General features: G+C 44.5%; 21 protein-coding genes and 1 pseudogene across 29 annotated transcripts in view; 10 read left to right on the top strand and 12 right to left on the bottom strand.

The window, feature by feature from the left end:
- The window catches only part of LOC8058352 (bet1-like protein At4g14600), a 2,728-nt gene extending 470 nt beyond the window's left edge, over positions 1-2,258 (top strand). Inside the window, exons 3-4 of the mRNA XM_002463036.2 lie at positions 1,114-1,170; positions 1,923-2,258. Coding sequence (XP_002463081.1) covers positions 1,114-1,170; positions 1,923-2,084 — 219 coding nt within the window. The 3' untranslated portion in view covers positions 2,085-2,258. The remainder of the gene's footprint in view (positions 1-1,113; positions 1,171-1,922) is intronic.
- On the top strand, positions 3,769-6,144 carry LOC8058351. The gene is made up of 3 exons (XM_002463035.2): positions 3,769-4,110; positions 5,012-5,127; positions 5,538-6,144. Exons 1-3 carry the CDS (start codon positions 4,000-4,002, stop codon positions 5,875-5,877), a joined length of 567 nt encoding a protein of 188 aa, XP_002463080.1. The 5' UTR covers positions 3,769-3,999; the 3' UTR covers positions 5,878-6,144.
- Positions 8,412-16,189, top strand: LOC8058350 (annotated as a pseudogene).
- LOC8066942 (succinate--CoA ligase [ADP-forming] subunit alpha, mitochondrial) lies at positions 23,845-29,575 on the bottom strand. The gene is made up of 7 exons (XM_002460872.2): positions 29,250-29,575; positions 28,060-28,269; positions 27,451-27,621; positions 27,231-27,354; positions 26,914-26,975; positions 25,087-25,168; positions 23,845-24,368 (listed from the first exon to the last, which is right to left on the bottom strand). Exons 1-7 carry the CDS (start codon positions 29,457-29,459, stop codon positions 24,229-24,231), a joined length of 999 nt encoding a protein of 332 aa, XP_002460917.1. The 5' UTR covers positions 29,460-29,575; the 3' UTR covers positions 23,845-24,228.
- Positions 33,371-34,900, bottom strand: LOC110432431 (photosystem I chlorophyll a/b-binding protein 2, chloroplastic). Its single transcript, XM_021452840.1, has 5 exons — positions 34,605-34,900; positions 34,461-34,498; positions 34,042-34,345; positions 33,732-33,942; positions 33,371-33,619 (listed from the first exon to the last, which is right to left on the bottom strand). Exons 1-5 carry the CDS (start codon positions 34,823-34,825, stop codon positions 33,602-33,604), a joined length of 792 nt encoding a protein of 263 aa, XP_021308515.1. The 5' UTR covers positions 34,826-34,900; the 3' UTR covers positions 33,371-33,601.
- Positions 39,780-41,264, bottom strand: LOC8066941 (adenylate cyclase, terminal-differentiation specific). The gene has a single exon (XM_002460871.2). The coding sequence runs from the start codon at positions 41,214-41,216 to the stop codon at positions 40,164-40,166; it is 1,053 nt and encodes a 350-aa protein (XP_002460916.1). The 5' UTR covers positions 41,217-41,264; the 3' UTR covers positions 39,780-40,163.
- On the bottom strand, positions 41,907-45,420 carry LOC8057350 (constitutive photomorphogenesis protein 10). The gene is made up of 4 exons (XM_002460870.2): positions 44,900-45,420; positions 44,607-44,680; positions 42,264-42,411; positions 41,907-42,164 (listed from the first exon to the last, which is right to left on the bottom strand). The coding sequence occupies exons 1-4, from the start codon at positions 45,141-45,143 to the stop codon at positions 42,067-42,069; spliced, it is 564 nt and encodes a 187-aa protein (XP_002460915.1). The 5' UTR covers positions 45,144-45,420; the 3' UTR covers positions 41,907-42,066.
- On the bottom strand, positions 47,119-47,535 carry LOC110432788 (probable BOI-related E3 ubiquitin-protein ligase 2). The gene has a single exon (XM_021453614.1). It carries the CDS (start codon positions 47,533-47,535, stop codon positions 47,119-47,121), a length of 417 nt encoding a protein of 138 aa, XP_021309289.1.
- On the bottom strand, positions 49,722-54,245 carry LOC8055689 (glucan endo-1,3-beta-glucosidase 4). Of its 3 annotated transcripts, none has more exons than XM_021453261.1 (5): positions 53,678-54,245; positions 52,246-52,375; positions 50,783-52,039; positions 50,156-50,183; positions 49,722-50,070 (listed from the first exon to the last, which is right to left on the bottom strand). In XM_021453261.1, the coding sequence occupies exons 2-5, from the start codon at positions 52,307-52,309 to the stop codon at positions 49,935-49,937; spliced, it is 1,485 nt and encodes a 494-aa protein (XP_021308936.1). In that variant the 5' UTR covers positions 52,310-52,375; positions 53,678-54,245; the 3' UTR covers positions 49,722-49,934. The 3 variants fall into 3 exon arrangements, with proteins under 3 accessions (XP_021308936.1, XP_002460914.1, XP_021308937.1); XM_002460869.2 differs by lacking the exon at positions 53,678-54,245 and adding an exon at positions 53,452-53,639 and having other exon boundaries at positions 49,726-50,070; XM_021453262.1 differs by lacking the exon at positions 53,678-54,245 and adding an exon at positions 53,170-53,429 and having other exon boundaries at positions 49,726-50,070.
- LOC8055688 (probable homogentisate phytyltransferase 2, chloroplastic) lies at positions 58,761-64,328 on the bottom strand. Its single transcript, XM_002460868.2, has 11 exons — positions 64,033-64,328; positions 63,086-63,207; positions 62,605-62,751; positions 62,090-62,315; positions 61,451-61,524; positions 61,186-61,278; positions 60,497-60,614; positions 60,046-60,108; positions 59,709-59,741; positions 59,171-59,249; positions 58,761-59,091 (listed from the first exon to the last, which is right to left on the bottom strand). Exons 1-10 carry the CDS (start codon positions 64,228-64,230, stop codon positions 59,175-59,177), a joined length of 1,149 nt encoding a protein of 382 aa, XP_002460913.1. The 5' UTR covers positions 64,231-64,328; the 3' UTR covers positions 58,761-59,091; positions 59,171-59,174.
- LOC8058349 lies at positions 64,573-65,476 on the bottom strand. Its single transcript, XM_002460867.2, has one exon. It carries the CDS (start codon positions 65,462-65,464, stop codon positions 64,778-64,780), a length of 687 nt encoding a protein of 228 aa, XP_002460912.1. The 5' UTR covers positions 65,465-65,476; the 3' UTR covers positions 64,573-64,777.
- On the top strand, positions 69,785-70,775 carry LOC8055687 (alpha-amylase/trypsin inhibitor). Its single transcript, XM_002463032.2, has one exon. It carries the CDS (start codon positions 69,859-69,861, stop codon positions 70,558-70,560), a length of 702 nt encoding a protein of 233 aa, XP_002463077.1. The 5' UTR covers positions 69,785-69,858; the 3' UTR covers positions 70,561-70,775.
- Positions 72,364-75,697, bottom strand: LOC8055685. Its single transcript, XM_002460865.2, has 2 exons — positions 75,142-75,697; positions 72,364-74,230 (listed from the first exon to the last, which is right to left on the bottom strand). Exons 1-2 carry the CDS (start codon positions 75,248-75,250, stop codon positions 72,678-72,680), a joined length of 1,662 nt encoding a protein of 553 aa, XP_002460910.1. The 5' UTR covers positions 75,251-75,697; the 3' UTR covers positions 72,364-72,677.
- LOC8058348 (uncharacterized hydrolase YugF) lies at positions 76,792-81,382 on the bottom strand. 4 transcript variants are annotated; one of them, XM_021454379.1, is made up of 10 exons: positions 80,980-81,381; positions 80,764-80,856; positions 80,083-80,291; positions 79,390-79,534; positions 79,238-79,310; positions 77,801-77,947; positions 77,587-77,712; positions 77,303-77,480; positions 77,085-77,203; positions 76,792-76,997 (listed from the first exon to the last, which is right to left on the bottom strand). In XM_021454379.1, exons 1-8 carry the CDS (start codon positions 81,255-81,257, stop codon positions 77,421-77,423), a joined length of 1,131 nt encoding a protein of 376 aa, XP_021310054.1. In that variant the 5' UTR covers positions 81,258-81,381; the 3' UTR covers positions 76,792-76,997; positions 77,085-77,203; positions 77,303-77,420. The 4 variants fall into 4 exon arrangements, with proteins under 4 accessions (XP_021310054.1, XP_021310052.1, XP_021310053.1 ...); XM_021454377.1 differs by having other exon boundaries at positions 76,815-77,231; positions 80,980-81,382; XM_021454378.1 differs by having other exon boundaries at positions 76,815-77,224; positions 80,980-81,382.
- On the top strand, positions 81,649-85,548 carry LOC8057258 (DNA repair protein RAD51 homolog A). Its single transcript, XM_002463031.2, has 9 exons — positions 81,649-81,799; positions 82,990-83,134; positions 83,242-83,352; positions 83,459-83,550; positions 83,638-83,732; positions 83,810-83,923; positions 84,619-84,748; positions 84,916-85,037; positions 85,144-85,548. The coding sequence occupies exons 1-9, from the start codon at positions 81,698-81,700 to the stop codon at positions 85,265-85,267; spliced, it is 1,035 nt and encodes a 344-aa protein (XP_002463076.1). The 5' UTR covers positions 81,649-81,697; the 3' UTR covers positions 85,268-85,548.
- On the top strand, positions 86,552-87,634 carry LOC8056385 (fasciclin-like arabinogalactan protein 11). Its single transcript, XM_002463030.2, has one exon. It carries the CDS (start codon positions 86,670-86,672, stop codon positions 87,462-87,464), a length of 795 nt encoding a protein of 264 aa, XP_002463075.1. The 5' UTR covers positions 86,552-86,669; the 3' UTR covers positions 87,465-87,634.
- Positions 90,049-96,457, top strand: LOC8056383. The gene is made up of 2 exons (XM_002463028.2): positions 90,049-92,496; positions 94,305-96,457. Exons 1-2 carry the CDS (start codon positions 90,502-90,504, stop codon positions 96,342-96,344), a joined length of 4,035 nt encoding a protein of 1,344 aa, XP_002463073.2. The 5' UTR covers positions 90,049-90,501; the 3' UTR covers positions 96,345-96,457.
- LOC8056382 (beta-hexosaminidase 2) lies at positions 99,816-102,149 on the top strand. The gene is made up of 2 exons (XM_002463027.2): positions 99,816-100,850; positions 100,982-102,149. Exons 1-2 carry the CDS (start codon positions 100,037-100,039, stop codon positions 101,920-101,922), a joined length of 1,755 nt encoding a protein of 584 aa, XP_002463072.1. The 5' UTR covers positions 99,816-100,036; the 3' UTR covers positions 101,923-102,149.
- Positions 105,382-114,567, top strand: LOC8055684 (importin-5). Its single transcript, XM_002463026.2, has 19 exons — positions 105,382-106,806; positions 107,120-107,323; positions 107,788-107,892; positions 107,990-108,055; positions 108,259-108,423; positions 109,298-109,372; positions 109,449-109,600; positions 110,041-110,176; positions 110,270-110,339; positions 110,414-110,541; positions 110,632-110,688; positions 111,926-112,111; positions 112,238-112,330; positions 112,563-112,715; positions 112,814-112,880; positions 112,967-113,103; positions 113,753-113,844; positions 113,918-113,984; positions 114,091-114,567. Exons 1-19 carry the CDS (start codon positions 105,541-105,543, stop codon positions 114,253-114,255), a joined length of 3,384 nt encoding a protein of 1,127 aa, XP_002463071.1. The 5' UTR covers positions 105,382-105,540; the 3' UTR covers positions 114,256-114,567.
- LOC110433046 (ethylene-responsive transcription factor RAP2-11-like) lies at positions 118,752-120,088 on the top strand. The gene has a single exon (XM_021454632.1). It carries the CDS (start codon positions 118,839-118,841, stop codon positions 119,793-119,795), a length of 957 nt encoding a protein of 318 aa, XP_021310307.1. The 5' UTR covers positions 118,752-118,838; the 3' UTR covers positions 119,796-120,088.
- LOC110432254 (tubulin alpha-6 chain) lies at positions 127,755-131,190 on the bottom strand. The gene is made up of 5 exons (XM_021452282.1): positions 130,855-131,190; positions 129,790-130,004; positions 129,496-129,695; positions 128,383-128,891; positions 127,755-128,283 (listed from the first exon to the last, which is right to left on the bottom strand). Exons 1-5 carry the CDS (start codon positions 130,965-130,967, stop codon positions 127,968-127,970), a joined length of 1,353 nt encoding a protein of 450 aa, XP_021307957.1. The 5' UTR covers positions 130,968-131,190; the 3' UTR covers positions 127,755-127,967.
- The window catches only part of LOC110432503 (SURP and G-patch domain-containing protein 1-like protein), a 5,082-nt gene continuing 3,587 nt past the window's right edge, over positions 136,034-137,528 (bottom strand). Inside the window, exons 6-10 of one of the 4 annotated variants that reach the window (XM_021453037.1) lie at positions 137,449-137,528; positions 137,185-137,364; positions 136,471-136,649; positions 136,328-136,393; positions 136,034-136,242 (exon numbers count right to left, since the gene is read on the bottom strand). The exon at positions 137,449-137,528 is cut by the window's right edge and continues 52 nt beyond it. In XM_021453037.1, coding sequence (XP_021308712.1) covers positions 136,367-136,393; positions 136,471-136,649; positions 137,185-137,364; positions 137,449-137,528 — 466 coding nt within the window. In that variant the 3' untranslated portion in view covers positions 136,034-136,242; positions 136,328-136,366. Of the gene's footprint in view, positions 136,394-136,470; positions 136,650-137,184; positions 137,365-137,448 lie in introns of all 4 variants that reach the window. The other 3 variants (XM_021453038.1, XM_021453036.1, XM_021453035.1) reach the window with 3 other exon arrangements.

Genomic DNA, 137,528 nt, shown 5'->3' with positions numbered 1-137,528 from the left:
TAAGGTTTGGTTCCCCTTTTGCCTTGATCCTTCGTGGCGTTTCATATTCGTTGCGTGATTCGTGATAGCTTTGCTTGATTCTAGGGTCCTTGGTTATCCGTGACTATTGAACTACAAAACATATTGGTTGGGTATGCACGTTGTAGTTTTTTTATGGGATGATGTAATATATATTTCATAGTTGCTTGTTTCTGATTTCACATGTAACCCGATTCGCGATTTAGTGCCTGGTGGTGTTGCAGCTTGCTAGTTCGGCTATATTGAATCGCTCGATTCTGCTTTAAATGTTATCCGATTTGTGATCTAGCACTTTGTGGTGGTGCACAGTTCAGCTAAACTGGTTACATGAATTGTGAGTGGATGGAACTTGAATTAGAATCTCAGGTGAGAATAAGAGACGGTCATGTTGGTTTCATGTGAGGTGCTAGCAAGCCTTCTAAAACCAGTTCCTTATCCTGCTACATCTAGGCTGTCTGCAACACAAGGATATGAAGGTAATTTCACAGGGGATAGTTCAATTCTTATGTGAATAAGAAAAAAGATTGCGTATTACAAGAGTAAATTTTGTGCACAATTTCCATAACTGATGTCATCTGGTGTATTTGCAGAGGCAATATATTATTTAGTATGTGTCAAGGTTGTTTGATCTACTTTTTCGTTAACAGTCAATCAACATACATATGGGCATATGGCTCAGTTGGTGCCACATCATTGTTAGTTTTCATCAGTACATCAGAAATGCTGGGTCCTCTAGGTTTACCCATTGCTTCTGACCTTGTTTAATCTACTACAATGAAGTTTCAATGATTTCATACTGGCCTTGCTGTTGCTAGTTCTCTGACAGGTTGGATTTGTTGAAGACCAGTTATTTGCATTCTTGTGGAACCAATCTTATTGACATTTCAAATGTATTGCTTATAGGATTTATATTAAATGTCTGAACAAGTAACAAAAATGCCTTAAGATAATGGTTGTTCATTCTTGCTACAGTTACATACAAGTACAAGCTGATTTTTATACTATTTTAATTAGCTACTAGTCAAAGAATTTGTTCTTTTTGGAAGGTAAGTAACGTAAGTTTGACTTTTGGTGTTTGATCAACTGTTTCTCCAGGTGGCCCAGGAGATAAATTCTGAAGCCAAGTTCCAGAATGATTTTCTTCATGAACTGGTATTTTGTCTTCTTTTTCTTATTGACAGTGTTACTCAAGTATGGTATTATTTTTTGGTAGCCCTTGGTTATGTCATGGCTATCATAGATAGGTAGCTGGTGTGCATATAACCCTTTTTCCCCTCTCAGATGTATTTGCTCCATATTCAATCTGTGTTATGTGATACTTGCCAGAACTTTTTTTCACGCTTTTTGTATTCAAAATAAACTTGTGTCTACATGTCAAGTATTTGTTTCAGCCTTTTCTGGATTTAGGGCCTGTTTGGATCCATTAGCACTAAAAATTAGCAGCTAAAATTAGTAATAGTAGATCCAAACAGACCTGCTAATTAGCTGGAGGGCTGCTAACTATTAGTTCCATTAGCAGGTTTGGAGTTGCTAATAGGTACTAATAGTTCATATGCACCTTTAACTTACTATCCAACCACCTAATAGCAGGTGGATCCAAACAGGCTCCCTGCTAAAAATTAGCAGCTATTAGCTAGCTAATTTTTAGTGCTAATGGATCCAAACAGGCTGTTAATATGCTGTACAGTTCAGGTATTTTGTATGAAAAGTCCCTGTAGACAAACACTAGCAAACTGTTAATTTGTGGATTTATGTGTCGCATCCTACATTCGTAAAGCCTTTGTCATCCTTGAGTAATACAAGAGCAATATTATTAACTTCAGAAACAGTCAATCTTTGCTATGATCTTTGACAATATATATCGGAGTATGCTCTGACTTTGGTTATTGCTTGTGCATGTACAGCAAATGACCCTTGCAAAAGCTCAGGCTGGAGTGAAGAACAACATGCGGAGGTTGAACAAGAGCATCATCCAGCAGGGCTCAAACCATGTTCTCCATGTTGTCCTCTTTGCACTGTTTTGCTTCTTCGTTGTCTACCTCTTGTCAAAGTTCTCTAGAAGATAGTTCCCGTCTTCGATGGGAAAATCTAGGATACCATGACTTGTATGTAGTCTAAAGAAGAAAAATGCTATTGTACTTCTGGCTGGCCTTGTATCCTCAGTCTTTTTGTCGAAATTCGAAACAAACCAGAAAAGGAAACACAAAGATTAGTCTAACCTCATCCACTGATCCGTATGATTGGAACTGTTGGGATTTCAGTTTGTACTACAGAGACGTTCTCCCTTGGGTGTTTCGTTGCGTGTATGCAACGAGTTGAGCGTGGATCAGAAGTGGCATATAGTAGGATAAAAAAAAGACTAATGTTAATCACATCATTTAGCACAATGCATAACTTGTATGTGTATCCATCCTGAGAGACGAAGCTGCTAGGGTAAGCAGCATGGATGTGAGATATGCTCGCGCTCTTAACTTGGCCTTGTTTAAATTGGGAGATGAATCTTTTGACCCTAATCAGTCTATAATTAGATAATATTTGCCACAAACAAACGAAAATGCTACAGTACCCGAAATCCATAATTTTTGCCAACTAAACAAGGCCCGAAATGTACAGTTTCTACTTTCTGCATACACATGTACAGTTGCACAACTCAGTATGGCCTGATTGCTGAAAAATTGGCTGGTGCTAAAATGTATGTGAATCACAGGGATACAGCGAGGCTCAATTAAAGGAGTGCTTGGAGGAATACGCTTCCCTGAATGTTTGGCAGATGCACCTTTGACATCCACTTCATCGATGCCTGATGCAGAAGCCAATACCGACCACCTAACGAACATTTCATCATGAGCGAAGGAATGGAACAATGATGAAACGAGTTGCTTGCACCCACCTATAATATATGCCACTTTTTACGGAGGTGCATCTGCCAAACGAACATTTCATCATGAGCGTGAATTTTTCATCATTGATCCACCGTTTTTTTCATCAAAAGTAGCTTCGTGATTCGTGACCGGAGGGATGAACACTGTCGACTGAAGCCTAACAAGATTTAGTAGTTCCAGTATGTATCAATGATGAAACGAGTTGCTTGCAAATATCTTCTGAATATCAGAAATAACACACATGATGGTACACGAAACCACCCCAGCTAGTTACAATGGAATATAATCCTACAAAAAACAGGAATGGATTCATATGCAAGCTATTCATTTTACTCAGGGGGTGTTCAGTTCTCCTTTCATAAAAAAAAAGGTTTTGATCTATCATTTTGCATAATGAAACTAAACATCATCCAAAATTTTTAGTAAAATGGTTGTCATTCTCTATTTTGAAAAAAACTCCAAAATAGCCTCAAGAGGCTATAATGAAGACAATAAATTCTGTATTCTGCATAACTCTGAAAATTTTAGTATTTTATATTAAATTAGTCTCTTTTTTATCCTATAATATATGCCACTTTTGATCCACGCTCAACTCGTTGCATACGCTCAACGAAACACCCAAGGTAGAGCGTCTATGAAATACAAACTGCAATTCCATCAGTTCCAATCATACCGATCAGCGGATGGGATTAAAATAAAGACTTGTCTGGTTTCTCTTGCTAAATTTTAGTCAGAACTTTAATCATTTTAGCTAAATTTTTAAACACAATGATTAAAAAGGAACTAAAATAGTTTAGTGTGATCCAAGAATAGTAAAACTAGTTTGAGCTGGACAAGGCCCTAAATCTCGTGCTCTACAACTAGAACAGGGGGCACGTGACTATCTCGTGCTCTTCTCTCCTCTTCCCTCCTCTCTTTCTTCAGTTATCACCAGCGGAGAGAAATCAAACCCTAGCCCCCGTCGTTGCCCCTTCGGATCTCCGGCGAACGCCACCGCGGATAGAGTGATTCCACCCCGCGAGATTGAAGCCCCTTGGTCTGGGAATTACAAGGTGGGTGCTTGCGGTTGGTGATTTGGAAGTGGAAGAGGTGGGAGGCTATGGGGTCGTCCTCGAAGGTGGTGCGGCCGGAGGAGGTGCTGGAGTCGCTGAAGAACGACGGCAGCATCGATGCTCTCCGCATGAAGATCATCGCCCAGCTCAAGGCCAACGTACGTGCAGGCTTCCCTTCCGCTCCCGATTCCCCTCCTATTCCTTTCGATGAGGCCTTTTATTTTGGTTCCTCCTGTTACTATTATGTTAAGTTTTTTGTTGTATGATAAAAGGAAAACATTATACAGTTCCTCTAAAACTATATACAGTTAAGAAATCACTTCCAGCTTAAGTTGGTAGGCCTGCTTAGGAGATATGCTCATAGTATGCAACCCTGGGACGGTCTGAATTAACTGAACTTCTATCCAGGTTGTGCGCTTTCTGTAATCGATGGAATCAGGAAGCTCTGTGACTAAATTGTTAAAATTAAGTTAAGAGTTCAGTAGGTTATTTAAATGATGCTGCAGTTCAGAGGCGATTGTGCATATCCCAAAAGGACCTTTAAACAGGGAATTGGTTTGCATGAGAGTTAGGGTATTTAGTTGTTCTTTGCTGTCACTTGGCACTCGTTTCATCGTCAGTTTCAATCTGTACTTCTCTTGTATCAACATGATGGTTCGGAATTGTTTTGCACGAGAATTTGGGTATTTAGTTGTCCTTTGGTGTCACATGCCGTTTCCTCATTGGTTCTGTTATACTTTTCCCCATATCAACGTGATGTATCAGGAATTTGTTTGCACAAGAATTTAAGTGTTCACTTTTTCTTTGGTGTCAGTTGGCACATGTTGTTTCCTCAGTGCAGTGGTCTCATTCTTTTTCCTGTCCTTTCAGCATTATGTTTTGGAAAACTGTTCTTTTTTTCTTTCCTTATTTATTAGCATAAGGTTCTATATGTGCATATGGCAGGATATTCTTGTTGATGTAGAATAAAATCATTTCTGCATTGTCTTAGCTACATGAACCATTCTTCATGCTCTTGGCATCACTCTATCTCGATGAACTTTGTTAATTTGATTTCAGGAAGATATGAAGAAAAACACTATGATGATGGTGGAGCAAAGCAAGGTACTGAATACTCCTGGAGCTGAGAAAAAGACCAAGAGAGAGTTATTTGATGCACTTCGACAAGAACTGGAGTAAGCTCCTGTCTTTCTGTTTGAATCTATGCTCAGTAACAGTACATTGCATGGTTTGTATTTGGCCTTAACCACAAATTGCTTATCTGGATGTTACAAAATGTTTATAGCATTTTTTACTAACAAGTAAGAACACGTGTGGCCTTGACCTCATACATAAACCTCCAGGTCTAGGATAAGTCATCTTCCTACGTATCGTTGCTCGTTGTTCAAAAAGTAGTTAAGTGATATAGTTCCCGTGATTTTATTTGTTCTTCCATTGTTCTGGTGTATTGTTTATATTCTGGAAAATCCAAATTTACATCTCCTGCATTTTGCAGTTTTTGACTCCATTCCCAGCTTCTTGCCTCAACCAGTACGAAGATTTCATCAAAACTATGATGTAGTGCTAATTGTTTTATGCAATGCAGGACTCCAGTCCTTGAGAAAGCCTCCAAGGCAGTTTGGGAGCTGATTCTAGACAATGGTGGATTAGGGAAAGAGATAACCGAAACAGTTGAGAAAGTCTTCTGTCGGCTCAGTGGAATTGACATGATGCCACCTCCGCCTTCAGTATCTGGGGCTCATCAAGAGAAAGATGACATGGCTGTTGATGAAGTTGTGAAGAGCAAGGAGGTGGATGCTTTTGAACCATCCTCATCAAGGAAGAGACCCTTCAGTGACGTTAACCGAAAAGGAGCAGGTGCTTTACCAAATGGCAGTGCTACAGACCAGCATGATGAGTCTGAGGATAGTGACCAGAAGATATGATGCTGCTCTGTGCTGTAATTTTTAGTTCAGGCTGAAGTAGCTTTGGTGCTTGAATGGTAGCAAGTCGAATTCTGATCCCTGCATATTCTAGGGTTGTATGGTATAGTGGCAAGTTACACTTCTTGTTCATACAAGTTCTGTGAGGAACTCTGAACGGCTATAGGATATTTCAGTTTTCAAGAAAGCAGCTGATGTTGAGTTTCTTCTGAATATATGTATAGGATAAATTGGTTGACTAATTCCTCTTGACAGTTGTTGTATGTTTAAGTTGCAATCATTCAAGAGTTATGCTAGATGCTTCTTCGTTTTGCAATATTTATTCACTTTCTCGAGGGGGATTTCACTAGCGATTTTCCAGTGGTACCTTGGTCTGAGTTGGATGGTAATCTTTTATTTTTTTTATTGTTTAGTTTTGACTTTTGATGGATGAAATGGGGATCCATCGCAACATTATTCATCAAAAGCACTTGTTTACTGTAAACATGGAAGAAAGACCTTACATGGTTCGTCTAATATATGATGACTTCAAACTAAAATCACCAGCAACCAGTGAGTTTTATCCCCACTTCCCTCGTTTTTGCAAAAATGATCCCCATTGTCCTTGGTAACCAAAAGCATAAAACCTTACCAGCAAATTTGATAGACCTTACTAGATTGTGGTGTGCTAGTTGCCTTTTGATGCCCAAACTATGGCATAAGTGCACTGATACAACTATTTTGGTTTCACTAGTGAAGTTTTTGTTTTTGTTTTTGTTTTTTTATGTGGGGGCTTCGGTTCCATGAGAAGCTTCACCAATAGAGCTGAAGCTGTTTTGAAAAACATTTGATAAAACAGCCTCTCAGGAGGCTCCTCCAGAGGGAGCTAGGAGAAGTATTTTTTAGCTTTACCAATGTTCCTGATAGCAGAGAGGAAATCATTCTACTAGTACAGTTGTGATAGGCTTCTCTGCCCAGCATTATATATCATTGACATCATGAAATGGTCTGTTGTTCACTACAACGGAGTACAAGCGAAGAAATCTAACTGGCCACCATTTCTTACAATTTATGATTTGGTTGAACAGAGAGGATATTTAAGGCCGGGCAGGATGGCCAAACACGTCGCCTCGTTTTGAATAAATGGCTGTGGATTAATTTGCAAGGCAGCCCACTACTAAAAGTGAGGAGTATCCATGTATACGGGCTTATCATTGACACCTTGAGTTCAAATTGGCAGGATATGATGGAATTATAGTTGAAAGAGACTACAGGAGAAACTGTCTAATCTTTTAGGAGCACCTTATTATTGCTTCAGGGTTCATCTTTCTTAATGGACATTGCTTCGGAGTTCACATTTGCTGTCTATATTAACCTTGGTCGCCTGATGAAATTGAAACTCTTACACTTCTGAGCTATCTAGTATAACAAATCGAGATAGCTCCAAAGTTTTATTTGTTTTACAGCCCAGAATGCTCATTGGGCTTTCTTCAGTGCGGGCAGTGTAGCACTGGTTTTGACTTGCACGCCTCTGATACATATTTGTGGCCTTGAATTTGCTATTGTCTGGTGCAAGATGACTTGTTGCATTTCATTTTCAGAAAGGAGCATGTCCAAATGGAATTTTTCTACAAATTCATCTAAATATGATAAAGTTATCTTAATATTTTTTAAAGAAGGGCACAAATTCTGGCAAAAGCTCCTCACCTTGGTTCCCAAAACTTGACATCTTTCTTTACTTTTATTTCCTGGGACGAATATCTTTATACTAGATCTTTAAACTCAGTAATCACACAAAAAGTTCTCTTCCTATTAGGGCACTCACAATGCAAGACTCTATCATAGAGTCCAAGACACTTAATTACATATTATTTATGATATTTTGCTGATGTGGCAGCATATTTATTGAAGAAAGAGGTAGAAAAAAATAAGACTCCAAGTCTTATTTAAACTCCAAGTCCACATTGTTCGAGGTAATAAATAACTTTAGACTCTATGATAGAGTCTGCATTGTGAGTGCCCTTATTTTTCCTAGGGGCTCATGTTGATTGAATTAAATCTAGGGTAATCCTTAGGTGAACTAACTACTCACCTGAAGTTGGGGTAATGCCCCATTAACCATGAGACACAACTTTCTTGCGGATTGAACAAGCATAACCAAAGTTCTCACATTGAATACACTAACTAATGTTGCATAGGCTCACACCACAAATACATTAATGTCCTCCTTGCTTAACTGTACAAAAGAGGCACTTAGCTAGCCACAAGAGTTCCGTAGTCCGGGAGTACTGTGTTTTCCTTGATCAAACAAGTTTTTTTCGATAGGAATACAGAGATATTGTATACAATCTAGAATGACATTTTTATCACTGACAAATGGTCCTACATGTCATCTAACAATCTGTTAATGAGCAAAATCTTCTAGTGCAATCCACCGACCACATGGCCTACCACCACATGGTACACCAGCTTACCACTCTTTCTGCTGTGTAGTGTAGCATTGTCCAGGGCTCGGCCTCTATAAAAGGCTCACACCGGGCACGCATTCCTTCACCACGAGCTCACGCACACATCCATCAGCAATGGCGACCACCATCACCAGGCTCTTGCACCACCTAGCACTCTTCCTCCTCCTTGTCCAGTTCGCCGACGCAGTCCTCACCCCAAAGACCAAGAACCACGCTGCGCTGAAGCCTCAGTCAACAACGAGCACCACCTACATCGTCCATGCCAACGACCTCGCCAAGCCGCCCCACTTCCGCTCCCTGGAGGACTGGTACCGTTCCATGGTGTCCACCCACGCGTCTTCCACTCGGGCGGCGAGCTCCAGCGGCATCCTGTACACCTACGACACCGTCATGCACGGCTTCGCCGTCCAGCTCACTGGCGACGAGGCCCGGCTCATGTCCAGCGCGCCCGGCGTCATCGGCGTGTACGAGAACAGGGTGCTCTACCCTCAGACCACGAGGTCGCCGGGGTTCATGGGCCTCGAACCCGGCAATGGCGCCTGGAAGCAGACCGACTTCGGTGACGGCGTCATCATCGGCATCATCGACGGCGGCATATGGCCCGAGAGCGCGAGCTTCCACGACGGCGGGCTTGGCCCCGTCCGGCCGAGCTGGAAGGGCAAGTGCGTCGACGCCCACGACTTCAACGCCAACTTGTGCAACAACAAGCTGGTTGGAGCCAAGGCCTTCGTCAATGCTGCGGACGCCATGGCGGGGAGGAGGAAGAGCCGTGGCATCGTCCCCTCCCCGAGGGACGAGGACGGACACGGCACGCACGTGGCCTCGACGGCCGCCGGCGCTGAGGTCGGCAACGCCAGCCTCCACACGTTCTCCAGGGGAACCGCGTGGGGAATGGCGCCCAAGGCGAGGATCGCAATGTACAAGGCATGCGGCGAGGTAGGCTGCCTGTTTGCGGACATCGTAGCGGCGGTGGACGCTGCGGTGAAGGATGGCGTGGACATCATTTCCATGTCCCTCGGCGGCATCCCACCAGACCCTCCCTTCCACGATGACGTTGTCGCAATCGCCTTGTTTGGTGCGGAGCTCAAAGGCGTCTTCGTCGTCCTCGCTGGCGGCAATGATGGCCCGCAGGCATCTACGGTGACCAACTCGGCGCCGTGGATGACCACCGTAGGCGCCGCCACCGTGGACCGGCTGTTCCCGGCGAGCCTCACCCTCGGGAACGGGGTCGTGCTCGCCGGGCAGTCCCTTTATACCATGCATGCCAAGGGCACGCCCATGATCCAGTTACTGTCCGCCGACTGCCGCCGCCCCGATGAGTTGAAGAGCTGGACGCCCGACAAGGTCATGGGAAAAATCATGGTGTGCACGAAAGGAGCAAGCGACGGGCACGGCTTCCTCTTGCAGAATGCTGGTGGAGCAGGGATAGTTGGTGTGGATGCTGACGAGTGGTCTCGAGATGGTTCCGCAACCTATTCCTTCACTCTTCCGGGTCTCACGCTCAGCTACACCGCTGGCGAGAAGCTCAGGGCGTACATGGCCTCGGTGCCCTATCCGGTGGCGTCCTTCAGCTTCGGCTGTGAGACGATCGTCCGCAAGAACCGGGCGCCGGTGGTGGCGGGGTTCTCATCGCGGGGCCCCAACCCTGTCGTCCCCGAGCTCCTCAAGCCCGATGTCGTCGCGCCGGGAGTGAACATTCTCGCCGCCTGGTCGGGCGACGCATCTGTGTCGGGATATTCCGACGTCGACGACGGCAGGAGAGCCGACTACAACATCATCTCCGGGACGTCCATGGCGTGCCCACACGTCGCCGGCGTCGCGGCACTGATCATGAACAAGCACCCAAACTGGACGCCGGCCATGGTACGGTCGGCGCTGATGACGACGGCCGGGACGGTCGACAACAGAGGCGGAGACATCCTCGACAACGGGGTCACCGTGGGCCGCACCGGCAACGGCAACGCAAGGATCGCGACGCCGCTGGTGGCCGGGGCCGGGCACGTCCAGCCGGACCTCGCGCTGGACCCGGGGCTCGTCTACGACGCCAGAGAGCGCGACTACGTCGACTTCCTGTGCGCCCTGAACTACACGGCGGAACAGATGCGGCGGTTCGTTCCGGACTTCGTCAATTGCACGGGAACGCTCGCCGGCGGCCCCGCCGGCCTCAACTACCCGTCGTTCGTCGTGGCCTTCGACAGCCGCACCGACGTCCGCACACTGATGCGGACGCTGACCAAGGTGTCCGAGGAGGCGGAGACGTACAATGTCACTGTCCTGGCGCCGGAGCACGTGAAGGTGACCGTCTCGCCGACGACCTTGGAGTTCAAGGAGCACATGGAAGCGAGGAGCTACACGGTGGAGTTCAGAAATGAAGCCGGTGGGAATCGGGAGGCAGGGGAGTGGGACTTCGGGCAGATCAGCTGGGCGAGCGGGAAGCATCAAGTCAGGAGCCCGGTGGCGTTCCAGTGGAAGAACTGACGACTTTCAGTAGGATTATTATTATTGTAGAAGATTGCACAAGAATAACTGAATAAGCTATATGTTGAACTATATCTTACTTTAACTGCCATATATATGTTGATGAGTGATGAGTTGATTGTTTATGGGGTAATCAGTAATTCCACATGCTGGTTTGCGACCTGCTGTCACTGTGAGACCTATATAGATGTTAAAACTCGATGCTGTTAAAAAAATTATCTATTAACTTTTGGGATTGCAGCCATCAGAGACAGCTTGCGGAACTGTTAAAAACCCAAAATTCCTTCAACATATGGCACAAAGCAGCATCGGGCCATCCTTACCTTGGGTGTTTCGTTGACTGTATGCAAGTATGCAACGAGTAGAGCGTGGATCAAAAGTTGCATATAGTAGGATAAAAAAGACTAATGTTGGTCAAATCATTCAGAACAGTGCATATATAGCTTGTATGTGAATCCATTCCAGATTTTTTTACAGGATCATATTCCATTGTAACTACCTGGAGTGGTTTCCTGTACTATCACGTATGTTATTTCTGATAATCAGAACATATTTGTAAGCAACTGGTTTCATCATTGATACATATACCAGGTATGGTGACAGGGGTAGGGAAGTTATTTCTGATAATGAGATAATCAGAACATACCTTGGCGTAGACCATGCTTGCAGGTTATCCATGGTCCTGGGTTTCCATTGACTAGAACAGCTGACTTGGAAGAAGATAGAATCATATGCATCCAGCTGATTCAACGTTCCTGGAAACCGCGTGCTCTGAGCACCCTGAAAAGTCCTTCCCAGTTTACTGTATCGAAGGCCTTTGCAAAATCCAGTTTAAGTACCAAAGCCGGCAACTTCCTTTTTGTGCCATATCTGGACTAGCTCAGTTGCATGGATGAAAGTCTCTGCAATCAAGTGCGCTTTGATGAAACCGGTTTGGTTTAGATCAATCAAAACCAGGATTTCACGCTGCAACCTCCCTGTTAACACTTTTGCAAGGATTTTTAGACTTTAGTTTTGCAATCATATAGGCCTAAAAGAATTAACTGCCACTGCTCCGGGCTTCTTTGGAAGAAGTACCCTGTAGGATCTGTTTAGGCGCTCAAGCTGAACTGATTCTTGGTGAAAAGCATTCATGAAGTTCATGATTTGTTGCTTTACCGTAGCCTGTAGGCCAAGCAGCCCTGTAGAAACCTGGGCCAAAACCGTTAGGCCCAGGAGCACTGTTTCTATTCATGGCCATGAGTGCTTGCCAGCGCCGGCCTTAGGATTTCGAGGGCCCTCTGGCGAGCTCGTAGACGGCCTCTCTAGTCTATAATATATAGACTAATTTTATTTGTAAAGGAAAACCAATATAATAATATATTTAAAATTAAATATGTCTGATAATTATCAATAGCGAGAAACAATGTAGATTAAAAAGCAATATATTTGTACTTTTAGAACTAATATGATTACCTTGAGAAAAAACAGAATTCCGTCATATTCATTGTTTCTTATACAAATATACTTCTTCAGGCATTTCTTGATGCAAAATCATCGAAAACGGTATTAAGATCAATAGTGTCCAAGATATCCCTCTCGATGGTGCACATAGCCAAACCATTTAACCTTTCTTGTGACATAGTCTCTTCTTGATTCTCAAGTGCATCTATAAGGTTCTCATCACGCTCAGGCACAACGCTACTTAAAACTGAAAAAAACTTATCTAAAGCACCTTGTTGTGACTGCCGGAACTGTTCTTCTTGTTTCTTCCGTTTTCTTTTCGCAGCCCCCGACTCATGTTTTTAGGTAACATTCTCAAATTCTAACACTTGACCTAAATTAAAATAAAAATATGACTACATGAGTACATGTGCAAAGTAATAGACAAAAATTGAACAAGGAAAAAAACCTAGGGCATATAAAATTTGACATGAATATTCAATAAAGATCTGATTGGTGATTGCCTGGTTGGCTGATTTGCTTGAAGTCCCTTGAGGCCTCAATGACTGCAGGTCTGCGGCCAGAGCAATGGCTGCGTGGTGCGTGCCTACGTCTGCGCGCAGCGCCGTCGATTGGGAATTTGGCGAGACACCGCGAGTCCGTGTCTCCGACTCTCTGCCATAGGCGTTGCGGCCACTCATTATCTGTAGTACAGAGAATAGAGATAGGGCCCATGGCCGGCGCACCTGCCGGCCCCCCCCCCCCCCCCCCCCCCCCCCCCCCCCCCCAATAGGGCCGGCTCTGGTGCTTGCTTGGTCTCTACTTCACCGAATGGCGCTTGTTAGCTTGGAGCTGGGCTTGCCTGCCGTCATATAGCACATTGATACTGTTTTGTGGATGATGCAGCTGGAGCAGTTTGCCAAGCTGCAAGTCAAGGCGGAGTACATCAGGGCCAAATTACCAACACATAATTTGGGGTAGTAAATTGAACCAAATATCAGTTTGAAGGTTATTTGTACGCAGGATAAACTCGGAGGGAATAATTTGGACTTTTTAGTTGTACTATATTTACTTTATAGTTTTGAATGAAAATATAGTTTGAATTGCAACTTTGGATCTTCTTTCATTCAAGACGAGAATTAATCACTTAGTTAACACAAAAAGCTATTTTCTTGATAATGGTATGTGTTGGTAATAATGAAATAGATATGGTGGTACTTTTGTGTTTACTTTTGGGCAATGGCATATATGAGTAATTTATGAGTATGCAGAGGGGTATTTTTAATTAATCTACAGGCCTTGAGAATTAATATGGAAAATTATGTTGTTGGCTAAATGCTAAGATAATAGATGTTAGCTCTCAGTTAATGACATCAAATTTATTAATTATATTCTTTTGTCAGTATCACTGCTTTTAAGCAAATTGATCATATAAATCAAATTCTACCAAATTCTACTAATAGATATTAGTATTTTATATAGCGGGAGCTAATTTATTAATCATCAAATCAATCCTTTCTATTAATAGATATTAGTATTTTATATAGCAGGAGCTAAATCTAAGATAATAGATGTTAGATCTCAGCTAATGACATTAAATTTATTAATTATATTCCTTTTGCGGTATCACTTCTTCGAAGAAAATCGATTGCAAAGCTCATATAAATCAATTTCTACTAATTTACAAGGTATTTTATATATCAGGAGCTGACTTGTTTAGCAGCCAATCAATCCTTTCCATTTACAAGGTATTTCTACTAATTAGCATGTGCAGCTCTCCATTGATTTCTAGCCTGGTGGTGTCAATGCGCCCAGGCCAAGCGCTATATTTAAATGCCCCCAAATTCTCCTCAGACATATCTCTACATCATCTCATCACAAACTTGCAAATCCACCACAAAATCATGGCAAGCTCAACCATGAGAACCGGTCTCCTATTTGTTGTTGTTGTTGCAGCTATTCACGCTTTCGCAACGTCCACCATGGCAGAGACAACTCCCATAAACGTCAATGATCCAGTATACCAAAAGATTGCCAGGTGGGCGGTGACGGAGCACGTCATGCTGGCCAACGACGGGCTCAAGTTCAACAAATTGGTGAGTGGTGAGGTCTATGTTTCACTAGGCTATTTGTATCACCTCATCATCGACGCATCGGACCGCGATGGCAAGGATGCCAGGTACACGGCGGTGGTGCGCCAGAGTACCCTGGGAGGGGAACTCTCTCTTTGGTCCTTTAAGCCAGCTAATTAAGGCCTAAGCGAGTGATAATTGGCATGATGTGATTGTCTGAAATGATATGTCAAGGTTCCTTTTTTATGCATGTATATTGGAGTCAACTTTGAATCTTCGATGGCCACACTACAATTGTATCGACAAGCAATTCTCTTCTAGGAGAGTACTTAATTGGAAACCACAGGATCATAAAGTTACTGATGACGCAAATCTGATCACATATTACGAGTGCTAGAACACATGCATCACAAATCGAACTTAGTGCCAGTGTAGGATTTGAACCTTGGTACGCCTAACAAAAATATCTTGCATTCAATGGCTCCGCTAGAGTTATTCTCTAGCTCATGATTAGTCCTCAACTAACTCTAACTAAAGAGGTGTTTGTGTGTAAGGGTTAGATTGACAATAAATGTATTTTTTCATTCATTTGGCTCCTTCCTAGCTAGATTTGGTGTGGCCGACTGTTGTGTAGCCTCCTCCCGCTCACAAATAACATTGCTCCATACAGTACCTTGCATGTCGTTTTGCCATTGCTAGCGGCGGACCATTTTGCTATTGCTCCATATGGTACTTTGCGGGTTGTTTTGCCATTGTTGGGAGGCGGCGACACGGTTGGGAGGCGGCGACGCGGCTTGGAGGTGGTGGTGCGGTTGAGAGGCGGCGTCGAGGCGAGCTGGGAGGCGGCAGTGCTGGTAACCGGGAGAGGTCGTGGCTGGGAGGCATCGCGAGTAGAGATCCCGTGTGACACAGCCGATCACTTACCCTGTAGGCCCCACCTCAAATAGCCCCAAATAGCCTAAATAAGCACCTCTTGGAGGGATAGTTTTTTACGTGGGTTAGATGCAAATAACTCCATTATAACCCTCATGTTTGGATACTTTAGTCCTAAATAGCTAAATCTAAGTCTAATCCATAGATCCCAATACATAATTTTGAACTAAGCGGAGTCGTCGCGCCGGGGGTGGACATTCTTGCGGCCTGGTCGGGCGACGCACCTGTAGCGTATAGAGCTTCCTACGACGGGAGGAGAGCTGACTACAACATCATCTCCGGGACGTCCATGGCGTGCCCGCACGTCGCTGGCATCGCAGCACTGATCAAGAAGAAGCACCCAAGCTGGACGCCGGCCATGGTACGGTCGGGACGGTCGACAACAGAGGCGGAGACATCCTCGACAACGGGGTCACCGTGGGCCGCACCGGCAACGGCAACGCAAGGGTCGCGACGCCGCTGGTGGCCGGGGCCGGGCATGTCCAGCCGGACCTCGCGCTGGACCCGGGCCTCGTCTACGACGCCGGCGAGCGGGACTACGTCGACTTCCTCTGCGCCCTGAGCTACACTTCGGAATAGATGCGGCGGTTCGTTCCGGACTTCGTCAATTGCACGGGAACGCTCGCCGGCGGCCCCGCCGGCCTCAACTACCCGTCGTTCGTCGTGGCCTTCGACAGCCGCACCGACGTCCGCACACTGACGCGGACGCTGACCAAAGTGTCTGAGGAGGCGGAGACGTACAATGTCACTGTCGTGGCGCCGGAGCACGTGAAGGTGACCGTCACGCCGACGACCTTGGAGTTCAAGGAGCACATGGAGGCGAGGAGCTACTCGGTGGAGTTCAGAAATGAAGCCGGAGTGAACCAGGAGTCTGGTGGGTGGGAGTGGGACTTCGGGCAGATCAGCTGGGCGAATGAGAAGCATCAAGTCAGGAGCCCGGTGGCGTTCCAGTGGAAGAACTGACGACTTCCAGTAATATGTAATAAGCTGTATGTTGAGCTACCATGCTTAAACTGTGATATGTTGATGTTGATGAGTTCATTGGGCAGGGTGTCAGTAATTCCGCATGCTGGGTTGTGACCTGCGAGCGAGACCTATCGATGCTGGGTGTCAGTAATTCCGCATACTGGTTTCGGTATAATTGCACAAATAATAAGCTATATGTTGAACTATCATGCTTTAACTGCCATATGTTGATGAGTAATGAGTTGATTGTTTACTATAGCTGGGTTATGACCTGTGATGTGAGACGAGACCTATCGTAATTCCGCATGTCAATGTTAAAAATTAGGTGCTGTTAACAATTTACTAGCTGTTAACTTTTTTAACAATTCCAAGCTCTCCTCTTTTGTTTTGTTTTTTTCCTTTCCTTTTCTTTTCTTTTTTTAACAATTCCAAGCTCTCCTCTTTTGTTTTTTTCCTTTTCTTTTCTTTTCTTTTTTTTAGGAAAAATTACAAGCTCTCCTGCGTAGGCTTCCAGTTCCAGGTTGCTGGGTGCTGGCGTCCATGGCCATGGCCTCATGGGCCTCCCGCTCTACGGCTGCTCGTAATTCCTGCGCCGAGGCCCAGGCCCACCTGATTCAAGGTCCTTGTGTCAAATTCGAGAGCCTTTTACCTGTATGCCATTATAAAAGATCGACCAAACCAAGAAGCTATTAAAAAGTTGTTTCGCACCGCTATGCCCAACTTCATCTTCGGCTATACCCGTATGCCATTCCGTCATCACTCCGTTCATTTTCTTCCGTTTACAGAGTCTGATATGTGGGTCCCAAGTAACACAATGTCCTTATTGCCCTTTGGGTCGCTCTGGCCTGTTTTTCACTCGCCCAGGAGCAACCGCCCGATTCTGGCTGCCCGTGGTCCGAGCTGGCGGCGGACCGCTCAACGCTCTCCCACTCAGCGCTCTCCCGACCATGGATATGCATGGTGCACCGCCGCTCAAGTTTCAACACCTTAGCCCGCTCGCACGTTGATCATCAGCCATGGATCGGATTGCCCTCAAATGAACAGTGCGAAACAGGCAGCTGCCAGGCAACAGGCTACCAGGGCATGCAGCTCTTGGTCTTGGAGAGGCTGCCATCGTCGGTCCGGTCCGCCATGCATTAAGGCCCTATTTAGTTTTCGATAAAAAAAATTTCATTCATCCCATCGAATCTTTGGCACATGCATAAAACATTAAATATAGATAAAAAATAAACAAATTACATAGTTTGGTTGAAAATCGCAAGACAAAACTTTTAAGCCTAGTTAGCTCATAATTAGCTTTGCTACAGTAACCTACATGTGCTAATGACAGCTTAATTATGCTTAATAGATTTGTCTTGCAGTTTCTAGACGAGTTATGTAATTTGTTTTTTATTAGTTTTTAAAAACCTCCGACACATCCAATATGACATCCAAAAAATTTTCATTTACAATCTAAGGCCTTGTTTAGTTCCAAAAAATTTTGAGAAATCAACACTGTAGCACTTTCGTTTGTATTTGACAAATATTGTCCAATCATAGACTAACTATGCTCAAAAGATTCGTCTCGTCAATTCCGATCAAACTATGTAATTAATTTTTGTTTTCGTCTATATTTAATACTCTATACATTTATGTGGTGGAGAATCTGAAAAATTTTGCTCGAACTAAACAAGGCCTAGGCCTTTGCATCGATCCGATCCGATCCGATCGGATGTATCGAGAGGGTCGGTGGTGCAGAGTGCAGACTGCAGCAGAGGCATCACGTCATGCACGGTAGATGCGTGAAGCAATCCCTGCATGCATGGTTGGCTGGTTGGTCAATCACTTGCTCGATCAACCGGAAGTAATATCGTGGATCACAACGTTCCTTAGTATAATTATTTTAATAATTATCAATATCTTAGAGTTCCAAAAGAATATGTTCTAACAACTTAAAAATATTCAACATATTTCAACCTCCTAGACTAAAATATCTGAGCAGTGGGGCTCATATACACCATACGGTCACCCAATAAATCTTGCACTCCTATAAATATACTCGCTCTATCCCTTTTTAATTGTCGCCGTTGGTGTACGTGCCACAAGTTTAACTCGATTTGTAGAAAATACGTGTAACATTTGTATCTCCAAATAAATTTGTTAAAAAACTATATTTAAAGATCTTTCTAATGATACTAATTATGTATTATAAATATTAATATTTTTTAATATATAATTGTCGGGAAGCGCAAGCGACAATTTAAAACGGACGGGGGAAGTACGTGTCAATAATATGTGCGGAATAAAATATTCTCGTATTCATCTTGTAACACTCGATTATTTTTTCTATTAAAAATAATCATCAAACACCTGCATTTGCCATGGTAGTATCCAAAATAGACAGTAAGAAGCACATGGTATTTTGATTGGCTCGTTCATGGCAGTATCCAAAATTGACAATCGGTGGCACTGGGGACAAGAACATTTTGTTGTCGAGACTTTCAGGGGCATTCAAGTCTATTGCCAGGTCACTTAACTGCCGTTAGGCTTCAAAATGGACGGAATGGCACACGGGTATAGCCGAAGATGAAGTTGGGTATAGCGGTGCGAAACAACTTTTTAGTGGCTTCCTGGTTTGGTCGATCTTTCGTAATAGCATACAGTTAAAATACTCCAAATTCGACGCCGAGCTCCGAAGTTGCAAATTTGCATTGACTGCTAGGAAGCTTCCTCCCACGGTCGCCGGCGTGGATTCTCTGACTTGCTGCAGTAAAGTCACAGGTGACTTTACATCACTCGGATACCATCCATTTTACATCCAACCGTTGGAAAACCCTTCACTTTATTAGTGTTAGCCAAGATGCAAATAACAGCAGACGGAGCTGTGCTAGTTGTCAGATTTTTCTTTTTTCTGTGAAGCTTATCTTTTCAAAACTTTTACATGAGCTTGGATAAATATAAAATTTATATAAAAATTGTACTATAGTATACAACTTTTTCATTTAAAATTATTTTGTGTGAATAAATTGCCTCAAATTATCTACTGTTACCAAAAAAATTATATATTTTAAAATATAATCTCAGATGTAGGTAAATTTTATAAAATAATCCTACTTCTCAATAATATCTATAACCTTTCAGTTTCATAATGTGGCGACTTCGTCAATCTTGAGATGTGCCGACACAGTCTTTCGGAGATGCTCGTAAGGATAGGGTTTGTATACGTGTATTCATAAGATCGAGTGTGCGTGTGCGTGTGTGTTGAGTGTCTACATCTGTACTTGTGTAATTCACAAAAAATATTGATGTACAAATACTTTCATAACATCCTGAAAAAGACAGATTCAAAATCAACCGTACATAAAACTGTTTCAAAATTTATTTCAAAAACTATAAATCATTTTAGCTATATTTAAATCTCTTTTTTCAACTCATGTCAACCTCATATATCCGTCCTGGTCCTCTCACCTACAAAGCGTATAGCCTATTTAGATAGTTGTGTCCGTTGTCTCCGGCGAGTTACGGTTTGGTTTCAACTAATTGGGCTGTAGATGTTATGTGAACTACAATTTTCTTATATTTTTTTACCTTTATTTCAGTAATAAGATAGATTCAAAAAAAATATTGTGAACCAAAAGGGTGTAGATATCATTGAGAAATAAGATAATTTTACAAATTTTATCTTCATCCATGATTATTTTAAAAAATATATAATTTTGAAGTGATATGTAATGGTAGATAATTTGGGGCAATTTCACACAAAATGATTTTAAATGGAAAAGTCATATACTACAGTTATAGATATTTTTTAAGACTAAAATTTTCATATAAATTCTATATTTATCCAAGCTCATATGTAAAAGTCTTGAAAAGATAAGCTGCATAAAAAGAAGAAAAATCTACCAACTAACCCAGCTCTGTCCTCTATTTATTTGCATCCTGGCCATTGGATGGGAAATGGATGGCATCCAAATGATGGAAAGTCACCTGTGACTTTACTACAGCAAGTCAGAGAATCCACTTCCCACGGTCGCACCCCACGTCCCCACCAGGAAGGGAAGCTGCATTTGGAAGGTATCCGTAATCCCGTATCCCGCCGGATCTCCATTGGCTACTCTGACTCGCCGAAATATGGAAGCCTACGAGGCCTAGCACCTAGCCTTAGCCGCTCGTGTTCGGCTTCGGCCCCACCGCCGTCGTGCAGCGTTCGGTCCGTGGCACGCGCCGCCTCCCATATATTACCGCCCCCTCGCGGCCTGCCTGCCTCGCCGGAACAGTAACCGATTTCTTTCTACTCCTAGTACGAGGAGGAGAGCGTACAGGGCATGACGGGCAAGCGGAGGACCGCCGAGCGCGCGCACGAAGGCGCAGCGGGTCGCGGCCGCGGCCGCGGGCGCCGCGCGCTGGGCCTCATCCGCGACCGCCGTGCGCGGGTCGAGACGTTCGGCAAGCGGAAGGACACGCTCAAGGTCAAGGCGTACGAGCTCTCCGTGCTCTGCGGCGTCGACGTCGCGCTCGTCGTCGCCGCCGCGGACGGGGACGGAGACGGCCCGGCCGCGGACGTGTGGGAGTCCACCGAGGGCGCCGTGCTGGCCCGGTACCGCGCGCTGGACCCGGAGGTGCGCGCGCAGCACACGCACCGGGCGTACCTCGAGGGCGGGCTGGGCAAGGAGGAGGCCAAGCTCGCCCGCGTGCGCCAGGCCGGACCGACCGGCCTCGACCCCTGGGACAAGGCGCTGGACGGCATCGCCACGGAGGAGGAGGCGCAGGGGCTGCTCGAGGCCATCGACGCCGCGATACGGGCTACGGAGGACAGGATGAGGGCGCTGGGTCTGCCGGTGGACGGCGAGGACGGCGTCGGCGCTGGCGTCGTGCTCGAGGGGGTCGCGCCGCTCAACTTTACTGGCGTGGACGGTTACCTGCTGCACGCGCCCGGCGGCGGCGACAACCAGGCCATATGGGGCAATGATGGCTTCCAGCAGTGCATCAACGACAGCGGCGGCGCGGGCATGGAGGGTTACCACCTTCAAATAACGCCGGACATGTACGCCGCCGGCGGCAGCAACAACAACAACGGCCGCCTCGCAACGGACGACCACCTTTACCCGCCGTGTGATGCCGAAACGATGCAGCACGGGTACGGCTTCCACCAATGCGCAGGCACCGGCTACTTTGGCATGCCTGCTGGCCACCAGATGCAGGAGTTGCTGGGCTGGGGCGCTGCCCAGACCAATCTGGCCATGTGGGGCACCGAGGAGCCGCCTGTCCACTACCCCTCCGCCGAAACCGGCCTCAGCTACATGGACACGCCGGCGGGGCTCGGTGCCCAGGGCGGCAGCGGCGGCTTGTCCTTTGCCATGGGCGCCAGCTGCAACTTCGTCAACGCGACACCAGAACTCTCCCTCGCCATGGTCACCACCGGCTGCGGCGGCGGCGACAACTTCATCAACGCGCCACCAGTAGCCTTCTCCCACACCATCGGTGGCAGCAGCGACAACTTCACCAACACAACGCCAGCCCAGCCGCTCGCCATGAGCTACGGCGCCGACCTGACAGTTCCCGGCGGGTACGCGACGCAGTGGCAGGTCGCCCAGAGCGCCGGCAGCGGCCAGCAGTCCGGCATCGAGCAGCTGCATTACCTCAGTGACCTGGAGGACGCGCAATCGCAGGCAGCCCAGAAGCACCAAGACGCAGGCAACGGCCCGCAGTCCGGCATCGAGCTGCTGCATTACCTTCGTAAGCTGGAGGACACGCAGCTGCATCTATGGGGAAACTAATCTAGCAAGTAGTAGTAGTAGTAGTAGTAGTAGTAGTAATGTACAGCGTCGTAGGGTCAGATGTTCGTGCGACATCACGAGTCCGGCAATTTTGGGCGACAGAAGTCTGGCCGCCGGGTTCTGATGATGTCGTCGCCGCCACCGGCACCCATGGTTCCCGAGCAATTTTCCCGGCCAGCAGCTAGCAAGGGACAGGGGCTAGGCATATTAATTAGGAAGGTTGTGCATGGTCACCAGGTGAAAACCCCGGAGATTGCTCACTTCAGCTGCTCGGCTAGGTAAGAATCTGGCAAAATTCCGTCAGTTTTGTACCTCTCTGCCTGCTTGATGGATGGAGCAGTATCTGTTAGCATATAGGAAACTGGGTAATTTTAGGATTCATCAGGAGTTTTGGCTGAGAAGTTGCAGAAACTCTCATCTCTGCAGGTTATCCTTGCAATCATGAAATAAATACAAATACATATATAAGTATACGTCAAATATCTCTCTCTGGTCTATACTAACAGTGAACGAAGTGCTTCTCTCCATCAATGTCTTGAGCCACAGGTGCAGAAGGCAGATGAGATCAATACGTGTACCGAAGGCGTACTTCCGGGGCTTTACGTCTTTTGGCTTTCAAAGTGCAACATTTTCTTTACATTATTTTTTTTCCATGCAAACAAATGCCCATGCGTGCAACGTGAACTTATGCTATTGCTGAAAAGTACTATTCACTGTCCGATAAGCCGTACTGATAAGTTCAAGCAAATAGAAAAGGCTTAGACGGTTAGACCATGCAATATTCAACAAGTATTAACTCCTAACTCCTATGAATATTTTTGCTACACTAAGACAGAGTTCTCCAAAAGAAAATGACCTCCAATTTATTTATTTGTATTTGAGCACATAGTTTGTTCTAAGCTAGTTTATATTCCATAGGCGCCTTCAAGAACAATAAATAATAGAATAGATGATGACATTTTTTCAATTTAATATAGTTGGTCTAACTTATTAGGATGCAATGGATTTTAAAATAGTTGACCATTTAATTTATTAAGGATGGTCTTGAAAAGATTTAACAATTAATTAGTGAATAATTCCTTTGAAATAAACGTTAAATGCTTTTTTTTATAATTACATTGAAGATGTTTGGTAAAAAAACAGAATGATATATTTTCAAGCAATAGGGCCTTATAATAAATTTAGCATAGGGCCTCGTGACAGTTGTTGGGAAGACTCACTGTTGTAGAATGGATGACTTGCTTAGATTCAATCCTTGTCTAAAAATTTAGCGTGATAAAAATTTATGACATTTATAATAAATATTATGATGTCCCCTCCACCTCACAAAATTTATATGTGAAGAAATACAAAAAAAAAAGAAATAGGTGAATTGCACCAACTCAAATAGTGAAGGAGACTCAATCAAACGAAATGTTAGTTTAGACTTTAGATATTTATCTGAACATAGTAAACTTTTGAAAAGATAAGTGGTTGCCAAACTAGACGTTGTATTCAACAAGTACCCAGAATGATGATTAAATAAACGTAATGCAGTCCTTGAACATTTTACTAATAACCTCATCCATGTTGAGAGGACCAACAAGCCCCAGCCATATATTAGTTCCGGGGAATTGCCTATATCGGAGCACTATGGACTGCGATAGCTAAAGTTTCTGCCAAACTCAAATAGTCCCTTCTGAAACTTATATCAATGAATTTGTATTCAAAGTGGCTCCAAAAATATATTTATTCTTCAGCAAATGACAGTAGATTAACGGCCTTAAATCTATTTTGATTTTGTTCGACTCTTTTCTTGATCAGATCAGAATACGCTTATCATTCCGAGAGGAGCCTTCAATAATGAAGACATTGGCAGACAGCACAAAGATTCGGTGAGGATGATCAGCCAACACGGAGTCGTGGGGAATACATTAAAGCAAATCAATCTTCCTCAGCTGTGTGGGCACTTTACCGCTGACAATATAAATTATAATACAAGCAAACAGATAGGTAAACCTAGATTGAAATGTGTAAACAATAAAAATTTGAAATTAGGCATCCACATTGACTCCAAGCAAAACAGCATGTCCATGGCTCCGAAACGTCTTATTGAAATGAGCTCATTGGAAGGTGATCCAAGTGAAGAAGGCCAGGCCATCTTCCAAACAGAAGGCACGTAAGAAAAGGAGGCCTCAGCAGTTTTGTTTGTGGCCAGGGAAAAAGATCTAGGAATTGCTCGCAATAGCCCACGAGCACCAAAAAGCGGTTTCTCAATGTCTCTACTGTACCATTGTGTCTCTATTCTACCATTCCACGCTGCTTGAAGATTTCAAACATGGTAGATCCAATCTTCGCTGGTGACTCGACAACGGTAACACCGGCCTCTCTGAGTGCCTTGATTTTGTCCTGGGCAGTACCCTTTCCTCCTGCCACGATAGCTGCACATAGTTCACAACAGAAGGATCAAACTGGATTAGCACATGCAACACTTGTGCCAAACCTGGTGAAAAACTGCATTAGTACACATTAGCATGTGTAACATGAAATACAATTAGTATGTGTAGCAAACTAAAGGGCCTATTCAGCACACAATTCTAGCTCCAAGATTCATGCAGGATTTTTCAATTTGTAAAATAAATTAAAAAATTAAATGACTAAAACATGTATAATCCAAAATACATCTAATGCTCCCACAGCTCCAGCTCCCAAAAAAAAATGGAACTCAGCTGTACCAAAAGTGCAGTCAAAATCAGAATGGTCAGAGATGAATGAATAACAGCACTATAGTTGATGATTACGGCTAATCAATCACACAAATTAGGTTTGATGAATGTTATACCAGTAAGCCAGTAACAAGGGATTTTCTCAATTTTGCAGACATGATTTCAACGCTAAAATAAAAAATATATGCAGAATTGCCCTCAACTGCAAATGGCTGAACAGATGCCATATTCATACTGGTCCGATACAGTCATACAGAATTGCCCAGACTCATGAACAATAGAATGGTAAAAAAAAGATGTTCCCAGTAACTTATCTCAACTAAATGCAAGGATCATATTTCAACTCAATAATACATCAAAAGTACAATTGAATGGAGCTCAAATATGTAGATTAAGAACTACGAAGGGCAAAGAATGAAGAGCTAGTTGGTACCTCCAGCATGACCCATGCGACGGCCTGGGGGTGCCGTAAGTCCAGCAATGAATGCAACGACAGGCTTTTGTGTTTTGCTTTCCTGAGGTATTTCAAACAGATGAAATTAGTAGATAGGAAGTGTAACTTTTTCTTCATTTTTTTTATAAAAATGTAACTTTAAGCTCCAACAACCAAAACACAAGACATGCATCCCTATAAATCAATAGCAGCACTTCAGAAGTGACCGGTGACAATTTACCCCTTTATGGAATCAATAAGGCATTCATTAGTTTTAAAACTTCTAACCTCACCAGTCATTCAATTTCACATGAAAACCTTTTTGAGTTCATTGTAGCTACCTTAGGTCTATAGCAAGACCACAAGAATATCTCTTAATGCAATGACATACAGCTCCCCTTCACGTTTGAAATATGGCAAAAGTAGATTGACGACTAGTAGTTCTACTAAATCTGAATGCATATATTAGATGGATAAGATGGTCAAAAGCATGCGCACCACAATGCAGCTTACTTAGAAACTGTATGGACTTGCTTAAGCTAGAGTTGTAGTATGCTAGGTTAAATAAAGGCCAAGGAATAGCTTACTTCTGGGCCTTTCCTACAAGCATAATCCCCCTTTCAACTAAAACTGCAAGGTGGCTAACTTGAGGCAAGAACAAGGTTTAGCTAGGCGCTAGGCGGAATCTAGGCGCTGACCCATTGCCTAGCGCCTAGTCGGGAGTACTCGCGCCTAGGCGCTCCTAGGCGTTTTCCTAGGCGTTTTGGCAATCAATTAGACATGCAGTCACAGACACTCAATCAGAGAGGAGGCGGGGAGCAGGGGAGGGGACACGGGACAGGGGAGCAGCCTGAGAGGGAGGGGTGAAGGACATGGGAGGGGAGAGGCAGGGGAGAGCAGCTGCTGGCGGAGGAGAGGAAGGGGATTGACCATGGGACGGGGAGAGGTGCGCCGGCGGGGAAGACCTCGCGCCTGATTCCATCTGCGTGCGCATGCCCGCGGCGTCCGCCTCCGCGCGGAAACCTTCGCGCCCTGGCCCGCTGCGGCAAATTTCCGCGGGCGCGTGCGTCCGCATCCGCTTCCGCGCCCATCTCGCGCGCCTCTGTACCGCTTCCGCGCCTGCTTCGTGCCGCGTTCGCGCCCCTTAGTTCCGCCTATCGCCGAGATGGGCGACTACCCACCTAGTCGAGGCGACGGGCTTCGCCCAGCGCCTAGTCGCGACTAGTCGCCGCCTACTCGCCGCCTAGCCGAACTATGGGCAAGAACATATGCAATTGTTTACATGTTGCATTTACTTTCAAACAATGCCTGAATAAGCCAGTTCATCATTCAAAAACAATCCAAATATGCATCATCGTATTTTGTGAAAGGCAAAAAGGGCCTTCAAGGTATGTATCTTCGAAACATAGTGCCAACTGCCAGCACTCAAATACTCCAGAGAAGACAACAGTTCAGAAATATATTTTTTTTTGAAATAAAGCCAACAACATCACAGATATGGGTACTTTTTACTAGCAGTCTAGTACTCTGGTATGCATAAAATGACAAATTAAATACTCTATGTAGAAATAGCAAAGTTCATCAATTAAATACTCCGGCAAAAAATATTTGAAAAGACATCAGTTTTAATATTCATCATGTTTGAACCGTAATAAGGATCATAGAAAATAAATAGATAGGTCATAATTGAGTGCTCAAGACAGAAATTGCATGGAACTTCACTAAACCACGAGGGGATGAGTGCTGCAACATGCAGAATCAATACAACAATATTGCATGTAGTACAGAAAAAAGGTCATCCAAACTAATGCTCTAACACACTCTTACCTGGATGAATGTTGCAGCATCCTCCTCAGCTGTACCACCAATTTCACCAATGAGAACAATACCTGAAAGACAGATTAGTATTCAGCAATCAGCACAGAGCAATACAAAATGGGATGGAGCTGTGTTGACTGAAAAAGGCATATGGATGTAGCATTTGAATCAAAATAATGCAGTTGAAGTATTCAAGTACCAAAAATGCCAAACACAAGGGTATCAATGCCACAGAGAAGAGTACAGAATCCAGGAAGAGATGTAAATAGATTTAAAAAAGGAAGGCTTTTGCTTAAGATATGAGGCCTTAATCTCAAAAGGTGTACCTTCTGTCTGAGGGTCGTCAACAAACTTTTCAAGGCAATCAACAAAATTTGTGCCATTGAACGGGTCGCCACCAATACCTACACAAGTTGACTGCCCCAAGCCTACAGCTGTTGTTTGAAACACCTGTCAACAAAAATCAAACATACATTAACCAAACAATTACCTGATTAGGTTCGCACATACAAAATTTAATAATAACAGAGCTCATAACAGACATACCGCTTCATATGTCAAGGTACCAGAACGAGATACGATCCCAATACGCCCAGGCTTGTGGATGTAACCTGGCATGATTCCAATTTTACACTCACCAGGCTTAATGATACCAGGGCAATTTGGCCCAATCAATCTAGTTTTAGACTGCCTGTTTAATGCAGCCTTCACTTTCACCTAAATTTGCAAATGAAACATTAAGGTGTCACCTCATGGAGTTCCATCAACAAAGCAAAATATATAACTAACTGATTTATGACATGACTCAATAGCAATTTGCAGAAAAAAATACCAGAGAAGGAATGTCCGCAAGCAAACCTCTCAATGAACCAGGGTAGTAAAATCTGTGTTTATTAGGATCACCTACATCTATTTACCAAAAAAATTGAGCCCCATCCTGCACAAAAGAGAATAATAGCCTACTACATGTCCGTCTGTGTAAGATAAACTAAGAAAGAATTGACCATACATTCACACTATTTTATAGTCCTTTTGCCAATAATAAAAGACTCTGTAATTTAAATGTGCAGTGATTTACAAACCAAAGATGATATGGCAGTGATCAGATTCCTAGGCTCTGATGACTAACAAAGTACAGAAATGGTTAAAGATTACCATGTCATGCTGTGGAATTCCTTCCGTAATGCAGACGACAAGGTCGAGCTCAGCATCCATTGCCTCCATTATAGCGGCGGCAGCAAATGGTGGTGGAACATATATAACAGATGCATTGGCTTTTGTTTCAGCCTTAGCTTCTGCTACAGAGTTAAACACTGGGAGCCCTAAATGTTCAGTTCCACCTTTCTTAGGAGTCACTCCACCAACCTGTTACAACAAAAAAGAACCTTAATATAAAAAGAGAGACACAGGCTACAGGCAAAACATAAAAGTAACATATTAGATTTAAAAGATATATCTATTTACTGAGATACTGTTGAAACATACAAATCATTGTTCAAATATTTTGTGCAGCATGAACCACTTTCAGTTGTAATCATAATAATATTAGTATAATACCACATGGCAGAAAAAGGTCATCTGGGTCAATTCCATGAATCTGTGTGGTCAACAACATAAATGTAAAGCATGCCAGGTCCATGGCCATCATGCAAAAAAAAAAGAAAAAAAAACAGATTCAACATGCTTAGTGCCTCACTTCCTTCTTCCTATTATCACAATTTGGTTGCCTGAGCCTGAGGACTGCAGCCCATTTACATAAAACAGATTGGAAACATAAATTGCCTGTCCCACTTAGTGAAGAGTAATTACATCATAAGCCATACATGATTTTTTTTTTGGTTAGGTTAGAAAAGCTTAAAAGGTTTCAAAGCATTCATGATGGGTATGATTCTCATAATCTCAAGCTGGTTCAAATCAGGTTTCCTATGAGGATCCTTTTTTTCTCAAACCACAATACACTTATGCTTCCTGAGAAATGCTTGTGCTTCTTGTCTACCAGACAAATGCTGGCTCAAATGAACTCAACAACTCATAATGAGCCCTAGTTTTTTGCCGCTTAAAACTACAATTTCAGACCTCGTACCATATAAGCAGCAGTTATAATTGCGAACATTTTGCCTCCAACAGTATCCGTTAAGGGTCGCTCTCAATCGGAATGTAAGGTAGCCAAACGAAAGAGTAAGACATGAGGAAATGGAGATCGGCGACCGCGCACCCACGAGATCGCACAGCACGAGCTCTACCAAACCCTAGAATCGCCCAGCACGGAACGGAGCACACGGATCGAGCCATTGAGGGGCACATCAAAGGGAGACAGATGAGGGATGGCCGCGGCGGGGGCGTACCATGTTAGTGCCGTACTCGATGGCCTGCTCGGTGTGGAAGGTGCCGTTCTTCCCCGTGATGCCCTGGCAGATCACGCGGGTGCTCTTGTCGACGAAGACCGCCGGCGAGGGCGCCGCGGCGGCCGCCGCGGCGAATCCCCGCGCATGGAGGAGGCGGGAGGCGGCGGACCCCAGCAGTTGCGACGCGCGGCGGGAGGAGGCGGCGGCCATGGCGGCGGCGCGTGCTCTTCCCCTTTTCTTTTTTTTTCCTTCCCCTGACTCGATTCGATTTCTTGCAGGTTTCTGGGATGGTGCCCCTCGCCTTCCTTTGTCTTCGGGTACTCTTCTGGGGTGGGTCTCGCGATCCATTCTTGCAGGGAAAGTTGAGCGTGAAAGTTCGCTTTGGGACCCCTGTTATGTCGTTATTTTCAAACGTAGGCTAATCTTGAATCAACTTTTAAATCTTTTTTTCTGAACCAATAAACATGGCAGCTGCGCGTAATTCTTGCGGATAATAAAGTGACAATTTTGTGGAAATCCTAAAACAAATATATTTATAGCGTTACAATTGTTTGGCCTGTAAGTCATGGCAGAAAGTATTGTTGACTGATTTCTTATAAGAAAAAAATATCGCTGAATGACTATTCGGCTGATAAGCTCAAACGAACAAACTCGTCTTGACTGAAAGAAGGATAGCAGAAGTTCCAAAATAAGTTTTTTTCTTGATAAATTCTCATGTAAGTTGCTCAACTTCTTCAATGCACTTGTCCAAGGCCTTGTTTACTTCCTAGAAAATTTTGCAAAATTTTTCAAATTCCCCGTCACATCGAATCTTTAGACGTATGCATGGAGTATTAAATATAGACGAAAATAAAAACTAATTGCACAGTTTGGTCGGAATTGACGAGACGAATCTTTTGAGCCTAGTTAGTCTATAATTAGACAATATTTGTCAAATACAAACGAAAGTGCTACAGTGCTCATTTTGCAAAAAAAATTGGAACTAAACAAGGCCCAAATAAGTTTCTAAAACAACTCATTAAATTAATAAGGTTTGAGTGAAACTTTTCCATAATATAAATTGTTATACTAAGTTTGTACAAGACCATATAACCTAGAGTACCTAGTTCTTGAATACACATGTGGTAACTGCTGATTTGAGTTCGGTGCTCCAAATGCCTTGTAAACTCAGGGCCTGTTTGGTTCTTCTTGCTAAATTTTAGTTAGCTAAAATTATTTTAACTACTTTTAGGTGACTAATGGAACTAAACTAATTTAGCTTCTTTTAGTCAATGTGTTTAAAGTTTAGCTAGCTAAAATTTAGCAAAAGAAACCAGACTCTTAGTTTTGATCCACGTATAAGCATTGGCCACGGGTTTAATTTAATTTTGTTCCACGTATACGCATTGGCTCACCGTGTGTTTCGCCCGTCGAGGAGCCTGTTGGCACTTCGCAGCCTAGGCCGAGCCAGCTCCCGTGCGCGTCGTCATCATCATCGCCGCGGCCGCGCAACCCCGCTTGCCGTGCGCCCGGCCAGTCACTCCCGCCGGCCGCCGCTCGCAACACACCCGCCCTCATGCCGTCAGCCCGTCACCGAGAGCTCGTCCGTAAACGCCGTTGTCGTGGCAACGCGACTGGCTCGTCGCGCCCCGCTCGCGCACTATTGCCGTGCGCGCGCTCCGCTCGCACCGTGCCCGCCGTCGCCGCGTGCCGCGTCCCCGCTCCCGCCCCAGTGCGCTGTCGCATCAGCCGCACGACATGCCGGTCACCTTGCTGCCCTCCAGCAGCTGGCCGTGCCCCTCGCTTGCGCACACCGTCGTCGCACGCCGCTTGCGGCGCACCGCTGTGGCTGTGGCTGTGGACACGTGCAGCGGGCCATATGCACACCCGCCCACGCATGTCGTGGTCATGGATTGGGAGAAGAGGGAGAGAGAAGAGAGTCTTTTACCTGTATGCCATTATGAAAGATCGACCAAACCAGGAGACCACTAAAAAGCTGTTTCGCACCGCTGTGCCTAACTTCATCTTTGGCTATACCTCTATGTCATTCCGTCTCTATTCCGTTCGTTTTCTTCGGTTTAAGAGGTCTGACACGTAGGTCCCAGATAGCATAATGTCCTTCCTACCCTTACAAGTCACTGGAGATAGAGGAGCGAGGGCGAGCGGGATCGAGTGGCTCCGTGACCTCCTCGACGCGGCTGATGCTCGGCGGCGCACCCGTTCTGGTGGGACCTGGGCCTGCCGGCGCACGCCGCGCTCGCGCCTCCTCCGCTGCCGCCAGCGCCAGCCGCAGCTGCTGCCTCACGCGCCGCGGCGGCTGGGACCGCGCAGCAGCAGCAGCCGGATCATCACCCGGCCCTTGGCGGCGCTCCTGGACCGCATCCGCCGCGCTCCGCCGACGGGGAGCTCGTGGGCAACGCTGAGGAGCTAAAGCGTCTACACGAGGCCGGGGATCTCGCACTACCAGCGCCGTCGTCGCAGCAACACATTTGTTTCCAGTGTGATCCAGACATTAAGATCCTGTGTGGTGATTCAAGACATTCGTGATGATGCTCAATTTGTTTTCGGAGGCGGAAGCCGGCGGCGGAGACGATGCGGCACCAACGCTTGCAGACGAGCGCAGCGCGGAGGAGGCGCGTGGGGTCGTCTGGCGGGATGCAGATGAGGATCTCCTCCACGAGCTCGTCCATCAGCTCCGCCGGCGGCGGCCGCGGAGCCATGCTGCTCGCCGCGGATCGGAGCAGAGCGCCGGCGACAGAGACGATGCGGCACCAACGCTTGCAGACGAGCGCAGCGTCGAGGAGGCGCGTGGGGTCGTCTGGCGGGATGCGGAGGAGGATCTTCTGCACAAGCTTGTCCATCAGCTCCGCCGGCGGCGGCCGCGGAGCCATGCTGCTCGCCGCGGATTGGAGCAGAGCGGTTTGCTCAGCGGAGGAGCAGCTCTCCTCTGACTCTGCCAGGTGGGGTCAGGGGCGCAGCCACAGAAGATAGATACGGTCGTCTTGTTCGGCTTGGAGAAATGTTTGCAGTGGCCGTGAATGAATGAAATACGAATACAAATTCATCTCATCTAGATTTTTATTATTATTATGTAATTTCGAAAGCTAATGTGTACGCATGGTGAGAATCCAATAAGTTTCTATGTTATGTACAGGTAACGTTGTCATTCTTTTCATATATGTTATCTTCTGTACGTGACTAGCCATGGCAAAAAATACGGTTGGTTGATAAGCCATGACAGAAATACTGTTGGGTGATTTGTTGCGAGTGAAAAACACTAATATGTATGTGCTTAATTTGAAATGTTGGTCAAGTATGATGATCAGTTGGTCTAGCGCCAGGCTCGGGGGACAAGAAAATTGGCAGTCAGTGGCATAGGGGACAAGAAAAATTTATTGTGAAGACCAAATGGCTTAAGGGCATTCAAGTCTATTGCCAAGCTACTTAACTGCCGTTAGGCTTTAAAATGGATGGAATGGTACACAGGTATAGCCGAAGATGAAGTTGGGCACAGCGGTGCGAAACAACTTTTTAGTTGTCTCCTGGTTTGGTCGATCTTTCATAATGGCATACAGGTAAAAGACTCAAGAGAAGAAACAAGATTGGGGGAGAGAGATTCTAATGCACTGACTGTTTTTTTATGATTTGAAAAATCAATGTATTTCGTGGTGTAGTTTCAAGATGTGGTTTCTTGTTGAGGTGGATGGTTTTTGGGTTGAGATTTTCCTTTTGCCGAGTAAGGGCATGTCTGGCTCATAGCCACAGCGCGCCACGCCTGAGGCGGCACGTTGTACCCTTGTTTGGTTACTGCCGCGTCTTAGGCCTGCCAAAAGTTTGGGCGTTCACCGTGTAATTCTACACTAACTCTTGTCAAAATGGCGGTGTGCATTTACGGCGCAATCAAACTCGCGGCACGATGATATCAATGGGAGCAGGACGACGCCATGTTATATTACCCTGGTAAACAGGCACCACGGTATATGCAAATTTCATTAGTAATTTGACTAACATTTACCATATATCGCAAAGAAATATTTAGGTATTGCTTTGGTGGTGCACAACCTTGATTTTTATTGCTAGCTTCGCCCCTGGAGCCAAAAAGGCCCTAAAGCATCATCAAAACGATTAGCGTTGCACACATCATCATCATCATCAAGCCATTGATTCAGTGAAGAGAGGACATATTATCTAACGAGTATCCCATTTTTACATTGGTTTACAACATAGTACAAGTACACCATGCATCGCACCACGAACATTCCATCATCATTGACAGTCTACTCCGCAGTCCGCCCCCACAAAAAAATGAAGTTTCATATCGGCCATCAACCTAACAATGCATGTGCGGTAGCACTCCTCAATAATGCTAAACCTCATTTAGGGGTGAAGGCCTGGATCAAGAAGACAACAAGACTCTCGAATCAGAAACTGAATCGATCGCACAAAAGCTGTGACGACGCATATATATATATGCAATGTGATTAATTAATTGATTCAGCTGACCTGGAAGATGGTGGCGTGGCCGGGGTCGGCGAGGTGGGCGAAGAGGTTGTCGATGGGGCCAGTGCCGGTGTACTCGGCCTGGAACCAGGCGCCCATGACGGCGAGCATGGCGAGGCGTCCGTTCTTGATCTCCTTGGTGCGCAGCTCCTTGATCTTCTCCGGCGAGCCGGAGCCCCAGCCGAGTGGGTCAAACCACAGGCCACCAGGGTACCTTAGGACACGGATGAATAAGCAGTGTTAGCCTTTGGTAAGGATGGATGAGTCTTTGTCTTCTACTAGATTGGATTCATGCAAAAGGAGAGAGATGTACCCGACGTCGGTGCCGGTGAGCTTGTTGCTGGGGAAGATGGGGTCAGTGTTGACGCTTCCGGGCTTGATGATGTCAGCCCAGCGGCGGCCCTCGGCCCAGCCGATGAGGATGAGCTCGATGATGAAGAGGGTGGTGGTGTCGGTGAAGTACTGCTGCTCGCCGGCGGTGTACCAGAAGGGCGTGTTGAGGATGCCGATCTTGGTCAGGAACTCCGGGATGAAGATGCCCGCCGCGCCGAGCATCGCCCACCGGCAGTGCACCAGCTCCGCCTGCACGTTCCACCGCAGGCTCTCCGGGTCAGATCCTGCATGCACAGATCAATCACCAGCACATCCATGGACAGTTAGTTATCAACCGCTCAAAGATTGTGTATGTTTACAGTGCGCAGGAGAAGAGATCGATCGGTGATCAGAACTCACCGAGGCCCCAGGGATCAAAGCCGAAGTCGCCCGGAAGGCTGCATGCATCAACGAGACAACAAGAGCACACTGTGTCAGAGTCAGACGCACAGAGAACCACAAATGAATCGAAGACGACTCCAAGGATCAGGATCAGCAGCCGACCTGCCGTCGAGCCACGGGGGAGGGGTGCTGCCGGGGAACCAGATCGGCCTGTCGGGGTCCGCCGCGGCGCGCACGGCGAACGACGGCCGGGCCGCCTCGGTGGCCTGCCTCAGCAGCGTCTTGCCGCCGAGGAAGGACGTCGACGACGCGCGCTGCTGCCCATTCCTGGGGAGCGCCGCGACGGCGGTGGTGGAGGACGAGGAGGCGGAGACGAGTGCCATTGAGCTGTGTGGCGTTGGAGAGCGTTGGGAGCTGTGTGGTGGGCGGTGCGCGGCAGTTTAAGGGATCTCGCGGCGGCCGCGCGCCGGAGCCCGGAGCGGGGCCGGCTTATCCGCGAGGGGATAGCGGGCGCGGCCGCCTCGTGCCACGCGGCGCGGGAGAATCTGCTCGTTTGGCTCTGGCACGCCGGATCGCGCTGACGTGGAGCGCGCTCGACTGCGAGCTGATAAAAATCAGGGGTGGCCACGGCATTGGGCATTGCCAGGTAGGCAGGCTTCTGCTCATATCTGCTTTCGGCAAAGCACACTGTGACACTCACGTGTCGCGTGTTGTATGCCACGCGGATTTCTTCGGCTTTAAAAGGAAGACGTTTAAAGTAGAGTGTGCTTGATGTAAATCAAAGACTCAAGAGATAAATAAGCTCAAAAATCGTTGTTATTCATTGATCTATTGTTCTACGTATATATATATATATATATACTAGAAGAATACCTCATGTATTGAGGCAGGAATGCGGATTAATGAATTGCGTGACATGATGACGTGGATAAATAAAATACTTATACGTGTTTTACGGATGTGGATATTACAATTATATGGTTAGTGGATTTTTATTATGTGTGATAGTACATTAGTAATTGGCAACTTGTATGTTGAGAGAAATATAGTGATTTGCTAACGTGACACTTGTATGGACTAGTGGATTTTTAATTATGTGTGAGAGTAGATTGCTTAGTTGGACTATTTGCATGTTGAGAGAAATAGATATTAAGGTTTAGCTTTATAAGAGTATAAGATAAGATATGTGGACAACTTGCATGCTCAGAAAAATATAGTGATTTGCTAACAACATTGCTTAGTTGGACAATTTTGCATGGACTAGTGAAATTTTAATTATGTGTGATAGTTGGTTGCGTAGTTGGATAACTTGCATGTTGAGAGAAATAGGTAGTGGATTTAGCTTTATAGGAGTATATGATATGTGAAAGCACAACTTTTAAATGTGTTTTCTAAGAACGGTTGATCACTAATGATTTATAACACTTTTTTTAAAGCATAACTTTTGAAGTGTGCCGCAAGATTCGATGTAACAGAAAATCTTGAAAAGTTTTAAGTTTTTAGGTGCAACTAACAAGACCTAGAGCTCCATCAATCGCACCCAGTGGCCAAGCCAGCTAGAAATGCGGTCAGAGTCAAGAAATTACAAGATTCTATTGGGCTCGGCTGCCCTGGTGTTTGGTTTTCTTTGGTAAACTTTATCGTCCGTCACATTGAATGTTTGGATATATGCATGGAGTACTAAATATAAATTACTTACGAAACTAAAAACATAACTAGAGAGTAATTTGCGAGACAAATCTTTTAAGCCTAATTAGTCTATGATTGGACAATAATTTTCAAATAAGGCAAAAATACTATAGAATCTATTAAACTTTACCACCCCAACCAAACATCCCTAAAAGGTCTGGCTCCTCCCTTCGCACCTGCTACGATGCGAGCTGGTAACCGTGACCTCAAGAGGAAAGAAGCGAGCGTGCGGAGACGCACAAAGGTGACGACAACCTCAAGAAGATCTAGAGGATGCTTCTATTGGCGACTAAGGTCACCTAAATTCAAAATTTTTCATCCCATCAAATCTTGCAGCACATATATAAAATATTAAATATAGATAAAAAAATAACTAATCATATAGTTTATCTATAATTTACGGGATGAATCCTTTAAATTTAGTTAGTCATAATTAAATAATAATTATTAAATATAAATGAAAGTGCTACCGTGTTTAAATCGAAAAAAATTGAATCTAAACAAGGCTTAAGCCAGCCATGGCCGGGGCCGAGAAGAAGAGGAAGAAACTTGTCGAGACAAGGCTGCCGCAGGAGCTCGTCGACGAAATATGAGGAGGCCCGTGACGCCCTTCCCGGTGATTCCCGACGAGTTGGCCGTGTTCTCTGAGGAGTGCCGAGCAGCCTTTGCAATGCAGAAAGCTGAAACTGAGTTGCTGATGGCTGTCGACGCCGACATCATCAGGCAGTATAAAGACAACGGCTACGCGGAGATGGAAGAGGAGGTCACCGACAAGGTTACCGAGAACGCAGAGGAGAACCCTAGATTATGATCATCTGCTCAATTTCAGATGTAATTCAATGGTTCAGTTCTGTTTGGATATATTCCTTGAAATTTGACTTGGCTGTATGGAATATTATGCAGTGTCAGAGAGCAGCGACTATGTTGCTCGCTGAATCTTCGATGTTTATAGTAAGATACTGAGATCAGCAGGCCACATTGTTTTTGTTCCCATTATTGTGTGTGGGATAATCTATTGTTCTGCCCATTCCTGGTTCAGAATGACATGGAGCTCCAATCTATTCAACTTTTTTAAGGTGGTGAAATGGTCTCTTTCTCTTGATCATCAAGTATTGTTTGTTGATAGTCCGGATGCTTCTTTTTGTTAGATAGAATCGAGATCATCTTCTGCTGTCCACAACCACTGTACAAAGTCAGCTTAGTAGTGGACATGGTCAGGAAGTTCATGATGATATATCTGGAAGTGGAATAGTTCATTTCTAGTTAAGTTGGCAAATAGCAGGTTATGAATTTTGATTTATGATGAATAGTCTGCCGATATATACTAATATAAGTTATTTTGTATTACTTACAGATTGGTGCTACTGCAAGACCAGGTGCTCAAAGTTGAGTAATAGAGACTTGGTATCGTCCAAAGTGTTATATATTCTTAACTGAAGGAGCAAAAGCTGATAAATGTTTGAACTTTCAGAAAAATCCATATGGATGGGGTAAAAGCTGATAAATTCTCATGCCCCTACAGTATTAATGTACGAGCATAAGACATTTTTATTTTGAATTGATGGCCTCATGATACACCGCCTCAATATAGAATTGGGTGCTTACTCAAACCAAACATCTTCTTAAACCTTATTTAGCTGCACTATAATCTACTACAATCCACATGGGTTGAGAGGATTGAAGCCTAGCCAAACAAGACCTTAGATTGGAGTGTAGGCAAACAAGGCCTTGAGTTCCCGGGCAGGCACGTTTTCTGTTCACACGGTAAATTTGTGCTTCAAATGGTGAATGGAACAGTAAAGCATCAGGGTAACAAGTGTTGTGTGGATATCATTACCAAGCCACATCTTGTTTTTTCATCATTAGGTAAAACAAGAAAAAAAAAAGAGTAAAATGCATGGATAGTCCATTAATTTGTGAGAGTGTGTCGATTTTTTCCATCAGGTTTGAATTTGCATTTCTGGATCCATGACTTTGATAGGTGGTGCATAGATAAATAGTACTCCCTCCATCTCAAATTGTAAGTCATTTCAAGAATCTTTAAGAGTCAAACTTTTGTAAATTTGATCAAATTTATATGATAAAATAATAATTATTAGTATAATACTAACTAAGTATCATTAGATTATTCCTTAATTATATTTTCATAGTATACTCACTTTATGTTACAAATTTTAGTATTTTTCTCTATAACTTTGGTCAAACGTGAAAATGCTTTGACTCTACAAGATTCTTAGAATGACTTATAATTTGGGATGGAGGGAGTACATACCTCTTTGTTTTATATTTATATTTATAAAAACCCCTTGTATTTATTTTTCTTTCACGGGCTTACACTTCCACGTCATCGGCGGCTCACCGTGCAGCTGCGCCTACAGGCTGTTGTGTGTCGTGTAGTCCGTGATCAACGCAGTTGCAGCTGTGGCGTCCATTAGTAGCCCTTGAGTAGTAGCAGGTTCGGGTGCCGCACCTTCCCCGCGCGTGCACCTCCTGCTCGAACTCCTCGTGCGACTGCGCCATGTTCTCCGCCACCATGCGGCCGTCACCCACTGCCACTGGCGTGTGGTACACCGTGCCGAACGTGTCGCGCCCAATCTCTGCGCCTTGCTTGGTGCTCCTAGGACCAAACGTCACCATCTTGGCGGCGGCGAGCTTGCCCTTGCCCTTTCCCCCAAGGCGGCAACGTTAACGACGACGACTTGGTCGTCGAGCCGGTGGTCACGATGCTGTCATCCACCGTCTTCTGGTCATGGCCAACGCCACCCACAGCCTCTGCCCTCTACTGCGCAGATGGCCACCATGGCAGACATGCTGAACCGCCGCTTCCTCGGCGCCCTACACCTCGACGAGCTGGAGCGCAGCTTTGGCCCCAGAGCCTAGCATAAAGAAGGATAAGCTTGTGAAAGAAAAATAAATACAGGAGGGTTTTCTATAAATATAAACATAAAACGAAGAAGTATGGACTATTTATGCACCAGTGATCAAAGTTTAAAACCTAGAAATGCACTTTCAAATCCTGATGGATCAAATCGACACACCCTCACAAGTTAATGGACTATCAATGCATTTTACTCAAAAAAATAATGCCATAGAAGTTGAAGAAAAACTATCTTCAATTTTCAATTCTATGAAAATACAGTAGCAAATGTTTAGATCATAAACAGAGGCAGAACCAACGATTTTTAATTAAGAAGGCCGGACAATGTGATCACATTTTTAGTGTGGTAAAATATACATAATTATATGTTTGAAGAACTTTTCAAAAACATTACACCATGTCTTACTAAAATCATCATATTTTAACAAAAAAGGGTGAAATTGATATTTCTTATATGTTATAAATACCAATATTTATACCAACCTTTAAACCGAGAGTGATCATAAACGAAGAAGAGATGTATGATGGCGTACCATGCGTTGCATCCTCAACCAATAACTCAAGAGGCTTCACAGGTTTCAGCTCTTTCACCTTTTCTTTTGCCTTAACTTGTGTTCTCAGCATTTAGTATCGCACACCAAACCGAAACGGGACGCGACACAGAAAGGCAGAAAAGGAGTCTGCACCAAAACCGCTGCCGACCTGGGGGCAGCCGGGCAGGTGTCGGTAGAACCAAGCATTTTCCCTTTTTCTAATCACAATCATGCTTCTAAAAGAAAAAAAAGCTTTCGCGGAGAAAGTCAACAACACAAGATCAGAGCCTGATCTCGACTCTTGGACTTGTCACCCGTTACATCGCTCAGCAATCGCGTAGAACATCACTTAGTAGACCATCTTCTCACATAGGAGTAACAGACTTGTGATCTTAAGCTAATAAAAAATTTCACAGTTTATTGCTATAGGTAGACAGTATAGACCAGGGCGTAGACAGCCCCCGAGTTTCTCGCTAGATCTTGCACACCCTGCATCATGCCCAAAATTTTGGTTCTGCGCAACTGCGCGTGCATTATTCAGAGATATGCAGTCTACTAAGAAACTCTGGACCACACTTACCCATCAGTGTGTATGTATGTACTCCTGAATTCTGGTGAAAACTAGAAATGCAAGTTCTTCTTCGACCCATGCTTGGCCTTGATCATCTGGTTCAGGGCCTTCACGCACCGGCGTATCATCCCCATCGACTTCTTCCCTCCCTCGGGTCGCTTTATCACCATGGCCAGCGTTGTGCCGCCTGCTGCTGCTCCTGATCCTGAAACCTTGTGATCAGCAAGGACACTCTCTCTGCCTAGCTTGCTGGTAGGCATTGCCTCGCCGGTTGGAAGCTGCTTCTGTTGTATAAGCTCCTGAAGGGAGAACCGGGGCAAGTTGTCCACCAGACGTGGTGGCGTGGCTACCTTCTTCAATGCTTGGAGTTGCTCTGGCGTCTTCTGCTCAATGTCATGGCGTTCCTGCTGAGACTTCTGCTCCTCCTCGTCTTCAGATTGTGACGCCTGCTCATCTGCCTCTTGGTGTTGTTGAAGTTCCTTCGGCTCCTCGTCTTGGAATCGCCCAGGTGCAGTCTCCTCAATTTCTTCTGGTAGGTTTGGTGTCATCAGGTGCTCCTCGTCTTGGAATCGTGCTGATGCAGTCTCCTTCTCATCTTCTTCAGGTAGGTTTGGTGTCACCAACTCTTGGTCTTGGTATTGTGATGGCAACTCATCTTCATCTTCATCTTCATCTTGATATTGCTCTGGCGTCTTCTCTTCATCTAGATACTGGTCTGGTTTCTTCTCATCATCTTGATATGGATCTGGTGTCTCCTGCTCTTCATCTGGATATTGCTGCGATTCCTTCTCTTGCTCATCTTCATATTGCTCTGGCGTCTTCTGCTCATCATCTTCATACTGCAGTGGTGCTTCTGGAATCTTCGTCTCCTCATCTTCATTCGAACAGAGTGTCTTCTGCTCCGCATCCTCACATTGCTGGACTGCCTTCAGCTCTTCATCTTGGCATTGCAGAAATGCCTTCAGCTCTTGGTGGCGATGCTGTGCAAGGGACGGTGTATACTGATCTTGAAAGCAGGCTACCAGGCTTGTCGATCGCCGAGTTCGCCTCGACATGGCAATGTCGAAGCGGCGAGACTTGCCCACATCTAGTTCGGTGGCCATTGTCTACGGTCTGAAGAGCAAGGCCACCAGTGCACCAGAATGTGTGGATTTGCATTTTTTCTGGGTGGAGTTATAAGGTCCCCAGATGTGATAAATTGAGCAGTTCGTACTGGGAATCAGTGAACTGGTGAGGCGTCAACTTCAGAGGTGAAGTCTAGTTTGGTCATTTGTAAGATCAGTGCCTGTCGTGGTAGCTTTATCATCCCTACATGAAGTGAGATCCAAGTTAGCAGCAGTAGGCAAGTGACAATTATTCTGGCATAAACATCTGATATCTTTGTGCTTTGCTGGATGGCAATATAACATCTATTCTGTCCACGGAACGCCTAAGAACTAGGGTTCTGGAACCAAGGAAATTTACCTGTGTAACTGAAGCCTTGTCCAACAACACCACCCTAATGATAACCAGCAGGATTTGGTTTCAAGTGAAAGATATGAATGGCATGCTTTACATACTTTGTCTGCAGAAATTAATCGATCATTTGTACAGCTGTAATGTTGAAAATTGTCGGTTTCTGAACATTCCCTGATTTATGTTATTTCCTTTCAGCATATGAAGCTGACATCCTCAACCAGGACCTGATGCCAGTTTCAATAGAAATCATTTTAAGAAATAAACTCGGATATAGCAGGTTCCGAAGAGTTGCTTGTGCAACTTGGCAGAAGTGCAAAAATCGAAAAATTCTTCACCTAAAAGGAGCAATTAAATAACACTCAAGCATAAAGTACACTTTTATGTCACAACTCACATCAAACAAAACATGGCTCCTTTGCCAACATTCCCCATCTCAGGCCACATTAAGAGTTATTTTTTTTACAAGGTCATTGTGCTTAGATACAGACAGATCCCCTATCTTGCAAATCTCATTGTCCACTCAGCTGCTATTTCATCGTGTTTAGCTCTATCAGTCAGATACTGACGTGAAATGTTCATCACAAGCGGGGTGTCTGCAGAAACAAAGATCATAACTTTAGCCTGTCAATCGAATCGAATAACAAAACGTAAGGCTTTCAATTACAGAAGGTATTACAGAGAATGGTAAGTACATGGATCTGGATTGCTGATGATGTCTTTGATGGCCAATAACACCTTTGAAATAGTGAAAGCTGGACTCCAGCCATCCTTCAGAATGTCCAAATGCACTTTACCAGTGGAATCAATATTGCAGTGGTAAATCCTTGTTTTGAAAGTTACCTGGGAGAATACCAGCATAACACACAGTAGGAGTTGTTATTTAAATAAATTGTCCGATCCAAACTAAATGTACTCAATTTGAATAGATTTCACAGAAGAGTAAAACAACTTGTGAAACTTACAATATTAACATGTGAAATGTCACGCCATGATTAACATTGCTGGTAACACTACATACATAATTATAGATCTGACAATAACATCAAAGAGTGTTGGAAAGATATTTTGAGAACACACACACAAAAAAAAAAAAAACAAAGCCTTTCAGTCCAAAGCAAGTTGGGGTAGCTATTTTGAGACAGGCATTAAAAACATATTTTAATACTATTATATCTGGAACATCACATTAATAGCTTTAGTAGTTTAGTATGATAGTTGCAGTCTACGTTACACGAGTACGGGTACAAGTATCGGATACAATACGTATCGGATACGCGGATACACACTTTCTCAAATGAAAATCCACTAAAATGGTGTATCCAAGTATCCGTATCCACGTATCCGACGAGTATCGGATACGGATACGTCACCCCCCTTGGAGTATCCGTGTAACATAGGTTGCAGTAATCTGCATTAGCTACACAAGTAGTTCCATTGGCTGATCATGGTAAAACTGTGTCAGTGAAGATTTATATGGTAGGTGAAAGATAAAATGGAGGTCAGCTGTTTCTGGTCCCTCGTATGTCAAGCAACCTGTCAAAAGTCAGAAAGTAAACATGAAATAGGTGGTGGTAGTGTTGCCAATTACCATCATATCAACAACATGAATGGGTGGAGTCTTTTTCTTTTGTGACCACGACGTTGAACGTTTTTCATTAGGAGGAAAGGCTAGTTTTTACAGGTTTCTTACATAGCCGTAACTCCGTAAGCCTAGGCTTACCACAAGTAAGCAGTCTCCCCGATTAATCTTATATTACAAAACTATTTTGCGACCAACCGGAGCTGCTAAACAGGTGATCAATACTGGAGTTATTTGCTCTCAACAAGCCAGCTAACGACCCCGAGAGTGGAGTAGTGGGCTACGCATTTAGAATCACTTCCCTCAGTTAACTGACTCTCTTATATTCTAAGCGAAGATAACAATATGTCACTGTGTGATAAGAGGTGATGTCAAAAGTACATGCTATAGTGGTAAGACTTTTACCGAGAAAAAACAATTGTAGGATATCTTTGCTAAGAAAAATATTAAAGCAAGCTAGGACAAAAACAAGAATATCTTAGGAGCCTGCTTTCTTTCTTTTTTTTAAAGCAACAACAGTAAACTAAAAACTTCATATAGTTTTTCTTCATACATCAATATTGTACCAAGAAGACAAAAACATCACACTTTCAGTACTTCACATGAAAACGTAACAACACCGCTTTAGAAGAAATAGGCTAACTTTAGTTAGCAGCAAAGAAAACTATCTTTTAGCATGTAATCTTTTTCTCATTAGTTCCACTCCTCAGCATCAGACACATGCCACTCCTTGCCAATATCATCTGGTGAGGTGCGGTCATGTGGCACTTTCTAGAGTTATCTTCATTCTTGACAGAGAGCCGAATGCACTATTATTTGTGGATGTGGAGGCCAAAGTAAATCTTGGTAAACTATTGTTTTCAAGTTAAGTTCTCCCCATAATATGATAGATGAAAATTGAAATTTTATGGATATAAGGCTTCAAGGACAATTGACTGTCTGCACTTTTTTTTTTTTGAAATAAACTCTCTGCACTTTATAAAGCATACTGAAGTCATCATTCTGTTAACACACTGTGTGCATGGTTTTTTATTCAGTTTCCTAGGAAGAATTGTAATGCAAATTCAGGATCCCAAGGGCAGAACAATCAGAACTAGAACTAGAAAGTAGAAACTATTACCAGCCTAACTGTTCTGACCTCCCACTTGATTTTCTCTTATGAATACTTTCTAGTACTTTGGCGGTCACGGGCACCAATCACCACAGCTGAGCGTGACATATAAATTGGTTAAGCTTGTCCATTCAAAAAGAGTACAAGAAGCAGGAATCATGGGATTAGGTAGAAGGTATGCATAACAAGAAGAGGAGAAATGTCAAGTTGGAGCTTAAGTTTTCGCTTTTCAGGGCCAAATCAATTCTTTTTTCTGTATCAAGGCACTAAGCAGAGATTTCCCAGCACAATTCAACAGCCAGTGTCACATAGAAGTACATTAGTAGCAAAAATGTGAACTCTTACCATGGGAGGTTTGAAGGGATAATCAGGAGGAAACACGATGTCAAGGAAAAATACCCCTCCTTCATATGGCGATCCTGCAAGACGTAAATTATGTGTCAACTCAACCCGCACTTCCATGCTTATTTCACAGCTCAACTTACAGCACCAACTCTAAAAAATAGCAGCAGCAATAATTTTTTTAAAAAACAAACAAACTAGTTGAACAAGTGAACTGCCATCTAGCACAGTAAAATTTCCACGAGCTTTCGACTGTCTCTAACGAATTGGAGAAGCGGAGAGGAGGGAGCTCTTACCTTGGGGTCCGATGATGGTGGATAGCCAGTGGTAGAGATTGTCGCCCTTGGGCCCCGCGGAGCAATCGGAGGCGTTGAGGTCCAGCAGCTCCTTCTGTATCCGTTTCCCAGACGAAGACACCGACGTCCCGCCGCTCGACCCCCACGGCCGCACGCTGCTCCCGCCTCCGCCGCCGCTTCCGCCGGGGGCCCTGGCGCCGGCGCCGAAGGGGAAGCGGGAGTTGGGGAAGGAGGACGAGGACATAGCCGCCGCGGGGCACAGATTCGGTGACCACTCTGGCAATGGCAAATCACCGCGGGACTTCACTGTCCAAATCCACCGTCGAAAGAAGATTTAATGGCTGCCAGCGTTCCCACCCAAAGACATTGGTTTTCCCCCGTGGCCGTGAAGACAGGCGGGAGCGGCTCCTTGTTCGCGCGCGACGCCAAAGGAGCTGCTGCCCCCCGCGCCGCCAAATAGAGGCGGAGGTCCGCGGACCGCCTCCTTGGATCCTGGAAGCCGTCGAGGAGAGCCTCCGCCGGGACGCCATCGAGGGGCGCCACCGGTTCACATACATAGCTTTTACGCCTTGTTTAGATGCGAAAAGATTTTGCATTTCGCTACTGTAATTTAAAAAAGAATTGCAAAACCAATACTGTAGCATTTTCGTTTGTATTCGATAAATATTGTTCAATTATAGAATTATAGACTAACTAAGTTCAAAAGATTCGTCTCGTAAAATACATACCAACTGTGCAATTAGTTATTTTTTAATCTATATCTAATGTGTAAACTGTACAATTAGTTATTTTTTTATTCTTTATCTAATGCTTTATGTATATGTCGTAAAATTTGATGTGACATAAAATTTGAAAAAATTTACAATTTTTTTAAACTAAACAAGGCCATAGAGCAATACTTCCAGCATTTCGTGGATCTATCTAGGTACATGGCTGAACAAATATACACGAGATTTGGATTGGGCTGGCCCTGTTTAGTTTCCCGCCCAGAAAATTTTCATCCATCCCATCGAATCTTTAGACACATGCATAGAACATTAAATATAGATAAAAAATAAACTAATTACACAGTTTGGTTGAAAATCGTGAGACGAATCTTTTAAGCCTAGTTAGTCCATGATTAGCCTTAAGTGTTACAGTAACCTACATGTGCTAATGACAGATTAATTATGCTTAATAGATTTGTCTTATAGTTTCCAAATGAGCTATGTAATTTGTTTTTTTATTAGTTTCTAAAAACCCCTTCCGACATCCTTCCGACGCATCCGATGTGACATCCAAAAAATTTTCATCTCCAATCTAAACAGGGCCTGATGCAATTTGCTAGAGCATCTTCGCACTCAAGCCTTGTTTAGTTCTAAAATTTTTTGTAAAATAAGTACCGTAGCACTTTTGTTTGTATTTGATAAATATTGTCTAATTATGGATTAACTAGGCTTAAAAGATTCGCCTCGTAAATTATAAGTAAACTATATAATTAGTTATTTCTTTTATTTATATATAATGCTTCATGCATATGCCGCAATATTCGACGTGACAGAAAATTTGAAAATTTTTGTAAAAGTTTTTAGGAACTAAACAAGGCCTTGCCACATTACAAGCTACATTTATAGGATCTTCCGTATTGAATTCGCCATTGCTTTGTAGATGGGTATATAATGAAATTTTGGTTACAATCATTGTTTTCACATTTTTTAAGGGTGAATTTTACCCTCATAAAACTTTTTACCTTGTCCCATTGAATGTTTAAATATATTCATGAAGTATTAAATATAGATGAAATAAAAACTAGATGTACAGTTTGCATAGAAACCGCGAGATGAATATTTTAAATCTAATTAGTCCATAATTAACCATAATTGCTACAGTAACACACATGTTCTAATGATGAATTAATTAGTCTTAATAAATTTGTTTCACGGTTTGAGGCGAGTTATGTAATTAGTTTTCTTATTCGTATCTAAATATCGATTGTGATTATAAGACTCCAATCGTGTGGGTTTCGCTACAATAGGACTCTAAACATTTGCTTCGCTAAAACGACTCACGAATCGTTAACGCTTTGCTATTATAACATTTGGGATTTAAATTTGACGCTTTGTACTCAAATCTCTTCTAAACTTAAAATATTTTCAATTAATGGCCATATTACCCGTCCGCACACACATGCACATGAGGCACGCCATGGCGGCGGCATCCACGTCGCCCATGGCGAAGCACTAGCCGCAGAGGGAGAGGTGCCTACAGGGGAGGAGCATGACGCAGGCCGGCCTGAGGCGGCAGCCGAGGCACGCGCAGTCCGACGATGTCCCTGGACCCGTGGTGCGGCGGCAAGAGTCCACGTACGCTGACGACGAGGACTCCGCTGGGACGGCGACGGTGAGCTCCTCGACCGACGCCCGCGCCGCGGCGTGCTGGAGCTGCGCGTGCAGGGTGACCGCGGCGGCCTGCTCCGACAGCGCCTTGGCCTGCCACGCCGCCGCCTCGCCGCGGAGGCGCGCGAACCGCTCCTCCAGCTCGGCACCACGCCACGCCTCGCGCTCCGCTTCCGCCGCCTTCTCGTGCAGCCTGCGCGCCACGGACTGGTCCGCCTTCACCAGAATCACCTGGTTGTGGCGCCGCAGCTGATCGGCCATCACTAGCAGCAGCCGGCCAGGCGCTAGCAGCAGGCTGTTTATTAGCCCCTAGGGGCAATATGTCCATTAATTGAAAATATTTCAAGTTTTGAAGAGATTTGAGTATAAAACGTCCAACTTAAGTCTCAAATGTTATAACAACAAAGCGTTAACGATTCGGGAGTCGTTTTAGTGAAGCAAATGTTTAGAGTTCTATTATAGCGAAACCCACACGATTGGAGTCCTATAATTACAAATTTCTCCTAAATATCCCTTCCGATATTTATAAAATATCTGATGTGATATCTGAAAACTTTTCACCACGAAGTAAATGCACCCTAATTCCTAGGTAGCTTCGCCCCTGCTTCATTCGTAGTTAGTTCTGATAGTGTCAGATCCTTGAAAGCTTAAGAATTTGCAATCCAATCTGATGTGCTTTGAATGTGTCAAACACTCAAAACTCCTTGTGCCTCGGAAATGGAGCACACAAATCTGGTGTGTGCTTGATCCGGTAAACTGTTGTGTGCTTGTCAAAATAGCTTTGTGTGGAAATCTGATATGTGCTTGTCATCAGTCAGTATATTACTGAATGAGTGCCTGTTGTGTGCCAATTTTGCAGATTATTTGGGAGCTGTGCAACCTTAACATAACGATGGACAGGTACTATCTGCTGTGAGCTGTGACTCCATTGAGAACGTTGTCCCTCCGTGTCGGTCTTCTATTTTCCTGGACTGCTGCAAAAACAGCGTTTTGCTTTCCAAACACAAGAGCCGCTGGATAGTCGAGGTATGCTCAAGGCAAGTCACTGAATCTCTGTCCGTCGCGGCGACTTTGACCAAAGTGAGGGCTAAATCCAATTTTGCAGGACCTTTAAGGTAAGGGCTTGTTTAGATGTAAAAAGTTTTTAGATTTTAACACTGTAGCATTTTCGTTTTTATTTGACAAACATTGTCTAATTATGAAGTAACTAGGCTTAAAAGATTCGTCTCGTGATTTACAGGTAAACTGTGCAATTAGTTATTCTTTTTATCTATATTTACTACTTGAGTAAAGTTCATCAGCGGTCCCTAAACTTGTTCGGATGTGTCATCTCGGTCCTTAAGCTCGCAAAATGACCGTTTAGGTACCTAAACTTGTTCGGTTGTGTCATCCTGGTCCCTAAACTTAAAAATCTCCCATATAGGTCCTCAAACTTGTTCAGTTGTGCCATCCCGGTCCCTAAACTTGTTTTTAAGTCTTATCTGGATCAAAACAGGACGAATCTAAAAACTCTATATTGAAAAATAATTCATAACTTTTTCATATGAACTCAAATGAAGATAAACTTAATATCAAAATTGTAGGCAGCAACATGATCTACAACTTTGCAGTTGAAAAGTTTTTAAATTAAAATCGTTTAGGTTCCCAAAATATTTTTTATAAGTTTATAGATTTTAAATTTAAAATTTAAAATTAAATTTTATAACACTAAACGACTTCAAATAAAAAACTTTTCAACTACAAAGTTGTAGATTGTGCTGAGGACTATAACTTTGGTATAAAATTTGTCTTCATTTGAATTCATATGAAAAAGTTATGAATTATTTTTTGATATAGAGTTGTTAAATCGCTTTGTTTTGACCCAGATGAGATTCAAAACCAAGCTTAGGGACCGAGATGACACAACTGAACAACTTTGAGGATCTAAACGGATGATTTCTAAGTTTAGGGACCGGGATGACACAATTGAACAAGTTTAGGGACCGAGATGACACAGATGAACAAGTTTGAGGACCTAAACAATCGATTTGTGAGTTTAGAGACCGGGATGACACGGCAGCACAAGTTTAGGGACCGGTAGTGGACTTTACTCTTACTTCTTCATACATGTGCCGCAAGATTCGATGTGACAGAGAATCTTGTAAAGTTTTGGGTGTATCTAAACAGGGCCTAACTTGGTCTGGATGGGTTAAATGGGTCGAACCGGGCTGTTAGTCACCGAACTGAATCCTTTTTTGTTCTTGAGCCCAAACTAACAGGGGCCAATCTTGAAGAAAACCGACAGATCCTTTTTTGGCCAGGCTGGGTTCACTGGGTGTTCCAAAATACTCGAGATAAACTCAAAAAATCCAACCAGCAGGTCACCACTTAAACCATATGCTTATAGCTGAAAAACTAAATACTATGCAGGGAAGTACAAATCATTTGGAACTTTTAACATTCAGAGAGGTCTGTCACAACTCAATTTTCCAAGTTGGCATTCAAAATTGATGATTTGACGAAATACTGATTCCTAGGGCAAGAAATTTTGGGATAAGATTACATGGCATCTACCTGAATACAGCACACCAAAATGGCTCACTAGTCACTACAGTATCTAATGACAAGATCCACGATAAATTGCGGGCATCTCATCCAAAAGGCAACCTGATTACAATGCTTTACATCACTACAAATAGAATGGGCAGCAATGTGGCTACTAGGTGAATCAACCAGCATGATTGGGATTTTGAAGCAAAACTGTCCGGGCTTGCAGGCCCGGAGGCCGTTCCACCTTTGCTGCCACTGGCGCCAGTGCTGCAAACAGGAGCAAATTACATTGTCAATACAGAGCACAAAATAAGGTTAGAACCTATAAAACGAAATGGTACACGGGAATTACCTTCCAGCGAAAATGCATGAACCATGGCCTGCAAGAAATCCGGGGGAATTTAGATCAGGCTCACATTATTAACATGGTATAAAAAGATCTTATGTACTAAATACCCTTGATTTCTAGAGATTAAATTTAAAAACAAAAAGTGACTTTATAATAATAAATTAGAAAAGCAAAACTGCAAAAGCATAAACACAAGATGCTGATAGGAGTTGTGTGACCATAGATTGTTTTTCTTGTATTGCATTTTGGACACTGATTTATGATCAATGTAACAGCTCGAGCAATGATCCTAGTTTGACTAATTCCTGCCTATAGATTGAGCGCTGGCTAGCTAAGGGTGTAGAATTCTCGCCTTTACATAACAAAACAGAAGAATAGTCCATGCAAAACACAGATCAAACGGTTACTGCAGCTAACGGTTAGGTTAAATCTTGCAGATAAAAGGCCTTGGGCGCATGAAACATATCAGTGCTAAATTTTTATATTTTGAAATGCCACCTACCGCTGACATTAAGTGCAACTATAAATTATTTGCAAACAAAAGGAATCACTGGAACCATTACAAACTAATCAATATTGTGCAAAAATCTCTACAGTGTCCTAATTGTATGAGAGAAGAATGTAGCTTACTTGGATCAGTTGATGTTATCATTGCGGTGCCATTGAAGTTGCATGTACCACCACTAGACTGTGTTCTGTGGTAATAATCGTTGAAAGCATAAGAAGAAACAGCTACAATATCATCTGATGCATAGCATGGTTGCCCAGGTTGAATTGCACTGCAGTTTGCAGAACCAGGGCCACATGCCCAATCCAAACTATGCTTCAGTGCACTATGGGGTGCACTTGAATTTGCCACACAAAACACCCCACGCAAAGCTGGCGATTCAGGAATAGTTGTGGCCACGTCCTCAAATGATAGAGAGTATATAGTGGTTGCATTGGGAAACATAATCCCCCAATTTTGCTCTGATACAGGCCCTGACCGATTATCCTCGTTGAACAGCTCAAAGATGTAGGTGCTTGACTGATTATTTGGTTGGCTGGGAGTACCAGAATTGTTCAGTACATGATGTATGAGGTTTGTATTGTAGGCCAAAGCATTATCAACAGTAGCAGCCTTCTCACTTGGCCCACCACGCCATGGCCAACCAGAAGCTGTGACTAAAACAGGAATCCCCGTGAAATTCATTGCTTGAATTGAGTTGTAGGTAGCATCAATTATAGCATCAAACATATTGGTATAAAAGAGATTGGTGTTAGGATCTGAAATTTGACTGTTCGGATTAAGTGAGCGGAATAGTGCATACTCCAAGGGGAATACGCCTTGCCCTCCGACATAGCCATAGTATGGTTGGGCATTCAGCATAAACGAAGATCCCGTATTCTTGAGAAACTCAAGATACTGAGACATTATTGAGCTCCATGTCGAATTGAAAGTGGCAGCAGAGGGAGGAAACGCCTTCGAGATCACATCCATTGAATGAGGACTCGAAATTTTCACTTGAGTATTGAGGTTTGCAGCCAAAAGTGCTGACTGGAGGAATTGCAGTGCAGGTACGAGAACAAGTGCTGCATTGGGAATGGTAGTAAGGACCTCATTGCCCACAGCAATATATGTTATGTTAGTTGCCGGAGTGTAAGCAGCGACATTCTTATTAATCCAATCAGCAGCTGTGGAACGAGATTGGCCCACACGAAGTAGCTGATCATTTGGAACCCCAACCATCACTTCTATTCCAGTATTTGCAAGGGCAGTCAACATCTGATGGTCTGAATCAAGCAGGCGAACATGCTGAGTCTTCTTTGCTTTGAGGATAGACACTATATCTGTTGCTGGTGGCATGTTCGACATGTCATTGCCAATAGTGATACCAACAAACGCCCCTACAGAGTGAGACAATACTTGTTATGCAAATATAGAGGATACATGCTGAAACTTTAAAACCCAGTTCAAAATATCAATTTTTAATGTCCTCGTTGAAATGGAAACCCACCAAACTAGTAAATCAGAGTGAGGTTCTGAAAATATGGTAAGCGCTAAGGTAGCTTGAATCATATCCATGCACTACAAAATATATGGACTGGAGTACCTGAAACATTGAAAACCATGAGCATAAGAAGGGTAAACACGCCATGTAGTCTCTTCGACGACATATCCTTGTGCCCAAGGATCTGATTAGCTGTGAGCCAGGGACACTTCTCAGAAGCTCTCAGGAAAAGCTGAAAAAATTGAAAGTTGGGTTAACTAAACCACTATATACAGCAAAGAAAACTCTTTAATTTTAGGAGTAAACTGTATCTCTCGGAATACTTGAGCTAAGAAACATATTGATGGTGTGAATGCAGGCAATACATTCAATCATTTTTGTAGAGCACACATTGATTATGACACTAGAAAACAAGCTTAGAGATTTCGCCTGATCTCCAGCATGAAGTAACAAGCTTAGAACATTAATGGTTCTAGAAATCTAGAGATTTCTATGAACCTGTCTGCTTGAGCTATCTTCCAATCCCAAGTGAATGAATCGGTATCTGAAAATGTCACCCAAGATCATCCCTTGGCCGCTATAAATGAAAAAATTGAATCGATGAGCTGGGACCTCCAGAATCCACACCAACACGGGCAAAATTTCCCCACATTCTAGTGCCACGTGTTAATGAACAATTCATTGAAGTTCAATAAAGCCTAAAAATTAAAAATGACCATGACAGAATAACAGGGAACTGTGAAATCCCCTTCAAACTAGAAGCATCAGTGAAAACAAAGATAGATGAACAGCTAGATATTTCCCCTCTCTACCAAACACCAAGCAGGACTTGGACTTCAAGAACACTTCATCTATGTTTGTTAGCTAAAATGCCACCCCATTCTAAGGAGGAACTCGCTACAGGCGGAGTAGCAGGACTAGCAGCAGAAGCCGCTGCAGAGCAGCCAAGCAGGAGCGAGGAGGGGCCGCGGGGGAGATGGACCACGGGGCCGCCCTGGAGTATGGAAGCGAGCAGTGAGCACGAACTTGAGGATTGGAGAATCCGAGGTGGTTTAAGTCCAATCTTGCAGGCTCATCACAGTAATTGATAATGCGTCGTGTTAAAATTTCTTGGCAGCTAATAAATGGAGAATGCCAGGGCAAAGATTCCCAAATTCTACTGCCACATATTTCATGACATCGAAATTCAGTGAAGCCGAAAATTTGTGAAACTCACGAACAAAACCACTACGGACAGAATAACAGAGAATTGTTAAGGGCCCTTGAAACTAGAAGCATCAGAGAACAAGAGCGAAGACAGAAGAACACCTAGGACCTGGGGAGCAGGGAGCAAGGCTTCAAGAACACTACATCTATCGTTTTCGTTTGTCAGCCCAAATGCCACCCCTTTCTAAGGAACCTCGCAGTTGGTAGAAAGTCACGAGCAGGAAAGATCACAAGGCTCCAAAAGAGCGCAACAAACAGCGGCATCGTAATCTCAGCAACAGTACAAGAAAAAGGGAGAACAAAATCAGCCAGGAAAGAAGATCGCCACCTGATTTTTGTCCTCAATCAAAGAAGAGTCATTCCTTCCTCCTCCCTCACCAAACACGCGCACAGAGGAACTCCCTGGATCGCTGCGGAGCGGGAGCGAGAGGACGGACCGCGGCGGCGGCCGCCGCCGACAATGGAGAAGTGAGCACGAACTGGGGGACTGGAGCCTGGACTGCTGCCGCACTCCAGCGAGAGGGTGATTGGAAAAGGGAAGCTCTCTCCCCTCTCCCACGGCAGCACGTAGAGGATCCGAGGAGGCTTTCGAGGCTCTCTAGCTTCCCTCTGTTTCTTGGTGGTTTAACTCAAAACACTTCATGATTAAGCGCCATTAAAGATTGATCTCTCCGAGAAATGGCGATTAGTAAAGAAATGCGAGCGATTGACCGGGAGCTCAGCGAGATCCGATAGTCTCCTGGAGGGGACACGGAGGGAAAAAGAGGTGGGAAAGGTGGAGGGAGGAGGAATCAAAGACGAGAGACGGAGCTTTTTGATCTTTGGACTGGAGGCGGCGTGGTAGCGGCAGTGTGATGGCCTGATGACTGACAGGTTGGGAGGTGTGCAGTGTGCAGTGTGCAGTGTGCAGGTTCCAGTCTTCCAGAGGTGCCGCGCAGGCCAGGCCGCGTTTCTGTGGTCACATCCCCTGTGGCCACCTGTGGGTTGGTTCGGCTCTTAAATTGAGTTTTATTCTACGTGTTCAAAATCCTACTTAAAACACAATTAAATATATAGAAATCTGACAGATTTAGTATTAAAAAAATTGTCAACAAATAAATAGTAAAAATCTTCTTTTCTTCGTTTCAGTTCGGATAAGTTTAGCACACGACCAATCTTTATTAGGGCTGAAGCCTTCGGCTATTTATGGAGGTTCGAAAAGAAAAAAAAAAGAGCGACTTTTTTAGCACTAAAAACATCTCCATAGAATTTTTATATTTTTTCTTATCCTTAACAGCTGCAGGACATCTCCTTTCACATCTTCTATCCCTATATTCTTTAGAAGATACTCGTATACCATCATCTCTTCTAAAGAAAAGGAAGGTTTTTTCCTCTCGTAAATCAGGCTGAGGTCTTTCTTGTTCATTTTGCTAAAATTTGATTTAAACTGATTTCCTATGAGAAAAAAATATTATTCTCTCACTAATTTTTTTTTGCTAAAGTAACACTAAAAGACATTGTTTTAGAACAAATATTACTATGCTACGAATCTTTTAGAAAACAAATAGTAATATGGCAAATTTTTCTTTCTTGCGGTCTCCAACGACAAGCCAACTACAATTTGACCTGACCCTTTTATTTCGAAGAACATTCTAGAAGCATGTCTAGTAGCTGGCACTAAAAGTAGCCAATAAGACCGAACTTTTTGTTGAGAACTCAATCATTTCAACAAACCAAAATAACCAGAAAAATATATAGAAGTTGTCCTATAGAAATTTAACATAGCATTTGCTTTTGGTGTCTTTGAATTAAATTCCATTTATAGAACTCTTCAAAAAAAAATCTCAAAACACATCAATAAAAAAAATTCGTAGTTTCCCTGTTGTTATAAAAGATTAAAATAACTAGGGTTCCTCAAATTTATTAGTGGCGTCACCTATATCCCCATCCTTGAACTATTAACTTGCATGTATAGTTCCCTAAGCTTAATAAGTGCTTCACTTCACATCCAAAGCTCTATAACTAGTGTTGATCATAGAATTTTTTTACTTAACATAAGCATGCCAAAAGAATTTTAGTACATCATTTACATCAGTATTGGTCACCTATCAGTCGGTGAAAAAAACAGTAAGAATCATAGGTCATATAATTGTTGTCACACACCAAATCAACAATTCGCATGCTAAATGATGGTATTTAACAAAGAATTTAAAAGTTTATAGAATTAAATATACAAATTAATATTTTGGGCCTAGACACATCGTTGAATAAAGTTTAGGGACTACTTATGTGTCTTACTCTAAACAATACATAACATCTTTCTTTCCATAGTCTTCTTAATAAGTTATCTTTAGTTTAAATGACATTTCTTTACCAAAAAAACAAACAATTATATCGATTGTAAGTCATAATTCGAATTGCACAAATATTTGTTTAAAGACATCTAATTTGATCTACTAAATGTTTATATGTTGTTTTGTATCATGAAGATTCTTGTTTTGTAATGCTCAACTTGAGTGTAATTCTTGCACCTAGCTCATTTTTATTCAAATGGATTTTCATCCACTAATACTATCTAAAACAAATTATTAAGTGTATAGTGCCAAAAACATTTAGCAAATGAAATATTTAAGCAAATTTAGACCATGGATGCTATCTTTAATAAAACCCAAGTGTTTTTTCTTTTTGGAAGAATGGTGACTTTTAACAAAGGAAGGTGGATTGGTTTATAACTTTATATAAGGTCTATGCATGATCATAAATACTCACATCAAGTATGCACACCTGTATCAATGACTACCCGATAGATATTGCATCAGCCCGTGGTGGAGCCAACCGGTGGCGCGCGGCTACAGTGTGTGTCAATGACTACCCGCTAGTAGGGGCGAAGATGGCGGCCTCAAATAATAATTTCAAATTTAAGAAATTTTATACCATTGTCATGCTAAAAAAAGGAAAACACATTTGTGGAGGTTCGCCAACCATTCCTAGCTTTGAAAATTTGTCTTCCTTTGAAATAAAACTTTCTACAATATGTGGTACTTTTGCAGAATTTTTTTAAATGCGTGTGAAAAAATAGTCCAAACCACTCAAGTAACCCAAAGTCCCAAAAGAAGATTAATGATCCAAAATTCACCCTATTTTGATAAAAAAATAAAATCTATTCCAAAGATGGACCATGCATTCCATCGCTTTAAATGCAAGTAACCCAAAGTCCCAAAAGAAGATTAATGATCCAAAATTCACCCTGTTTTGATAAAGAAAATTCAAATCTATTCCGAGGATGGACCATGCATTCCATCGCTTTAAATGGATCAACTGGTTTCCATTCAAAGAAAGACAACAGTAACATCTTTTGGCAACTGCTCCGGTACTCCCTTTTTCAAAATTTTGCACGAATCTTAAAGCACATAATTTAAGGAATTAATTGTTTTATTATTTTGCTTCTGGGTCCCGCCTGGGCTCAGCCCGTCCAGGCCAAAGCCCTGGTCAGCCCGTCCAAACCCATCCCTGGCCTCCCTCGGCCGGTGACGCGTCCGGCGCGGCGGTCCTCCTCCATCCGCCGGTGTCACGGCTAGTCGCGGCCAGCCGCCGTCTGCCGCTGGTGCCGCGGCGGGTGAGTGCCGGCGCCTCCCCCGGTATACGAGTAGAAGTTTTTTTTTCTACCAACGCCGTCGGACGCCGTCTCGGAGGCCATGGGATGGGCTTGGACGGGCTGACCAGGGCTTTGGCTTGGACGGGCTGAGCCCAGACGGGACCTAGAAGCAAAATAATAAAACAATTAATTCCTTAAATTATGTGCTTTAAGATTCGTGTAAAATTTTGAAAAAGGGAGTACCGGAGCAGTTGCCACATCTTTTACCATCATCCGATGGAACCATGGAAGTGATATTCCCATTGCCCTTTCTGTTTATGATGAAAAAGCCAGTAGTCCTTCCGAGATGTGTGTACCTAAACCGCATGTGCAAATTATATGAAAAATCCAAAAGCATGATTAGACTAATCTATCGTTTGAGTCATACTCATACAAGTGTGCACTAGTAGCTGTGTAGGAGGACACACGGGACATGTTTCATACGAGATCCACTTCAGAGTATATATATGAGACGGAAAGATCCAACTCTTCTGAACTCTGAAGTGCCATGTAAAAAAACTACTCCGGTGCTGCTGCTGACAAGCATAACTGCCATTAGAAATTCGCAAATTTTCCCCCATACACATTGTTGTATATAGTACAGTACGATATAAATTCACAACTTGATGAAATCCGTGCCAGTTTCACTAGACGGAAAAACTGAAACTAAGTTTTTTTTACGTTGAAAACCGAAACTAAGTTAGTGGCATACGGAGATTTTTGTTTTACGCCTTGGGACATGTGAATTCAAATTGTTTCGCCCATGTTTTACTTTCACCTTTCGCCCATTTTGAAACGGAAAAGGTGCTCGGTGCTCTGGACAGCAACAAGTCGCGGGACAGGAAAGAAAAGGGCACGAGCAAGATGCCGATGCAGAATCCGCCGTGCCAATCCCGCCAACGGCCGGTCGCACGGAGGGAGCCCCGCTTTTTTCTTGGCAGCTCAGCTTTACACTCGCAGTCGGGTCATTTCATACTCAGAGAATTTCCCGTCTCATCAAGGTGCTGCAGCCTGCAACATCGATGGTTCTGCATGCTTCAAAATCACATGATGAACGAATCTCATGCTTCTTCAAGATGAGAGTACTCAATTCATGGTAGAAAGTACTCAAAACCACAAGAACGAATCTCATGCTTCTTCAACATCGGTTCTGCATTTTGACTGGCGCTCCAAATTTCAGCAGAGAGTTCTCAAGTCAAGAGTTGTATACGGTGCATGGAGCGTCTTGTTTGTTTGGCTAAAAAACTATAATAAAAAATGTCGTTTGCTGATTTGTGATGAGAGTAAAAACAAACGCTGCCACATGCCCTATCGAGTTTGCGTCGCCACATCCCATGTTTGTAGCACGAGCCGAGTTATGGCTCCGGAGTGCGTGAATCACTGCTACCGAGGGCGTAACGTTGACCCGCATCCATCAACCACACAGCCAGAGGAACCATTGCCTCGTTGTCCTCGGTCCTTTCCTGGTGTCTGTCGCCCGCTGGCCGTGCCGGACAGTCACACGTGTGTTCGTGGAGATCCTGCACGCAGGTAGATCTACCGGACGCGGACGCGGGGGGCGGTAGAGGTTGGTGGACGGCACCGCACACCGCAGTAGCTGCGGCCGGTCGTGTTTGGTGCGGCCGGTGATGGCTCCGGGGAAAACGGCAGCCAAGCCGGGAGCCTACCTCCCGTGCTGGGAACAGCACGTCTCGGCTGTCCCTGTCGCGACAGTGAGTGCGTTCTCGCGCCAGCCGAGACCAACCCGGCAGGCCGATCGACAAATCTGCCACAACTTTCAACTGTTCGGGATCAGATCTCAAGCTTCAACCTATGTGCTCAAAGCACTTCCAACTTTCCAAGCAAGACCTCAATCAAGACCATACAGAACGGGACACTGTCGAGTGTCGTGTCGATACAAAAACCAGCTTCCACAGCTCCAACAACGCCTTCAGCATCGCAAAACCTTCGAAGCTCCTACAACCTCAGAACCCTAGCAGAGCAACATCGCTCTTCCATTGTTTCTGTTGAAAGTATGCACAACAGACCTTTTACACTTTATATGCACAAAAGGCCGCACTTTGCAAACTTCTCCGAGATTTTGATTTGCTCCTATGTTTTAGACTGTAGCCCATGCTGAACTACAAGATCTGACATTTTTTATGCAAACAAATGTCAGAAGCAAAGAGACTTTAAAGAGGGGTGCTGGATGCTAATCAGGAAAGTCACCTCTCTATATTAACGGGAAGAAGATATATTCAGCATAGAAGAGATTCCAGATGAACCGGTAGTACTGTGAAATAGCATCCTGCAAACAGATGAAGGCAATCATCTATGTCAGAAACAAGATGGCAAAATCGCAATAACTTTTGCATGTGATACTCTGAGAAAAGGATTAACCAATTTCAAAAAAAAAAAACGATTGTAATACCAATGGTGACATTTCATACTGAAGCTGAAATTTATTTTTACTTGTGCTAACCATGTTTCAGTGCCTAAGGCATTGCATAGTCATGTTTACCATAAGAATAAATGGTCTTTAACTTTCAGATTGCATAAAACATTTGTTTGTGCCATTTTGTAGTATAAAAAAAAGCAGAATGCATAAAACAATAGTGAGTGGCAACTACTTGTCTCAGTAAAATACCTGAGTACCCATGCGCAAATGAAAAATGATTGTGCTAGCAATTTTAATTAGTATAACCTTTCTTTTTAGAAGAGTTCTTTTTTATCATTAGTTGTGAAAGATGTATGTTGAAAACTTCACCTTTGTGTACTTCGCTTGCTCCAGAACCCATGTCTGAAATCATGGAACAGAACAAACAAGTTATTAGAATAAGAAAAACACAGAGAATTCCTATAGAACCAAGATCTTATGCTAGGTATGAATGATTTTTTTGGGTTCATTTCTCAATAGCAGTCACAATTCCTTGGGAACCTACTCTAGTGTTTTGACCAAGGCACTATGAGCCCCACAACCCGCGAAATTACCTCTACATGATCGATAAAAAGAAACAAATAGCTAGATACCAGAAGGCATAAATAAAACCCATTACAAAATTGGCTAATCACCTAGGATTGAATCAAAGAACGAGTGTGTTTACCTGGAAAATTAAACCAGCGGCAAGGACAGCGTGCGCAGGAACCATTACAGTGCTCCTGAAAGCCTGCATATTGGAAAGCATAATTAGTGCAAATTCTCTGTACAAAATTACAGTGACAAATCATCAGTAAGATGAATACATGTTGGCATAAATTTAAACGAAAAAAAGCTAAACAAGGTAGGAGAAGGGTAAAACAAGGTGCAATATTAGGTATTAACAATGGATGTGACAAGATGGAACTGTATATCGGAACTGTGAACAACAGTAAATGATGACAAATAACTTTTGTAGTATAACATTTGTGTTCTATCGGTTGAATTAGCTATATCTGAAACAAGGTACTGTAAGCAATGTTGGTAAAATACATACTATGTACAACACTTGTTTATGTCTTTCTGTCTGGAATGAGTAAAGAAGCTTAAAGGAAGATTAGAAGTAGAAACATGGTAACCTGAGGCATGGTAAAAGCTACAACAATAGCACCAATATAGTTTGCTAATAGTAAACCAGATCCAAGGAATGCGATATTTCTGACACCAAGCTTTGTTGCCAAAGTTGATATTTGGTACCTGGTGGGAAAGACATTATACAAAGGATGTCAGCAATTCAACCAATGATATTTCTTTTAGAAAGGTTCTCTTCTTGATAGTTTTCAATCTTAATTGAATATGAAGACCTTCAAAGTTAGAACATATAATTCACTTACTAATAACTGCAAGTTTCACCCCCTTTTTTCTTATTTCTGTGAAATCTAATTGTATTAGCTTGCTTGTTTTAGACAGCTCACGAGCTCACCCTGTTTTATCCTTCCGAGTTGATAACCATGTGGTTTGACCAATTACCCAACCACAAAAATGTGTACATACGCGTCTGCATTAAAGATACACCCACCTAGGAAAAAGGAACCATTTATGCACTCTGTTTTCCTTGTACTACTACAGCTTTGATAAGAGATTCCTGAGCAAAGTTTTGAGTAACTACTAGTGATGCACCAAATCAAAGCAACATATCAGAATAATATTTTTGCTAGAAAAAAAGATGCTGCCATAAGTCCATAAGAAGTTTTTCTTCTTAATACAAAGGTACGCAGTTCCCTTGCGTGTCCGAGAAAAAAAGAACCATGTGAAGCTAAAAACTCACTTGCGATCTCCTTCAACATCAGGGAGATCTTTGGTTATAGCAATGACCAAAGCAAATAGTGTCACGAAGCATGTAATGAAAGCAACAGGGGAGCTGCATATAGAAAAATATCAAACACGTTAAATATCATGATCATCTCTGAGTGTCTGTCAGTTAGATGAAGCACAACTTGTACCACTGCTAAGTAAGGGGCACGGACTACGGAATGTCTAAATACAACCTGAATGCAGAAACAGCTCCAAAGAAATTTCCAGTGACTACTTACCTCCATTGGAATGTAAGACCTAGTGCAGCCCTAGTAGCATAGTACACGCCAAAGTTGAGAAGGAAACCGCGAACCTAATCAAAAGTTTTGAAAGGTGGGCTAGTAAAAAACATACATATAGTATAATGTATGAATTGTGTTTATTAAACATGGGATCTAGGAAACAAGATCGAGCAGCATAAACCCAGATTAATAAGTTCAGAATTTGTGCATTATGTACCAGCTGTAACTGAAGTTTGGAACTACCTCAGTATTTGTTTGTAAAATAAAAGGATGAAAAAGTTGAGGCAAAATCTGCAATATTTCATCATGTAAGGCCTCCTGAATTTTTTCCTAATAAAAGTTAGTATTTCTTAACCTTAACTAATACTCCCTATGTCCCAAACTAAGTGTCGTCCTTGCTTGCTGAGGAGTCACACTTTTGGGACGGAGGGAGTAGGTTTGGTGCTGCCATTATGTTCAAGCTGTTTATTTTTACCAAGCATAGTCTAGTCAGGAGTGATTTGATATCAACTATGTCAAGAATGAATGAAAACAGAGAAAAAGAAGTAGCAGATTTTTTTTGCACAAAAGAAGAAGCAGAATTTCAATGATGTTACTAAAATAAAATAATAAATACAGAAGGGAGGAGCAAAGCACCGTTGCAATGATAAGAAAAGCAGCAACCGGATATCTCTTCAGTCTGAATGGAGGAACAGAATATATAGTGCCAAGAAATAGGCCAAGACAGTATAGAGAGGTAATGAAAGGTCCAAATTTCGCTATAACAATTGAAAAACCTGCAGCTGCAAATAATATCACCAACAACCATGCTGACTCAACTGAGAGATCACCGGCAGCAATGGGTAAATATGGCTTGTTTACCCTGTTTAATAGCATAAAATCAGAAATGTTTGGTGTGCAAGAAAGAGTTGGTGGAAATATTTAACTTCCAATATTAGTTCATACTCCCTCCGCAAATTGTAAGTCGTTCTGACTTTTCTAGATACATATATTATGTATCTAGACATAATGTATATCTAGGTGCGTAACAAAATCTATATATACCTAGAAAAGCCAGAACGACTTACAATTTGGAACTAAGGAGGGAGTAAAAAAACACCTGGATCATTAGGTACTAAAAATCAGTCAATTCATGGAAAGAGCATACATACTTGTCAATAGCAACATCATAGATCTGATTAATCCCAACTATGTAACCATTGCCACAGATCAATGCTAAAAGCCCATAGAATGCTTTGAATAGTAACCACCAGTTTATCAGATGGGAATTCTCTATCAAGGCTCTCGCAACCAATGCTCTGCATTAACCCAATGATATCAGTACCAGAAGAAAAGGTACTCCCTCCGTCCACAAAAGAATGCAATTCTAGCACAATACCAAGTTAAAGTACCTTGAGTTTGACTAAGTATAAAAAAATATCAATATTTATAATAGCAAATAAGTATCATCAGAGTTGTCATGAGATACATTTTCATACTATACTTATTTACATTAATATTTTTACATATATATTTGGTCAAACTTTAGACACGTGTAACCAAGAATGCGCCTAGAATTGCATTCTTTTGTGGACAGAGGTAGTACAACTTAGCTGACATTATAAATCAAATAATAGAGAAGTCGAAATTCACATGGATCCTAAAGCAGTTCCTCGGATTGTATGTGGCCTTAGAAATCTCCAGCAGGAATCCTTGAGGTCTAATAGTGTCTTTGATAATGGAGCTGGTCCAGCAGCATCAGCTCGAGTGCATTCCTGAAAGAGGACCAGTAAAATCAATTTGTAATACCATACAAAAGATGTCCATAGTTTAGTTAGGTAAATACAGTGACGCCCTGAGTAATAGCAATGACGAGTTCATTCATTCATAATTCTCATGAGTAATGTCATTAGTTATGCGGTATGGTCCAAAGGTAGTCATATACTTCATACTTTGATTGACATCCATTTTTGTGGACCTCTGATGATAATTAGGAAAACTAGGTAATCAAATGGCTGACTGTGTAATCGACGGGCATGCATATTTACATTATCCAAGAAACTACCAAATTAATTGGCATCCATGTCTGCACTCTGCAAGTGTGTCTAATCTAGAAACATTGTTAAAGAGAGCGCAATTAAATTTGCAAGGATGCAAAAAATTCAAGTAGATAGTAATGTACATTCAGACCACCGCTCGGTGAATAGTTGAACACCCAGTAACTTCACTACTATGTACAGTAACCTTTAAAAATGCAAATATGAATCGCACATTCAGAAATAGCAGTACTATCGTGTTCCCCTCCGAGTACAAATACAGCATAAAGAAAGTCGTGGATGTATGTATGTACTGTATCTGACAATGGTTAGTTCTTAGCAGGTATCGCAATTTATTTATCCTTTCACTCCCTTGAGAAGAGCTAGCAGCACACTCTACTTTAACAGTTGAATTTACTGGTGCGTAACAATGACACTAGCAACAACGCAAGCATTACAGTTTGATTGGCACAGCACGATTGCAGCAGCACAAATCGGAAATCACTGGCGCTGCAGCCCACCGCATGCAACCGCAGGGCGGCATTGGGCTAGAGACAGACTTACCCGCACGGTGTCGCGGCGGTGCTCACGGGCGGCACTGCAGGGAGCGCGAGGGGCCTGAGGGAAGCGGCCTGCGGAGGCGGAGAGGAGCGGCGACGCAGACCGCGACAGGCTGAGCACCCGGATGGCGGGGGCGGCGAGGAAGCGAGGGGCGGTGGTGGGAGCGCGGGACGGGAGAGGATGGGAGGCCAGGGGAGCCATGGGCGAGGAGGGCCGGGGAGCCGGGCTTGGACTCTGTTTTTTTTTAGCCACCCGTCGCCATTGGTGAGGAGGTCGACGCGAAAAGGCAACCTGAGAAAGGAGTGAGGCAGGTGACGAGAGCCGTAGGTGTGTTATCCTGTGGCTGCTGTAATCCGGAGCGCCAAAAATGATGTTATTGCTACAGTGATATTTCTGGTTTTTTTTGCAGCCGATTATTGCTAATTAGACGATGACCGTCGGATCTTTTTAGAGATACGATAATATTAAGAGCCACAACATTCGCCCTCTAAATAGACTGTGTGAAGCCGTAGAGGCCGAACACAAGTTCTTTATTCTTCTATATAAAAACAATTGCTCTTTAAAAAAGTAAAACACAAATATTACAAAGTTTGCAGAAATAAACATTTGTCTATCAAAACTCATGGACAAGCCTTATGAGATCAAATAATAGGTGGAGTGGAGGTTTTGCCTCAATTAATTCCTCTTATATCATATCGAGGAAGTGGTGGGGTGATGAAACAGGTGGACAACTCGATAAATCAATACTTCAGTTCCCAGCTGCGGCAGCGGCAAAGGTCTTCTCCATGACGGTGAGCTTGTCAGCGGGAGCGGCCGCAATGACCGCATCAGCTGCCTTACTGTAGGCAGCAAGGACTTGAGCGATCTTTTTCTCATCTCCATCCCCATATGCCTTGTTGATAGTGGAGCCAGCGGTGTACACTGGTTTCTTAAGGAGGTCAGCTTTGACCTCCAACCTTTTCTCTAATGGGGCAGCCATGACGACTTCATCGAAGGCCTTCTGAATCTTGGACTCCGTCTCGCAGAAGGCCTTGTCGACGGTGGGGCAATCTATCGGGCTGGGTGCGGCTACCTCGTTGAAGGAGTCCTCCATCACCTTGAGCTTCTTGTCCGGCGGTGTACGACTGATGATGGCAGCGGCTATCTCCACCCTAAAAGCGACTTCGGCGATTTTCTTCTCATCTCCAGACTCCTTGACCTTGGCGAGAGCGGAATTGATGGTTTGGAGGTGCTTCAAAGCGGCATCCCGTGTTTCCATCTGCTTGTCCGGTGGGGCGGCAGAGACGACAACATCGATAACCTTCTGGACATTTAAGTTGATGTCGCTAATGGACTTTTCAGCGGCAGGGGACAATTGCGTCGTCGCTGCAACGGCTTGATTTGCAACAACAAGGATACTACTAAGCAGGAGGAGAGGGATCGTAGTCTTTGCCATGGCGTGTGGATTCTAATGGAGTTGGTTAGAATGGATGGTCCTCCTCTATATATATATATATATATATATATATATATATCTATTATATTGCTGTAAATAGTGGACGGTGCATGGTGACTGGCATATACTATGGTGGTTAAGTGTTCCAAAATTAGCTACATCTACATCCATGCGTGTGCATGTCCGTTCAACATAGACACCCTTTCTCAAAGCCACAAGGTTACATTACGTACGTGGGATGCAATTCATGCTTGGCAATTGATACTTTGAAAAACATGTTTTGTGTGGCATTGTTGTACAATGAGGTTTGTTTCATTCGACAGATTTGAACATATCTTGAACTTGGCTTTGACAAAAGATTTAGAGTACTTGAGATTTCGAACATATCATTTGAACTTGGCAGGTCACCAGAAAATACTTTACGAAGTAGTTTTCAAATAACAAAATAAAAGTTAATAATGTAGTTCCTCGGATTGTATGTGGCCTTAGAAATCTCCAGCAGGAATCCTTGATGTCTACTGTGTCTTTGATAACGTAGCTGATCCAGGGGGTTTTTTTCGACGAAATTTCGCCAAAAAATTTTGAAATTTCACATTTTTCGCTGATGTCCAAAAAAATTTTATATCGATTAAATTTTCGGTTAAATTCATGTTTTGCTTCAAAATTACTCCAAACCACAATAAAATGACCCCACCATATCTCCTAGTCTTATCAAAGTTCTAAATTTCTTCAAAATTATTAATTTTCTTACTCATATATTACATTTCACTAGCATATGTAGCTCGTCCACCGTCAACCCGCTGTACTATTGCAATGATATATTGTCTTATTTCGTTGATATTATATAAATTTGTGATGAGTGATAGATTAGAAAGTTTTTTAGTAAAATGACACCATTTTTTTTAAAAAAAATCAATTTGAATTTATTTAAATTTAGTCCAAAATTTTTTATTTATAGGTAGGTGCTGAAAAAAATTTTCTACTGAAAAAAGAAAACCTTTCAGCAGCATCAACTCGAGTACATTTCTGCAAGAGGATCAGTAAAATCAATGTTGTCATTTCACACAAAAAGATGTGCATAGTTTAGAAAGGTAAATATAGTGATACCCTGCGGTAATAGGAATGACGAGATCATTCATTCATAATTCTCATGAGTAATGTCATTAGTAATGCAGTACCATCCATACTTTGATTGGCATCCATTTTTGTGGAGCTTTGATGATAATTAGGGTAACTACATAAATCAAATGGCTGACTAAGGGCACTCACAATGCAGACTCTATCATAGAGTCTAAAGTTATTTATTATCTCGAACAATGTGGACTTAGAGTCTAAATAAGACTTGGAGTCTTATTTTTCCTACCTCTTTCTTCAATAAATATGCTGCCACATCAGCAAAATACCATAAATAGTATGTAATTAATTGTCTTAGACTCTGTGATAGAGTCTTGCATTGTGAGTGCCCTAATGTAATTGACGGGCATCCATATTTACACTATCCAAGAAACTAAACAAATTAATTGTCATCCATGTTTACACTCTGTAAGTGTGTCTAATCTAGAAACAATGTTAGAGAGGGCAATTAAATTTACAAGGATGTACAAAACTCAAGTAGCAATATAATTTCAGACCCCCAGCTCTATAAATAGTTGAACACACACCAACTTCACTGATATGTACAGTAACATTTAAAAAAGCAAATATGAATCGCACATTCAGAAATAGCAATATTGTCGTGTGCCCCTCCAAGCACAAATGCAAAATAAGAAAGTTGTGGGATGTATATGTTAGCGTATGCTCTTAGGCCTTGTTTAGTTCCTTCCCGAAATTTTTTTCGACACTGTAGCACTTTCGTTTGTTTGTGGTAATTATTGTCTAATCATGGACTAACTAGGCTCAAAAGATTCGTCTCGTAAATTTCGACCAAACTGTGCAACTAGTTTTTATTTTCGTTTATATTTAATACTCCATGCATGTGTCTAAAGATTCGATGTGACAGAGAATTTTGAAAAGTTTTTGGATTTTGGGTAGAAGTAAACAAGGCCTTAGAAGTTATCGCAATTCTTGTCCTCCGTAGAAGAGCTAGCAGCACACTTCAGCTTAAACAATTGAATTTATTGGTGTGGAATGATGGCACTAGCAACAACGTTTTTTTAAGATAAAGGATAGTTTATATTCAGCTTCATCTATTGATTGATAGAATCAGATCCATTATTACAACTAGCAGGTGCCTCCGTGCTTTCGCACGGAATTGTAAACGTTTCTTTAACCCGTTATGTTCGGAACCCGTAAATATTTAGTAACGGGTGTAACTGTTTCTAGACGGGGTTTATTGTTTTTTATCGGGTAGTACTATTCCTTAACGGGTTGTACTGTTCCTTAATGGATTTGTACTGTTCTGTTAACGGGTTTCTGAACGGGTTGTACTGTTCCTTAACGGATTTGTACTATTCTGTTAACGAATTCACTGTTCCTTAACGGATTTGTACTGTTCTGTTAACGGATTCACTGTTCCTTAACGTACTTTTACTGTTCTTTAACGGGTTTACTGTTACCAGAGCAATGTTTTGTGAGAGGGAACTGTTCACGAACAGTGATCTGTGAGAGGGGGCGCTATCTCCAACTATAGGAGTATAGTATAGATATTTTGCCAACAGGCCAACACACCACTAAAGAAAGGTATAACTTAGAAGAAAAAAATAGCCGGAATAAAGCTGGTTAAGAAGAGGTAATAAATCTAGTTGACAACCATCCACTAGAACTGAAGAACTTTAAGGCTGACGTCTCAAGATAGTGCCCCGTTGAAACCAGCTCATTCCGTAGAGCTTCACATAGCTGCAACTGTGCCCACTGTCGAAGCCAATGAGTTTCCCTACAAAAAAGATTTTAGTCTACTTTTGTCAAAAATCACCTCTAGCATTACAGTTTGATTGGCACGACACAATTGCTGCAACACAAATCAGAAATCACTGGCGCTGCAGCCCGTTGAAACACAAGTAGCACGGCAAGCAACCATAGGGCGGCATTGGGCTAGAAACGGGGATCAGGCCATCAGGGGGACTTACCGGCACGGTGCCACATAGGTCCTGTTTAGTTTCCCACCAAATTTTTTTCATCCATCCCATCAAATCTTTTAGACATATGCATAGAACATTAAATGTAGATAAAAAAATAAACTAATTACACAGTTTTGTTGAAAATCGCGAGACGAATCTTTTAAGCCTAGTTACTCTATGATTAGCCTTAAGTGCTACAGTAACCCACCTATGCTAATGATAGATTAATTATGCTTAATAGATTTGTCTTGTAGTTTCTTGACTAGCTATGTAATTTATTTTTTTATTAGTTTCTAAAAACCGCTCCCGACATCCTTCCGACACATCTGATGTGACATCTAAAAAATTTTCATCTACAATCTAAACAGGGCCTTAATCTAACAGTTTAGAACTGAGAATTGTATGTTTTTCAAGGGGCTGAGGGAGTATGTGCTTATCTTTTTTTTTCTTTCTTTTGAGAGCGCCCCTGCCCGTACCTCTTTTTTTTTTTAGAGGTGGTGCTCTCCGCGCGCCACTGGTCTTTTGTTCTCTTGTTGAAGCATGAGGGGTTGTTCAGCCCCTGGACCAGGGAAGCATGCCAAATGTGACGACTAGGCGCCTACGAGATTATTATTTTTCTTTTGTTTTTGGAATTGAAGCCAAATTATTCGGTCATGTCAAGTACCAAGAACCGACTTATGAACTCTCGGCAGTCGGCACTAGCCCGTGGAGTGGACGCATGGCATAGCGGCACGATGGCACCACTTTAGCCATGCATTTGCATGTGCGAGCGTCAAAAAACCTCAGCTAGCACTAGATATAGCTAGGCCTTGTTTATTTCATCCCGAAAATTAAAAAGTTTTTCAAAATTCTACATCACACCAAATTTTACGGTACATGCATGAATTATTAAATATAGATAAAAATAAAAACTAATTACACAGTTTGCTTGTAAATCACGAGACGAATCTTTTAACCATAATTAGTCTATGATTGAACAATATTTGCCGCAAACAAACGAAAGTGTTACAGTAGCGAAATCCAAAAAAAAAATTCACATCTAAACAAAGCCCTAGTCAATCTTCTCGAGAAATTCCATGGAAACTGATCAAACTTCTCCAGCCACCATTAATATCCACCCACGATGCACATGCACGTACGAACGTGAACAATCTCAGCGTGACATTTTCCAGTCCACCATCTTTGATTTTTTTTTCCACATCTGATCCCAATCCGATTCTGCAGGGTCATCCAGTCCATCCACACTATAAAACCATGTGCTTGCACACGTATCCAAAGCACTCCACCACACACGCTTCGTTCTCTACATACTTTCGGCTGCATTAATTCGCCAACAAAATGGCAGCTTCTTCTTCCGTGACGACCGTCGGCGGCAGCTTCCTCGCCGCCCTCGCCCTCCTCGCCGTAGCCAGCGACGCGGCGGTGTTCACGGTGGTGAACCGGTGCCCCTACACCGTGTGGGCCGCGTCCGTGCCGGTGGGCGGCGGTCGGCGGCTGAACCGCGGCGAGACGTGGCGGATCACGGCCCCCCCGGGCACGACGGCGGCGCGCATCTGGGCGCGCACGGGCTGCCAGTTCGACGCGAGCGGGCGCGGGAGCTGCCGCACGGGCGACTGCGGCGGCGTGCTGCAGTGCACGGGGTACGGGCGCGCCCCCAACACGCTGGCGGAGTACGCGCTGAAGCAGTTCAACAACCTCGACTTCTTCGACATCTCCCTCATCGACGGCTTCAACGTGCCCATGAGCTTCCTCCCCGACGGCGGGTCCGGGTGCAGCCGCGGCCCGCGGTGCGCCGTCGACGTGAACGCGCGGTGCCCCGCCGAGCTGAGGCAGGACGGGGTGTGCAACAACGCGTGCCCCGTGTTCAAGCAGGACGTCTACTGCTGCGTCGGATCGGCGGCCAACAACTGCGGGCCGACCAAGTACTCGAGGTACTTCAAGGGGCAGTGTCCCGACGCGTACAGCTACCCAAAGGACGACGCCACCAGCACATTCACCTGCCCAACCGGAACCAACTACAAGGTCGTCTTCTGCCCGTGACCGTGAGGCTGAAGATGACCGGCCGGGAGTGATCATGCGAATGCGACGAAGAAATAAAAGGATCGATCGAGGTTTGTGTAGTAAGCTAGTAGTGTGCTCAACTGGAGCAAAAATAAATAAAGCCAACAATTAAACGCGTGTGATTTCTATGTCACCAACTCAGTATATATAGTCACCATATATAATGAAGCATACTGAAGTTGTTTCTTAAATTACATGCATGACGATAGCGGCTCATACTAAAACTGGATTTTATGGACTGAATCGCATGCGACTTAGCATTTGAATTCGTACATACACCGAACAAAGAAAGGTGATTAGTTGCCGGTACTGATCTTTGGTCTTAATTTGGACGAGTAATTGGACGCGCTTGGACTTGGCTATACATGCATGACTACATCTCTCAGCGTGCTCAACTGGGGATGGAGAAATAAAAAAGCTAAAAAAACGCGTGTGATTATATTTCTACATCACCATATTAAACAATTCTTCTGTGTTTATTCGTTTCTCAGTATACTAGGGCCTTGTTTAGTTCATCCCAAAAACCAAAAAGTTCAAGATTCTCCATCACATCGAATCTTGCGGCACATGCATGAAGCATTAAGTATAGACGCAAACAAAAACCAATTACACAGTTTGCCTGTAAATTGCGAGATGAATCATTTAACCCTAGTTAGTCTATGATTAGACAATATTTGCCACAAACAAACAAAAGTACCACAGTAGCGAAATCCAAAATGTTTTCACATCTAATAAGGCTTAGCTAGTCTTGTTGTTGCCTCCTTCGTAATGATATTGTCTTTTTTTTTTTGAGAAAAACTTTTTTCTCTATTATATGTCTGACATGCTCTTATTTGAATCTATTTGCTCACGACTTATTTGAATTTGCAACATAATTTCAGCCACGTCTCGCCGCGGTTCAGCTAGCTGCCGCCGTCGTCGTCGACCGGCACGGACGCGGCCCACACGTGAAGGCGCGCACTGGTTCACCACCGTGAAGACAGCGGCGTCGCTGGCGACGGCGAGGAGGGCGGTGGCGCGCGGCGAGGAGGATGCTCTTATAAGTGGTCGGATCGGATTTAGATCGGATGTGGGAGAAAAAAAATCAAAGATGGTGGACTGGAAAATGTCACGCTGAGATTGTTCACGTCTGAGCGTGCATGGTGGAAAATCATGATGGTTATATGGTTGGAGAAGGTTCAACACTTTCCATGGAAATTGTTGAGAAAGATTGACTTGCTAGAGCTACTAGATTGTTTGACGCTCGCTAGCTCGCAGATGCAAATGGGCTAAAGTGGTGTCATGCGTCCACCGGCTTGTGCCGATTGTCGAGGAACTAGGGGTGCAAATGAGTGATGATTAGGTGCACCTCTAAACCTCTTTAGTTTAAATATTTATACTACTTCTAAAAAAAATTAAAAAGTAGTATAAATATTTGAACTAAAAAGGTTTGGAGGTGCACCTAAAGGTTACCCCTTTGCACGCCTATGAGGAACGCGGATTTTCCACAGGTGACCTCCCGAGACGTGATGTTTTGAACCATTAAATGTGTTCCATTAGATGGTAGAATCTAAACGGACCTTTAGAAAATGCTTCTCAGTTTCGACCCAGTACAATTCTTACTTGTTGCTTTTTGAAAAGGACAGGAAAATGCTATATGTCATTGAGACTCGAAGTGTGAATTCAGATCCATAATTGGACCTAGATAAAATCTAATTAGAATGACTTGAAATATTGAAAACCTAGATCACTATGGCAGTTCATGATCCTAGATAAAAATGCAGAAAAAGTTTAAAATAAGAATGCGGAAAAATTTTAAAAAACCCCACGGTACATTACACTTTTGTTCAAATTGTGAAGCTCGTGCTTACAAATGAAGATCTCACATGGTCGTATACAAAGCAATAAACAGCAAACCAAACAAGAGATCATCGAATACATACAGCTGAGATCGAAATACACAACACAACACAACCAATCCTTTTACCTCCTCTAATAATCAGCATGCATGCAATCCTTAATCTGCTGTCGGTCAATCGCGAACCGTCTGATCCGTATATATATTCCTCACGAATTGCACGGTTACCATGCATCTGCAGGCAATCCTTAATCTGCTGTCAGGCTTCCTTCTCGTCGTTTCTCCAGTTACCATGCATCTTGGGCCCCGTCGGCCCTTCCCCGACGAGCACCTTCTCCACCAGCTTGGCTAGCCGCTCCCTCACCGAACGCGGCAGGATCCTCGCGGCGCGGTTGATCTCGCGCCCGATGTCGTACTCCTCCCGCGGCCCCCACTCGCGCTCGAACCCGACCCACGCCGGCTCCTTGACGCCGAGGTACTCCACCGACACCACTTCGCACCGCCCGGCGCCGGTGTCCAGCCGGCTACCCCTGGCGCAGTCGTTCCGGATCCCGATGCCCAGGCTCGTGTTGCCCTGCAGCACCGTCCCGGCGTTCGGGTAGAACGCGTGCCCGTGCTGCGACGCGTACGCCACCGGCCTGTTCCCGCCGTCCCCGTCGGCGAGGTACTCCAGCCGCGACGCGTCCACCCAGGTGCCCGCGCTGTGCTGCGAGAAGTACACCCGGAGCAGCTCGCCGGAGAAGTTGCTCACGCGCAGCGTCACGTGCTCCCAGTCGCCGACGTGCTCGCCGATCTTGCCGAGCGGGATCGACTGGATGAGTCCGACCTTGGCGCGCGCCGGCCCGTTGAACGGGAAGAAGATCCACACCGCGAGGTCGGTCACCGTCCCGCCGAGCATCGGTTTCGCCTGCACGTACACCTTCGCACCGGCGAGGTCTCCCTTCTTGACCTTCTCCCTCTGGTTGTTGTCCACCGGCAGGTCCAGCCAGTACCCGCCGTCATTGCCGCCGCCTTGCGGGAGGTTCGACCCGTCGGCGGCCACTGGCGTCGGGGTCTGGCTGCCCTTCTGGTACAGCAGCGCGTCGTTCTCGAAGAACCACGTCACCGACGAAGGGAGGTAGGACTCGTTCGGGTGCAGGTACACGTGCGGCGCGTAGGCCGCCAGGAGTGAGTTCACCTGGGCCAGGTCAGGCATGGCGGACGTGTAGCTCGCGCTGTTGTTCTTCAGACACGCCGGCGTCGTCGACGCTCCCGCCGGCGTCGCGCTGCTCTGGGCGAGGAACGTGCCAGCGTGCACGCCGCGGGCGTCGATGCCGCGGACCGCCGGCCTCAGGGTGGCCGCGCTGAAGCCATCCTTGTCGCTGGTCAACACCGTGTCCTCGATCTCGGACGCGTCGGTGAAGTCGGAACGGACACACCTGACCTCGTCGGGCGAAGGCTTGTCCGCCGCGGCTGTGACCACCACGCCGACGGCCTTGTAGCCTTCGGGCGCCGTGGGGAGCCAGAAGTGGCCGGCGCCGTCCGGGCTGGACCAGACGAGGGCGTAGTCCAGTGGCGCGGCGAGGACTGCACCGGTGCCAGACGTGTCCCGACCGACGAGGACATGACCGAAGAGAGGCCGGTTGTTGGGCTGCGCGTAGTGGCCGAGCACGGAGAAGCCGGCGGGGACCGGCGAGGGCTTGAAGAAGGTGGCGCCGAGGCCGTCTTGGCCGCCCTGCGTGGTGGACCAGACCTTGGCAAATGTGGTGATTTGGCGCACCTCCAGGCCTCCAAGGTCTATGCTGCCCTTGCCAAATCCTCCATCTTCTGAACCTGAAACGTGGCGCCACCGGTGAGCTAAACAAATTTCAGCGCGGACAAAAATCTAAGCTAAATTTCAGACCAGTGTGGTATAAGTCAATGTCTTTTTATGCTAGTTTCTAATATTCAGATGACTGATACGTTGATTTTCAGTCATTTTCATATCAACCACTACATCAGCACCAACAAAAAATCACATGTTTTGTTTCTTTGTGCAGCATTAAACATGAGGAAACAGGGGAAAATTCCATAACCACAATAATAAAATGCCTTGCTACTCGCGTGCTCTGAATAGAGACAAGCCTAACTTCAAAACAACTTTGACTTGATGAAGGGTAATATCTGCTGGCTTCAGAGGCTGGAGCGTACCCTAAGCTTGTTCTCATTAATTGATCATATATAAATAACTAAGAATCTATGCTTATCTTGTTACGTTTCAAAAATAGTTGCAAACAAAGGATCACACTAAAGATTTGATCATAGATAACTAAGAATCTATGCTTATTATCGTGTTACGTTTCAAACATAGTGCAACACAAAGGATCAAACTAAAGGAGCGAGGATCATTTAGTTAATGAATTTAGCAAAGCATGTTCTTTGACGTGATTGCAGGCAAACTACGTCTACCTGAATAAAGCTTAAAGACAACATGTGGCGTGTGTTTTTTTTTTGGCTGTCTGAAATCCTGAAGTGTCCGTCCTTTAACATTAGAAACGAAAGGCCACAAAAAGAGCCTCCGTACAAGGAAAACAACCCCATCGATCAGTGATTGGACAAACTCACAAACAAGCTGAAAAGGAGCACTAGCTAGTACTGATAGACTCAAACTAGCAGAGATTATCTACCATTCGTGCACCGAATGTTATCGGGAAAACATGAACGCAAGTATTCAATCAATGAGCTTATATATCAACATGATGTACCTGACGCGGGCACCGCCGGTAGCCCAGCCGGAGGAACGAATCGGTCCTCAATGGGCAGCGCCGCCGTCCCCATGGGCAAGCAGGACAAGCACGACCAGCTCCTCCGCATAACCCCGACGAGGTCCACCGGAGAAGAAGGCAACCCGCAGCTGCAAGACGTATCGTATCGTATGTATCCTTGGCGGCTCAGCTCAGAGCCACAGCAGAACGAAGCTGAGCTGATATAGAGCAGGATCGGAGGCAGCTCGCCGTCTCAGCTCTCGACTCCTCTCCCGACAAGTGACAATGTATATATGGGATGCTTCGGCGACACTAGTCGTCAATCTTAAATACAAATCCAGCCGCACACAGCCCCGGCGGGTTGCCTTGTCGGCCACCCCTGCTGCCCGTTGCAAGGAACCGGCGGTTACTTGCAAGAAACCTCGAGCTCGCTCGCTCTCTCTCTCTCTCTCGACCAGTGATCGCCGAGGCTAGCTATGGCCTAGCTTTTGTTTGGCGACGACTTCACTGCCCGTGCCTTTAAATGCGTCTTCCTCAGCTTCACGGCTCAACCATTATATAGGAGTACAGTATATGTTTTTGATTGACGACATGGATCTAATCCATTGTTTTGGATTGGCATCCATTGGCGCGCGCGCGCTTCCATCACCTCAACTCCTCCCACGAGATACACACGTCGTGGCCTTGTTTGTTTAGCGTTTCGTGACGGCTTGGACTTGGGTGCTCACCGTGTGTTGGCTTAGCTAGCTGGAGCCAAAGGCCGGCATGGACAGACTGGTTTATCTATTGCTTGTGGTAGCGTCGCGCGTGCTTCGGCACACCGTATCAAATTGGGAGCAAAACGTGCGACAAAGCAAGGCCAGCGACGACGCGCCTCGGGCTGCGTTGTTTTTTCTGGTTATTAGGTCAGAGCAGAGCAGGTAAGGCCGGACATGCGTTCTGATGACCAGACCATGGCGTCGTTTGATTAGATGCTCGTAGTTTGTTTATTTCACATGAACGACGCGGGGTGGCTAAACAAAACGGAGAGAGCGGTTGAAAGATTCCGGCGATGATGCAGAGTAACAAATATTATTCACACACACAATAACACAAGCGACTTGCAAGGCTCCCTTCCTCCAATGGGATCACGCAAGTTTCAGAGTTCAGACTCATAATAATTTTGAGCATAAGTTCAGACTCATAATAGTTCGCCGGAATTAGAACGGAGAACTTGTAAAGAATATGCAAGTATTCAAGGGGAATATCCATTTTTTGCGCTGCTGGAAGTCATATCAGCTTGGAGTGCTCCAGGACAAGTTTCCGTGTCGGACGTGGGCAAGAGGCGACTTGCAAATTTTTGTTTTCAATGTGGAGTCTTTCTGGACTATTTCTAGGTGTAATCATTCAAACGAGCAAATATTATTTTCCCTGTTGCATGTACAACGGTACAGAAATCAGGCAGTACAGCTGGTCTGTCCGATACAGGGTGTGATCCAGGCTTCGTTGGACCTGCTACAAATTTTAAAGTATAGGCTACTAATGGCTAAGGGAAGTGCGTATGCATATGGGATTAAACATCACGTTTTGATGCATTTGGAATATTAACCACGCACACTAGGATGCAAAACTGGATTTCCACAAGCATCAAAAGTATCATATTGCGAAGTCTTCACGGTAGATGTTGACATATTAAAGGAAAATTCATGACAATGCGTTTATATTGTCAATATCAAAACCAAGAATACATGGGGGAGCTTTTATGTTACCAAAAAAATAGGAACAACTGTATTCGATTTTTGTTTCTCTTTACTCTTTCGTGATGTATAACTGAAATAGATGCTTCCAGTGTCAAGTGTCCAAATTAAATGTTATCTCTGTATAAGAATTCTATAAGGAAACAAAGGACAAATATACATGTAGGAACTTCAACTAGAAAGAACCACTATGCTCCTGGTACTAACCTCTCTGCTCTGAGAAGACAGGTTCTTCTGTAATAAAATCAGATATTTCTTCATGATTTCTTATATTTGAATTATAATCCAATCAAATGATGTTTGCCCTTGGCTCTCAGATGAAAGTACTGCAGATCAGGAGGGCAAAACTTAGTCCTCCAAAAAAGTTTGCTGTTAGTTTCAGGCAAACGTGTCTTTGTTGACTGTTTAGCAGTGGAAACACTTACCATAGCCTATAACAGGACTCATTTGTTAATAACATAGCCGTGCATTCCCATGTTCCAGCAAATTGAGGCCCTACTGGGAAAGGGCATTAATAAACATAGAAAGATGCTCACCCATGTGCTAAGTATGGCGCTGGACAAATGATTCGACAAGCGGATTTACAAGGTCAGGTGCTTCATCCTGCAGGACAAATACAAACAAATAAAACAGTAAACCCCATATGCAAAGGTACAAAACACTAGGCATAATACAGTAGCTGACTAAATTAATCTGCTACAAAGAGGACCTGAGGGCAGTGTCCAACATCTGGCAAAACAACAAAATCTTCAACTGTATCAAAAGATGCATAAGCTCTTCCAAGCTCAACAGGCTCCCATGGGTCCTTCTCCCCCCATGCTACCAAAACTGGACACTGCACAAAACAAAAGAAAACCATAAATAATTTCCAAAATCAAAATGAACTGTTAATCACACAACTAAGAATCTAAGATCATCCTAACCTTAACCAATGGAAGCAACTCTTCAGGTAGAGGTCCTCCAGAGTAGCAGATGAACTCAAGGAATACATCCACTGCTCCAGGATCAAGACCAGGCTGTAGAATAATCTGAACTAGCTCATCTGTCACTGCAGATGTGTCATGATAACACTGCAGAAAGTTTATTTAGAACCAGAAAAGCATAAAAGTTGAAGTGTATGCAATCTAAAGGTATAACTACATATCATTAAAGAAGCAAAAAAAAAAACACATTCTATACTTACAATGAACCAAAAGGATCTCCATGCTTCAGCAAGGAAAAAGAAAATTTAAAGAGTTCTTTGGTTGGATATAATTGTTTCTTATCGAGTGGCATACAATGACCAGTTCAACCAAAAGTTTATGGTACAGACGAAACATGCACAATGCACTCATACTTCAATGCTCCCACTCACGAGAATGGTTTATACAATTTGATCCATATATAAAAATCTCCACTACAACACGTCAACATGCATGCGAGTATGTCCTCACATATCTGATTCAAAACATCACAAATCATCTTGCAAGCAGACTATTGTAGTGCAAGACAGAAATAAATAAAGAAAGTTATGCTACAATTTCAACAACAAAAAGAAGAGGTTGAGGAACATCATTTCCCACTGTTTCTAGGAGAAATAGTGAGTCATAAGTTTTATGTTTAGAAGGGGCCTAAAATTCAGTAGTTGAGCCGAGATTTGGTGCAATGAAGTTCTATTGGAGTTTCTCTTGAGCACACAGATCTTAAGCTGTTCTACAGGGAACATCTATCCCCAAAGAAAATGTTGAGCAGCAAATGTCAAAATGACTTCCATTTACTTCAGATAGTGGTGCGAGGCATCTATTTGTATCCTAAGTAAAACCTTGTTTTTTGCTTTTTCTGCTGTTACATATGAGAAATGAGCATGTAATCCTCTCACAGGGCCTGTTTGGAATCTATGGAATTTCACAGGAATCAGTTCAATTTCACGGGAAAAACGCAGGAACAGGATTTTTTCCCCCGTGTTCCAAACATCTAGTTTATCATTACTGTTGTAGAAAAAGATTAGGGCCCTTCTCTGAGAGCTTGGGCTTGTGCATAAGACCTATCACAAGTTTGCACATGGCTTCACCACGTAATAAAAGGGTTAAATTTATAAACCGAAAAACTCTGACTCATAAACTGCATATTTAAGCTTAAGCTAATGGTAGCTTTCAGCTCTACAAGCCCAAGCTATGGTCCCAATATACTAGTGCAATGTTTTGTAACACATATAGTTTTTTCTTATAAGTATATTATCCTCGACATAAGATTGAATGTAACAGTATATTTTTTTAATAATGGAAATTTTGGAACTTCTCGCCTTAGTATCGCATGGGCATAGCATAATATTACATCTTCTGGATATATTTTTACAAGATGAGATGCTAGAGAGGAAATACCTGGCAAAGAATATTTTTCACAGATTCTGGTGTAGCAACAGCATTAAAAAATAGCTTCCCAACAATAGTGTTCCTAGAAAGCAGTAAATGCATTATAACAAGCAACTACCTAGCACCAAAATATTGTGATGGGAGTACGAAATACAAATTACCTTAGGAGACTTTGAAAAGATTTGATGAAAGGCTTTCCAAACCATGGCTGCTTTGTGATGTGAAGCATCCTTAGTGAAATATCCAATAAAACAATTCCCTTACATTTTTTAGGTTCCATAACGGCTGCCTGCAGACCAACAACCCCTACAGGATAGTAAGCACAGCACACAGATTTAAGATACTCAAATCATATATCAAATAATCACGAGACCAGTCTACTTAATCAGATTCGCGAATTTACTCATTTCAGTAACAAATAAAATAAGAATACCAAGCTGGGCATCCAGCATTTCAATACTGGAAATGTGTCTTTCAACAGATTGTACCAAGTAACCAGCATTTCTATGCTAAGACTGCCACATCAGTACCTCAAATGTATTATAAAAATGGTCAATGTAACATATGACTAAAGATAATGACAATAAAGGTGCAATAAAAGAGGAACTTGCTAGAGATTCTGACAAAAAAAATCTGGACCTCACCATGGTGACTGGTGGGTCCTATATACGATTCTAATATAACTACTGGATGTTGTTAATAACCTTTTAAAATCCAAAAGATAAAGATGGTAAGTACATAAAACCAACCATATAACTCCCTTGCAATAAAGAAATAGTCAAATATATTCGGAGTAACAGCATAACTGTGTAGAATTAGCAATAGTTGCCAAATCATGTGTGCATCTGGCATACCTCCAATTGAATTGCATATGAAGAAAGCTTCACTCTGAACCACTTCCGCACAAAATGTATTCAGCTGTTCTCCCCATGTCTCAAAAGTATAAAAGTTCTCCCCTACCTCACGCGGATTAGGCTTATCGGAGTAGCCATAACCAATTAGATCTATCGCATATACCCTGTGTGCGACGGCTAGAACAGGAATATTTTTCCGCCAATGGTCACTGAAAAGAAAAGGAATATATGGGTGAACATATCTTCTCTTAAAGATGGATTACTGCAACGCAAAGGTAGCTGATAACTTGCAGAGAGACATATGTGTGGTTAGTAAAGGGCTAGAGTTACTTTAGTCTCGTACGGGTACAGAGTAACTTTGAAGCAAAATAATCAGAAAATTTTCGATGTAACACGTAAACAAATCTTCTCTTAAAGCTGAATTATCAAATGAATATAAGATCTCAAGTACCTACTAAGTTAATGGGCTGCTTTCCCCTGGCCTATTCTACATTTCTGCATAGCTTTTTTTTTCTTAAAAATGCATTTCTGCATATCTTAGCAGTCCACCAACGAAAAGTGTACCAACAGCTAAGGAAGTAAGGAACATTTGCTATTAAGAACTGGAGTTGCTTGCAAATCTGGAGACAGATTATGAAACAGAAACACTCAAACACGGGTTTATCAGAGTATGGCAGACACCTGTTTGCCCCAAACCCATGAATCAGAACCAATGCAGGGCCTGATGTTCCAGCGTACTGGTAGCGAATGTTGTAGCCCTTCCATTTCCATGTGCTGCATGCAAACGAAGAAAGGCAGCAATCAACGATAAGCAACACAAGTCGCGATATCCAAAACAATGAAACCGCAATCGGACACCAGACGTCACGTCAGGCGCCGAGGCGCGGCGGTGCCTACCCGGTGCTTACTTGGGGCTGAGGCACCACCGGCGAGGACGCGTCGGCCGAGACTGCTACGTCCGGGAGCGGCGCGACTGCGGGTCTCTCCTCTACTGGGTCCGCCTTGGAGCTCGAGGCCACGACGCGCAGGCTGGAGCGTGGCGCGCCTCCCGTGGCCGTGGAGGGTTTAAAACGCCCGTAGAATCGCGGCGGGTGGGGCCCCACGGCGAAGACCACGCGGGCCGCCGTGCCGCTGCGGCGAGCGGGGAGGGGGCTGGGAGCGGCCGCGCAAGCCATACCGCCGCGCCGCGCGCGCACGGCGTGGTGTGTGTGGAGAGTCGAGGAGAGTCCACAGCCGAGACTGGGGAGGGAATCGGGAAGACGGAGAGAAGCAACGCAACGGGCGCGCGTGCGGGAGCTCCTCAACCATTGCCCATTGGTGTTCGTTGTTTCGACGCGTGGGCGAAACGGGACGGCAGGAGGCGAGCGGGGGCGGGGCTGGGTTTGGTGGGCCTCGAGTAGCGGACCTAAAAGACCTGCAACAGTCGGGGTCCAGCCCATCTCGTTTTACTGGGCTCTTAAACGCAGGCCGCATGGGCCCAATGGTTCGCTCTGCTGCGGGCCGCCGTCCACCGTCCAGGCGTCCACGGTAGGAGCTCCAGTCCAATAAATCCTCTCCCGTCTCTTTTGCCGCTCTCCAATTTTCGCACGGGCAGAGGTGAGAGAAGGAGAAGGCCATGTCGGCGGCGCAGCAGCAGAAGGCGGCGGCCTCGACCTCGGCGGCGGGAGCGGAGCAGGAGGAGGTGGAGCACGGGCCATTCCCTATCGAGCAGCTCCAGGTACGAGCCGGGCTCCCCTCGCCTTCCGCTCTAACCCTAGCCAGCTTCTTGGGTCCGGTTCTTGTTCCCCTCGTGCTGGAATGGGTGGCTTTTCCGGGAGTTGAGGCTTTCTTGAGGCTCTGGATCGGTGTGAGGAGGGAATGGAGGTGGATTTCGTCGCGGGTTGGTTCTTTGGGTGGGGCGCTGGATTCTTGGCCGAAGAAATGGGAGGTTCTTGAATCGTTTGTTTACCCCCTTCGTGGAGCCAAGGAAAAGCGTTTCTTGATGTTCCGGTCCATGCGCGAATGAATTGGCATTGGTTTTTCCCAGCTGTTGCCGCGGTTTATTGGGTGCGAGAAACTAGTTCCTGGTTGATTAACTCGCCTTTTCCCGTTAATGACGGTAGGATTATTGAGAGATTCGGCATGTTTCCGGTTCATGCGTGGTTGAATTGACATTGTCCCCGCTGATTCTTGGTTGTGAAAAACTAGGTTGTCGATAATTCGCCACTTCACATTGAATGGCGGTCAAGCTTGAGCCTTTATTGGGGTTTCTATTTGTTTGCTGTTGGATCCGAAACAAACTTTTGGAAATGGAACCCTAGCCCCTCCCTCTGCAGGATGTGAACTGGGAGTTTTTCTTGGAACTTTTGGTGGCTTGCAGTTGCAGTCCACTTATGTTGGGGTTTTCCTGGGTTTGTTTGCTCCTTTCTACAACGGATTACGCAATTTGCAGTAGTAAACATTGTCAACGTTTAGTACATTCATTGCTGTACTGAGATGACATGCTTTCAATTGGAATCATAACTAGGCTCTCGACTGGATTCATGGTACATGGGTAGATGCTTCTGAAATCTGCTTAAAAAATGAGGCATGAAGTCACTATACTGTATTTTGTGAGAAATGCTCTTCTGTTAATTGAATTTTCTGTGCCTACATCATTTCTGTTGAGTCAGTTTTTTCTTGTCAAATACCTTGTCAAAATGAGGAATTTGTTGCCTGAACTATATTGGCCTGTTAACTAGTACAGGCACAATTGTAGCACAATGCTCAATATACATTAGCAAAGGCTCTTATGATTGCATTTTGCAATTTTGTATTCCCTTTTTTAAGTGCCATTTAGGTAGCTAACTAACTGTAACTAGTTTCTTGAAACATAAAACAGGTCTGTTGCTTTGTTAACATTAAATTTGTGTGTAATTTGTGGTCTAGGCTTCTGGAATAGCTGCATTGGATGTGAAGAAGCTGAAAGATTCTGGTCTCCACACTGTGGAGGCTGTAGCTTACACTCCAAGGAAAGATCTTGTGCAGATCAAAGGGATAAGTGAAGCTAAAGTTGACAAGATAATTGAAGCGGGCAAGTAATATGGGACTGTATATGTGTTGAAACTGTATTGAGGCTATGTTATATGGAAGTTGTATTGCAAACTATTGAACTCATAACTGTCTGCAAACTTTTTGCAGCATCCAAGATAGTTCCACTGGGATTTACAAGTGCCAGTCAACTTCATGCGCAGCGGCTGGAGATTATTCAAGTTACAACTGGATCAAGAGAGCTTGATAAGATCTTGGAGGGTAATGAGCTTGAATATTCCATGATATTAGTTTCTATACATGATTGTACTATAGCAAGTCATAGTGATTACTGATTGAGCATTCTGTTATGACGTACCTGCAACAGGTGGCATAGAAACAGGATCTATCACTGAGATATATGGTGAGTTTCGCTCTGGAAAGACTCAATTGTGTCACACCCTTTGTGTTACATGTCAGGTGACATTTTTATCTGTCCACCCCTTTTTCCATCTCATTCTTTAATTGTTCTGTTGGTCTCAAATATGTAAACCATCTATATTGCAGCTTCCACTGGACCAGGGTGGTGGTGAAGGAAAGGCTCTATATATTGACGCAGAGGGTACCTTCAGACCACAAAGACTCCTGCAGATTGCTGACAGGTTATACCTAAGCCACACTTATTATTTTGGATTATAACATAACTTTGATTGCTAAGCGTGCACATGCTGGAATCTAGGTTTGGACTGAATGGTGCTGATGTGTTAGAGAATGTGGCTTATGCCAGAGCTTATAATACGGATCATCAATCTAGACTTCTGCTGGAGGCAGCTTCCATGATGATAGAGACCAGGCAAGTCCAACTTTTAGTTTTGAATCTACTATGTGTGATTTACTTACTATAGTTAGGCGAGCAACAGTTGTGCCCTAGGTAAATATTAAACATTGTTTTGGTTATCTTTCTGCTTATGAATCAAATGTATTGATCCTTTGTAGCCACATTGATTCCATGTGACATTAAAATATGCATGTGCCTCTTGTACTGAACTGAACTGAACTTCACTATTATTTACAGCTGTAGTTTTGTGAGTTTTCAGTCTATGTGCATTGAATAAGAATGTCCCAAATTTATTCGTGATACATTGCTCTTCATGCCAGCTAACTAGTCAAAATATAATATAGTTAGCCAGTTGATGTATATTTAGCATATCAAGCCTTGCAGGACATACTGCTAATTAATTGCATACTATGGTTAGGCCGTATATACCAATGCAGTGGTCACTAGCATGATAATGCTGCCTCACAATCTTATCACTTCAGCCAATACAGAAACCAGATAATTTTTGTTGCTGCAACTGCAACTGCTACTATATTGAAGTGTTTTTCATTAACTCTGCTTGTAAATGCTTTTTTTCTGCATTCTTGGACATATCCATATGACTATATAGCTGATGCCTGTTTCCAGTATATGCTTATTATGAATCTCATGATTTCCATGTGACTAATAATAGCAGACCTAGCTGTTGTTCTGAATCTCTACATTTGCAGGTTTGCTCTCATGGTTGTAGACAGTGCCACAGCTCTGTACAGAACTGATTTCTCAGGAAGAGGGGAGCTATCAGCGAGGCAAATGCACATGGCTAAGTTCCTGAGGAGCCTTCAGAAGTTAGCTGATGAGGTCAGTTGTAAATTATCATTCTTTATTTTTCACCATTGAGAAAATTGTAGCCTTTTATCTTTATGGATATGTCTTAGCTTTCATTCAAAAGAAAATTCTGTTTACATTATTTGGATATCCATCATGGTTGTTCAATTTGCTTAAATTGATTTTATTGGTCACTGCAGTTTGGAGTAGCTGTGGTTATCACCAATCAAGTAGTGGCACAAGTGGATGGATCTGCCATGTTTGCTGGACCGCAGTTCAAGCCCATTGGTGGAAACATCATGGCTCATGCTTCGACCACAAGGTGCATTGCTCCACCAGTTGATCATAATAACTAGTTATCTTTTTTCCAATGTTGGTTCTATTCCTATCTGTACCCTTCCTTAAAATGTCTGTGATGTCTCTATCAGGCTTGCTCTTCGAAAGGGACGAGGGGAGGAGCGGATCTGTAAAGTAATAAGCTCTCCCTGCCTGGCTGAAGCTGAAGCAAGGTTTCAGTTAGCTTCTGAAGGTGTTGCAGATGTCAAGGACTGAGACCATATCTGCTTACAGGCATCTTCAGATCCATTGCTGGTCTGCTGTCTGCTTTGTCATTCCTTGGGTCAACTTCTGTGTTGCCGCACCTTGATGTACAAAACAGTTGCCTTCACAGATGTGAATGCACGCCTGTGACTGATCTAGGTGTCCTATTGTAAATAAAACGATGCCTGTTGCCCTGTTGTGTGTTGCATGTAATCTGACAAGTCCAACAAATATTGATACAATTGTAGTTATGACGTATCAAATATCAGCTCAGTTCCCATTTTGGGTTTTATTGTTTGCTTAGCACAGCAAATGCTGGATGTGCAGTGTGGACAAGAATGCACAGAACAACAATGACCCACCCTTCAAAGTAGTTAGTGAATTTGACAATATGTGGCTCCAGCTGACACTACCCTGAGTTCTTGACTGTTGGTGCAGGTTGCATTATGGTAACCTTTGAAATCACTTTGATAAGAACAGGCTTGATGCGGAAAACTGACTGGTGACATGTGCCCTTTTTATTGTTTAGTACTCTAATTAATTCTTTCAATTGCTAAAACCTCAAAACTCATTACCTAAATTGAGTTCTATTTTGATTCGCATTTCTTTTCATTAAAAGGTATGTCTGAGTCTTTCAGTTCACCTATGTTTGGTGATTTTTCTAGGTCGTGCTTGTACCGGCATGGATAAATTAGTCAGTTAGGACAACACGGGCAACTTAGAAGAGCTTGTTCCTGCACAGGGTGTGTGGGTGCTGGAATTGGACTCATTCAACAGTATTTTTCTCTCACAATAAATCAGTGAATAAAACTTTTAGTCATAGCTTTTCAAACAAGCGAACAAGCTAGCTGATTTTAGCCATAGCTTGTTCGCTTGTTTGAAAAGCTATAGCTAAAAGTTTTGTTTGCTGATTTGTTGTGAGAGAAAAATACTATTGAATGATTGACAGATTTGGTAGAAAAGCTCAAGCGAACAAGCTCGGCTGAATAACTTGTTAGTTTTGATAGCTGTTTGATTGAAGATAAGGGGTGAGTGGCTCTGATAAAAATGGGAAGCAAATTCTGAAGCACAAATGCATTAGCAAATCCTGCGCTCGTGATTCTGCACTTCTGTAGTCACACCACACTAGGTGGATAAGAACCGGTGGCATCACAACCTTTCTGGTCCCTTGCTTAGATCTGCACATTCCACCTGCAACATAGCCAATACAAAACGCTTAAATCCCTGACGTCTTCGTCTTCCCCTCCGGTTAGAAAAAAGATAGCCTAACCAACCATTTGGCCGTTATTTAACTGCAAGAAAGCCCCATTCCTCCTACTCTCACTTCTTCCTACATAAATAACCTCCTATTGCCACTATTGCATAAGCATAAGCATGCTCTATTTCCCCGCGAATAAGTTGGCGAACAATTAAAATGTTTGGCTTCCAAGCTGCAAGAATGTCTTATGCTGTGCTAGCCTTACTAGCCATCTCTGCCGTTGTCTCGACGGAGGCCGCAGGCGGCGGCGTCGACGCGCCGAGTCCAGCTCCGTCGGGGCCTCTCAATCTGACCGAGATCCTCACGAAGGGCTCCCAGTACAACGCGTTCATTCGCCTGCTCAAGGACACCGAGGTGACCTCGCAGGTGGCCAGCCTGCTGGACAGCGACCGGAACGCCGACGGCCTGACGGTGCTGGCCCCGACGGACGCGGCGTTCGCGGGTCTCAGGCCGGGCACGCTGAACCGGATGGACGCGCAGGCGCAGTCGCAGCTGGTGCTGTTCCACATCCTGCCCAAGTACTACACCTTCGTGACGTTCCAGACCACCACCAACCCCGTGCGCACGCAGGCCTCCGGCCAGCACGGCGTGTACACCGTGAACGTCACCAGCGGCGGCGAGCGGCGGGTCAACGTGTCGTCGGGGCTCATGGAGGCCATGCTTGGGAAGACGCTCTACTCGGCGTACCCGCTGGCGGTGTACTCCGTGGACAAGGTCCTGCTCTCGCCGGCGCTCTTCGGCCGCAGCGACGTGAAGGATGGAGCCGAGGCACCGGCGGCGGCCTCGAAACCGCAGAAGCAAGCCCCTTCTTCGACGGCGGCTGGTGATCACGCTCCTGCTAATGAGGCTGACGCCACGGCCGCCGCGGGGGCAGACACCACAAGGACCAGTAGGTGGCTGGCTTTTGCTGCTACTGCGTCCGCGGTCGTGCTCAGCCTGCTCTCATGTTAAGTGATAGCAATCGAGCAATGTACGTGTCCATTTAAATCCTAAACTGTATTCAAGCACATTTCTTCTAATATTTATTACCTATTCGGATGTTCGGTTCGGATCAGAGTGAATACTTCTAATTTTGCTGAATTTAGACCAAAATGGTTGCAACATGTACCATTTTGGGACCAAATCGTAGTCACTTGGGAAGCGTGGCAAGTATTAGTATGGTCTAAAGTTTGCATCTCGCATTTATGTTTCCATTGCAATACGTATGCCAGTTTCTATCGACACATTGCCATGAGATGGACCATCGCAATAATAGATGACCGTATGACACGTATGATATCTAAAGATTTGTAGAGACGGTCAAAAATGACCTTCAGAGACGGTTTTATAACCGCTACTATGCTAGTAATTATAAAAATAAGTAATTTTTAGAGATGATTTTAAAAAATTTTTACAGTCTAATAAAATAAAATTAATGTAGCTCTATTGCCATGATGAGATGGACCATCACAATAAATAATACATGACACGTATGATATCTAAAGATTTTTAGAGACGGTCAAAAATGACCTTCAGAGACGGTTTTAAAACCGCTACTATGCCAGTAATTATAAAAAATAAGTAATTTTTAGAAATTATTTTAAAAATTATTTACAGTCTAATAAAATAAAATTAATGTAGCTTGAAGGGCTGACAATTGCTCACAAGGTTTATATTTTTTATCGCTAACTCCTACGATTTGAACCCACAACCTCTTCCTCATACAATCCCTCCCATAACATTGTATAAACTATACAATCACTCATGTCTAGTTCTATGATATTATTGTCTATTTGTACTAATATATATGAATCTTATAATCATTATTTTAACTGGTAAAAAATCTTAAACAAGAAAACTTCCAATTATAAAGTTTTAGATCTCGTCGAGCACTACAACACTAATATAGAATATTTGTCTATCCAAGGTTCTTTGAAAATTTTAAAAATTTGAAATTTAACATTTGAGACTTCCTTCATATATTTGGAACCCTAAATGGTCTCAAATAAAAAATTTATCAAGTACAAAGTTTTAGATCTCCTCGAGCTCTACAATTTTGATACAAATTTTATTTTCATCTAACTTCGTTTAAAAATATATTAATTTATTTATGTAGCAACTATTTTTATGGGACGACTGACTTAGTCAACCATCATTGAAAATCAATTATCAGAGGCAGTTTACTTAATAAAACCGTCTCTAAACATCACTCATTTTCAGAGATGGATGATATAAGCAATGGTTTTTGAAAATAGCATTTTTAGAGAGGGTTCTCTTAACAGAACCATTCGTAAAAATGAATACATTTTTAGAGGTAGATTTATTAATCGAACCGCCCCTTAAAAATGATTTGTAACAACGGCTGTATAGCTACGGTACCTCTCGTGAAGGTTAGTGGTGGCGTGCTAAGACAACCATTTCTATTAGAAAGGAGATGCCTCTAAAAATCATTTTACTAGGCTATTACGACAACTATCGACGTGGTGATAGTTTATATTACCATGAAATTATTTGGTGGCAATAGGCATTATTGCCATACAGTATGTGCCGGGCTTGCTTGTGGTGAAACCTGTCCACCTGGATTCAATTTCTCGACTTGACATGGGTACTCGTATTTTTCTAGATTTATTTCAGGATTTAATGGCGCTATGCTTCTAGTGGAAGGCGATGTCTCTGTGGCCTGTGCTGACTTCGTGAATCTCGTGATTTGTCGGCTCAATCGTTTAGAGCATCTCCAATGTGTGTCAAAACCGAACCATAGAGGCATGATGGTTCGATTTATACACTGGAGTATCCGAACCATACACAATCTTTCTTTGGTTCGCATCCTGCAGATGGTTCGAACAGACTCGAATAGAAAAATAGAAAGGCAAGCAGAATCCATGCATGGAGGCCTGATGCCGGTAGCTGAGCTGACGATTTTGAATTTTCTAATCTAAAACGGAGGCCCATCAACCGAACCAAACACTACAGCTATCGAACCATGCCTAACTCTGACACTTTTGCAGAGCAAAATCGCTGAGACACTGGAGGTGCCCTTAGGGATGCTCATAAAGATTGAATTTGTGTACGTATGTTTATACAGGTGAATGTATGTATGTTATGAGTGTCTGCATTATTCTATATAATTCTCAAAAAAAATTGAATTGTTGTAGTTGGATCTTTTGCCACATACATTGTTTCGTTGCAATCTATCCTTTTGTCACGCAAAATATTTCGTTGGGATAGTTATCATTGCAACGAAACGACACATAGATACAATAGGCAATGTGCGACTGTGCGTCCGCGGCTTAGGCCTTGTTTAGTTTCCACGAACCAAAAAGTTTTCAAGATTTTCCGTCACATCGAATCTTGCGGTACATGCATTAAGTACTAAATATAGACGAAAATAAAAACTAATTACACAGTTCGCCTGTAAATCGTGAGACAAATCTTTTGACCCTAGTTAGTCTATGATTAAACAATATTTGTCACAAACAAACAAAAGTGTTACAGTAGCGAAATCAAAAAAATTTCGCATCTAAACAAGGCCTTAGCTTAGCGGGCTGGCCATCCAGGAAGTCTTGTATATATGTCGCCGTAGCTGTTGGGGCAGGTTTGTATGCAGCTGCAGCACCGTGGAGGGGACAACAATGTCCATCTGCTGAAAAGGACACGGCGGGCGCGGCCGTCGCCCGCGGCTCTACAACTTGATAGCTTTGTGTGCAGACGCCACGCGTGCACGGCTGCACGCTGTCCACGGCGCGCCGGGTACGCCGCGGGCTTGGCACCCCAATAGCAGTTGATCAGAGCCTCCAAGCAACGCCACGTCGCCACCAACCACTGAACCACATGACCCAGCCCAGGCTTGGCAGGTTCTACTCTTGACGCGCTACAAGGATCCCAGAATTTTCCTCGCGACAATCACTTCGCAAAGTCTCATCCTGGCGGCGGCCTAATGCTCACACTGTCTCACAAAAACTGAGGCTTGCTGTTTACAATTCAGAAAATCGACCGTAGCGTTGAAGCAATGCTGTTTCAGACCTTCCACCTGGCTACTCTGCTGATCCTTATCCTCGTTCCTGTTGGCCGCTGCGCCAACGACGCCACCGCCGGCAGCGATGACGAGCAGTTCGTCTACAACGGCTTCAAGGGCGCGAACCTCACCCTCAACGGCGACGGCGCGTCCACCGTGACGCCGAACGGACTCCTGATGCTGACCAACGGCACCATCCAGATGAAAGGTCACGCGTTCCACCCGTCACCGCTGCCGTTCCGGGACCCCGGCGCCCAGAACGCCACCGCCGTGCGGTCCTTCTCGACCACCTTCGTGTTCGCCATCTTCGGCCCGTACATCGACCTGAGCAGCCACGGCCTGGCCTTCGTCGTCTCATCGGACATGGCGGTTCTGTCCACCGCGCTGCCGGGCCAGTTCTTGGGCTTGCTCAACAGCACCGACAACGGCAACAGCAGCACCCACGTCTTCGCCGTGGAGCTGGACACGCTCTTCAACGCCGATTTCCTCGACATCAACAGCAACCACGTCGGCGTCGACGTCGACAGCCTGGTGTCGCGTGCCGCTGCGGACGCCGGGTACTACGACGACGGCACCGGGCAGTTCCGGAACCTGAGCCTGGTCAGCCGGACGGCCATGCAAGTCTGGGTGGACTACGACAGCGGGGCAACTCAGGTCACCGTGACCATGGCACCTCTGGGCTTGGCCAGGCCGAAGAAGCCGCTGCTGCAGACCACCGTCGACCTCTCTGGCGTGGTGCAGGACACCCCGGCGTACGTTGGGTTTACGTCGGCCACGGGCATCCTCTTCTCGCGCCACTTCGTGCTCGGCTGGAGCTTCGCGTTCGACGGGCCGGCCCCGGCGCTGAACATCTCGGCGCTGCCAGCCTTGCCGCCGGCGGGGCCCAAGCCGCGGTCCAAGGTATTGAACATCGTGCTTCCCATCGCAACAGCCACGCTGGTGTTCGCCGTGGGCGTCCTGATCTACGCCGTGGTGCGGCGGCGGATCAAGTTCGCCGAGCTGCGCGAGGACTGGGAGACCGCGTTCGGGCCGCACCGGTTCTCGTACAAGGACCTGTACCATGCCACCGGAGGGTTCAGTGACAAGCGGCTGCTCGGCGCCGGAGGGTTCGGGAGCGTGTACAGGGGCGTTCTCCGCAAATCCAACACGGAGGTCGCGGTGAAGAAGGTGTCCCATGAGTCGAAGCAGGGCATGAAGGAGTTCATCGCTGAGGTCGCGAGCATGGGGCGGCTGCGGCACCGCAACCTCGTGCAGCTACTCGGCTACTGCCGGCGCAAAGGTGAACTTCTCTTGGTCTACGATTACATGCCGAATGGTAGCCTCGACAAGTACCTCTATGATCGAAGCAAGGGTGCACTGGAATGGCCTCAAAGATTTCACATCATTAGAGGAGTGGCGTCTGGACTGCTGTACCTGCATGAGGATTGGGAGCAGGTCGTCATTCATCGAGATGTCAAGGCAAGCAATGTGCTCATTGACGGCGACATGAACGGACGGTTAGGAGATTTCGGCCTCGCAAGGTTGTATGATCACGGAACTGATGCGCATACGACGCATGTGGTCGGAACTATGGGGTACCTGGCACCTGAATTGGGCCATACCGGCAAGGCAACGCCGGCGACTGATGTCTTTGCTTTTGGGGCATTCCTTCTGGAGGTCACTTGTGGACGAAGGCCAATCCAGCAAGATGAGCACAACAACCGCACCGTGCTCGTGGACTGGGTGACTGAGCGTTGGCGTAGGGGATTGATCATTGACGCGGCAGACACGATGATCCCTGACGGTTTCAATCCTGATGAGGTCTCTCTGGTACTAAAGCTTGGTCTGCTTTGCTCGCATCCGTTGCCCAACGCAAGGCCAACCATGAGGCAGGTCATGCAGTACCTCGACGGCGACATGATCCTTCCGGACTTGTCACCGGAGTATTTCGGCTTCACCGTGATGAAGCGGATGTATAGCATGGAGTTGAGCCAGGATACGATGCCATGCGTGTCGTCGACCACGACCATGGGTGTTATTTCTGATCTCTCTAGGGGAAGATGACAGGTTTTTGCACTTCGGGAGTGTAATTGTTGATCCTGTTGTCGTTGTAATAAGAAATTGATCTTCTAGTGTTTTACTGAAGGCTTCTAAAATACTCCAAATTAATATGGAGCATTCATTTGTGAGTTTATACAGCTTTTGATAATGCTATTTCCTGTTGAGAAGTACTTAGGTTATGTAGTAGCCTATATCTAGACTTGTGGAGTGTAGTTTATCAGTGGTTTGTTTATAGTGGCTCTTATATAGACTTGTACAATCCTTAAAGCAAGATTCGAATTGCATTGCTACTACTACATGAGATTTGATCCTATTAAGCAATTCAGACTTGCACACACCAATAGACCCCGACTAAAATATATAGGATCTTCTCACCCCTTCAATATCTACTAGGACATGTAGATGGCCACAAGCACACCATACAGTAACTAAATACAGTCTTATTACTAAGTGTTATGCAGGACAATAAAATGCCCACACACATTTCATACATCATGATGGCTTGGAATATCGTTTAAGACCTAATGCAAAGCTAAGAGCATGTTTGGATACAAGAGTGTATTGCTACCTATCTAAAAGTGAGCTAAACTTAGTCCTAGGGTATTTATACTAGCTGTCAACCGTCCAACATCAGCTACTTTGAGTTAATTTTTAGCCCAATTAAAACTAGCTGTAGCCCATCCAAACATGCCCCGGCTAGTGTATATATCCAATCACATTGTACGCAATCATATCTTAGCCTTAATATCTCTGCCTCATCTTAATAAATAACGCATGTTCTAATCAGTTGCTTCTGTTTTGCAAAACCGAAAACTAGCATATGTATACCCTTTTTTTTCGCGCTATGGAAATATTTTGTCTTCCTTTCAAAGGAAAGGAAAATGAGCATTTGACGACAATAGTGATCACTCACGCATACCCGGTGACGGCGACTCAAGGATGGCCGGATCGCCGCAGGAGAACAAACATTCAAAATGCGCTCGAAGCGCTAAATCTTTATCCATATCAAGATCGATCACGACTCCAGAGCTGACCAGCGAGAAAACAATACTTACTATGCAGTAGTTGCTTACTGCCTGACTTGTGAAGTACTAGAAATGTTTCGCTGTCAGGAGGTATAGAAGAGGAAGAAGTCCATGGATTCCAGAAGAAATGTGGGCCGGAAAGTAGGTGTACCAATCCGAGAGTAGAACAATAATCTGTGTGCTTCTCTTGTTTTGTTTCAGTCTGCAAAAGGATTCCTAAAGAACAGTCTGTTTGATCATTTATGTCACTCCAATGTCAGTCAGTCTGAAAAGGCTGCTGATTGTTACAGCAGCGTGGAAGAGTCAGGTTTTTCAGCGGCACTCGTCAGCTCGTTTTCCAGCTGTGGTGGCTGGTGCGTGGCGACCGCAGTGACTTCATTCAGAACGACAACGAATGCGCCCGGCAGCGCACGGCACGGCGACTACCAGGCTGTGCTCGCACAACAGTCCGAAAAGCAGCCATCTTAAATCAAAGCGTATGTTCGTATGCTGACAACAATTATTGATGCGTGTATGGTTATACCTGACAGTAGATCCATTTACTACTGCGTATGTTCGTTGCACATTCCTTTGTGTGTGTCTCTCTCTAAGCACACCCCTAGTGCAGCAAAACTCTCGCAGTCTCACTCGATCAGTTCGACATCCAACCAACCGGAAATCTCAAAGAGAGTACAGAGCCTGAAAGCTTTTCCAGGGCTTATCAAGGCAAACCCAAATATGTCTGCTACTAAGCTCGTATCCTTGGTCGTCCTGCTCCTCGTGATTCATGTCCCCTCGTCGTCCGCCGACGACGGCGACCAGTTCATTTACCAAGGCTTCACCGCGTCGGACCTCGCACTGGACGGGCTCGCCGCCGTGACGCCCGGCGGCCTCCTCGCGCTGACCAACGCCACGTTCCAGGCCAAAGCGCACGCGTTCCGCCCAACCCCCGTTCACTTCCTCAACGCGTCCTCCTCCGCCGCGGCGCGGGCACGGTCCTTCTCGACGTGCTTCGTCTTCGCCATCGTGTCCGATATCGAGGGGCTGAGCGACCAGGGCCTCGCCTTCGTGGTGGCCCCGACCACCAACTTCTCCGCGGCGAAAGCCGGGCAGTACCTGGGCATCCTCGGCGCGATCAACGGCACGGCGAGCGACCCTGTCCTGGCGGTGGAGCTGGACACCATCATGAACCCGGAGCTCCGCGACATCAACAGCAACCACGTCGGCGTCGACGTCAACAGCCTCGTGTCGGAGCAGGCCACGCCGGCCGGCTACTACGACGACGCGGACGGCGGCGCCTTGCGGGGGCTGCAGCTGAACAGCCGGAAGTCGATGCAGGTGTGGATCGACTACGACGCCCAGGCCGGGCAGCTCGACGTGACGCTAGCTCCAGTGCAGGTGCCAAAGCCGACCAGGCCTCTGATCTCCACGGCCGTCGACCTCTCCACGATCGTCGCTCGGGGCCCGATGTACGTAGGGTTCTCGTCGTCGTCGGGAGTCCTGAACACGCGCCACTACGTGCTCGGGTGGAGCTTCAGCCTGGACGGACCGGCCCCACCTCTGGACATGTCCAAGCTCCCCGTCCTGCCACGCCTGGGTCCCAAGCCTCGGTCCAAGGTGCTGGACGTCCTGCTGCCACTCGCCACCGCGCTGCTCGTGGCCGCCGTGCTCGCGGCCGTCTTCTTCGTCGTGTGGAGGCGGCGCCGGTTCGCCGAGGTGCGGGAAGACTGGGAGGACGAGTTCGGCCCGCACCGCTTCTCGTACAAGGACCTGTTCCACGCCACCAACGGGTTCAGCGACAGGAACTTGCTCGGTGTCGGAGGGTTTGGGAGAGTGTACAGAGGAGGAGTGCTCCCATCGTCCAGTGGCCTAGAGATCGCGGTCAAGAGGGTGTCGCATGATTCCAGGCAGGGCGTCAGGGAGTTCGTCGCGGAGGTGGTGAGCATCGGCCGCCTCCGGCACCGGAACCTCGTGCAGCTGCTAGGCTACTGCAGGCGCAAAGGCGAGCTCATCTTGGTGTACGACTACATGGCGAACGGGAGCCTTGACAAGTACCTGTACGACCAGCAAGTGCCGGTGCTGTCGTGGCACGAGAGGTACCGGATCGTCAAGGGCGTCGCGGCGAGCCTCCTGTACCTGCACGAGGACTGGGAGCAGGTCGTCATCCACCGGGACGTAAAGGCGAGCAACGTGCTGCTCGACCACGAGATGAACGGCCGGCTAGGCGACTTTGGACTGGCAAGACTGTACGACCATGGCACCGACCCTCAGACGACTCACGTGGTCGGGACCATGGGGTACCTCGCGCCGGAGCTCGTGCGCACGGGGAAGGCGACGCCCTCCACCGACGTCTTCTCCTTCGGCGTGTTCCTCCTGGAGGTCGCCTGCGGGCGGAGGCCCATCGACCGCGACGTCGACCGCGATGGCCGGGTCGTGCTGGTGGACTGGGTGATCGAGCACCACCGCAACGGATCGGTCCTGGACGTGGTGGATCCGCGGCTCGTGGGGAAGTACGAGGCGGAGGAGGCGACGCTTGTGCTGAAGCTAGGTTTGATGTGCGCGCACCCGTGGCCTAACGTGAGGCCCACCATGCGTAGGGTCGTGCAGTATTTGGACTCCGACCAGACGGCTCCTCTTCCTGATCTGTCACCGACCCACTACACGAGCTACAGCATGATGTCACTGATGCAGAATGACGGGTTTGATTCGTACATAATGGCGTCCGGCAAGTCTCATCCATCCATGACTAGCATCGGTTTATCCTCTGTGAGTGTTTTATCAGAGGGAAGATGATCCGTCTTTTCTGTAGCTCATGCATGCGGTTGCCAGCACATTTCGAATGCAGAAAGAATATCCTTGAAAATAGAAATATGTTTTTTCCAATATATACCCCCAATCTTTTTCAACTTTTCTCCGATCTCACAACCCTAATCATGCTCGCTTTGTATACCATCAAAATCAAAAAGCACCGCATTATAATAATATATCTGTCATAGGAAAAAAATCAATTCTGAGTTTGATCACAGTCAAACCAACTTAAATTTAACGAGTTTATAAAAATATAATAGTATATCCGATAACAAATATAATACTGTAATACTTAATTATTAAACAAATATTAATACCATTTTTATATATAAATTTATACTTTTAAGATAGTTGGACCAAGCAGTATTATATAATTGCATCTTTTTTTTTACTGAAAAGCACTTATTTTTGTTGCTCATACTAAGGGCACCTCATCAAATATCCTATCCAATTTTCTATACCTAAAAAGTAGTCTTTTAGGAGATGATGCAGATCTCCTATCTCATCTTCTATACCTATAATTTTTAAGAGATCTCCTCAAAGACATCTCTCCTATATAAAAAAGAAGAACCCATCTCCCTATACATCCTTAAAAAACAATAGGAGACAAGTTTTAGATAATCTACTACTGCAGAGCTCTCCAATGTCCTAAATTGATTTTAGGGCACTCGCTTAAATTTGTGGAGATGCTTTTAGACCTTCAGGTTTCGTGGGCGGTAATAGGGATACACTTGTCTTGACGGGAAGCAATCCGATTTCAATGGAAAAAAAATTATGCGATGTTGTCCCACAAGGCCATCCTGTGACACCATGCAATCGTGTGACGTGTGTCCTCCTGCACATTTGATCCCACCATGAACGATGTGTCTGTTGTGTGTGGTGCGGGGGTAGAAAGTGATGAATCCAACCTAAAAAATGAGCTAGGGCGGACTTATCAGCAGAGGGCAGCTTCGCAGCTAGGCAGGAGCTGGAGCTGGAGCTAGGGTTTAGGTGGGCTAGCCAGCTAGCTAGGGCCTGCCGAGGCATGGGGCGGGGGTGGATGCCGCCGGCTAGCACGAGCTCTAGGTGGCGGGACCGGGTCACAGGGCATCAGGTGGAGGCAGGGCCATGGGGAGAGCTGCTAGTGGCGGCATGGCTGCACCGAATCGGTCGGTGCATGCTGACGAGATCTGGGGAAGTGGGGATGGCGAGGCCACACTCGCGTAGCAGGATGGCGAGAGGAGAGGCACGACAACACAACGTCAAATTGGACGAGCGGTGTCCTAAGGCTAGGACGTTGGGTGTCTTTATTGGGCTGTTGCTAGAAGGTCGCGACCTAGTGTCTCAGGTGCTAGGCCCATCACGCTCTTAACTCCCTCATCTCGAAAAAAATGGAAGCAACGCCAGCAAACCGCGTGCCCTCGATTGCTCGATAGACGCCAACTCTAGGGTAAGGGAAGGGTGCTTAGCCACAAGGACCTAGGGTGGACGTCCTAGCTCGCCCTAGTGGTGGCTTCGCCTCGTAGAAGGACACGCATCCTTCATCTGTTGGATGTCGCATACGTCAGTGGTGCAATGTCGGCGCATAAAAATATTTCTGATTTCAATGTATTATAAAATGTGAATGTTCCATAGGTCTCTAAGCCATGTGTCTTCAAGTGACTATATAATAATGTATCTGTTCCTTCATGCATATTTGTTACTATTAATAAAAACACAAACATCGTGAACAAACTCTTCTTAGTATCTATGCTTTTCACACACGATGAAGCTTTACCAAATCAACCATACAGTTTTTTTAACGAGCCGGTACGCAACATTTCTGTTACTAGTATAGAAGGACATACACATCATAAAACTTGTTTGTTTGGCTAATAAATCATGATTGAAAGTATTGTTCGTTAATTTGTTGTGAGAGAAAAATACTGCTGAATGATAGGTAAATTAGGTAGCTGAAGCAAATATGTTTAGTTTCCTAGTAAACATTCGTTATCTCAGTTCGGCAGTTCCCAGCCCAATAAATAAAGCAAAGTTCAGCAGGCCTTCCACTGTCAGCTGACTGCGCTCTAAACAATCTCATGCCGTGGAAGCTAATTTATGCCACAGTCGTTTGGCTAATAAGCCATACAAAAAGTTGTTGACTGATTTATTGTGAGAGAAAAACATTACTGAAAGACTGACAGATTTCACTGATAAATCCAAACGAACGACGAGGAACGCGAGTACGCGATGAAGACGTCAAAATCAACTCGATCTGTGTTCCAACCAAATGGACCCTTAACGCGGATTGTTTAGGCCACAAAACTCTGCCGTGTAAGCCGGTGGTCTTGCCCGGCACGGGCGCACCTCCACCTCTGCCGGTGTACTACGGTGAGAGAAGAATGTGTGAGGAGAGCCTTTTCGCGGGTCTAAAAAGTTATGATTAAAAATACTCTTTGCTGATTTATTATAAAATTTTTCTGGATGACAGAAGCTCAATTAATATTAGGACCCCGCATGTTATTCTCTGCTAGAATGTTGAGATCTATTTCACCTAGCACTACCCGACAAACACAACAGAAAATAGATAGTGTTGAAATAGGTGGTTATCCAGAAGTAAGAAGTCTGATTTAGGTAGCACTATTATAAATGATCTAATGAAGTGTGATTGCTATATAAATCTCGGAGCCATTTGTCTTCAGGTGATGTAATAGTGTTCGTTCATTTGCGCTTGTATATATTTGCTAGTATTAATAAAACAACACGCTGAATAAATCTTCGTCCTATCCACGCGTTCACATATGATGAAGCTTCACTAAGTCAACCATACATTTTTGTTAACGAGCCGGCTCGCACCATTTCTATTACTCCCTCCGTCCCTGGAAGCTGCAATTTCTAGAGTTCTCCTAAGTTAAACTTTTACAACTTTGACCAAATTTATAGAAAAAAATACTAAGATTTATAGTACCAAATTAATACCATTAAATTTATTATAGAATATATTTTCGTAAGATATTTATTTTATGTCATAGATATTGATACTATTTTCTATAAAGTTAGTCAAAGTTAGAAAAAATTGACTGGTACGGATTCTAGAAGTTGAAGCTTTCGGGGACGGAGGAAGTAGTACAGAAGGACATACATATCCAACTAGGTCTGTTCCTAGTTCGGCAGTTCCCAGCCCATAAACAAAAAGTTCAGCAGGCCTTCCAATGTCCGCTCACTGCGCTCTAAACAATGTCAGTATGTCACGCCGTGGAAGCTACTGTATGCCACAGCGTTTCCTCTAGAGCAACGCGAATACGCGACGACGACGACGTCAAATCAACTCGATCTCTGTTCCGATCAGGCCAAATGGAGCCTGAACGCGATTTTATTTAGGCCAGAAACTCCGCCGTGTAAGTTAACCGCCGAAGCGTATGCTCCAAGGCCAGATTTGAGATATGATACGCAACCGGAGTCCGGAGACCAAGAGGTTGTGGACAGAAACGGCACAAGAAGCAGACGAACGCTAGTGCCAATAACACTTTTTTTTGAACGCAACGTGCCAAGAACACTGGTTTGAGCCACTTGGAGGCAGCAGCGAAAACTATGCTGGTTGTGCAGTTTTATCTCCTTAGATAATACCCCAGTTAAACATATATATATCGAAGAGCCTTGACGTCGAGGACCGCACCAATCAAGAGCTGCAGCGCGGAGCAGCTCAATCCAGAGCTCTAATGGCGACGCTCCTCCTTCAGCTGCTGTTCTTGCTCGGCTGGCCGGTGACGCTCCTGACGTGCGCGGCCGCGGGCGCGTCGTTCCCCGTCAATGTGTGGCCCAAGCCGACGTCCATGTCGTGGGCGGAGCCGCACTCGGCCGTTCCGGTGTCGCCGTCGTTCCACATCGTCGCGTCGTCGGGTAACCCGTACCTCGTGTCGGCCGCGGAGCGCTACGCCAAGCTGCTGTTCAAGGAGACGTACCGCCCCATCGTTCGGCCGGCGGTCAACGTCACCGCGGGGAACGCGCTGGAGACGCTGACGCTGGCGGTGTCCGACCTCGCTGCCCCGCTGCAGCACGGCGTGGATGAGTCCTACACGCTGGAGATCCTCCCCACGGGCGCGGCCACGGTGACCGCGGTCACCGCGTGGGGCGCCATGCGCGGGCTGGAGACGTTCTCGCAGCTGTCGTGGCGGGCCGGAGGCCGGGGCCGGAGCCGGAGCCGGGACCTGCTGCTGGTGGCCGCCGGCGTGCGCGTCGAGGACCGGCCCCTGTACCCGCACCGTGGGCTGATGCTCGACACCGGGAGGACCTACTTCCCCGTGTCCGACATCCTGCGGACCATCGACGCCATGGCGGCCAACAAGATGAACGTGTTCCACTGGCACATCACGGACTCGCAGTCGTTCCCCATCGTGCTGCCCTCCGAGCCGTCTCTCGCCGAGAAGGGCGCCTACGGAGAGGACATGGTGTACACCGTCGAGGACGTCAAGCGCATCGTCGAGTTCGCCATGAGCCGCGGCGTCCGCGTCGTGCCGGAGATAGACTCGCCGGGTAAGCTCTCCACTCTGTTTTCCAGCTTCCCTTCCTCTGCTTCATCGGCTGGGCCAGTTTCTCGTGTTCTGGTCCATTAGATTTTGATTTTGCGGCCCAAATATTGAACCTCTCCTATCAATCACTTTTAGGCCACACGGCTTCATGGGCCGGCGCGTACCCGGAGGCCGTGACCTGCGCGGGCAAGTTCTGGCTGCCCGACGGCGACTGGAACAACCGTCTCGCCGCCGAGCCGGGCGCCGGCCAGCTGAACCCGCTGGCGCCCAAGACGTACGAGGTGATCACCAACGTGGTGAACGACCTGACCTCCCTGTTCCCGGACGGCTTCTACCACGCCGGCGCCGACGAGGTCACCCCGGGCTGCTGGCAGGCGGACGCCACGATCCAGGCGGACCTGGAGCGCGGCGGCACGCTGAGCCAGCTCCTGGAGCGGTACGTGAGCGCGGTGCACCCGCTGGTGGTGTCCAAGAACCGCACCGCCGTGTACTGGGAGGACGTGCTGCTGGACGCGGCCGTGAACGTGAGCGCGTCGCTGATCCCGCCGGCCACCACCATCCTGCAGTCGTGGAACAACGGCGCCAACAACACCAAGCTCATCGTGCAGGCCGGGTACCGCGCCATCGTCTCCTCCGCCTCCTTCTACTACCTCGACTGCGGCCACGGCGACTTCGTCGGCAACAACAGCATCTACGACGACCCCAACAGCGACTACGACACCGACGGCGGTTCCTGGTGCGGGCCGTACAAGACGTGGCAGCGGGTGTACGACTACGACATCACGTACGGGCTCACCGCCGAGGAGGCCCAGCTGGTCATCGGCGGCGAGGTGGCAATGTGGACGGAGCAGGTCGACACGGCCGTTCTGGACGGCCGGGTCTGGCCGAGGGCGTCGGCCATGGCGGAGGCGCTCTGGTCTGGCAACCGCGACGCGTCGGGCAGGAAGAGGTACGCCGAGGCCACCGACCGGCTCATCGACTGGAGGCAGCGCATGGTGGGGAGGGGGATCCGGGCCGAGCCCATCCAGCCGCTTTGGTGCCGAACACGCCCCGGAATGTGCAACGCGGTCCAGTAACGGCCCGGCAAGAATCATTGACGACTGCTGCCAACTATATTATCATTTATTTACTCCTTATCATATAGCATATCCGACGTGTCGAGCTAAATTAAAAAACGAAGGTGTGAGTGCTGTTGTACAATTAAATTAGTTTCGTTTCTCGTGTCAGTGTTGGAGAGAAAACACCATTTGTTTGTTCTTTTGTTTATATATAAAGTGAAGTGGACGGCATGTTATCTTGTTAAGTGGAGTTTGTGTACCTTAAAAGCCGGCTTTATGTGTGTGTGGGCCCATCCAGCTATCAGCGACTCCATTGCTTGTAGCTCGATGTGATTAAAGAACGCAGGTGCTGATGAAACCTTTGAATTGTTTGTGCTTCGAGGACTGGTATGCTTGTTTGTTTGTGCGTTGTGCCATGGGGAATGTTCTTGTCAATTATCGCTCCTCCCTTGAGGAAGATGGTGCCTTATCACTGGATTGTGGCCCGTTGCTTAGCTTGAAGGATGGAACTTTTCTAGGTGTGAGTGTGACACGAGATGCTTTTCACATTTTCAGGGCAGGAGACACCAATACATGGACAAGAGTCAAGAGGGTACAAGCGTTGGCAAACTGCCTCGCTGGGGGACTAGCCAAAATTCGTTCGCTCGGTACGAGGCTCACTGCCGTTGTTTTATCAGGGGTGCCAAAAAAGGTGTGTGCGAACTACTGTATCCTGGCAAGATTATTGATGCTAGCTGGATGTGTTATGCTGTCAAATCGCGATCGGTACCAGCTACGCCCATGCTATTTCGGCAATGCGACTTTGAACGGAATATTGGTGATCAGAATCATCCAATTTATAAAAATGTTGACTAAAACATATAGTAATCACACTAGTGTGTGTCTGTTTGGAACGGAGTAATAAAAAATGTAGGAACGAGAGCAAATACAGGAATAAGATAGAATTGTGGTGGTAAAATAGATGAATGAAAAACCACAAGAATTTTATAGGAATAGCATTTGGAATATAGGAATGAGGTAGTAAAAGAATCTCATTTTATTTGGACTAATGGTGTTCCTGTTTTGCTAAACTTAGTAGCTTGAGATTAGCTTTTGTAGGTCATTAACTCAACAATGGAGTATTTAAGCGTAGAATGGTAGATCGAAGTTCTGGAGTTGGTGTATGGCAAGAACACAAGTGACATGGATAAATAAAAAATTGTTTCCTCGGCTCTCTTTTCTCACTGTTACATACACGACAATAGTGTTTGGACAGTGTGCATCAATGTTACAGGAAAATTTTCAATGGCCTAGACTGGATGGTTTATTTCCTTCAAAAGATGAATTATAGTACATAAAATAGATGAAGTTCCATCCACCTAGAAAAGTTCCATCCTACGACAACTGGATTGTGGCCCATTTCTATGGAAAATTTTCAATGGCCTAGACTTTTGCACGATCAAACTAAATTCATTTATTGCTAAAGAAAAACTAAGGTTCGTTATTTGCACTTTCTATTATAGGCGGAGACATATCGCGGAGTTGGATTGCTAAATTCTACTTACTTTCTATTACAAACGAAGTATTGAAGTACTTATCTCAAGATTTTTATATTAAGTTATAAGGTGATCTAGATGAATTAGCTCCCTAAAACACCATTCACGTGCCCTGCCATTAGTGTACCTTTTGGTTTCCTCGCAAAAAAGTACCTTTACGTTTAAAAATGGTAGAACTTGTCTCCTACTAGTATACCATAGTTAATGTAGGATTATACACAGTACATAACTTGTTTTACTCCATAATATTGTGCCTTTTTTAGAACAAACCTTTTAAATGGGGACATTCAACATTTACCCATGTTTTTTGAAAGATACGGAAGACCGACTTTCATTAATAAGCAAGAGATTTAAACATTACAACATTTGAACACATGGCGCAAGGTGCGCCGGTCCGTACACCCCTTCTGCTTAGGGCTCAATCTATGAATCCCAAGCCACCCCTAGAAAGTTTATGAAGAGATTACATATTAGAAAGGACTACAACCTCCCTATTTACAGTCATTTACCCATGTTACATGTGAGAAAAACACATACACATTGCGTTTCAATCAGTTTGTGTTATAACGACGATAACAGAATGTACACATGAGGATTCAACACATTAACACAAATTTTGCTATATAACTTGTAGTATTTGTGACATGATGTCATATATGCAAATTGATGCATTAAGTTACGACGCTTGTGGGTTGTGGCAGTTTGTATAAGCGAAACGTAAAGATCATATACACACGTTGCATTTCATCCAGGTTAGTTATAATGGTGATAACATAATGTGCACATGAAGACTTGGTACGTCATTGTATATTTTGCTAGATAACTTGTAGTACCATGATATAATGTATATACAAACTATTGCATTATATGTACAAACATGAACATCCTCGTGAAAAAAGATGCATAGGCACGAACACGAAGTGAGCCTAGTTACGGTAGGTACATTCATGCTTTTCGAACTTGAATGTTTCTGCATATTTTCTTATGTTAAAAAAAATCAACTAGTCTCTCTTAGGTCGGTCACAGCTTTCGTGTATACACGCACAAATATCGTTAGCACTAAGATACTTCTCGTGCCAGGAGGTAGAATTAGAACAGGAAAATGAGATGCGAAGAATAAATGACTAGGGGTCATTGGTTTGGCTGAGAATAACTCTATAGAAAGATTCGTGGCCGGAACTGTTTAGCTAATTTATATAAGCTTTAACTTTCAGAAATGAATCCCGAACTCATTTTGCTCTGACCAGGCCTTAGTTCGTGGGATATCATTTTCCTATCTCATTTACCAAACATTACCTGGGGGATTTTCAGCACCCAGGACGAGCCCTGCTGTGGCGTTACTGTTTAATACAATAGAACCGTGCATCAATGATGACGCGGGGAAGATGGCACCCGGCCGCCTGCCTGTACCCATCAATGCCCAATCATAGTCCTCCATGGCCGTCACCACCTTCTCCTGTCCATCCATTCCATCCATCCACGCGCCCAGCTCAGACCACCAGCTGTAAAACCCAGAACCCCCCGTGCTCGCCGAAAAGACGCAGCGCGGCAAGGAGAAAGGAAGCATCGGCGAAGCGAAACGGATCCCAGGCCATGCCCATGGGGGCACGAGCCGAGCCGAGCCGAGCGGTCGGTTTCGGCAGACGCAAAAAATCAGCGAATCGCTGCGAAAATCCACGGGACACGATGGAAAGGTGACGGGGACAACTGGACAAGGGAATCCCGCCCGCGAAACAAACCGGCCCGAACCCAACTTCCCCAAAACCCCGAACCCCGCCCGTAACGAAATCGAACCAAACCCACACAGGCAAGGCGAGCCGGCAGCCGCTCTCGTTCTCACGGCGGCGGCGCCCCAGCCCCACTCGGCCACCCCACGTCCCCCCCGGCTGCCAGCGCTCGCGCAGTCGCGCTCGAGAGCCGCATCTCCCAAACCCTACCCATATAATATTAAACCCAACCCCCGAGTCTCCCTCAATTTCTCTCTCCACCACCCTCACCCTCCCCTTCCCGCCGCCGCCACCACCGGTTCAACCCTCCCTCAAACCCTAACCGCCGCCGTCCGCCCGCCCGCCCGCTCGCCCCCGGATTCGATTCCGATCCGATGGCGTCCGCCGAGGACCAGGCCGCGGCCGCCGCGCTGCTGGGGGGCGACCCGGCGGCGTTCGACGCGCTGCTCTCGACGCTCATGTCGTCCTCCAACGCCGACCGCTCCGCCGCCGAGGCCGCCTTCCACCGCCTCCGGGCCTCGCACCCGGAGCCCCTCGCGCTGAGGCTCGCCACCTCGCTCGCGGCGCCTGCCACCCCCGCTGACCTGCGCGCCATGGCGGGGGTCCTCCTCCGGAAGGTCCTCTCCCCGACCCCGTCCTCCGACGCATCCTCCAACAACGCAGCCGCGTCCCCGGCGCCGCTCTGGCCGCAGCTCTCTCCCGCGGGGCAGACCGCGCTCAAGGCGCACCTCCTCTCCGCGCTCCAGTCCGATCCTCCCAAGCCCATCGCTAAGAAGGTCTGCGACGCCGTCTCTGAGCTCGCCGCCTCGCTGCTGCCCGAGAACGCCTGGCCCGAGCTGCTGCCGTTCCTCTTCCGCGCTGCGTCGGGTGCTGAGGCGCCCAACCTCCAGGAGTCAGCGCTGCTTATCTTCGCGAGGCTGGCGGATTACATCGCGGAGTCGCTCCTCGACCATCTGATGACTATCCACAACCTCCTCGCCTCCGCCCTGGCGCATCCCACGTCCCCTGATGTTCGGATTGCCGCCCTGGGTGCCGCAGTCAACCTCGTCCAGTGCCTGCCAACCAACTCCGACCGGGATAAGATGCAGGATTTGCTCCCAGCAATGATGAGGGCGCTCACTGATTGCCTAAACTCTGGCCAGGAGGCCTCTGCGCAGGAGGCACTGGAGCTGCTCGTCGAGCTTGCTGGCGCTGAGCCAAGGTTCCTGAGGAGGCAGATTGCTGATGTGGTGGGGGCAATGTTGCAAGTTGCTGAGGCTGCACAGCTGGAAGATGGGACCAGACACTTGGCGGTGGAGTTTGTGATTACCCTTGCTGAGGCTAGGGAGCGTGCACCAGGAATGATGCGGCGACTCCCCCAGTTTGTTGGTAGGCTGTTTGCAGTGCTGATGCAGATGCTGCTTGATGTCGAGGATGACCCTGCATGGCACTCTGCTGAAACTGAAGATGAGGACGCAGGGGAAGGGAACAACTATGGAGTGGCACAGGAGTGCCTTGACCGCCTTGCCATCGCCATTGGAGGGAACGCAATTGTGCCAATTGCATCTGAGCTGCTACCACAGTACCTGTCTGCTCCTGAGTGGCAGAAGCACCATGCTGCGCTCATTACACTTGCACAGATTGCGGAAGGATGTGCAAAGGTTAGCCTGATTTAACTTTATAAGTATGCCAAATATTTAGTAATCAGTTGATCAACCCAAAGGATATTTGTTTTTCTTTTTTTGGGTAATTTTTAGCATGTTGCATCACAGCATCAGGAAACGGGATGTTATGAACAATATTTTTGTCCATGGATTCATCTTGTGTAATGGCCTGACAAATACTAAATTGCCAATTCTGCAAGAGCTGTTGGCTAGTATTAGACCACAGGATGCTATCTGTTCTGTTGTGTCACGTGAATGAAAATTTCCGAAATTGGCCGATCTTCTCATTGGTTCTTTTTTTTACTGCCAGGTTATGCTTAAAAATTTGGAACAAGTCGTTTCGATGATATTGAATGGATTTCAACATCCCCACCCGCGTGTGAGATGGGCTGCTATCAATGCCATTGGTCAGCTCTCTACGGATTTGGGTCCTGATCTTCAAGTTCATTACCACCAGCAGGTGCTGCCTGCATTGGCGAACGCTATGGATGATTTCCAGAATCCACGAGTTCAGGTCAGTTGTCATGTCAGCAAAACCTTATCTCACATCCTTGTGCTTGCAATACTTATTTTGTAATCGAGGTTGCATCAATAAACAGCTTGATGTGGACCAAGATGACTTGTGCATTTTACATGTTATAAATAGATGCGGGCAGTTAGCACATCTAAATATAAACGAATTTCTTTTGATCCTCGACCTAAGAAGTTTATTCAATAAAAAATAATTTAATTACCAAACAACTACTGAGTTAATTGTTTCGTCACCATCACAAAAAGTGAAGCGTTAATAGAAGGTAGCACTTTATGGATGCCAGCGTTCTGAACTGAATGTTGTTTTAAGTGTTCTGTGTGGATTGAGATATTAAGTTTATACAATACAATTCTTTATGCCTATTTTCTAAATCAGCCTGTGTACCTATTCATGTCATACATCTTAGGACCTGGCGACTATTGCTAATTTGCTATTCTTGTTGGCAGGCACATGCAGCTTCAGCAATTTTGAATTTTAGTGAGAATTGTACACCGGAAATTTTGACGCCTTACCTGGATGGAATCGTGAACAAATTACTTGTTCTTCTTCAGGTATGCATTTACTTGTGTTGAATTAGGTTTCAGCTTGCTTCAAATAATTTGTTATCATGGTTAGTAAACATGCTAACTGCTCATGTTCATATTCTAGAATGGCAAGCAAATGGTGCAGGAGGGAGCATTGACAGCTCTAGCGTCAGTAGCAGATTCATCACAGGTAATTGTTCACATGGGAGTTTTATGCTATTATATGGATCTATGTTATCGTGCATCATAGGGTTGTCCATAGTTGTAGTTGTAGTGCTTTCTAGCTTGCTGATAGTAACAACTTCATAATATTATGACAGCATTTTTTTGTTTGTCTAGCTGATAATAAGTTTATGACATTATGACATAACTTTTTTTTTGTTTGTCTTGCAGGACCACTTCAAGAAATACTATGATGCTGTTATGCCATACCTAAAATCTATCTTGATGCATGCAACTGATAAGTCCAATAGGATGCTTCGTGCCAAGTCCATGGAGTGTATAAGTTTGGTAGGAATGGCTGTGGGTAAGGACAAGTTCAGAGACGACGCAAGGCAGGTTGGCATCTCCTTCCAACTGTCATGTTTTCTTGCAGATTGCAAATAATATTCTAATTGGTTGCAAATAACTTGTAATTGATTTTCCATCACTGTCCATGTTGAGTCAGTTTCATTGTTCAACATGTTCCCACAAACGCGTCAGAATCCCCAGGAAATGCATAGGTTTCCTGTTTGATAGAATCGTTACTGAGGATACCAGCTCCACTCAGCTTGCTCTTTATGGGTGTGTTTGGTTGGAGAGCGAGGTAGAATGGAACGGTTCCATGCCTAGTTTATTGTTTAGTAGCAAGGATGGATCAGTTCTGTTTCCGTGTTTGATTGAAGGGACTGAACCAGATAGCAGATCAGTTAATCCCGTTAACTGTGGGACCAGCATGTTACACAAATATGCCCTTCCCCATCTATTCGTTCTTCTCTGCTACAGATTCCTCGTGCCAGCGTCCGTCGGATCCCTTGTGTCCGCTCTCGCTCGGTACCAGCCCTCGTGTGCCCGTCCACCACTGTTGCTCGGTCCACGCCCATCGCTCGCCTCACGGGCGCGCCCGTCACCGCTGATCGCACTGCTGCCGCCTTGGAGAGAGATAGAGAGCAAGGTTGGAGAGAGAAATGGTGAAAACGCCGTGAAAAAGAGATGAACACGTTCTGCCTTTTTGTAAGAATGAGCGGAGCCTGAATCTTGTAGTAATATTCTTACTCTGGAGTGCCTTCATCCCTAGGTTGTTGAACCAAACACCGGCAAAAGTAGGATGGAATGGTTCCATCCCATGAGCCAAACAAATCCTATATGTTCTTTGCTCATCAGCTTTGATATTATTATTATTATTATTATTATTATTATTATTCTAATATTCTAATCATCTGCCCTCTGCTAGGTTATGGAAGTACTTATGGCTTTGCAAGGAGCTCCGATGGAAACAGATGATCCAATTACCAGCTACATGTTGCAGGTATTGCTTCAGAGCAATGGAATCTAGGCTTAATAGCACCTTAAACATGTCTAACACCTATCTCCACATGTTATAGGCTTGGGCCAGGCTATGCAAATGTCTTGGACAGGATTTTCTTCCTTACATGAGTGTTGTTATGCCTCCACTGCTTCAGTCTGCTCAGCTGAAGCCTGATGTTACGATTACTTCAGCCGAATCAGATGATGATATTGAGTCAGATGATGATAGGTCTGTTATCCATTCTCTTGAAATGTTTTTATTTACTTGATTAGAATTTGTTGCCCTAATCCTGAATCATGGCAGACTATTGCCACCTTATACAGCACCTTATACATGAACTATCTATACCTCTTGCTATTTATGGACTTCTCACATGCTTTTATTTATTTATGGACTTCTCACATTCTCTTGAAATGTTTTTATCCTTGTTGCTTTTGTACAGTTGCAACGATATATGGACTTGTATAGATGTAATATGCCTATAGACTATAGTTGGCAGATGCCTTGTTATTTATGGACTTCTCACATGCTTTTATTTGTTTATTAATATCATGGTAATGTTTTGTCACACCCCCTTTTCTGGTGGGTCAAGGAATGCATCATACATTTGAATGTGTATGTATATTTTTTTTTCTGACACTTACCCTAAGTTTCTGTGTTTTATACAGCATTGAAACAATCACACTTGGTGACAAAAGAATTGGAATCCGAACTAGTGTGCTGGAAGAGAAAGCAACAGCTTGCAACATGCTGTGCTGCTATGCTGATGAGCTTAAGGAGGGTTTCTTCCCATGGATTGATCAGGTTCATTATCACATTAAACGTATCTAATGTCTAAGTCCCTCAAGTTCTGGCTGCACCTTTCCAGCATGTGATTGATTATAATTTTTCATGTAGGTTGCCCCAACGTTGGTCCCTCTGCTGAAGTTTTACTTCCACGAGGAAGTCAGAAGAGCTGCTGTTGCAGGTATTTTAAAGTTTCAGTATGATTTAGTCGTGCACTTAGATTTGCTCTTTTTACAATTTCTGGACATAATGCAGCCATGCCTGAACTCCTACGCTCGGCAAAGTTGGCTGTTGAGAAGGGGCAGGCTCAAGGCCGTGATCAGTCTTATGTTAAACAGTTGTCTGACTACATAATTCCAGCACTTGTTGAAGCACTGCACAAGGTCTATTTGAAGATATCTCAGCAGTTTGGTTATTGTTTTTTTTACCCATGCTGATACCCAAACTGTTTTTTTTTGGCATCCTTTGTACAGGAGCCAGAAACAGAAATGTGCTCATCCATGCTGGATTCTTTAAATGAGTGTATGCAGGTTTGTAACTTCACACCATCTGCTTGATAACTTTAAATATTGTCCATGATAGAGGTTTTAAAGCTTCACTTGGATGTTTTGGTCTTCAAGAAACAGTAGGAATACTGCTAGGCATGTACTCCCTCCATCCCAAATTGTAAGTCATTCCAATAATCTTGGAGAGTCAAAACATTTTCACGTTTGGCCAAAAATATAGAGAAAAATACTAAGATTTGTAACGTAAAGCGAGTATACTATAAAAATATAATTAAGAAAGAATCTAATGATACTTAGTACCATAATAATAATTATTTTATAATTTAAAAATTTGGTCAAACTTAGAAAAGTTTGACTCTCCAAGATTCTTGGAATGACTTACAATTTGGGATGGAGGGAGTATTTTTTTAGCCTGAAAGTTCTGTATCACGATATGTGCAGAATTGCATGGGCCCATGGTCTTTATCCTGCACATGTTGTCTTGTCTTCTTGAAGCAGAAAGTTATTACCATTTCTGGAATAAAGATATTGCTCTATTTGTTGAAATGATCTTTTGTAGAAAGCGTTTAAAAATATCTTCTATTGTTCAGTATGTCTGAGATTGTTCATCCATTTTTTATTCAGAATTGCTGATGGTAGTCTCATGTAGTGAATTATGATAAATAAAACAGTTTGAATAACATTACATTGAGTGGTCAGTTTTTTGCACTCTTGCTCAACCAGGCAAAGCTTGGTACTCTTGCCAAAGGTTGCCAATTGGGGTCTAAGCAGCTAAATTTAGGATATTATATGGAGTTTAGATGAGTGATCTTTGTACTTCTACCAGAATATAACTGTCTGGATTGAAGAAATAAATTGTCAGAATGAATTTGAAGACCTTGCTGAGCTTAGATGCACCTTATAAATAGAACAGAGGGCACCACCCCTTGTGGTGGCAGAACATGAAGTTACTGCTCCACCACCTAGGGATATAATCTTAGTGCTCACGATTTATGCACATGATTGTGCTTTCTGCTGTTTTATTTGTCAGTATGTAATGGGGTGTATGCTACTGGGTTGTGTTTTTGTGCGGATGTGTGATCATCACTTATTGATTTTCTAAAAACGGGGAGGAAACATTTAGCTATGTTCTGTGGAATGGAAGTATGGAACAAATGTGCAGTAGTTTTGTTGGTCTCTCCTTGCATGAGTTTTTAAATATTCTCTATTTTGAAATAATTTGTGGCTGTGTCACTGAACATTGATGTTACTCATTGAGCAGCTTTCTGGTCTTCTGCTTGATCAAACCCAAGTACGAGCTATCTCGGATGAGATTAAAAATGTCATTATAGCCAGCGCTACCCGGAAAAGAGAACGTTCTGAGAGAACAAAAGCGGAAGATTTTGATGCTGATGAAGGAGAGCTACTCAAAGAAGAGAATGAACAGGAGGAGGAAGTATTTGATCAGGTTTATTTGTCTAGAAATCGCTTGTCTGTTTGCCCCTGAGTTGTTTCAATGCTACTGTCTTCTGCAAGTTATGTTAAAAGGCTAACCTGTTTTTTCTTTTTAAATTTACGTTCTTTAAACTTCCAGGTCAGCGAGTGCCTAGGAACTTTGATTAAAACCTTCAAAGCTTCTTTCTTGCCCTTTTTTGAAGAGCTCTCTATGTACATTACACCAATGTTGGTAAGTCAATTGAACCCTGCCTATTTTGTTGTTTGTAAGAGCTCTTTTTTATTGCAAGTAATTTTGCAGTTATTGCATGCTGATATTTGGTCATGCTTGTGTTCTAATGTTTTTTCCCCTTATCAGTATTAGCCTGGTGTGTTTTTCCATTCTTAACTTGCTGTGTGATGCCTCCATGCTATCTTTTTTTGGGTTTTATTCTATCTCATTTTGGTACCTTGTGGTTTTGCAGGGAAAGGATAAAACACCCGAAGAGAGAAGGATAGCTATCTGTATTTTTGATGATGTTGCAGAGCAATGCCGTGAATCAGCTTTGAAGTATTATGACACATACCTTCCTTTCCTTTTGGAGGCTTCAAACGATGAAAATTCAGATGTTCGGCAGGTCTGTTTTTTTGTTCTGTCATGTTCCCTTGATCCATTCACCCTTTTTACTAGGTCAAATTGAACACTGATGTAATGCTGGATCATTTCTTCATTTAGGCTGCTGTCTATGGTGTGGGTGTATGTGCCGAGTTTGGTGGTCATGTTTTTCGCCCTCTAGTAGGAGGTAGGTTCTTTATATTTTAAGTGTTTACACTTATATTTTACCTGACATTTCCAACCTAACCAACAATGTGTTGATTCCGATTTCAGAGGCCCTATCGAAATTAAACAATGTTATAAGACATCCTGAGGCACGACTTCCAGACAATATCATGGCATATGATAATGCTGTTTCGGCACTTGGAAAAATATGCCAATTTCATCGTGATGGTATTGATGCAGCTCAGGTATATGCTCTAATCTCAGCATCTTTTCCTGATGATATGGCCAATATTTTCTAGTAAATGTGCCTTTTGCAACTTGCTTGAGATAATTGTGTAGTTGCGATATGATAAATTTGTAGGCTATATCCATTGTCAACCAAATGTGACACATTTTTGCAGAAGTCGTTTGGTGCACCCTAGGTGTTAATAAATCATAAGGGAAAGGAGGGGGAGACTGGAGAGTTGTAAGGTGAGGTGGGGCTGGAGGACCTGCTGCAGATTAGATCCTCACAAAAAACACACTCGAGGAGATAGGGAATGACTAGTGAGACACAGAGACCTTAGGGAGGGTTTTTGGTTTGAGGAACCAACCCATCCTAGATGAGGTGGTGCATCGAGTTCGTCCCATGAATTTTGGTGGAATTACCCTTTCCCGATGCTTGTTCTAATTGTTGCTTGCGAGGTATAGAGTGGTGGAGAACCAACTTATTCTATGCAAACATGCAAACAAAAAAAAAAGCGAGGATTGAGAAGATGGACCACAAAAATTCATCATAGCACACACCCTAAGCTTAAGTGTACTGCATGGTGTTCATTTTGCTGTTAGCTTTGCCAGGAGAAAGTTACTCTGCACATGGAACTATTCCAAACTGAATCATTTCATGCTTCTCAGGTTATTCCAGCCTGGCTTAGCTGCTTGCCTATAAAAGACGACAAGATTGAAGCTAAAGTTGTACATGAACAACTTTGCTCAATGGTGGAGAGGTAGGCTCATGACTGGAAATCTGCCAACAAGGATAATGCTTTTGCGGTTTATCATAACCATTTCTGCATGCAGGTCGGATTCTGAAATTCTCGGTCCTCAAAGCCAGTATCTTCCTAAAATTGTTTCAATTTTTGCAGAGGTAATGCATGGGCATTATTTTACTTTATTTTCCTACATATCCATGTAATTTTGTTCAACTGTCATGAATGAATTCCTGAATGGTTTATTTTTCCAATCTGCTGTAGGTTTTGTGCAATGGAACAGAACTCGCCACAGATGAAACTAGAAACAGGATGGTGAATATCTTGAGGCGTTTCCAGCAGACTTTGCCTCCTGATTTTCTTGCATCAACGTTTTCCAACTTGCAACCGCAGCAACAGCTACTGCTACAGTCCATCTTGTCGACATAGTCGTTTTTTCTGTCGCTGCAAGGTCTGGGCTTGTTTATTTTTCTTGATGTTTTGTCAGCCAATTCTTTATGTGGAATCTTTTTTCTGGGTGGGGTAATTTGTGAATGCATTGCTTGCTTCAACGAACTGGAAGCTGCCACCACACATGGTTTTGATATAGAGTGTATATTGTCTTGTATTCGAAATATGGCTTGAGGTGCTGCAACAGAGGTGCAAGGGAAATGGTGGGATTTATTGTTGGATGGGTTGGACATATGCAGTTTTGGTAATGAGATCATTATACATTTGAGTGGAGTGATTTCTTTCTGCTTACCTTCGCTGCTATTTAATTCTGTAGTTATTTATTTTTCTAAGTTGCAAATTATTAAAATGTGCTGTGTTTGAAGATGCAGAATCTCCTTCCCTGGGATCATGTAATAGTAATTGATAAATAAATGTTCACCAGCTTTGTATAAAAAGCCGTTTTTACCTCTCTGAGCAAACCTTTGATTTGCTTGAATTTAAGCCGGATCGTTCAAACGGAGGTGCGTATTTGGTGTCGTTTGACAACTTTTGCTTCATTGCTAATTTGTTCAGTGAACAAACCCGGAGCAAATAGCTAATATGTTCAGTGGTAAAACCGTTGCAAATTCCCATCTGGTGCTATGATGACAGCGGTTGCTTCAGTTGTTTTGACCTTGTCTGCATACGAGTGGCATCAAAAAAATCTGCAGTGGAGTTGAAGATTCGCGACGGTTGGGGATTCCCAACTGAAATTGTTATCCGGGCTACCTAATATCAATTAAGCCGTATCATGTGGAGCTTGTATACCGTCCCAATTTCCTATAGCCAGTTAGTCCTTGTTTGAAATTGTATACAAATCACAAAGCAGGTACATTCGTCACAGCGCAGCAGCAGAATCAATCGTACTAACAAATTCGACAGGGTGCCTTTCAGATAATCTTCGGCTCTTCTCTGCGAAAAGTTGTGACATCAGCAGTGAGCAAGAATGGGTCGCGACAGGTTTACATCCTAAAACACGGCTGGAATATGTCCATTTTTTCCAGCTCCATGGCGGCTCGGCACCCGAAGACAAATATGAAACCAACCCAAAAGTCGATGCCAAGATGCCATCTTCTTGACGTTGCTGCTGCCCAAAAAAGTGGTCTTTTGTCGTGTTAGCGCAAGTAGCCCACCAAGCTCGACAAATTAATGCACTTTTGACAGCGACAAACAAGGCATCTGCGCTGCTATGAAACAAGAGCTTTACAAGCCATAACCTCTTGGAGTCATCTTGATTAGTACTCCTATCCTATTGCTCAATCAGCAGGTTGAACATAGTTTATGTAGTGGAATGACGAGCCACAATTTGACAAAGTTTGCCTTTTTGATAGGTGAGGTAGGCAGGCATGCCCTAGCTTAAGGTTGAAGGAGTCCGTGATGGGATGTGGCTATCAGCCATGACGATGACCCTTTCTCAAGTGGTATGATAGAAGAAAATAATGCCCGTTGATGACCGAGGAATGTAGGTTTGTTTATCCGCATAGACCTATTTCATTAAACTAGCAGTGCCGTCTCTTTAGGTTGGAGATATCAAGAAATCTTTTGCCGTCATGGTTGCTTCAGTTTTAACCGGCTATATAGAATTGTTGCACGTCTCAAGGGTAACCAAAGATTCTACAGGCTCTAGATTTGTCTCCTACTGTAATAATCACAGCTTTAAGACTCCAGCTTTAAGATTTGTCTCAAGGGCAACTAAAGATTCTACCGGCTATATAGAATTGTTTCTTGAACTCATCAAGTGCCCGTTCCAAAAAAGAAAACATGATCGAGTAGTCAAGTGTTGATTTTTGTGTATTGAAGTTTTTTTTTGAAACTCCGTAGTGAAGCTTTTACCACCATTTGGCTAGTAAGATGTGATTAAAAAAAAAGGATCAATTACCCCCTTATGTATTTCAATAGAAAAGGGGGAATCGACCTTTCACACCTGCTCCTTTATAAAACTCTCATGTCAACAAGAATTCATCAAATCCATGATGTATTGACACTTGTCACTTTGCCTAGTAACTTTATTGAATATCCTCGAAGAGACATTAACGTTAACCACTTCCATTAAGTTTTTCTTATCCAACCGACACACGAACATGAGTCGGATTCCGACACCCATGTCCATGTTGGAGTAACACTTTCTTTGAAATATGTTTGAAGTGCTAAAGCTAACTTGTAAGCATTTAATACTAGGAAAAACAATTTGGAGACGGCTGAATATGTTATCAGTAAAAAAGATGCTACTAAAAATTGAAGGGTTCCCAAAATTGAACTAACAAAGGACAAAACTACATCATCCAATGACGCGCCACAATTGTACAAAGTTTGCCTTTTTGATAGGTGAGGTAGGCATGCCCTAGCTTGAGGTTGAAGGAGTCCGTGATGTGGCTATCAGCCATGACGGTGACCTTTTCTCAAGTGGTAGAAGAAAATAATGCTTGTTGATGACCGAGGAATATAGGTTTGTTTACCCTTAACAGTTCATTATGGGCGCAAAGAACTATTTCATTAAACTAGCAGTGCCGTCTCTTTAGTTTGGAGATATCAAGAAAGCTTTTGCCGTCATACTTGCTTCAGTTTTAACCGGCTATAGAATTGTTTCAACCTGCAAGTCTCAAAGCCAAGCAAAGATTCTCCAGGCTGTAGATTTGTCTCCTATTGCAAAAATCACAGCCTTAAGACTCCGGTTGTTGTTCCTTGAACTCAAGTGCTCGTTCCCTAAAAGGAAATCATGAACGAGTTAAGTTGGAAACCTATTTGCGATATGGATTTTTGTGTATCCGTAGCGAAGCTGTACTACCATTTGGCCAGTAAGACGGGATTCAAAAAAGATCAATCACCCCGTCTCTACTTCAATAGAAAAGGGGATCTACCTTTCACACCCATCCCTTAACAAAAGCTCTCATGTCAACAAGAATTCACCAAATTCGAGTTGGACTTGACACATGTCACTATATCCAGTAACTTTATCGTATATCCCCAAAGAGACATTAACATTACCACTTTTGGTAAAATTTTTCTTAGGCAAGCAACACTCGAATTTTTTGTTTCCGCGAACATGCCACCTGCATGTGTTTCATTAAGAGAAATAGAGTTTACACACTAGGACAAAACACTTTATCATATATCCCAGAAGAGACATTAACACATTACCATTTTTGGTAAAGTTTTTCTTAGGCAACCAACACTCGAATTTTTTGTTTCCGCGAACATGCCACCCACACATGTTTTATTAACAGAAATAGAGTTTACACACTCGGACAATTTATTAAGAGAAATAGAGTTTACACACTCGGACAAAACAGACACCCACACCAATGTCCGTGTCAAAGTAACACTTTCTTTGAAGTAGGAGTATGTTTGAAGTACTAAAGCTTACTTGTAAGCATTTAATACTACGAAAAACAATTTGGGGCGGCTGAATATGTTATCAGTACAAAAGATGCTCTGAAAAATTGAAGGGCTCCCAAAATTGAACTAACAAAGGACAAAACTACACATCATCCAGTGACGGAGAAAGACTCGGTTGATAGCAGTATCTGTCAAGAAACAAGATAAACAAAGCACAAGTGGCGTGGTTGATGAAAAGTTGATGTTCAGCCTTTTCTACCTTTGTATCCTAATCATCGTCGCCATTCTCTCTAATTCTGCCATATGGCGGGCTATGGAGCATATCAGACCTGGTCTCATGTTAGTGGCTTGACTAGCGAGGTAATCGTAAACTAGGGAAGAACTAGTCCAATCAGTGTGCTGAATGTTTTCAGTTAAGGTAATGCATGTTGGTGTAGACGTCGTAATTTAAGTCACCAGGAGAAGTAGACCCCTTGACTGATGCTTCCAAGCTTTACCTAGTGCTAGTGGTGATTTGGCATAGTAGTGGGGAGCATGTACTTGCTGACCTCTAGTGTGCTTGTTGCCTGCGGCCTGCATGAATGGATTTTAAAGTTTAAATTGAAAAAGGAATTTCCATTCTATTGACTCAAAATCAAAATGGTTCTCTTTCATATGATAAGTAGTGATATCTCATATTCAGCGCAGATAATGATATTATAATGAGAATCCAGATGATAGGAAATGCAAAAGGTCAAAATAGTGGTGAGTGGTGATGCACTATAGCTACAAATTCCTCAATTTTGTTGATTGTATTCAGCAAGAAAAAAAACCTACTGAATTTTGTTATTAAGTAAAAAATAGGACAGGCTTAGCTAGTTTGCTGACTGACAATGCATGAGGGCAAAACCGAAAAACAAACTGAAAGGACAAAAGGATCCCAACAAGATGCCTTATCCCCCAAACACTCACTTCCATTTCCATGACATGATCATAGGAAGACCAGCATTTGACCAGCCTCTGACAGTAACCCCACAGGTTCCATTGCCAAGTGACTGGATGGATGCCTTCCAAGTTGCAATTTGCATGCCCTGAAATCCACTATAAATCCTCCCCCCTGTGCTCAACTGCTCATCACCACCAGAAGTACCAAGCATCGACACCTGTCTTCCTCCTCCTCTCCAACCACTCCAACCAGCAGCTCGAAGCCAAGAAAGCTTGCTCACATGGAGCTCCTCCACTTCCAGGCGCAGCCACCAGTGTTCCAGCTCGAGGACTACAGCAGCTACTACTACTACTACCAGCAGGAGGCGGCGGCGCAGGCCAAGCCGTCCAAGCCACGGGGCCGGAAGAAGGGCAGCAACAACCACAGCAAGTTCGTCGGCGTCCGGCAGCGCCCGTCGGGCCGGTGGGTGGCGGAGATCAAGGACACCACGCAGAAGATCCGCATGTGGCTCGGCACCTTCGAGACCGCCGAGGCCGCGGCCAAGGCCTACGACGAGGCCGCCCGCCTCCTCCGCGGCACCGACGCCCGCACAAACTTCGCGCCGCGCATCTCCCCCGACTGCCCGCTCGCCGTCCGCATCCGTGGGCTCCTCCACCACAAGAAGATCAAGAAGGCCAAGGCCGCCGCGGCGAGCTCCTCCGCGGCCGCTGTGGCCGCCGCCGCCAAGCAGCAGGCGTCGAGCTCCCCTGTTCCCACCACAAGCAATAGCAATAGCAATAGCAATAGCAATAGTCATAGCACGAATAGTGCTTGTGGTGGCGGCTCCAGCAGCAGCAGCAGCATGAGCAGCTCCAGCTCCAGCTGCGACGACGCCATAGCCATGCCGCACGGCGGCATCGGCGCACTGGACGCCGGCGAGGTGTACCGGCCGGAGTTCGCCACCGCGGGCGCCGAGGAGTTCGATTCCTGGATGTTCGACTCGGCGTTCGGCCAGTTCCCAGCGCTGGACAGCTTCGCGGCCGTCGACGACGCTGTCCCAGCCGCTGGCACCACGGAGGAGTCCGTCGCCGCCGCGACGCCGGGCGACGAGATGGCCGAGTTCGAGCGGATCAAGGTGGAGCGGCGCATCTCGGCGTCGCTGTACGCCATGAACGGCCTGCAGGAGTACTTCGACCGGGTGATCGACGCCTCTGCCTGCGACTCGCTCTGGGATCTCTCGCCGCTCTGCCATCATTAGCTAGCTAGCTTCACCTCAACCGCGTGCGTCGTCGTTTCTTGCTCTTCCACCTCTCTCCTGGGTGTTGGCCATTGTCGGGGAAATTAGTAACAAGTGTCAGGTGTATGTGCGTCTGCGGTGTAAAGAGGAACCCAAGAACATTAGAGGATCCTGCTCGTTCTAGTGTAGTCAGTCGATGCATTTCTGTGCCAAAATGCCTCAAATTTTGCCTTATGGCAAAGCAAATCATAGCACATTTCAGTGTTCAGTACGCAATTGTCCTTCTTGGTGATGACTCCTGGGTGCTGACTGCAGAATGGCACTTATCTCAGAGTAGAGTACCGCACTCTTGAATCTTGATGTACGTTTTGGATTTGCGAAACTCAAGTTTGTCATTAACTTCGTGTAGGTCGATCACCTAATCTTAACTTGTCTGTAGAAAGTACAATTTCGTTCTTTTTCCACGAATATTTGATCATAACTCGCCCTGTTGGCTGTTACTAAAAACCTGTGCAATCTGCCAGATTTGGCAGGCACTTAGGCCTTGTTTAGGCCTTGTTTAGTTGACAAAATTTTGGCTTTTTGGCTACTGTAGCACTTTTGTTTTTATTTGATAAACATTGTCCAATCACGGAGTAACTAGGCTCAAAAGATTCATCTCACAAATTTCAGGTAAACTGCGTAATTAGTTTTTATTTTTATCTTTATTTAATGCTCCATGCATGTAACCAAAGATTCGATGTGACGGGGAATCTTGAAAATTTTTGCGAACTAAACAAGGCCTTAGTTTGCAAAAATTTTCAAGATTCTCCGTTACATCGAATATTTGATCGCATATATGGAGCATTAAATGTAGACAAAAATAAAAACTAATTGCACAGTTACCTATAATTTATAAGATGGATCTTTTGAATCTAGTTACTCTATAATTGGACAATGTTTGTCAAATAAAAACGAAAGTGCTATAATAACCAAAAACAAAAAATTTTACGAACTAAACAAGACCTTAGCTGCAATGGCTCATGGCTGTACACCAGGGTTCAATCTCTAGGCACTTACCTACGCGGGGACCGGGAATTCACTAGGAATTTTAGGATCTACTAGATCACAAGGATTTGCTTCACAGAACTCACTTTCCAAACAGGACAGATTTTCAGTAACCCGGGACCTTTTTTTTTCAAATTCAAATTTATCCTATCTCCATTTTTTTTTGAAAGAGGTAAACTTGATAGTGGAAGATCTTGTTACTGAGATAGTAGCGGAACAGAGTTGATATTTCAAAGTTCAAAATAAAAAAAAAAGACCGAAAGCAAATTTAGGCCTTATTTAGTTTATTCCAAAAACCAAAAACTTTTTTTAAGATTCCTGTTAAATCAAATCTTGCGACACATGCATGAAACATTAAATATAGTCAAAAATAAAAACTAATTACACAGTTTACCTGTAAATCATGAGATGAATCTTTTGAGCCTAGTTAGTCCATAATTGGATAATATTTACCACAAACAGACGAAAGTGCTACAGTGCCCCCGAACCAAAAAAATTTGGAAACTAAACCAGGCCTTATTATTACCAGCAAGTTGCTGCAATTAGGGAAAAGTATTCCCAGGTTACAAGTCCTAATGCCTCAGTGCCTCACGCAGAGGGCAAGTGTTGCGGTCCACTGGAAAAATGTCACCGTCGTTTACCGGGAGAAGAAATCTAAGCAGCGGCGTTTACTGGCTGAGCAAATTTTCCTACTGTTGACAACAGACCCTACAGGCTACAGCTACAGGGTTGCCTTTTTATCTGTCCCAATCATGTACATCAAAACCTGGGCCTTTTTTTTTTTGAAACAGGAGGGGTGAAAACCCTTACTAGAAATTTATTAAGAAAAGGAAAGAGCGAAGAGCAAACCAAGTACAGAGCTCAAGAAACAAAAAAAAAAGGTCAAAAGGAAAATAAGGACTTGTTTGGATTGGAGGATTTTCATATGAATTTCAAAGGAATCCAATTTCTATATTTTGCTTACATCACATGGTGTTTGGAATGGAGGAAATAAAACATCCACTTCAAGCTTTATGAATGGAGGCATGAGCAAGTCCTTATTGACTAGAATGGAGGAATAAACATGTTCTTATATTATTGTGTTCCAAACACTCATTGCTATAAAATTTCTATGTTTTTTATTTCTCTGTTTTCTACCTACACTCATCTACAATTTCTGTGTTTTCTTTTTTTCCTCTGTTTTTGCATTCCTCCATTCCAAAGCTATTTTGCACAAAGGCTTCTAGCCATAAATTCTATACTTGGATGAAAACATTGCTCTTAGAATAACTAGAGGAAATTCTTTCTTGAAGACCACCTTGCATCTTTGCATTGAGTGTGGAACATGGCTAAAAATGCTATCATTACGCATCGTCCAAATGGCCCACCACATTGTGATTATAATCTCCATGAAGAAAGGAAGTTGAGGTTGATCTCTGAAACTTTCCAAGATTTGAAAAGGGCCAGTTAGGGGGTATAAACAGGTTCAGAGAAAACCAGCAAGCAGAAGCAAAAGGCAATCCAGCATCAGGTGAAAGAGATCCACTTCAACAGCAAAGAACACAGTTGTAGTCTTAGATGCATATTCTTGCATCTAAGAAACACTCTGGTACTCAACCAATCCTTTAGGAGAAGCAAGAAAAAAGAATTTTCTTTTGTTTTGACAAGGGGATTTCCAAATCCACTTGAAAGCTCTATGAACATGCTGATGGCCAGTAAGCTGTTTATAAACCTTGCTAGAGGAAAAGATTGAAGATTCCCCTGTATAGATCCAGATACCAGTATCTTGTTGCAACTGTAGTCCATGGAGGATATAGTGGAGAAAATCTGGAATTGTGCATAGGCTTGAGCAGACAGAGGCAGGTGAAAAGGTCATGTTTGAATCTTATTCTTATCCTTTAAATACTTGATTGTAGACAGTGATGCAGAGTCTTGATTCGAGAAAAAAAATAATGGAACTGAGTAGTAATTAGTGATTACCTTTACATGGCGAGAAGCTCTAAGTGCTTGAACCTCATTCTTATTTTTCTATCTCGTTCTTATTCTTCATACGAGATTCGAACCTTAGCCTGAAGAACTTGTGTGAGCGAAACTAATAGGAGTACATCTCAGTTGTTACCACGCTGTCGTACCTACTGACGGAATTGACGATGTTGGCGTGTTGCTGACCACCCGGTCATCTTTCATTTGGCAAGCTTGCAGCTACTCCACGGAGACGGGACGATGGTTGAAGACATGAGCTGCAGGAGCAGGAGCGCCAAAAAAACTGCTGGCGGACACGCTCACGACACCGGCAGAAACAAACGCATATGCGAGGACAAGCAGGAGACTTTAGCGGAGGAGCAGGTGGTAACGTGCTCGCGGGAGTCGCGGACACGCGAGGAATATTCAGGAATCGTGGGACTTATCCACGCTGTTCATCCATCCATGATTCACCTCTTCTATCAGCTCTCAGCTCTCGGCACGGCAGCGGCTTACAAAAACATCGATCCCAAGCCTACAGTACAGCTGGTTGGATGGCAAGAATTCTTTGCTCTGCTCGTGATGAGCCCTGACAAGTCTGGAGAGCCCTAAACAATATGAGAAGCAGGCGTTGTCTCCGGTGCTCGTGCTCCTAACTTGTTGCGTTGGCGTTGGCTGTTTATGTGTGCGTGTGTGTGCGGGACGAGACGAGACGAGAGTCCTGCCCCGTTTTAGCAAAAAGGGGGGACTTCGTCCTCTTTCGTCAATGTTTTCGTAAAGGATGTGACGAAGCAGCTCATATGATTATAAGGTTACTAGGTTAGTTAATCAGTGTGCTGGATGAACTTAATTAGTGCACTGGTGCTCCGGAATCTATTGAGCTATATACTGTGCAATTGAAATGATCCGTTAAAATTAACATACTAGGCTTCATCTTTTTTACAAACAAAAAAAAAAGTTGTAATTTGACGATGTGAGCACAACACAAAAGTTGGTAGTTCTTCACTTGTAACTAATTCTCAGCGCTCACGACGATGGCAGAAACGAACTTGCTTGTGGGGACAAGCAAAGGAGGCCTTTGTTTAGCGTAATTGCCTAGTTGTAGTTTGTACTTATATATATAGTAGCTGAAAGCTGCGCCTGCGCGGCGGGGGTCCTGGACAGGCAAGAAAGTATATTCAGGAATTCGGGATGAGCAGCAGCATCAGGTGTCCGTTAGTGCCCAGCTATCCATTCATCCATGTTCCCGGCTGCTGCAAGCGATCGGGCAATGGGAGCTGGAGGAATGGAGCTGGCTGACCCTTGCTAGTTGCTAGCAGTGTGCTGCTCTCATCCTTAAACACTTCTTTTGCAAGGTTTATAGTTAAACACTTTTTTTTGAAACCATTATAGTTAAACACTTGAACAAGCAGAGAGAGAGAGAGAGAGTAGCCACGTACGGATCAGTTGCTCTATCACTGTCACAAAGTTGTTGCGCCGTGTCAGCAGAGTGTTTTAATTTAAAGAAAAAACCCCTGTCAGTTAATCTAATTGGCAATACTACGGTACATTGATTTATTAGATTTTATGATTTTTTTTCTTGATCAGTCAGATATATATCCGTTTTCATTAAGAGGAAAGAAGTGGTCATACGACCTAGTTTACATGATTACAAGACGGTGGTGAGGGGCCATCGCAGCGAGCAAACTCTTAGCTACTGGATACAATCAATTGCTATTACATGATGATGATAGATTTTATGAATTAATTATAAATAAACAAATACCAAAGAAAAGAGAGAAAAATCTGCTAAAATCCCGTAATCACCGTGGAGGAACCCTTCCCACCGTGATTTTACACAGGAGCGAGGACTTTCCTTTTTTTTTTTTCCGTTTGTGCGTGGTGCACAACGCACAATGTGCAGCACCGTAAGGCACAAGAAGCGGTCGCTTTTTTTAATGTGCGCCGGTCTATTTACATATGGGAAAAAGTTATGTTAAATCAGTTAGAAAATATGTTACATGCATGAAAAGGATCGGCAGCTAACATATTGATTGATTCTTTAGTTTTATTGATCTAAAATATGTTACACACTAACACGCTATGTACTTATTATGTAATCAAGTGTGTCTCATGCTAATTTGATTAAAACTATATTACATAATTAAGAGGACCTTCTCAATTAAAATATGGTGCACGTCAACTAATAGACGTTGGGCATGAAGCACGCTACAACGTGTAACTGTCACGTACAGGAGACCAAAAAGTTACATGCTAATTAAATTAGCTGTCATGAAAATTTTATACTAATAAAATTTTGTCATATCTAAAGTTGCAAAATAAAAGGTTTTACCATATCAAATAGATCATACACGTCAATCGGGTCTAGAAAAAAATATTATATCTAAAAATTTCTTTAATCATCATATTTTATGAAACTAAAAATTAAATAAAAATATATTTGACATATAACCTCTTAGCTATAAAGTAATAGATAATTCTAATCATCCGATCAAATTAAATGAACGATTCATAGTTGGGAACGTATCTAATGGAAACCACAACCTTCGTGAAAACTCGTGCAAACCACAACAAAAGTTGTCTAAATTCACCAAAAAAATTACACATGTAGATGATATAATGATACATAACCTTATAAAATATCTTGTCCAAACTCGAATTCGTTTCTGGGTGGAATTATTTTTATATCTCACATACGAATTCGAATCTGGATAAGATATTTTACAAGATTGTGTATAATCATATCATCTATATGTGTGATTTTTCGGTTGAATTTAGATAACTTTTTTGCCATAGTTTGCATGAGTTTTCATAAAGGTTGTGGTTTGCACTAGATATTTGAGGATACTATACAAAGTTCAATCTAAAATGGTTTAAAAAATATAGCGTGAAAACTGTCGCAAAACCAGCAACCCAAACCCAAAGAAGAGGGCTTTTATAATTTTATTAAGGTTGAACACCCTAGGTATTACAAAGAAATCTCTTGTAAAAGTTGTTTTTTTTTTTTGGCATACATAGAGGACGCCATATGTTAGATCGATCCCCAAAGGGACAATACATCACTGACTCGCCTCGAAGGAAAACTCCGTCCAACTTCAGTCCAGGGACAACGTCTCCTCGGAAGAGCTCGACTCATCGTTTAGACGTCACACGAGACAGCACTTTAGATATCATAAATCTATTGGACGTACGTACGTACATCAGCCGTGGTTGTGCCTCAATCGACAAAGCGAGACTTTTATTGCGCGCTCGTTACTAACCTTGTTTACACTGTTTCATATGCAACAAACATTCAAGAGAATTCTAATATCTGTGTCCTGTTAATTGCAACTAATCAAGAGAATAAATTAATTAGAGATATTTATATATATTAACACAAGACTAGTCTCAATAAGAGTTTCATATGCATTAATTAAATAAATTAATGTGGCATAGTTTAATGAAGAGAGAGATACAAATAATTTCATGAGATAAAAATAAATTTCATAGAGATAAAACTAGTTTACACTATTTTCAATACCATGGAGTCCTACGCAGAACCATAAAACTGTTACGGAGACTAGTCTATAGAGAGAGATTAAAAAGCTGATAGGTTTAATCATTTATATATGCAGAAAAAACTAATTATTTAGAAAATTTATACTTACTACCTCCGTACCCATAAATAAAGTTATTTTGGAAAAGATTTGGGTCAAATATTGAGAATATAAATCATGAATAACTTTTAATTGTTGAGTTTGGAAATGTGAAAACCATATGAATATATTTGTCTCAAAAAATACTTTTATAAAAATATACATATACCACTTTTTAATAAATATTTCTATAAAAAATAAGAAGTCTAGGTTTTAGAGACTGTGTTGTTATTTTAAATGATTTTCTTTAGGAGAGAGAGTACTAGTTATAAAACTAGATGCATTTTGGGAAATGGGAACTCAATTATCAAGCGACCCATGTGCACAGAAAAATGGCCTGGAAAACTGAAACCCGACAACAGGAAGGTCCCTTTTTCGGCCTATCTAGCGCGCACGAGTTTGTTGGGCCGGCCTGAAGCACAAGACCTCGTTGCGTAGGCCGGCCCAAGTGCTCGAGGGGCCTGATCGTGGAGTCCGGGTCCCCTTTCTCGACGTCTACCGTGCAGCCGTGCTCCTCTCGCGCCCATCATTCATGAGGTAGCGTAGCAGGCAGGCATCGCCATCGAATCGAAGTGAAACTGCCTACGTACTGAAAACAGGCAACCAATCTACTGCCACTGGCGCCAGGTCTCCGGCCTCTTTCAAAACGCTTTGCAAGTTGTACCACTCCTTACTCATCCCCATCCTGACAACTACATCTGGACAAACCGGGGGAATAAAACATGCCACCACACCATGAGCCGTGCACATGCTCAAGCAATTCGCATCTTTACAACACTTATCCACCTCGAATGCATTGGCAGCAGATGGTCAGTTATCGTAGCATCAAACGTAGCAGCAACACTTAGGGCCTGTTTAGATTGGAGATGAAAAATTTTTAGGTGTCACATCGAATATGTCGGAAGGATGTCGGGAGGGGTTTTTGGAAACTAATAAAAAAACAAATTACATAGCTCGTCAGGAAACTGCAAGACAAATCTATTAAACATAATTAATCTGTCATTAGCACATGTAGGTTACTGTAGCACTTAAGGCTAATCATAGACTAACTAGGTTTAAAAGATTCGTCTCGCGATTTTCAACCAAACTGTGTAATTAGCTTAATTTTTTGTCTACATTTAATGTGTCATGCATGTGTTCAAAGATTCGATGGGATGGATGAAAAAAATTTTGGTGGGGAACTAAACAGGCCCGACGTGATTTCAAATCAAAAAAAAAAAAACACTAGGCCGTGATACGGATACTATCAAGACTTCTCAAATGTCAATGTTCCCATGATCCAGACACATGCTGCAGAGCAGAGCAAAAGATAACTCCCGAGACCTAATGCCTTTTGTTTTTAAGTAAGACCCAACGGTTGAGCTCAGAACGCTTGCACGAATAAGCATTTGCAAACCAAAGCAGTATGATATGAACAATCATGACCAATAGGGGGCTACGAACAATTTACCACAGAATACAAAATAGAAACACACACAGCAGCAGTACACAATGGAGTGGAGCACCATACAGAGTATACTCAAAATAATCCAACCATTAACCACCAGCGAGCTACTTATTAACCAGCTACTCAATAGTCATCGCCCTCGTCACCCTCGTCATCTGCACCCTCTGCGCCGACTTCCTCATAGTCCTTCTCAAGAGCAGCCAAGTCCTCACGGGCCTCTGAGAACTCACCCTCTTCCATACCCTCACCGACGTACCAGTGAACGAATGCGCGCTTGGCGTACATAAGGTCAAATTTGTGGTCAATGCGTGAGAACACCTCGGCAACGGCAGTGTTGTTGCTGATCATGCACACGGCACGCTGGACCTTTGCCAGGTCACCTCCAGGGACAACAGAGGGTGGCTGATAGTTGATGCCACACTTGAATCCAGTGGGGCACCTGTGAGGCGGCAGCATAATGGAGTTAGTTAGCATCGCAAATCAAGTGATAAGCATGTTAAAAATAAGTGCAACTCAAATTGTGACAAAGACAGCTTACCAGTCCACAAACTGGACAGTTCTCTTGGTCTTGATGGTTGCAACAGCAGCGTTGACATCCTTGGGAACAACATCACCACGGTACATCAAGCAGCAAGCCATGTACTTCCCGTGCCTTGGGTCACACTTGGCCATCATGCTTGAGGGCTCAAAAACAGCATTGGTGATTTCAGGCACAGAGAGCTGCTCATGGTAGGCCTTCTCAGCAGAGATTACAGGGGCATATGAGGAAAGCATGAAATGGATACGTGGGTACGGCACAAGGTTGGTCTGGAACTCAGTAACATCCACGTTGATAGCACCATCAAACCTCAGGGAGGTGGTAAGTGATGATATGATCTGTGAGATCAACCTGTTCAAGTTGGTGTAGGTTGGCCTTTCGATGTCAAGGGACCTCCTGCATATGTCATAGATAGCCTCGTTGTCCAGGAGGACTGCAACATCAGTGTGCTCAAGCAAGGAGTGGGTCGAGAGGACACTGTTGTATGGCTCTACAACAGCTGTTGACACCTGCAATCCAGAGTGGCATTAGATGAAAAGTTAAAACCATGGACCAGACCCAAAATCATCGAACATCTCTACCCACTGTCCCCACAACAGCTAAGATGCAGAAAACCTACTCACATGAACAAGCTGAATGGCCCACATCACATGGACAGGGCGGAGCAGTACTATAGGATAATGTTGGCACATATGCAATGCATGATTTAAAGACACTCATAAAGAAGACCTCTAGCCTGTGACAGTTGTACTAATCATGGTCTAAACCATATACAGGAAGGTCCTCCTCACAATCCAGAAGTCCACAACAGTTGCTTGTTTTGTCCACACATGATTTAAATAATGCTAGGCTGATCTAATAATCAGTGTCTATCTGTGAAATTTAGAAGGCAAGAACAGTGCCACCAAATTACATGATCCATAGATTAGTTCTATATAAAACCATTTCCTGTTGGTGTATAATTATAAATTGTCGACCTGCTTCATGTATTCTTTCAATCTCATATACTTAAGCCAACATCCTTTTGGAAAAGGATACATTTTTCTTTTGTGACATCCATGGATACTCATACTAGGATGCTAATATGAAGTTTTGGCACAGGTAAGGTCATACCTGTGGGGAAGGATAAATGGTGAAACCGAGCTTAGACTTCTTGCCATAATCAACTGAAAGGCGCTCCAGTAGCAGTGAACCAAGTCCAGAGCCAGTACCACCACCAACAGCATTGAACACCAAGAATCCCTGCAGCCCAGTGCAGTTGTCTGCAAGCTTGCGCACGCGGTCCAGGCATAGATCGACAATCTCCTTCCCAACTGCATTCCGCAATAATTAGAATTGAACAAATCCACAGTTGCAGAAGCATAAGACTCCCTCCTATTACATATTCACGGACACAAGGTGAATTACCAGTGTAGTGGCCACGGGCAAAGTTGTTAGCTGCATCCTCCTTCCCCGAGATGAGCTGCTCTGGGTGGAAGAGCTGGCGGTACGAGCCAGTGCGAACCTCGTCAATGACAGTGGGCTCAAGGTCGACGAAAATAGCCCTCGGCACATGCTTGCCGGAACCGGTCTCACTGAAGAACGTGTTGAAGGCATCATGTGCGACGCCAACCGAGGTATCACTGCATCACAACCAAACCACAGTGTTAAAAAAAATGGATGAGGAACTCTACTAAAGCAGTAATCATTGGCATATGCGCTAAAAGATAAACCTGCCTCCTCAGGTTCCTAAACAGGATTTTCTATTATCAGACAGAGTAGCATTAGGGCAATTTTCTATGGCACTACAAGATCAGGCAAACAGAGAGAAGCATGCCACTTTTAACAGAGGATCGTGAATCCAGGGAGATCCATGGTCTGACATTCATCAGAGCTCCTCGGTTACATTTATTTATATTTATTAAACATCCCCACAGATTCAGTTCTTCAGATCTTGCGCCTTACATACAGAGCTGGAAACCCTATTTGTCCCCAAGTACACATGAATAAACGTGCGCTCCTCTACACGGTGGTGAGGACCTCAACGCATCCTTGTGTGGCGCCTGCCTAATTCGCAGGAAAAGAACAAATGCACCAATTAACAGGCAAGCATCTTAATTAGGAAACGTCGCATCAAGCCCGGCTCATGCAATCTCTCACCAACCGGCAAGAAAATGTACCAAAACCTAACAAACCACAACACATCACACCAAAACAAACCCCCATCGCAAGGACCAGACTAGAAGTACAACGCAAAGGAACAAACGAACCAAAATTACGGAGCCGACACGGAAGTACCACCACTACACCAACCCAGCCCATGGTTTGCTTCGCCGAATTCGAACAAAAAACCAGAGCGAACGAGAAACATCTAAGGAAATGCGACGAACGAGCACGCCAGAATTTCGAGGAGCCGGCTCCCTAGAACGCGCGACAGATGCGCGCCGCAGACAAAAAAATTGGGAGATCGACAGGGATCGAGCATTCATTCACCTGGGCATGGTGCCATCGGGCTCGATGCCGTGCTCGAGGCAGTAGAGCTCCCAGCAGGCGTTGCCGACCTGGATCCCGGCCTGGCCGATGTGGATGCTGATGATCTCTCTCATCTTGCCTCTTGCCCTTCCTCCCTTGCTCCTCGCGCCGCGGTTTCTCTTTCCTTGGGCAGGGGGGCGCTCCCTCTAATCTCTCCCTCTTTCTCTCTCTCCTCTTTCCAAAATGTGTGAGATCGGGCGATAAAAAGGGGAGCGGAGGCGGAGGAGAGAGAGAGAGAGGTGCTGGCGGTTTCCTGGGTGCACTAGGGAGGAGAGGGAACTGGAAACGGTTGCTTTTGCAACAGCCAACGCTACTTCGTGGGCGTTGTTCACGTGAGCCGGCCGGCCCACTGCCCAGTCCCCGTGCCGTCTATTAACGTGACGGTGACAGGTAGGCGCACTATGCGTACAGAATAAATTGAGTCTGTAATATTATATAAACAGAGGCCCATCCTTAAAATTGAATTTATTATAATAAACTATAGTTGTGGAAAAAGAAAGAAGAAAATCTACAACTTCACTTAAGTTGTAGAAGAAAGAAGAAATAATCCATTTTCTATCTTCCACCCTATGAATTTAAGATAGTTTATATGTAAATTTTGGAAAGTTGTGGAATCTCACATTCCAAATCAAATAGCCTAACTTTTTAAATTAGATTCTACCAAAATGAAGGGATCAAACGCACCATTATAAAAGTTGATAATAGTTTAAATTTAAATTTGAGTATAGGATCCTTGAAGCCTAAGGTGACAACCTGTAGTGGCATGGCCCGTGGTAGCAAATGAAAATGTTTAATCTTAGGATAAGTCATAAAGAATGGGATAAATATAACTTGATGGATTTAGCTATATGCAACTTTTTTATGGGTATATGGTTAAGAAAGGTATATATGTCTTTTTTAATAATAGTAAAACTGAGTTGATTGTAGTCCAATATATCACTATATTTCTCTTCCGATCCTCCTAAATTAGACATGGTATTAAAACTACCTTTACAATTAGTTATAGTTTTTTTACTTTCTCAAATCACAAAAATAGGACGGGAATGTAGATTCATGAGAGGTTAAAAAACAAAATTGATTTATTGTATGTAGTAGGATGGCGCCAAGTTTGGTGGTCTATCATACCTCAATCCACACTCTAAGATGTTCTTTTGAGTAAAAAAAATGATAGAGCTAATGAATAATTTATATAAAAGAATGTTAGAACCTACTTGGAATATGGGAATTTTTCCTCGCTCCTGTGTTTTTCCCGTGAAAATAAATCTTGTAAATCCCTATGTTCCAAATAAGCCCTTAGAATTACTACAATGTGAAGAAGGGATGCTTGAGAGAAGAATTGGTACTTATAACCTTATGTCGTCATTTTTAAAATAATCATAACTAAATTGGTGGGCTTAGATTCACGGTGGTCTCATATCCTTTGGTTTATGTATTGCACTGTCTGTAGATACAACACACATTATGGATATTGTAGGGCTCTTTATAGCAATATATATATAGCACATATACATAGTGCAAATACTTGTATACGATGCCTTGGTGTCTATAGCGGTTGACAGAAGGTCGCCACGGCTGCCGCGAGTCCATGGACCATGGACCAATCCATTGTGCGCGGGGCTAAGTGGCTAACAGGACAAAGTGTTGCGACAATTTTACCCGGTCCGGCCGGTCGAACGGCCTTTTTCAGTGGACTGGACAGTGGTGTGTGCGTTGCCGACCCGGGGCCCGCCCGGGCGCATGCTTTCATCAACACCGGGTGTACGCAGGGCTGGCCCGGTGGGTGCCACGCCCATGCGATGCGCCAAGGTGTCAGGCCAGCGCCGGCACGTGGGGTGCGGGGTGCCAGCCGCTCAGATGAGCTGGGTGCCTGGGTCATGTGGAGGCGCCAGCGCGGCGAGCTCGCCCACTAGGTGCTAAGGGCCGTTGTGCGTTATTTTTTTCACGGCCACGAACACGAAGGATGAATTCAAATACTTTGAGTCCAGTTAAAAACTCAAATTCGTCGACAATTCATGGATTGGTTCACCAACAAGAGGGACGGTTCTGTGAATTTTTCGGATTGATATTAATCTGAAGCGCTGTACACAAACCGGCATCAAAGTGAATGCAACTACTAACCATGTCTTGTCGCCCAACTTCATCTTGGCGAGCGGCCGAAGCGAAGCTCATTTGTCGTGCTGCTTGACTGACTTTTGCAACGTACCGCGCGAGTTGCCACATGCCAAATCCTGTCACGTACGCACAGAACCTGCCGTTCCAGCGACTCGCTGCCCATGAAAACCAGAGAATTTACTACGCGATGTGCACGCACGGGTGGGTGAAAAGTAGTACGTGATGCACGGCGCAGTTACATTTGAGGTACGCCGTACGCACGCGCAGTGCCGCAGCGCCCGTGACGCGACCGTGCGTCCGTGCTGTTCTGGCCGCTTCTACTTCTCCCTCAGCGTGCATGCACCGGGGCAATTGCTCATTTACGAGAGGGGAGCACGCACACGCACGCATCGCCTCCGCGCGGCTGCAGCTTTCACTGGTGGCGTCCCTGCCCGGAACGGAACGCGGCGGACAACACGTCACGGGCGAGCTCGCCGCCTTTAATTGGCCCTTCAGGTCCCCCGTCCGCGGGCGCAGCTCGCGGCGAGCGTGGGAAAGAGAGCGACGCGCGTGCGGTCGACCGATGCGGCCGACGGATCCGCGCGACCGCGACACGCTCGCTGATTTTATTTTCTTTTTTGGCTGCCGCCGTCGGAGCTGTGGATATTTTTGCCTCGGCAAGGTGGTCGTGGCGCCGGGAACTTCACGGGGGACCCGCGGGTGGCGAGATCGGGAGCGGCCACCCACCGCGGCGGGCGGCGGGGGCCGGTATGGGCCGCCGGTATTTTAAAATCTCCCGAGCCTGACATCCGCGCCGCGATCGTATCATGGCGACCGGTAGGGGGTCGCCAGCGCTCACAGCTGCGAGACAGCCGGAATCGATATCCTCCTGTGCCTCCTGCCTCCTACCCATCGAATCCACCGGCCGCAGAGACAAATGCCTTGTTTAGTTTTAAACAAGGTCAAAGGCAACGATCTCTCGGCCGGTAGAACGAAGACGTTCACTTCAGGAGCAGTCAGACCGACGGATCACGCTACGATCGCGCAGGGGATCGAGATCGATAGTGGAACTCCTAACAGTAACTAGGATCGCAGAATGTGTCACCAGCGACAGACACTGGCACACGCTGCTACTCTACTCTTCTACTCCTGGATGTGGATGGTTCCGGGTTTCCTTTCCTACCAGCAGTAACCTACCATTACCATCACCTGCGATTCCATTTCCACCAATCTGGACTACGAGTAGATCTGTTTGGCGGCTGCTTCAGGCTCAAGCTTTGGGTTGGAGCACGGCTGTCTCAGTGAGAGAGTACAGATGACAGTGAGGCAGCCAGCGGTGGAGACAGGCTGACAGCGCCACGGCGCTCCAGCCTTCGCTTCCAAGATTGGTAGCTCGATTATTCGTCCAGCGTCATCGGGCCAAAGCAGGACGTGATTATTCGTCCAGGTCATCAAACCAAACAGCACGCTTTTCTCTCCCCCGAGGAGGACCCAGCGGATTATCGCGCCATTGTTAACGCCGCAACTTTGGTGGCGGGGGGATGAATGGACGAGCGTACAAAAAGATGGCTCCGTTCCGTTTGGTGGCTGCGATGACTGGACTGGACGACATGAAGGAAGGAGGGGCAGGGCAAGCGCAATCAGTGAGGAGAGATTCCTTGCTGCGATGATGTTGTTTGAGCAGGAGCAGGAGCAGGATCAGTCAGCACTCAGGAGGCCACGGCCACGCCGTCAGCGTCGCCCCCGCTAGGCACTCTGGACGGGGTTCGCAGCCACTGCCATAGACCTAGCCATCCGAATTTTGTTTCATTGCCAGCCTTGTTCAGTTCCCAAAATTTTCTCTTTTTCAGGTATGGTAGCATTTTTGATTTTATTTGATAAATATTGTCCAATCACGGACTAACTAAACTCAAAAGATTCATCTCGCGATCTACAGTCAAACTGTGCATTTAGTTTTTATTTTTTATTTATATTTAATGCTCCATGCATGTGCCGCAAGATTCGATGTGACGGAAAATCTTGAAATTTTTTTAAACTAAACAAGGCCTTAACATTACCGTTCTTTCAATCTTTATTGGCATTTCATCAAACACCCAAGTGGCTTACTCCACCACGGCTATGGCTACCGCCGAGCTCGAGCTCGTACCACGCAGGAGATGCGGCGGTGGAGGGTGCCTGTGGACGCGGTGGTGGTGGCGTTGCAGGGGAGGAGAGGAGGAAGGAGGGGTCGAGCGTGCAGACCAGGTAGAGGAGGCCCTGCTGCTCAGTGGGCACGACGCCAGCGTCGTTGTAGTGTTGCAGGCCACTGTCGTTGCCGACAGTAGCGCCGAGGTTGAGGATGGTGGTCACGTACGAGCTGATGGCGCTATCGAGGTTCGACAAGCTAACGTCGCTTGTGATCGTCTTCTTCGTCCTGGCAGCGCGGCTTGGCTATAGCGGGGGCGACGAGCACGAACGGCGTGTGGAGGCATGCACAGCTGTAGGTGACTGGAGGTTACTCGAGCGTGCCTCCAGCGCTCCACCCCGTTGCTCAAGCAGTCAAGCGAGACATGTCGCCAAGAAACAAACCTCCATCTCATTTTCTGGGAGCCAAGAGAGGTGATTTGCACGCCGATGGCAAGGCTCGCTGGTGGACCCGAGCAAACAATCACCGGCAATTGCAAGCAGAGGGCGCAACCAGCCAACGGGCCATGGTCACAAACACGCCCTGTATGTCCCCTTTCAAATAAGGCCCTCCTTTGTACGGCTCCAAACGACTGTAGCCTTTTTGGTACAGTACGTGAAGGAACTGGAGTTGGTAAACCCAGAAATAATGACTTTACCAGTTCCTGTTAATTTTAAGAGAATGAAAAAAAAAAGTTCACTGTTAAAATGCAGAGCCAGAGACGTCCGGACCTCTATGGTCGGGGCCTAACTAGGAGCTTCAAATACTCCAGGTTCCGTACCAACACTCATGCTCTCTATAGTTATTCACTCCATTCTAAAATAAAACCCCTCCCCAGCACAAATTTTGAACCTTTTGATTCCCACTTGTCACCGAAATAAGATATTGGGGCAGAGTAAATCCTGAATGATCAGAAAAAATATACTGATCCAAGAAGGCAATATATCACTGTTTGAAACATGATACTCGTTTCAACACAACATTTAAAGCCACAAAGATCAACACTACACAAAGAACAAAGCTTCGTAGAACCCAGAAGCCTCACATCTGTGGCATTCCAAGAAATATGCTGAATAACGAACTTCTTGACTTCTCTGCTGATGAACAAAAACTTTCAATGCTGTTAGTGATATCGCCTAACTGTTAGTTCTGTGAGCAAAAATGCAGCAAAATCAACACCTTACATCTCCCCTCGGATGAACTCTCCTGTATCAGTACTCAGTAGTATGATTTCCTTGGATTGTTCTGCAAAATAGCAGAAGGATTAGGCAAACAGAAATAACATAGCACTCCTGGAAAGCAGACAATGGCAGGCAATATACCAGAGGGTTTGGCCTATAGCGGTATCCAAGCATCATTCGCTTCTTGTATTGCTCATAGATGTCATCTTCAGATGTGACCTCACCAGGCTGGACTGCGCCAACACCAAGATGATCCTTCTTCACATCTCCAGCCATAATGGGATCTGCACGGCCTCTTCTCTCGCTACCAAGACCCTCACCTACAGAGTAAACTATATGTAACACCTGGAAGTGGAATGGTGCATACTGTCTCTAATTGCCTGACTACACGCCCAACAAACAACTCCCACCAGTGTTGGGATGTTGAGAATCAATGCATGCAACACAATGCTGAATCCATCATAGATAGTTCTTATCTGGTGTTTGGCATTGGTTTTGTTCACGTCATTCTTTTACAATACTGAAGATTTGCTAGATGAACATGACAAGAACAAAGAAAAAGATGGATACAAGCCAAGTAAGCAGATACTAAATAGACACCAACAAATAAAAGTAATGATGATCTGGGTCCAAATGTGTGTTGTATTGTTGTCATAAACTTAAACATCAATCAGCCATTCAGCCTCACAAATATCGTGGACTTTTGAGGTTGATCCTTTACCATTTAAGTGGTTATAGTTTTGTTTTAAAGCAAATTGAATGATATAAAGCAATTTATGTTTTATTTTTAACAAGAAAAATGTGACAAGGTTTTACCAGATATTACTGTAATGGTATTAAGTATTCAGGACAAACCTTCCCTCCAACCCATCTTAGATAGAAGTTTATGACCAATATTGTCTGCCTGAATCTTAGCCTTCTCGGCGGCTTCTTTGGTAGCCTTTTGTGCTGCAGCATCATTACAGCGTGCCATGAACTTTTCAAGTTCTTCTGGAGGAATGAAGTCACCCATGTGGTGTCCTTTCTTTGGAGGACCTGCAAAACAAGAATTAGTTGTTCATGAATAAACATTGAAGTTTGTACATTCTTTCAACAAGGACAATAATGTTGCAGAGGTACCTTGAAGAGAAGGAGGTGGTGGCATTTCATCTTTCGATTGCCTTGGTGGCCTCTTCCGTTCTTCCTGTGCAGCCTTCTTT

Source organism: Sorghum bicolor, chromosome 2 (assembly GCF_000003195.3).
Source record: "Sorghum bicolor cultivar BTx623 chromosome 2, Sorghum_bicolor_NCBIv3, whole genome shotgun sequence".
NCBI lineage: Eukaryota > Viridiplantae > Streptophyta > Magnoliopsida > Poales > Poaceae > Sorghum > Sorghum bicolor.
Note: the sequence above shows the minus strand (reverse complement) of the source record. Positions and strands in the feature narration are given on the sequence as shown.

Coding starts and splice junctions, on each gene's coding strand:
- LOC8058351 (XM_002463035.2), top strand. CDS start 4,000: ATGGGGTCGTCCTCGAAGGTGGTGCGGCCGGAGGAGGTGCTGGAGTCG. Junction 4,111..5,011: donor TCGCCCAGCTCAAGGCCAAC/GTACGTGCAGGC, acceptor ATTTGATTTCAG/GAAGATATGAAGAAAAACAC. Junction 5,128..5,537: donor GCACTTCGACAAGAACTGGA/GTAAGCTCCTGT, acceptor TATGCAATGCAG/GACTCCAGTCCTTGAGAAAG.
- LOC8066942 (XM_002460872.2), bottom strand. CDS start 29,459: ATGGCCGCCGCCTCCTCCCGCCGCGCGTCGCAACTGCTGGGGTCCGCC. Junction 28,270..29,249: donor TCGAGTACGGCACTAACATG/GTACGCCCCCGC, acceptor TTGTTGTAACAG/GTTGGTGGAGTGACTCCTAA. Junction 27,355..27,450: donor GTACCTTGACATATGAAGCG/GTATGTCTGTTA, acceptor TTTTGTTGACAG/GTGTTTCAAACAACAGCTGT.
- LOC110432431 (XM_021452840.1), bottom strand. CDS start 34,825: ATGGCACTCGTCTCCGCCTCCTCGTCCTCCACCACCGCCGTCGCGGCG. Junction 34,499..34,604: donor CCCCCGTGGCTCGACGGCAG/GTCGGCTGCTGA, acceptor TGATGCATGCAG/CCTTCCGGGCGACTTCGGCT. Junction 33,943..34,041: donor CTCACCGGCACCGACGTCGG/GTACATCTCTCT, acceptor CCGTGTCCTAAG/GTACCCTGGTGGCCTGTGGT.
- LOC8066941 (XM_002460871.2), bottom strand. CDS start 41,216: ATGGCCACCGAACTAGATGTGGGCAAGTCTCGCCGCTTCGACATTGCC.
- LOC8057350 (XM_002460870.2), bottom strand. CDS start 45,143: ATGTCCTCGTCCTCCTTCCCCAACTCCCGCTTCCCCTTCGGCGCCGGC. Junction 44,681..44,899: donor CACCATCATCGGACCCCAAG/GTAAGAGCTCCC, acceptor TACGTCTTGCAG/GATCGCCATATGAAGGAGGG. Junction 42,165..42,263: donor CATCAGCAATCCAGATCCAT/GTACTTACCATT, acceptor TTGTTTCTGCAG/ACACCCCGCTTGTGATGAAC.
- LOC110432788 (XM_021453614.1), bottom strand. CDS start 47,535: ATGGCCGATCAGCTGCGGCGCCACAACCAGGTGATTCTGGTGAAGGCG.
- LOC8055689 (XM_021453261.1), bottom strand. CDS start 52,309: ATGTCGTCGAAGAGACTACATGGCGTGTTTACCCTTCTTATGCTCATG. Junction 50,184..50,782: donor GATAACATCAACTGATCCAA/GTAAGCTACATT, acceptor GATTTCTTGCAG/GCCATGGTTCATGCATTTTC. Junction 50,071..50,155: donor TCATGCATTTTCGCTGGAAG/GTAATTCCCGTG, acceptor TCCTGTTTGCAG/CACTGGCGCCAGTGGCAGCA.
- LOC8055688 (XM_002460868.2), bottom strand. CDS start 64,230: ATGGCTCCCCTGGCCTCCCATCCTCTCCCGTCCCGCGCTCCCACCACC. Junction 62,752..63,085: donor GGAACTGCTTTAGGATCCAT/GTGAATTTCGAC, acceptor GGGTTAATGCAG/AGCATTGGTTGCGAGAGCCT. Junction 61,279..61,450: donor GGTCTTACATTCCAATGGAG/GTAAGTAGTCAC, acceptor TTCTATATGCAG/CTCCCCTGTTGCTTTCATTA.
- LOC8058349 (XM_002460867.2), bottom strand. CDS start 65,464: ATGGCAAAGACTACGATCCCTCTCCTCCTGCTTAGTAGTATCCTTGTT.
- LOC8055687 (XM_002463032.2), top strand. CDS start 69,859: ATGGCAGCTTCTTCTTCCGTGACGACCGTCGGCGGCAGCTTCCTCGCC.
- LOC8055685 (XM_002460865.2), bottom strand. CDS start 75,250: ATGCGGAGGAGCTGGTCGTGCTTGTCCTGCTTGCCCATGGGGACGGCG. Junction 74,231..75,141: donor ACCGGCGGTGCCCGCGTCAG/GTACATCATGTT, acceptor GCCACGTTTCAG/GTTCAGAAGATGGAGGATTT.
- LOC8058348 (XM_021454377.1), bottom strand. CDS start 81,257: ATGGCTTGCGCGGCCGCTCCCAGCCCCCTCCCCGCTCGCCGCAGCGGC. Junction 80,292..80,763: donor CATGGGTTTGGGGCAAACAG/GTGTCTGCCATA, acceptor TTTTCTTTTCAG/TGACCATTGGCGGAAAAATA. Junction 77,481..77,586: donor ATGTTGGACACTGCCCTCAG/GTCCTCTTTGTA, acceptor TTTGTCCTGCAG/GATGAAGCACCTGACCTTGT.
- LOC8057258 (XM_002463031.2), top strand. CDS start 81,698: ATGTCGGCGGCGCAGCAGCAGAAGGCGGCGGCCTCGACCTCGGCGGCG. Junction 83,135..83,241: donor TGACAAGATAATTGAAGCGG/GCAAGTAATATG, acceptor AACTTTTTGCAG/CATCCAAGATAGTTCCACTG. Junction 85,038..85,143: donor GCTCATGCTTCGACCACAAG/GTGCATTGCTCC, acceptor TGTCTCTATCAG/GCTTGCTCTTCGAAAGGGAC.
- LOC8056385 (XM_002463030.2), top strand. CDS start 86,670: ATGTTTGGCTTCCAAGCTGCAAGAATGTCTTATGCTGTGCTAGCCTTA.
- LOC8056383 (XM_002463028.2), top strand. CDS start 90,502: ATGCTGTTTCAGACCTTCCACCTGGCTACTCTGCTGATCCTTATCCTC. Junction 92,497..94,304: donor GCCAGGATACGATGCCATGC/GTGTCGTCGACC, acceptor TCTGCTACTAAG/CTCGTATCCTTGGTCGTCCT.
- LOC8056382 (XM_002463027.2), top strand. CDS start 100,037: ATGGCGACGCTCCTCCTTCAGCTGCTGTTCTTGCTCGGCTGGCCGGTG. Junction 100,851..100,981: donor GCCGGAGATAGACTCGCCGG/GTAAGCTCTCCA, acceptor AATCACTTTTAG/GCCACACGGCTTCATGGGCC.
- LOC8055684 (XM_002463026.2), top strand. CDS start 105,541: ATGGCGTCCGCCGAGGACCAGGCCGCGGCCGCCGCGCTGCTGGGGGGC. Junction 106,807..107,119: donor TTGCGGAAGGATGTGCAAAG/GTTAGCCTGATT, acceptor TTTTACTGCCAG/GTTATGCTTAAAAATTTGGA. Junction 113,104..113,752: donor ATGGTATTGATGCAGCTCAG/GTATATGCTCTA, acceptor CATGCTTCTCAG/GTTATTCCAGCCTGGCTTAG.
- LOC110433046 (XM_021454632.1), top strand. CDS start 118,839: ATGGAGCTCCTCCACTTCCAGGCGCAGCCACCAGTGTTCCAGCTCGAG.
- LOC110432254 (XM_021452282.1), bottom strand. CDS start 130,967: ATGAGAGAGATCATCAGCATCCACATCGGCCAGGCCGGGATCCAGGTC. Junction 130,005..130,854: donor CCCGATGGCACCATGCCCAG/GTGAATGAATGC, acceptor GTTGTGATGCAG/TGATACCTCGGTTGGCGTCG. Junction 128,892..129,495: donor CCATTTATCCTTCCCCACAG/GTATGACCTTAC, acceptor TCTGGATTGCAG/GTGTCAACAGCTGTTGTAGA.